The sequence below is a fragment of the Euleptes europaea genome, chromosome 18 (assembly GCF_029931775.1).
Source record: "Euleptes europaea isolate rEulEur1 chromosome 18, rEulEur1.hap1, whole genome shotgun sequence".
Classification (NCBI taxonomy): Eukaryota; Metazoa; Chordata; class Lepidosauria; order Squamata; family Sphaerodactylidae; genus Euleptes; species Euleptes europaea.
In genome coordinates this window covers 24804470-24926365 of record NC_079329.1, presented here as the reverse complement: position 1 = coordinate 24926365, position 121896 = coordinate 24804470, and the positions used below count along the sequence as shown (strand labels likewise).

The following is a 121896-nucleotide window of genomic DNA, read 5'->3' as shown; positions in this document are numbered from 1 at the left end:
GGCTTAATTTTACAAACTCCAGCTGAGGGCATAAAGCTGCTGCAAGGTTTTCCAGCATAAGTCCCACTGCAAGAGCAGAAGAGATTTTGCAGCCCGTGGTCTCATACAGACCCCCAACATCTAGATTAGTGTAGATTCGTGGTGGCTGCCATCTTGACCCACATCACCTTTAGAGACACAAGAGCAACTGAGCCGGATTGCGGTTTTCATGCCTTTGTGTAGCATTTCAACCTGTTCTTAAAGTAGTGTAAGGACAATTTAAATTGGATCTGTTCCTGGGTATTGATTCGGAATTTGCTATAATTCTTCTCAACAGCAGCCAGTCGGGAGTCAGCGGCTGGGTCCCGACTCTGATGATCTATAGTAACATCTCTGCAGGAGCCGATCCGTAGGTTTTCCAGTCCATCCATAAAAAATTCTGGAGGGGAGATTTTGAGGGAAGAGAAAAACAGGTCAGCCAGTCATGGAACCAATTAATGGAGACAAGAAATGTTGGAAGTTCGGCTCTTAAATATACTGACAGAGCTGGCATACACATTTTGTGGAATTGGTAGATAGCATGAAAGGTAAAGGTCCCCTGTGCAAGCACCGGGTCATTCCTGACCCACGGGGTGATGTCATATCCTGATGTTTCCTAGGCAGACTTTGTTTTCGGGGTGGTTTGCCAGTACCTTTTCCAGTCATCTTCTCTTTATCCCCAGCAACCTGGGTACTCATTTTACCGACCTTGAAAGGATGGAAGGCTGAGTCAACCTTGAGCCGGCTACCAACTTCCATCGGGTTTAAACTCAGGTCATGAACAGAGCTTGGACTGTAGTACTGCAGCTTACCACTCTGTGCCACGGGGCTCTTGCTAGACAGCATTAGCTAGGACAAAACATTGAATTTATGTTTCCTGGGCAATATCATTTTCTGGAACAGCTGAACTCAGAGAGTGTGAAAACTTGAATAGATTCTCAAAAGGTCTAAGGAAGAGGTTTAAGAAATTAAATTTCAACAACCCGTTTGGATTTGGTTCCACCCCCCTCAACCCAGCTTAATTTAAATGCATGTTGGGAAAATTCTCAAACTAAGATCCTCACACAAAATTGACCCTTTTTACAGAAAATGAGGGGGCTCATCTTTCACAATTGCAATGTGACCCAAATCATCACGAATGCAAGATGAACCTTCCATCTAGCATTTGAGGAGGCGTGCTTAGAAAGTTAGTTTTGTTATCTGGGAGATTTATACCTTGAGAAGTCCAAGAATTGCTCACCTAAGACATCTTCAAGCTTACGTCTGTAACCATAAGGGTCAGCAAGCAACATTCAGTGTTGAAAAGTTGCAGTGTTCAGGATTTTAGAGTCCTGTGGACCATAGAATCCTACTCCCAAGATGTGTTGATAGACTACCTTAGCACAAAAAAAATGGGGGGAGGGAAGCATAAGGATATTACCCTTCCATTTACCTGAGTGAGCCACTCTCTGGAGCTTCGGGTCGAAACCAACACGCCTGCTTTCCTCTGTATGAGCAAGGAAAAAGTTGACCACTCCACCAGTGACCACACAGTTGGGAAAGCCTTCTAAGGGATGATAGTGACCATTTCTGATGTGTAGGCAGCTGCCATCTTGCCCTTCCTCATAGAAAATCTTAAACCTGAAGTCATTCCCAGACACGATGCCTCCAACCTATAAGGAAGATTGGGCTGGGTTAGTACTGTCTGACCTTGTTATGCAGCCTGATTTTAGGAATATTGTCTCAGTTGGAATCAGCATGTTTAGTTCTTTGAGGATACTGGGAATAATCAGTGGGCTGGATCCAACCAGCTTTTCTGCTGGTGCAAAAAGAAGAGTTGGTTTTTATATGCCGACTTTCTTTACCACTTAAGAATCAAACCAGCTTACAATCACCTTCCCTTCCCCTCCCCACAACAGACCCCTTGTGAGGTAGGTGGGGCTGAGAGAGCTCTAAGAGAACTGTGACTAGCCCAAGGTCACCCAGCTGTCTTAATATGTAGGAGTGGGGAACCGAACCTGGTTCACCAGATTCGAGTCTGCCACTCACATGGAGGAGTGGGGAATGAAACTTGGATCTCCAGTTTAGAATCCACCGCTCCCAACCACTACACCATGCTGATCAGACAGATTCACAAAGTTTTTAGGTCCATCAGTGGCTGATAGCCATGATGCCTAAGGGGAACCTCCACATTCAGAGGCAGCAAATCAAATCATTTATTATTACAGCCAAAGGCCAGCATAAAATGTAAAATATACATAAAATATACATCCTATATTAAAATTATACAACTTCCACTTACAGCATCTCATCTGTACCAGTTAGTCTGAAGGTTTACCCATATGGTCTTTGTTCTTCATAAGTGTCTTCCGTTTCCAGCAAACATAGGAGCAAAATTTTGCTTCAGAATATGAGATATAGCTCACCCTATCTTCCAATAGATATTCTACCAAGGAGGTCTCAGAGGTGTGAGAGTGTACAAATCGAGATAGGAGGGGGGTGATTAAATGATTTCTGGCATCATTGTAATGTTCGCAATGAATCAAAATGTGTGCTAGCGTCTCTACAGTATCCATGGAGCCAAAACATTTGCGAGTCTCCCTTGGGCAGTGAAGAAACCTTCCTGAGAGTACAGCAGATGGAAGGGCATCAAATCGGGCCCTAGAAAAGGCCCATCTTAATGTTGGGGAAGTAACTGAGGTTAGATAAGGGTCAGAGGCAGCAAACATCAGGGGAAGGCCTCGGCCTCTATGCCCGGTTGTTGGACCTCCAGAGGAACTGGTTGGCCACTGTGTGAAACAGTATGCTGGATTAGATAGACCACTGGGAGAAAGAGAAATGAAATGGAAAGATCCCAAGAAGAAAAACCTGAGCACAGTCAGGCTTAACATGTGGAAACAGGCAGTTGAAGAGTTTCATGGCATGGAGGCATATAACATCCCCTTAAGCCTCTATTAAGAGCTCTTTAGTGAAAGGCAGTGTGGTGAAACAGAGTGTCTCACTAGAATCTGAAAGACCCAGGTTCAATTCCTACTCTGCCATGGAAGCCTGCTGTGTGACCTCAGACCACCCACACATTCTCAACCTAACCTACCTCACAGGGTTGCTGTGAGGAGAAAAGGAGAATGTTATAAGCTGCTTTGGGTCTCCATTGGGGAGACACGTGGGTATAAATGCAGCAAGCAAATAAATAAATAAAGCGTCAGGACCCTTTTTCTCCAGGCCTGTTGGAAAACCCTAGTTCTGAGTATTGCCCAAATTTCCATACCAAGTCCAAGTTGGAGTTCTCCAATACTCTGACCAGTTTCTCGAGCTTGGTGTTTTCAGTGAATTGGAAGTCATCATCCACCCAGAGGTAGTATTTGGTTGTCACCTGAGAAATAGCAAGGTTCCTCCCTGCAAACCAACCCTGATGAGATGAAACAAACCGGGAAGGGGCAGAGAAAGCAAAATAACACAATGAAACAGATGTTTCTTGCCTTTTAGCAACAGTACCCCTTTCCCCACCCCAGTAACTCACAACAGTATAAAAACCTTCAACTTCAATATACAATGCTACTCAGAATAACACATACACACAAGCAACTGCTTATTTACTGCAAAGGTAGCAACACTTAAAAAAGCAAAGAGAGCCATGAAACAAATAAATTTTAGCAGCTTTCCTGACAGCCGTAAGAGAGGAAGCCAATCAGGTGTCACAGGAAAGGACATGCCATCTTGATGCCACCAGCAAAAAAGTAGTGGCAAAAGAAAACAGGAGTCCAGTGATACTTTAAAGCCTAAAATATTTATACCAGCTTTAGCTTTCATGAGACAGAAGTCACTTTAAGAGAGAGAAACTGGGATCCAATGCTGTGAAGATTGTCTGAGGCACTTGGAAAGTGTGGAATCTATCTCCCTCTCTGGATCTGATTTGGGATAGCAGGTCTTTTGTCCTACAGGACTGTTTTTTGTGCCTACACCTCTGCTCTACCTATATGCTTGTAAATAAATACTACGGAGACATCATAAGTATTTATTTTAAGGGAAACTTATTTTAAGGGAAACTACCCACGTCAGTACCAGCCCCCTGGAACTTCTAGGGTGCTGAGTGGTGTCATGATCCAAAGATGCAAGGTGCGTTGAAGCTCACCAGGGGTTCCTCAGACCCTGACAGCCTCTGACTTTCCCAAGGGAGAGAGAGCCATAAAATACACCAAGAGGTCAGCAAGAACCTTTCTGCAAAGAGAATCCTTTTGACCTTCCTGCCAGGAAGGGCAAAATGGATAGACTGTTGTAAAACATGACCTGGATATTGAAATGTGTGGAACAGGCACCCTTGGATGATTGGGATACGAGGGTTCGCCATCCACGTGGGAGTGTGCTCCCCAAATCTGGACTGGGTAAGAGGCTCCCTGCCTGAGGCAGGAAGGGTTAAAGGTTGGAAACATCTGTTAGCAGTGGACTAAATGCTAGGAATTTGAGTCCCCTGCATGGAGCAGGTGGGGGCAGGATCCCATCCCTCCTCCATGGAGATCAGAGGGGGGATGTTGGAGATAAACCTTCTGTATTGTTAGTTTAGCTTAGTGATGATTTTCCTATTCTTTTCCTTAGAGCTGTGTAACCGATAGGCATGATAGTGATTTCCCCTAATCTTGTACTCTAGTTTAATAAACTGTAGCAATAAAGTTTTCCTGTTACGTGAACAGACTGTAATTCAACTTCTTCCTGTACGCCTGGCCCTCACTTATGCTAGAGGAAGAGGAGGAATAGGATAAGGAGAAGAGTTTGTTTTTATATACTGACTTTCTCTACCACTTAAGGTAGAATCAAACTAGCTTACAATCACCTTCCCTTCCCCTCCCCACAACAGACACCCTGTGAGGTAGGTGGGGCTGAGAGAGTGTGACTAGCCCAAGGTCACCCAGCTGGCTTCGTGTGTAGGAGTGGGGAAACAAATCCAGTTCACTAGATTAGCCTCCGCCGCTCATGTGGAGGAGTGGGGAATCAAACCCGGTTCTCCAGATCAGAGTCCACTGCTCCAAACCTAGGGTTGCCAGGTCCCTTCCCTCCTCTGGCAGGAGGCTCTTCTTGTAAAGTGCGTGTTCACATGCGCGCCTATGCATGTGCGTCACTTCCAGTTTAGAACCGGAAGTGCCGCATCGCAAAGGGCCTTTACCTTTTAGTCTGAGTTGTAAAGCAGCCCTTTTACCACTCAAACTAAGAGGTAAAAGGCCCCTCGCGAGGCGGAACTTCCGGTTCTAAACCGAAAGTGACGCACGCAATATGAACGCGCACGTGCACGTCTGGCTGCCACCCTCAGGCGGTTGGCGGGCAGAGGGGATAATGGCCGGTGGGTTGCCTGCCACCAGCGGGCACATGGCAACCCTATCCAAACCACCGCTCTTAACCACTACACCACTCTGGGGAAGGGCTGAAGTTACTAGTGTGCTCCAAGTCACTGGTAATGTGGGATGCTAGATTTAACTTGGGGTGGTGGCACTGAAGAACATGCTACACATATGTAAACCCACAGAGGCCCCAGGCATGTGTAATAGAAGTGGATCCAACCCAAGGATTCCAAGTTCAGCATGAACGGCAGCCCATCAAACATCCCTTTGCTGCAGAGATATCTAAAAGCCCAGGATTGCCAACCTCAGCAGGAGCCAGGAAATCCTACAGGTGACTGGTTACAAAAAGAGAAGCACCACGGGCTGGTACCTTTCCAAAGGGCATGATATAGTGCTCGACATTGGCATCTTCAATCTTCTCTGGATGCTCGCTGTCGTCTGCCACAATCAACCTGATGTCCGGGTAAAACTGTCTTAGGCTTTTAATGAGGATCCGAAGCTTGTGGTACCGCAAGAAGGTCTTGGTCGTAATGGTCACAAGATTCCGGATATTGTTATCTGCAGCATAAAAAGGTTAAAAAGGTAAAGGTAGTCCCCTGACCCATGGGGTAACATCACATCCCAACGTTTACTATGGAGACTTTGTTTGCAGGGTGGTTTGCCATGGCCTTCCCCAGTCATCTACACTTTACCCCCAGCAAGCTGGGTACTCATTTGACCGACCTTGGAAGGATGGGAGGTCAAGTCAACCTTGAGCCAGTTACCTGAAACCGACTTTCGTCGGGATCGAATTCAAGTGGTGAGCAGAGCTTTTGACTGCAGTACTGCAGCTTACCACTCTGTGCCTTGGGGCTCTTAGCATAAAAAGAAGCAGGGCTAAAAGCAAGCGCATGCAATCCGAAACCGGTGCAGATTTGTTTCCTTTACCACGTCTCTGTGCAGGCCTTGTATTAATGGTGAACACAGTAGCAGTCGGAAAAGGTTGATTTGCTCACAGTCTGGAGCAGGGATAGGCAACGCATGCCGAACAGGGAGGCATTCCAACACTTTTGCTTGGTATGTGGGCCTGGTTCTCCGCCCACATGACCAAGATGAGACAGCAGTATTGGCTTGCTCCCAGTGTGCCTAGCCAAACATATCCCGTGTTCACCCACACCACCACCACCCCCTTTGATTGCCTCCACAGCAGCATCTTCACAGGTAGACAGATGTATTTTTTTAGTAGTTGAACCAAAAAAGGATGGCTATCCCCCAGTCTACAGCACTGAACTACCAACAGCACTGGATTCCTTCAGTATGACAGATTAAACACACAGACATCAGGAGACTATTTGATGTTATAGATCAAGCTTGATCCCCTTTATTCAGAGCACTTCATTCAGAGAACAGAAAGGAAGCAAAGATCCACTTTTACATGCAAATCTGTGCTTACTTCCCAAGGTTGTGTCTCTAACTGCAGGATTGCAATCTAAAGGAGCGGTCCGGTGCAGCAGTAGAGTTATTTAACTACTCTCCTCAAGCCATTTTTCCTCACCCAAAATGACCACTCCCAAGTTGCTTGTACCCCTGTCAATGAAAATGTATGGGTAGCCAGAAGTGTCTTTCTAACTTTCCAGAAAGACGCATATTTCCCAATATCACTGAAGCTGTGTTTCGGGCTACAAGCATTTTTACCGCATGGCTGATCATGTTGGCAAGAACTTTCCTTTGATCCTCGGGTCACAAACTGTGCAAAAACCACCTGCTCGCCCACGGCAGTGTTGCAACAGCCCCTGGAGACTCAACGATTCCAACTCCAAATACCTAACTTCAGAATGCTGGGATTCCTATCAAACTGTGCTGGTCACTGAACCGAAGTTACTGGCAGCCTGCATTGAGCTAAGATTATGCAGGCAACAGATCAATTTTATATTCCCAAAGGCAATCAGACACAAACCAATATTAAACAGGTCTGTATACAGGACCCAGCTTGGAGTACGGACCACAGTTTGGAGGACACCACTTCCTGTGAAGGGCCTATCCCAGGTAGAGTTGCTAGCCACCTGGTGAAGAAAAAAAAAAGTCTTGCCCCTTTAACAGAGGCTTAAAAAGGTAAAGGTAGTTCCCTGTGCAAGCACGGGGTCATTCCTGACCCATGGGGTGACGACACATCCCGACGTTTACTAGGCAGACTTTGTTTAGGGGGTGGTTTGCCAGTGCCTTCCCCAGTCGTCTACACTTTACCCCCAGCAAGCTGGGTACTCATTTTACCGACCTCGGAAGGATGGAAGGCTGAGTCAACCTTGAATCGGCTACCTGAAACTGACTCCCGTAGGGATCGAACTCAGGTCGTGAGCAGAGCTTTGGACTGCAGTACTGCAGCTTACCACTCTGCGGCATGGGGCTCTTAACAGAGGCTTAATAGGATGTTATTCTGTGCTATGAAAAGCTTCAACTGCCCATTTCCACACATTTAAGCCTCCTTTTTGGAGGACATTGATTCATGGGGTTGCCATGGGTCGGACGCGATGGCACTTAACACACACCTAAAGGGGCAAGACATTTTGGGCAGAAACGCATGGTCGCTTTATCCTCCTTTAATCCCTGCTTTAGCCAGGATTGAACGCACATTAGGCGAAATGCATGCGTTCAATCCTGGCTGAATCCTGGCTGAAACAGGGATTAAAGGAGGATAAAGCGACCATGTGTTTTCACCCCTAGTCTCCAGGTTGTTAGCAACCCTCATCCCAGAACTGTGCTTCCCGCTATGGGTGATTGGTTGATTCATACTTTACAGAGTACGCAGGCTGCTGGGATGCCTGGCCTAGGTTAGACGTAACAATCAGATGTGAGTTACAGATCCTCCTCAGTTCCTGCATGTGTAGTGCCCAATTCACAGGGTTGCCAGGTCCCTCTTCGCCACTAGCGGGAGGTTTTTGGGGTGGAGCCTGAGGAGGGCAGGGACTGTATAGTGGCATTTAAAGAATTGCTGTTTGTTTTTTACTGCTGTTCCTTGTTTGCTAACTCACTATACAGCAGGCTAACTTATATTTATCTAACACTACCTGGAGGTTGGCAACCCTACCAATTCAGGACCATGGCATGTGTGGAGAATGGGCTCCTGCCTTCCCGTCCACATCATTTTCCCACCATGTAGCTGTCCCAGGGGGGTGCCTAATAGTAAAACCCATGGGTATTCCAGACAACAACTGAGTTTCCTCAAATGGCATCTCCCCCAGGACTATTTCATGTAGAGAAAATGGTGAAGGGGGAAGGCTAAATCTCCTTTTCTGTGTGCACTGTGGTCCTGATCCGAACAGGGCACCATACACACTTGAACTGAGAATCCACAACCCATCTTGTATACCCCATGATGTTTGAATTGGCCCAAATCTGTGACATTACCCGGTCACACTATGTTGAATTGCTCACCTGGTCCTGGGTCAAAGAGCTTGGGAAGGGCCAGTAGTTGGATGGTCACAGGAAACTTAACGAGGTGCAACCCTAATTCGAAGCTCACTGGAAAGCAATCGAGAGGCAGTTGATTAGGTGTTTGCCTGATTGCTACTTTCAGTTGCTTAAATGGTCCATGGACAAACTTTCTACCTATTGGAAGGGGCTTTGGGACAGTGGTAGAGGACATGGGTTGCAGGCAGAATAGCAGAGGAGGCAGCAGTAAGGCGTTTAGGTTCCATGGGAAATGTGAGGTCTAGTATTGGGATATGGTTCTTCTAGTATTGGGATATGGTTCTTCTAGAACATCAGTCTCCACTGGACTGGATGTAACATGTTGCCCAGCCCTCAAATGCTTCAGAGTATATGGTTGAATTCAAACTGGCCAACATCATTCAGAAGTTTGGCTACAGGGTTATCTGAGTGGTCATACAGAAACCATACATAGCTTACATTTTTTTAAAATCAATTCACACCATACAGAAATACTAGTCAAGGTGGTGGTACATGCAGAAATAACTCAGTTTTGTGATTGGCCTTGGCCCCAATGGCAGCCATTTTGTAATTAGGGTTGCCAGGTCCCTCTTCGCCACTGGCGGAAGGTTTTTGGGGTGGAGCCTGAGGAGGGCAGGGTTTGGGGAGGGGAGGGACTTTGAGGCCATAAAGTTCAATTGCCAAAGCGGCCATTTTCTCCAGGTGCTGATCTCTATCGGCTGGAGATCAGTTGTAATGGCAGGAGATCTCCAGCTAATACCTGGAGGTTGGCAACCCTATTTGTAATTGGCCCCACCCTTGTGACAAGTATTTTTGAAGTGGCATTCGCTACCCTTTCTCAAAATTCCAAAAGCACTTCCAAAGGTTGGGGAACTCTACATTTTAAGACCAACTCAGACCTGGTCCAACAGTTGGAAGGTTTGTCCAACAGCACTGATTCTAGTTTGTCCAACAGCACTGACCTCAGCAAGATATAACACTATAGAGTGCACCCTCCAAAAAACAGCCATTTTCTCCAGGGGAACTAATCTCTGTTGTCTGGATATCAGCTGTAATTCTGGGGGATTTCCAGGCCCCACCTGAAGGTTGGCAACACCGATTCCGGTAGTTCAACTCACCCATGTCTACAGCATTGACTAGGAATACTGTACTGGTGTACGTGACGTGTTTCAGTATGTGATTTAGTAACTTCACGTTGGGGGTGGAGATGGTCAGCTCTTTCCCCCCTCGCCCATACGCCACGTCTTTGGATACATCGGCAAGGGTGTTCAAAGTACCAAAGGAGGCTCGTAGAATCACCTATCAATTTGGAAAAGGGGGGGGGACTTAGGAGCAGAATCTTAAAAACCAAACTACGTGCAAACGGTATTGTACAGACATTCGTTGAGATTCATTTCATAAAAATCACCACTTGGCTACTTTCTCCAGTTCATTTGGGAAAAAGGCGGGCCTTGGATTGTTTTAATTAAACAAATAAATCAGTCATGTCCAGACTGAACAGTATATTGAATGAACTGCCACAGTTTGAACTGTGATCCAGAATGATTAGGGGCATGTCCGGAAAGCATCTTTTTCAGGCTATCTCTACACAGAAACCAGTGAGAGAACATTTGAATCTTCTGCGACATTCCATTACTGACTGGAGAGGGACAGTTCTCCTACAGAGAAGCTTCAAAGGGAGATTACATCACAACACTAAGTTAGAAATCATTAACAAGTTCAGGACAATGGAACCCCCCCACCCACCAGCTTAATAGGTACAGAGGGTTCTCTCTTCAATACAAATTCTAATTTTTTGTATGTCCCACCCATAGGCATGTGTAAAATGCTGTCAAGTCACAGACTAACAGACTCCTTGGGCGGGGAAAGAGCTCCCAATAAACCATTGATTCATGGGGGCCCCAAGAGAAAGAACAGGAAGTAAATAATTTTACTGCAACCAAAGGAACAAATTTATTTTTAAAAATGAACAGACCGGCAGGGAGAGAACAAGAAGTAATTCATTGGGCTGAACACAAACAAACAAGAAAGGACAAATGCAGAAAGCAGTGGAACCTGCAGAAGGAGATGTACTTCTGCACAGACATATACTAGGCACTTGCTTGTGGGAATGCATTTTTATGGGGAAAACAGCTCTATATCGAGTGCTTTGTGGACTCTGCCCCCCCACCAATTTCATTTACAGTAGCAGGAAGAACTACTTGGAATTTCTATTGCAAGCACCAAAACATTTTTGTTGGCTTTGATTGGCTGCTCAAATTAAATTAAACCTATTTTAATATTACAGGTCTGGTTGGCTGCTCCAGCTCCGGGTTGGGAAATTCCTGGAGATTTGGGGCTGGAGCCTGCAAAAGAAGCTCAGCAGGGTATAATGTCATTGAGTCCACCCCCCAAAACTGCCACATTCTCCAGAGGTACTGATCTCTGTCGTCTAGAGATCAGTTGTAATTCCCAGACATCTCCAGGCTCTGCCTGGCGATTGGCAACCCTAGTTTTACACACCCACACTCTGCACTTCCATTTGAGAACCACCCAGTTTTCTTAGCCTGAAAAACAGGCCATTTGGGCGTTCTTGCTTTTCTACACTTGTTAAATACAAAGGAAAACCCACAAATCCACCCCAATATTACCTATTGTCACGAATCAGCCTGCCGAGGCTTCCTCTGAGGAAGAGGACCTGGAAGCAGCAGACAGTGAAAGGGAAGACCCACAGCAAGCAGAGCAGGCACAAAGAGATGAATGCTTCCCATGTCTACAACCATCCAGGGCAGGGGACTCACCTGCGTCTGACAACAGCCCTCCACAGCCTCTGGAGCAGTGACGCAGGAAAAGTAGATCAGACCTACTTGAGTGTAGGACAAGTGCTAGGTTGCAAGCACAACTAAGAGCACTGCCAGCTGACAACAGTGAGGACAATGTGCCTCCTTTGGCAAGGAGTGCTGAGTCAGAAGAACCAGCAACAGCTGGTTCCTCCTAGACTTATTTAAGCAGAGGTTGCATCCAGATGGGTGTGGAAACAACAGGTGCCACTATCTAGTGACTTTACCGTGGAACTCTGTTTGCGTATGACTCTGGGCTGACTCCTGACTATTCTCTTGGACTGCGTTTGTACTACTCTACAGATACACCAGCTTTGACTTTGGGCCACTCTTGACCTGCTTCCCTGCCTCTGGCCCTGGGACATGACACCTGTTGCATTGTCTAGAAATCCAGGGTGGTAATGCACACTTCCAAATTTTTGTGAAATACATTACCTGGAGTTTTCTCGTACTTCGTCCGTGGAAACCAAGCCCTTTAGGAACAAAAGCAAACAAATCCCACATGAAGAATTAGGTAAATACAGGTCATAGGACAGATATCATTAATATTTGAGGCAAAAAAGTAATGTGCATTCAAACCAATTTCTCTCAAGGATAGGGGGATTTCCCTTTGGTTGTTGATTACTGTGTCTCTTAGGAGAAACATTCCTCAAAATTTGGAAGAGGTAACCCTGTTTTTGTATTCAGGAAACTGTATACCGTAGTTATCTGAAAAACAGCCGGTGGGGGGGGGGGATGAATCTGGACCACAGCCCCTTTCACGGAGAGCCATGTGCCTCACCCTCCTGTTTACAATACGTCCTCTTCTTCTCCATTCTGTGTTGTGCGTATATTTCCTATTTGGTAAGGTGAACATTGAAGGGGGAGAACTCATGCATATTTATTTTATTTGGGCAATTTTATATTGCTTGTCTTTTCTTTAAAATACTTCACAAGATAAAGTATCAAATTGTGCTTCCTTCTGCATATAGAAGAATCCCATATCCAGTGCCCATCCAATCAGCAGTAGGCTTTCCAACTGCCCAGGCCTTGTAGGGAACCCCGCCCTAATCTCCTTCCCTCAAGAAATTGAAGAGCAGGAAAAAAATGGCCTCCATAGTAGTGCTCTAGGAATTTTCCCTCATTTCTATGATCTTTTCCACAGAGATTCAGGGAAATTCCTAGATCTTCACCCAGAACTGCCCTCACATCCTCCCCAAACTGCACCTGCCCCAGTCACCACCTCCCAAATCTCCCAGCATTTGCCTAGACAGTGTTAGCAACCCTACTCATTAAAATAAACAATTTCTGATAATTCAAATTGATTCCTCTACCAAGGATCTGACAGGGTATGCGGCAGCCTCGCAGTCTCAGATGGCAGCTCCAATGGCTGGTGAATTCACCAAGATCAGCCAGGAATTCAGCTGACAATACTAACTTGAAGGGACAGCACATCAGATGTGGGCCTTGCCCAGCTGTGGTGATGCTAATGTTGGAAGTAGCAACGTCTAGCGGGCAAAGGAACTGAGATGAAGATTCAACAGGGGGTGAGTAAGTGGTCAGTTAGATAGGAATGTGAGGTTAAAGACCTTTCCATCCTTTTGTGTCACCTCTTGTCTGGATCTTAGAGCTGAAGAAGGGATAGTTGTAGGCTATGCACTGGGATGCAAAGGATACAGAATCCTCAACCCAGAAATGGAAGTAATAAAAATCTGCAACGTGGTCTACAGCAAAACAGACTATCTACAAATGGCGCAAGTAACACACCATATGAACAGTGGTTTGGGCACAAACCCAGTGTGACTCACATGAGAGTTCTTGTAGGTTATCCGGGCTGTGTAACCGTGGTCTTGGAATTTTCTTTCCTGACGTTTCGCCAGTTGCTGGCGAAACGTCAGGAAAGAAAATTCCAAGACCACGGTTACACAGCCCGGATAACCTACAAGAACCAATGAACTCTGACCGTGAAAGCCTTCGACAATATTTTCACATGAGAGTGTTTGGATCAAAAGCCTGTGCTTACATCCCAAAAGAAAAGCGCTGCAAGATGGATCTACATAGATGAAAGGGAGAAAGAAGATCCCAGTGAATCTACTTCAATAGAGCAAAACCAAGAGCAGCCGTCTATCTGAACACCATGAACTACGCACATGAAGAAACACAGCAGCCAGCACGTTAAGCACCTGAAACACCTGTGCAACCAAAAGGGGATTTGAACCCAAGCCCCAGTCCAACACTCTAATTATAAACCACACTGACTCTCATGTGACTGCTCAAACCATGGCCTACTTAAGCTAGAACAGAATAGTGACAACTAGTGAAGGGTTTAATTAGTCCAGGAAGAGCTTCCACCTGGCAGGCCAGACAAAGGAAGTTCCCTATTTTAAAGCACAATTTCCAGCCCCTGTTTGGTGCTCAGCATACCTGGAATTACAATGGTGTGCAAGGGCATCACCTCCACGCCATAAATGGGGTAGCTTAAAGGTGAGTTTGGTGCAGCAATAACAGCATCTTTTTTCATGGTGGGATATCTATAATAAAGGAGAGAGACAGGAGTAGCAAATGGACCAGGTTTTTCAGAAGCTAGCATGCATGTACCCACAAAAGCGTGACAGCATTTACAGGGCCAGAAAACCCACATTTATAGCCCCTTTTGGTTTAAAATAGACATTGCCCCAGGGGAGGCAGAAGTAATCACCAAATGGCTTTGAACAGGGAAGAGATGACAGGGATTGAAAAATCAGATTCTCTACCACTGAGTCACACCCCTTTGCCCCCACGTCTAGGTTTCCCCCTTCTCTTATCTCTGTTACTGAAACAAACTTCTTTGTATTGCAAATGATGTGCTGGCAAGTTAACAAAGCACAAAATCCTGGGGCCAAAATAACCTGATACATGAGAGGGACATCCAAGAAATCTGTGAATGAATCACCTGGCACTTTGAAGAACAACGGAGGGGCTGAGGGAAGGAAGAAGAGGAAATTATTTGCTTTGTAACACGATATTGAAGGAGGAAAAGTGGCATGGTACAGCCCAATCTTGTGAAATCTTGGAAGTTCAGCAGATTCGATACTTCGATGGGAGACCACCAGGAAGACTCCTTAGAACAGCAGTTCACAACCTTTTTGGTACAGTGATCCACAAGTCCAAATTTACTTGGTATGGTGACCCATCCAGGCCTGGCCCAAGGTTTTTTTGGTGCCTTAGGCAAACTATGACCTTGGCACCCATCTGGTTCAGCATTCCATTTTCTACAGTGGCTGTGTGTGTTAAGTGCTGTCAAGTCGCTTCCGACTCATGGTGACCCTATGAATCAATGTCCTCCAAAACGTCCTATCATTAACAGCCTTGCTCAGGGTTTGCAAACGGAAGGCCATGGCTTCCTCTATAGAGTCAATCCATCTCATCTTGGGTCTTCCTCTTTTCCTGCTGCCTTCAACTTTTCCTAGCATGCTTCTCACATTCCATATTTCTATTATATGTGTTGAACAGCTTTGGACTTTCCTTTTGTATCTATTCACAACAACTGAATGTCCTTTTGGCTTTAGTCCAGTTGCATCATTAAGAATAGCACTACTCATATCTGTCCTCCGCGATTCCCCAGTAGCTGGATGAGTGCCATCCAACCTGGGGGTCCCATCTTCCAGCACTATATCTTTTTTCATTTTGGTTTGTCTCATCATAAAGTTTTCGAGGTAAGGTTTACCATTGCTTTCTTCTGTGCAGTACTAACCAGGGTTAGCTGAAGTGGCACTGCCATTGTGTATGAAAGATCCTCCGCCAATGTCACCTTCCCCTACTGCTGCTGCCCAATAGCTACCCTTCCAGGATTCCTCTGCCTGCATCACCATTGGAACTGTCTTCTTCTGCTGATGTGGCTGTTGATCCCTGAAGAGGGTGGGCACATCCTGGTCTGGTGTCTCAGCTGTGCCCATTCCGCCTTGAGTGACTGCTAGGAGTGTAGCCTCTTGACAGAGTCTAGACCCCTTACGGTATTGCTTTCAGCTTTGCTGACACACACAAACCCCCTCTCCATGTTAAGGGATGCATCCAAAAGGCGGCTACAGTGGCTAATCAGATGCTTTTGTGAAACCAAAAAACACTGTACAAAGGGTGCAGCTGCCCCCACTATGAACCCCAAGCAAAGGGCATTCCGACACACACAACCTTTGCATAAGGAGGTTATACTAGACTTCGTTATCTGGTTTGTGTGATTTATTTTGACCCCCGTTTTGTTGTAAAAAATGTTTGTATTTTAATCAATGTTTATGGGGTGGAATCGGGTATAAGTGGCAGGTTTTATGAATTTGGGAATTTGATACTGTATATTTTTATTCATTTTATTTAGTTTTATATTGGAATTAGTGTGTATGTTTATATATTGATGGCTTTGCTTACATGTTGTAAGCCGCCCTGAGCTCTGTTTTGGTGGGGAAGGAGCGGGATAAAAATCTAATAATAAACTATAATAATAATCCACTCTTTGACCACCCTCTCCTTCTCCATCAATCCCTCTAATCCCCACTAAGAATCTAAGAATTCACTCTATTAACCATCAGGACACATTTTACTTGATCAACATGTACATGCAGTGAAGAAAAAATACCAACTAATGTATGACATGGAAGATACTGTTTCCAGGGTCAAATCTTGCTTTCCAAATCCCCCACCCTCCTCAAGCTCTGCCCACCTGGCAACTCTACCAATGTGTAAGCAGGGCCTGGATCTCTCCTGGAATTATAACAGATCTCCATAATACAGAGATCAATTCCCTTGGCAGCTTTGGAGGGAAGACTAGATGCTGAACTTCCTCCCCTTCCCAAGCTCCACCTTCCTCAGGCTCCGCCCCCAAATCTGCAGGAATTTTCCAACCTGGAGTTGGCAACCCTAGATGTATCCAGCCCTCTCCCTCCAATTACTAGGTACTTGGGGAGCCGCAAACCACACCTCTGCTTGAGTGATTTTACACATTAACACACATGAAGCCACCTTGTACTGAATCGGCCCGTTGGTCTATCAAGGTCAGTATTGTCTACTCTGATTGACAGCAGCACTCCAAGGTCTCAGGCAGAGGTCTTTCACACCACCTGCCTCGTGATCCTTTTAAGTGGAGATGCCAGGGATTGAACCTGGGACCTTCTGCATGCAAAGCAGAGGCTCTTCCACTGAGCCTTAGCCCCTCCCCATGGCCCTTTCCTGGAGCACCTCTTGGAGATAATATGCTTGGTTAAGTCCAGCAAGGAAGTTCTTAGGCATCCAGTTCCATTCTATTGCCCTAGGAAATGCAGCCTGTATTCTCCAAGGATAGTTACAGTTACCTTCTCTGATACTCTTCAAATTCCTTCTCTCGTCGTTCTGTGACAGAGGCAATTTGATCCTTAGCGATATAGTCATCCATCTGATAGACCATCAAATTCTTGGTTCTGTCACATTCACAGCTATTCTTTGGTCCAAGCCTAATGCAGGGGCAGGGGGGAAACACACCCCAGGAAAGGATTAATAGATATATTTGCATTATGGTGTGCAGTCATGCAATGTGTGAGATCTCGTCTTAGATGTTTTATTGTAAACCATTCTGACCTTTCCCATTTAAAAACAAATGGAAACGCAACTCACAGATTTTCCCAGCATCGTGTCTCTGTCAAAAGTGTTGCAAAAAACTTTCTGTACCATGGCTTCAGTCCAATGCAGTGACCAGCCAAATTAAGCCGAAATGTGTATAAAATGGCTTACTGCTAGGCTTACAAATATGCCTTCCACACAGAGAATCCCAGTCAGAAACGAACCTTAGACCCTTTTTTAGACATCACAGTGGCACGTACCAGGAGAACTACCAACCTTGCATATTAGGAATGTGTGCTATCTGCACTCCTCCCAGTACGCACAGTCACCAAGTCATGTGAACAGGGGCAATGTATATATTTACCATGCGCATAGTGTCTTGGTACCTAGGCACCCTGAAAAATCCACAGTTTGTGTGTACTGAAGCTGTAGGGAGAGGTGGTCTTAGCCAAAGGGCAAAGGGAGCAGCTGCTCTGGGCCCTGGGGTGGAAGGAAAAAAGAGCAGGGGGGGGGGATACACAATCGTATTGCTGATCAGGATCTCCGCCAAGTCACAACCATGCTTTAAAGTTAATTAACAAACACATCTAATTGCAAGAATGTTTGGTATTTGCTAATGGCCAGAATGATAATAAGGGCTAGCGTGGTGTAATGGTTAAGGTGTCAGACTACGATCTGGGAAACCCAGGTTCGAATCCCCACTCTGCCATGGAAACTTGCTGGGTGACCTCGGGCCAGTCACACACTCCCAGCCTCGACCCTGGCAAGAATTTCGATGGGAGACCTCCAAGGAATACCAGGGGCGTGACACAGAGTCAGGCAATGGCAAACCACTTCCCGACCGGCCAGAATCACTGAGACACCTGACTGAAACCAGACAGTGAGGTGACAGAATAATTTCCCCAAGCAGCCAGAGAAGTAATGGGCAGCATCTGAGACTCCAGAGATGTGTGTCTAAAAAGGACCTTGTCCCACGAAAAGAGTTAGCCAGCATTCCTGCCATCGTTCCAATCAGCATTTCTTTGCACACCGTTTCCACTGTTTACTAGGATTGCACAGCTATACAACTTACTTCCTTATATGACTAGATTTAGTTCCAACATTAAAGCATATGACTCAAGTTTTTAAACAACAAAAGAACATACTCTTAGTCCAATTGTTTTTGCATATCCCTGTCTGCTCAATCAACCTTTTATAATTAAAAAGCCAAACTACATCAACACTCAGAGCAAGAGATCAACAAAGAGCCAGTGTAAGAGAGTCCATTTGTCTAAATGAAAATATGCAATTTAACGTTAAGGAACACTGACATATTCAGAATCCATAAAGTTTCTGCAGCCCAAACACTGGTAGCTGAGTCCTTTACTAGAAAGTGGCACCCACAGAGTCTCACAATAAGATTGGCATAAGAGAAAGTTTATGCTTGAACAGAAATGTGTTAGTGTTTAAGGTGGCGCAAGGCTCCAGTTTGTTTTGGGGAGGATTATATAGGGAAAGTTTAAAATACTATGATTTCTGAGGAGCATCAGCCACTAATAAATGTGGGGGTGGGTAGCCATGTTAGGGTGTTGTGGTAGAAAAAAATTACAGTCCAGTAGCATCTAAAAGACCACCAATGTTTTCCAGGGTATAAGCTTCCATGAGTCAAAACTCAACTCATGAAAACTTGTTCCTTGGGAAATTTCAGGTGCTTCAGGTGCTACTGGACTTGATTTTTTTTTGTTAAGTAAGAAGTTCTTCTATTCTAAAAACATGTAATCTGTCAGCAGAAGCTACCCTGTCACAAGTTTGCCAGTCTTTAAAAAAAAAAAATCAAAGGGTGGCTGCACTCACAGGCTTCCCCTTTGACTACAGCTCCATAAACTCACATGAATACATGAAGCTGCCTTATACTAAATCAGACCCTGGGTCCATCAAAGTCAGTATTGTCTACTCAGACCGGCAGTGGCTCTCCAGGGTCTCAGGCAGGGGTCTTTCCCATCACCGACTTGCCTCGTCCCTTTAACTGGAGATGCCGGGGATTGAACCTGGGACCTTCTGCATGCCAAGCAGATACTCTTCCACTGAGCCATGGTACCTCCCCTCAATCATTCTATTTTAAAGCCAGGATTCAGGATGTGAAAAGCCAGATGTCACCAAGCCTCCAGTGGTGACACATAAGAAAACTAACATCTGAAAACAAATAGAGGTGGGGCTGAAATGCTGCTGGTTAAGGAAGAACATTTCATTTGTTAGAGAAATGCAAGCAGGAACCTTGTATAACAGTATGGGGCTGGGGGAAAGAAAAAGCAGCAACATTATGATTGATCCCCCCCCCTGTGCTTCACAGGGCTTGTTTACCAGGGAAGGAACAAATGGGGAGTGTTTATTGTCCCTATGTCCCTAACCAATGGAGGGGATAATCAATACTGTTCTAGGTTTTGAAAGCCCCTCCGAAAAACTCATAAAACCCTCTATGTTTGTTCTTTGTATGCGTGTTGAGTATTTCTTAGCCCTTGTGAGATGGTTGCAGAATAGGGTTGCCAGGTCCCTCTTCGCCACTGGCGGGAGATTTTTGGGGCGGAGCCTGAGGAGGGCGCGGTTTGGGAGGGGAGGGACTTAAATGCCATAGAGTTCAATGGCCGAAGTGGCCACTTTCTCCAGGTGAACTGATCTCTATCGGCTGGAGATCAGTTGAATTAGCAGGAGATCTTCTGCCATTACCTGGCAGTTGGCAACCCTACATCCCGGGAGCCCACCAATGGGAGCGCACACTATTTACAATGCTTCCATTGGGGAGCTCCCAGTACATGCAGCTGTAATGTTAGAAAAGGGAGGAGGAGGAGGAGGAGGAGGAGAAGGAGGAGGAGGAGAAGAAGAAGAAGAATTGGTTTTTATATGCCAACTTTTTCTACCACTTAGGGAAGAATCAAACCGGCTTACAATCACCTTCCTTTCCCCTCCCCACTACAGACACCCTGTGAGGTAGGTGGGGCCAAGAGAGTGTGACTAGCCCAAGGTCACCCAGCTTCGTGTGTAGGAGTGGGGAAACAAATCCTGTTCACCAGATAAGCCTCCGCCGCTCATGTGCAGGAGTGGGGAATCCAGCCCGGTTCTCCAGATCAGATTCCACTGCTCCAAATCACCACTCTTAACCACTACACCACGCTGGGGAAGGGCTGAAATTACTAGTGTTCTACATGTCACTGGTAATGTGGGATGCTGGATTTAACTTGGGGTCGTGATACCAAAGAACATGCTTACATGCACACAAACTTCCTTAAATTACATTCAACATTTGTACGGCTCAACTCATTATTTAAAACCCACCTTTATCCAAGTATTGGTCTCTTGTTTTATTCTGAAAGTGACCATGAGTTGCCTCTTTCTTACAAAGAGATGTCCTTGCACACTAGCAGGATGTACATATGTTAACTGGAATATGTGTACAGCACTAGAAAGCGAGACAAATGGCAGCCCCTGTTTCTTGCTCCATGCAGCATCCGCTTACTTGAAGAGGAGAGTCAAATGGGCATCCATCAACTGCCAAGAGGTATCAAATCGAATTTAATGTTGTAACCATAGGTCATAACATAACATGTAATGTTATGGTGGGGCCAGGTATTCCCAGCAGGTCCTCTGCTGGAGCATAGCCCTTAGTAAGGGCCTTGTGATGCCAACTTCTAACGCCAGCCAAGGGGTAGCCAAGGTAAGTGGGATTAGTTTACTTTGCAACGGGAAGGCTAGAGGACGAAGTATGTTTTGTAATGTTTGTTTTCAGATTTACAAGTATATACTGCAGACTGTACTATGCCAATAAAGGTATTTGAAATTTAAAAATTAGATTTTCAAGATGAACACGGTGGAACACACAGTCAGAACAGCCTCCAGCCATTTCCTAGAACAGCTTCTGCAATATCCTCCCTCCTCCCCTTGGCCTGGGCAGCATCTCCAGTTTTGGACCTTTTCCGCAGCAAGATCATAAGCAGCAGCTTTGAGGTAACTATTGTCCTTCCCCACTAACTGGCTTTGATCCGCTGCACGTCATCCGCCACCTTTCCAAACTGCGGGTGCTTTTCACGGGAGGCATTCCCTCCCCCCCTGTGTTGGGCGGTCTCTGGGCATTTAAATTTTAAATGACCCTTTCCTGAGTTGGTTGCCATTACCTGATGCTATTTACAAACGCCTTCCTTGCTTTACTTTATTTTATTAATTTTTATCCCGCCAAACCCCTCCTGTTTGCACCAATCCATTTGATGCGAGAAATGGGGAAAAGATCTGGGGAACGCTGCTCTGAGATTGACATGAGGGGGCACACAGGCAAGAATTGCCACTGCCGTACAAGCCACCCTTCGCCCAAAGGGGCCAGCACTCATCTTATGGCTTGTTTTATTTCTCCATATCCATGTTGAGGGGATCCCTCCTCTTCAAAAGCCGGCACAAAGCACCTCTGCTCACAGTTTGCACTGCGACCTCTGCAAGCACCTCTGACAGCTAATCATGTGCAGCAATTGGGCAATTTGGATCCTCTGCTGCAATCCATATGCCGCAATGGATTATTTAGGCATATGACAGCTTTGATACAGAGGGAAACAGTTGACAGCATCCTCCTTTCCCATCCAGAGCAAAAGTGCGTAAGTGTGTGTGTGAAGGAGGAGGAGAGAGGGATGGAAAAGATGCCTTTTACCCATCCAGGACAAAGGTGTGTATGTGTGTATGTGAAGAAGGAAGGGTGGGTGGGAAAGGTGCTGTCGTTTACTCATCCAGGGCAAAGGTGTGTGCATGCGTGTGCCTTTGCAAAAAAGGGAAAGCAAAGAAATGCTGCTTCAGTGGCTTTCTGTTGAACTAAGGGAGACGGCATTCAAAACTCTGACGCTTCCCCAGATAGAGCTGCTAGCCTCCTGCTAGGGACAGGAGATCCCTCCCCCCGCCCCAGCTGATTGTGTCTGGTAGGGGGGAAATGGCATAAAGGGCAGCATCCCAACACACTGATGGCACTCCCCATGAGCCCGGAAGGGATGTCACCATGTGTTGCCAGTGACATCGCTGTTTCGCAAGCCTGGCCCTCCATTAAGTCTCCATCGGTTGACAGTGCGGACCTGGCAGCCATACACCCCACCGTTCTGAAGTGATGCAATTAGGGTTGCCAACCTCCAGGTGGTGGCTGGTGATCTCCTGCTATTACAACTGATCTCCAGGCGACAAAGGTCAGTTCGCCTGAAGAAAATGGCCACTCTGGAAGTTCAATTCTATGGCATTATAGCTGCCTGAAGTCCTTTACCTCCCCAAACCCCTTCCTCCTCAGGTGCCTCCACCCCCAAAATCTCCAGGTATTTCCCAACCTAAAGCTGGCAACCCTAAGTGCAGTCCATTTCACCACCTTGTTCTTTGCCATCTCATTAGGCTTTACATGTAGGGTTGCCAACCTCCAGGTGGTGGCTGGAGATCTCCCGCTATTACAACTGATTTCCAGGCAACAGAGATCAGTTCCCCTGGAGAAAATGGCTGCTTTGGCAATTGCAATCTATGGCATTGAAGACATCCCCCTCTCCAAACCCTGCTCTCCTCAGGCTCCACTCCCAAAATCTCCCGGTATTTCCCAACCCAGAGCTGGCAACCCTATTCACATGTGAAGACCTCTGTCTTTCCCTCTGATTCACACCTCATTGAAATGTGCTCCTGGAAGGCAAAATTAACTTTGCAGAGGGCCACGCATCTCAATGAAATGGGGCTGGTGTCTGGACAAGGCAGGTGCCCATGCTCAACAGCAGAGGTGGGCAGAAGGTCACAGAAGCACCGAGATGAGCATAATCACAATGTGTTGCTTATATCTATTGCGGACAGTCATTGTGTTATCGACTCTTCCCCTTGCATCAAAGCTGCTATTTGCCTCTTCCACCACATGTTTTTCCCCTGCAGGGTAAGGTGCAGTTTTAGGGTTGCTGACCTCCAGGTGGTGGCTGGAGATCTCCCGCTGTTATTACAACTGATCTCCAGCCAATAGAAATCAGTTCACCTGGAGAAAATGGCTGCTTTGGCAATTGGACTCTGTGGCACTGAAGTTCCTCCCCTCTCCAAACCCCGCCCTCCTCTGGCTCCGCCCCCAAAATCTCTTGGTATTTCCCAACCTGGACCTGATATCCATTGCAGTTTGGGATGAGGGTGAGAGTTTGCTTTGGGAAAACAGCAGACCACCTGAGCACTGCAGATCAACTCTGAAACACTGTACATTTTGCACAGTACAAGCTGACTTTTGTGACTGGCTCCGCCTACTGAGATGCCATGTGATTGGCTCCACCTACCAAGCCACCATTTTGTGACCGGTAGCTGTTTTCTTGAACATCAAGAAAACAAAAGTAATGACTACAGGAGAATTACACAACTTTAAGGTTGACAATGAGGAAATTGAAATTGTTCAAGACTTTCTATTCCTTGGCTCCACCATCAACCAAAAGGGAGACTGCAGCCAAGAAATCAGAAGGAGGTTGAGACTGGGAAGGGCAGCCATGAAGGAGCTAGAAAAGATTTTGAAGTGTAAGGATGTGTCACTGGCCACCAAGACTAGATTAATTCATGCCATCGTATTCCCTATTACTATGTATGGGTGTGAAAGCTGGACAGTGAAGAAAGCTGATAGGAAGAAAATAGATTCCTTTGAAATATGGTGTTGGAGGAGAGGGTTACGGATTCCGTGGACTGCCAACAAAAAACAAACCAATGGGTTATAGATCAAATCAAGCCTGAACTGACCCTAGAAGCTAAAATGACTAAACTGCAGCTATCGTATTTTGGTCACGTCATGAGACGACAAGAGTCACTGGAAAAGACAGTCATGCTAGGAAAAGTTGAGGGCAGCAGGAAAAGAGGAAGACCCAACAAGAGATGGATTGACTCAATAAAGGAAGCCACAGCCTTCAATTTGCAAGATCTGAGCAAGGCTGTCAAAGACAGGACATTTTGGAGGACTTTCATTCATAGGGTCGCCATGAGTCGGAAGCGACTTGACGGCACTTAACACACACACACAGCTGCCAAGGCTCTTGAAAAAAAAAAATTAAGTAACTGCCAGAAATTTAAAGTCTGACCTCCCCAGCTCAACCACACTAGGGTTACCAGCTCTGGGTTGGGAAATACCTGGAGATTTTTGGGGTGGAGCCTGATGAGGGTGGGGTTTGGGGAGTGGAGGGACTTCAATGCCATAGAGACCAATTGCCAGAGCGGCCATTTTCTCCAGGTGAACTGATCTCTATCAGCTGGAGATCCGATGTAATAGCAGGAGGATGGCAACCCTAAACCACACCCATCTGGTATGTTAACTAAACACATGCAACTGCTTGTGCCTAAATAGCAGCCTGGATTCAACCAGGAAGTGGACATTTGCAAAGTTGCACGTTCAAGTGCCTTTGCCTTTCCAGCATCATGTTGAAATTAGTCAAAGCTACCAGACTGTTCTTCCTCTTACACAGTTTGCTGAACGCTGGCCTCTGAATCCAGCCCTGCAGGTGAATTGTCCATTCAGGGCCAACATGCACAACCATTAAGAAAACTTTTAACATTATATTGTCAAAGACTCTAACCTCCCACGCACTGTGACTTAGCCAAACACAATGCCTCTGGGAAACCTTTGTTTCAACCTTTGTTTCATCTTCCTTGAAGATGAAGTTAGGGAGAATGAGAAATTGCTTGCCTGCTCGCAGAACACTAGAGAAAATTGCCTGGTGAAGCAATCTGGGTCTGCGAATGGAAGGGTTCCACCTTGGTCAAGGCAGGTAATAACAGCCCCATTGTCTTAAGATGGATTGTATCGCCTTTCCTTCCTCTTTCAAAGTTTCAATAGTGACAAGAAGTCTGTTCTCTCCCATACAGTTCTGAGATAAAACACAACCATTGCCAAACTTTCAGCAGAAGACACATCTTGACATGAGTACTCCCCCCTGGGGGGAAAAAACACCACAGAAGCACCAAAGCCCTATTCAGATTATCTATCTACGCTTTGACTGGCATGAGTGCCTCCCGTCTCAGCACAATCACCAGCTTGTGAGCACAGTGCTTACACCAAGAATGCACACTCCCTCCCAGCGATCAGCAATGTTCAGAAGGCAACGTTGCTGATGATGGGAAGGGAGCGAATGTGTGGACTAAGGTTGCCAGCCTCCAGGTTGTGGCTGGAGATCTCCTGCTATTACCACTGATCTCCAGGCTACAGAGATCAGTTCACCTGGAGAAAATAGCCACTTTGGAAGGTGGACTCTATGGCTTTATACCCCACTGAAGTCCCTCCCCTCCCCAAACCACACCCTCCTCAGGCTCCACCCCCACAATCTCCAGGTAATTACCAACCTGGACCTGGCAACCCTAGCGTGGACTCTTCCTCCACACATGGGCACTGTGACTATGAACCAGTAAAAGCGTGGAGGTGGAGTGCTCCTCTAGGAGAAATCATTTGTAGCCAGGTGTGGATTGGGAGGGGAGAAACAGGACTGGAAAAGGGAGGGAGGGAGCATCTACCTGGCCAGCTCTGAGCAACCAACCTGGGTGGCTGCAGCAAGGGCCAGGCACATCCCTTGCCACAGGTGGGCCTGTCCCTGCCATGGCCAGACTCATCCTTTGCCATGGCAGTTTCAGGCAAGGGTGTGCTGGGATGGTGTGTCCCTTGCTACAGAGAGCCTCTTGCTCGTGTCTGCCCCTCTCTTTGGGCTAGGATGGTCCTGGCAGGGGTGGTGGTCCCTCGCTTTGGGTCACTTAAAGGGGGGTGCCCCTTCCAGGTCATCGGCCCACCCAGACTCTTCCTAGGGCTTTAATGGCCAATCCATCCCCGCTCATAGCTTTGCAATTGGATGTCATCAATATGCTGATGACACTCAGCTCTGATGCAGTAAAGATCTTGAGCCACTGCCCGACTGCTGTGGTCAAATAGCTGAAAGTGAACAAACTGAAACGGAACCTAGGCAAGACAGAAGCGATGGTGATTGGGAAGTCAGCTGACCCTTGTTGACTCAGTTAAGAGCCTTGGGGTGATACTGTTGGAGAAGCAAGTTAATGCAGCCACAAAGAACACTTTCTTCTAATAGAGGCTAGCATGCAAGATGACCCCCTATCTTGACACAGCCAATTTGGCCACATGGATCCACACCACAGTTAACACTGAGACTCGACTACAGCAATGCACTCTACATAGCTCTCCCCTCAAAGTCAGCTTGGAGACTCTAGCTGGTGCAGGAAACTGCAGCTCTGTTATTTTTAGGATCTAGCCAGAGCATGCATATTACTCCCATTCTGCAGTCACTCCTGTAGCGTGTCTGGGTTCCCGAACAAGAGACCAAAAGAATGAAGAGTAGTTGAAACAGCTTTACTCTAAGGAGCAACAGGTTCATGCAAGCGCTCTCATCTAACTGAACTGCCTATGTGAACATGTGATCTTAGGGAAAGTCTTCATAAGGGAATGTCTTGAAATTATAAATTCTATCACAACAACTCAATTGGCTGCCTATCAGTTACCTGGCTCAATTCAAGGTATTGGCTATCACATACAAAGTCGTTCATGGTCTTGGTCCCTCATATCTGCAGTACCATCTCTCCTCCTATAAACTGACAGCTTCATACATCTGAGCAGGGATTTCTGCTGGGAAAAATTAACAACTGCCCCGTATACATGCTTTGTCCACTGTTGCCCCCACTTTGTGGAATGGCCTGCCTGATGAGGTCAGGAAGGTTCCCACTCTCTTGGCTTTCCACAAACTATGCAAAACTGAGTTATTCAGGAAAGCTTTTTATATAGGTAATAAGGGTGTACGGTAATGAAACGGTTGAGCAAGATACTTTGGTAAAAGGACAGGGACTGTGGATAGGGATGCCAGCCTCCAGGTGGGACCTGAGTATCCCCTAGAATTATAGCTCATCTCTGCACTACAGAGATCAGTTCCTCTGGAGCAAATGGATGCTTTGCCGGGGGGATTATATGGCATCGTGCTCCACTGAGGTCCCTGTCCTCCCCAGGCTCAATCCCCAAATCTTCAGCAGTTTCCCAACCTGAATCTAGCAACCCTACCCCTCCATTCCCTGCCAGTGGTTGGGGGGATGGATGAACCTGGCAACCCTAATTGTGGACTATACTACAGTGTATAGAATTGTGTATACTGTCTGTTGCTGTAAGTATACTCCTACTTTTGTAATGTCTGCATCACTGAAGAAGAAGAAGAAGAAGAAGAAGAGGAGGAGGAGGAGGAGGAGGAGTTGGTTTTTATATGCCGACTTTCTCTCCCACTTAAGGAAGAATCAAACCGGCTTACAATCATCTTCCCTTCCCCTCCCCACAACAGACACCCTGTGAGGTAGGTGGGGCTGAGAGAGCTCTAAGAGAGCTGTGACTGGCCCAAGGTCACCCAGCTTGTAGGAGTGGGGAAACAAATCCAGTTCACCAGATTAGCCTCCGTCAGATTAGCCTCCGCCACTCATGGGGAGGAGTGGGGAATCAAACTTGGTTCTCCAGATCAGAGTCCACCGCTCCAAACCACTGCTCTTAACCACTACACCACGCTGGCTCTTAGTGTGTCATGTTAACAACAAATCAATTATTAAAGGAATATAAGGATGGAAATAATGACAGATGCAGAACAACAGAAAGCACCACAGGAATATGTTCAGGGTGGAAAAGGAAGTACATAATGCATATCACAAGTTACAAGAAGGGGCTTGAAAAAGGGTTAGATCCATACTTTATGAATCAACTTGCCAATTACTATGAGTTATGGAAGCTAAATGAAAATGCCGAATTCTGGGGATAAACCGCTTGAGATTACTGTTCCTCCAATGGAATAGCATTCCCATTGGTGGAGGAGAGGAGGGAGATTTAACTGCAGACCCCCCACTTGGCCCCCCACATTGTTCATGGGGTTCCTGACTCACATAATTTGGGGGGCACAGCAAGCTGCACTGGAATGGGGTAGGGGAGGACGACTCTGCTTGCGCTACGTAGGATCCAAGCCAACATGATCAATTTACTTTGTAAACAGCTCAAAGATTATATGAAAAATTTAAGTCCCCTGAAACATGGGATCGCCAGCTTCAACCATATTTCAAAACCTCTGATTACGCCATTACAAAGAGTCCTATCATTATCCACAAACAATTCTTCCGGGTTGGATGAAAAATCTCTTATTTCTCCTTTTTTCCAAGGCATTAGACAAATATTAAGGAGTTGGTCCTAAGAATGAGCCCTATGCCCATTTGTTGCAGACCGTGCTTCCTCTTCTTCTAACACTTCCATTTGCACAAGGGCCCACTGAAAATGATTGGTCTTGTGCAACCAAAGAGCTAGTGAGGAGAACTCCATGGTAGAGGCTATCTAGTATTCATGGAATTTGTGCCTACGGTCCAAGCCCACAAATCTCATTTTGAAGATCTGAGGAAATATGTATACAACAGATTTCTTTAATATAGAATCTGATATCTTATTGTAACTATCAATCAAATCATCACAGTAGGTCGCCACCAGATTAGCCACTGCAATCAGGGGCAGTAATTCTGGGGACCTGGGCAAAATTCCAGGATAGGTCCCCAGAATTGGCACCACTTCACCCCTGGGGCTTCCTGCCAGGGCCAAGCAAGGGGTAGCCCTCACCCCATACGAAGTAGGCAGGATCTGCTGCTGCCACTGGAAGCCAGGTGCCCAAGCCCCAAGTATGACAGGTGTAAGTGTTGGCATGAGCCCGTTCTTCCTCTTCTCTCCCCCTCCCTTCTTGGGGAAGTGGGGCCGTGGGCTGTTGGTGGACCCCAACTATGAGGCCTGAGGTCCTATTGTGTGTGTGTGTGTGTGTGTGTGTAAAGTGCCGTCAAGTCACAGCCGACTTATGGCGACCCCTTTTGGGGTTTCCATGGCAAGAGACTAACAGAGGTGGTTTGCCAGTGCCTTCCTCTGCACAGCAACCCTGGTCTTCCTTGGTGGTCTCCCATCCAAATACTAACCAGGGCTGACCCTGCTTAGCTTCTGAGATCTGATGAGATCAGGCTAGCCTGGGCCAACCAGGTCAGGGCGAAGTCCTATTACCCTGAGACAGCAAGGGAAAAGTCTGCTGCAGTACAAGACTGTGTGTTGAGTCAGTGGGGGAAAAGTAATGGTGAATGATAAAGGGGATTGGATGGAACCGCTCTGCTCCTATGTGAAACTACCAGATAAGCACCGAATGTTGACGTGTCATGTCTTAGCACGGAACTAGGATAAAAGTTCATTCCCCAGTAAAGCCAGGGCTCAGTCTTTTGTGCTTGTTAATGCGGGCTGAGCCGCAGCTGCAGTAAAACTGTTTTCTCGACAAACAATCTCGGGTCTCTCTCCTCCACGAACCTTTGCTTTGCCGCAACAACCCGCTGGCTAAAACCTCCCTGGCTGCAATAATATCATTGGCAGCATTCGGAGGCATTTAGTATTTTTCTTCTCACGCCAGTGATATGAGAGCCTTGATTTTACAACGATAGCCAATGTTTCGACGGAAAAATTTTAAAAAGTCAGGAAAGGGAGACCGAAGACACTTTTGCCTCCTTCCACTTCCCAGTCTTAAACCCTTGGAAAGGAAAGCTATGTTAGAAGAACCTACCAGATTCCATCAAATTGGAACAGGGACTTATATTTTTCCTCAGGCAGAACCTTCAAGGGCAGCTCGGCTTCTGCTGCTGTCATCTGTTCTGATGCTGAGGTGATCTCCCATTCCCTTTCAGTTGAGACTTGTTCGCGTTTGTATACGTACACATAGGTCGCAATAATCGAGCACAAGAAAATTATGCAGATGTACTTGTAGCTGCAGGAAAACAGTGGGGAGAATCGGTTAGCACTTAATTTTCAACTCCAGTTAAGGCTGCCAACCTCCAGGTGGGGCCTGGAGATCTCCCAGAATTATGGCTAATCTCCAGATGATAAAGATTCGTTCACCTGGAGAAAATGGCCGCTTTGGAAGGTGGACTCTATGGCATTATACCCCACTGAGAGCCCTCCCCTACCCAAACCCCAGCCTCTACCACCACATCTCCCACCTGGAGTTGGCAGCCATCGCCCCAGTTACCATCCCAGGTGGTAATTTCACATACAGAAAGAACAATTTTCCTCCAGGGATCCAGCGGGTACAAGAAGCCTTTTGCGCCATTTGTCACACAAGATCTTTGAGTTGCCACTACGAATAAGGAAAGTAAATTTGTAGATCATTCCAGAGGGGTTGCTGTATTAATATGTTGCAGCAAGAGTGAAACAGGAGTTTTGGGGCATCCAGAAGACTAACAAAATATTGGCTTTGATCACACCTAAAATTTCCACAGACTTTCTGTCTGCAGAAGCATGACTTCCTCCTACCCCCTGCAGCCCAGAACACCCACTGTAGCTCCATGGGACAGGGCACATCCTGGAATAGCTGGGGGGATTCGAGTTCTGAAAGGGGGGTTGTGAAAATTCCCCCCATTGAGCACATGGAAATGTTAGGCAGGATCCAACCCTTTATTCCAGCATAAGCGTTCAAGGACTAGCGGCAGCTTCATCAGATGCAAGGTAATGGATCATCGCAAGGCAGATATTTATTTATATATGAGGTGATGAGAAACAAAATGAACAGTAGGGCCAAGGGGCACTGAAATGAAGGATGTTCCTTGGAGAACTGTAATTATGTAAAATTCAAAAGTTAAGGGCTCCTCCTCAATTTATCTTCCCACCAATCCTATGAGGTAGGCTGTGTCAAGAAAGAGACCAGCTCGAGGGAGCTGCATATTGGATTGGGAATTTGAAACCAGGGCACTCCAGGTCTAGTCTTGAAGTGCCCAGTGCTGATGCTCTAACTGCTACACCACATTAAATCAAGGTTAACATCTGGAGTTCAATGTTGAAATCAATAAAATAACAACAACTTATCAGATTTATATCCCATTTTTTGACCATCTGCTTCCCAAAGTGGTTTAGAACACTTTAAATAATATATATCTTTAACGTCTTTCCCTTCCCTCCTACTGGTTTCCAGCATCTCTGCCTTGATTCTGGGGCCGCAGTTCATTCACTAACAATATCTTGGGCTGAATCCAGCCATCTCACCCAGTTCCCCTCCTTATTATACTCCCGTCCCACATGGCTTTTGTCCACGCAGGTCCCGTGACCCCCAACATAGCCTTTTGGAGCTCAAAGGTCCCCCCCCTCCCCTTTTCACCATCAGAAAAGTTGGTTGGATCCAACCCTTTCTCAGCTGTTCCTCGCCATTAGGTAACTAATGTAAGGAAAACGGCACTAGCAACAAAGCGTTATGCTCGGAGCCGTCTGTCCTCAAACTGGCATGCTGGAACACAATGGAGTCGGATCTACTTCAAATGGCATTCCATTGGCAGGTTTGGAGTGGCAGTTGCGTGGATAGAATCTGGAGACAATAAGAAGTATCGACATGTTGAACATAATATTTACACGGCAAATTATTTCCCTGAAATCCCTGGCAGTTCTTCCATTTTCATCATTTGGCGGTGGGGAGGTGAGAGAAGCCTGGATTTACACTTCATATGTGGAGGCATTCATACGCAATGGCTGGGAAGTAAAATAATGTTAAGTTATAAAACTCCCTCAGAAGGGAGGTATTTATTTTCTCTCAATAAAGAGAGAAAAATTTAAAGAGTTGATTAATATCCTCAGGTGTATACTGGTTCTGCAGTATGGATTGGATCCAACCAGGCTTTCTGCTGGTGCCAAAGAAAGGTTCCCTTTCAACCACCAAAAAAAACTGAGGCCGGGGATCATGGGACTTGCATGGACAAAAGCCACGTGGGATGGAGCCTGTAGTGAGGAGGAGAATTAGAGAAGATTGGGTGAAAGTGCTGGGCAGATCCTATCTTATAGGTGAGGGATTTGGTATGGACAAATATTAAAAATCAATGTTTTTACTATTTTATTTTACTTGAAGATTCTGGGTAAACTCTTAATTACATCACCAAGAAATTTAGCCACAGATTCAATAATCTCAGAACTTCGGGAGGATAACAACAGGTTAATCTTACTATCATCAGCTTGATCAGCATAATTTTAGAGAAAGGGATCTAAAAGGGCAGCACGAATTTCATAATAAAATGGACAATACAAAAGAATATGATCAATACTTTCTATCTCCCCCGTAACACAGTTACACACCCTAGCGAAGAATGGAATTTTCTTATATCTCCCATACAAAATAGTAGAAGGCTAGCGTATAAACTCTCTGAAGATGAGGAACAGTAAGACAGGAAAGGTACTCTAGCAGAGAATTTAGTATCCCCCATCGCAGTGGTGAACATCTACCAGAGGCTAAACTTCTAAGTTCTTGCCTCTCAACATCAATGATTCTTTGCTTAATCAAGGCATATGCATCTCTCTCAGAGAGAAGCACCATATCCTCAACACTGAGCCCCAATGCTGTAATTTCCCCCCCTCGATATAAGAAAACCATACAGATGTTTCTGATTCAAAGAGCATATTAGCGATAAGGAGATTACTGCTACTTCTAAAATGTAATCGCAGCTCAGCATTTATAAACATTAAACAGGGAATATAAAAGGTGGGCTTTTTGGAAGGAATGGACTGTGCATTGTTGCTTAATGCTAGCACATGCTTTGGAGTTACAGGGGCGGGCAGTAGAGTGTTAGTATAGGGGTAGATTAAGGTTGCCAACTTCGGGTTCGGAAATATCTGGAGATTTGAGGGTGGAGCCTGGGAAAATGGGGTTCAGGGAGGGGAGGGGCCTTGGTAGGGTATAATGCTATGCAATCCACTTTCCAAAGCAGGCATTTTCTCCAGGATAAGTGGAATAAACATTTTAAATAAACAAGCAAATAATAAATGATTTATGTAGTCTGGAAATCAATTGTAATTCCAGGATATCTCCAGCCCCCACCTGGAGGTTGGCAACCCTAGGGTAGATAGGATGCCCTCTGACCTTTTCTTTTTCCACTCGATTGCAATTCCAGGAGAACTCCAGACCCCCCCTGGAGACTGGCAACCCTATGTAGAATAGAAAATCCCAAGAAATACAGTCAGGGTTGGATCCAATCAGCTTTTCTTGTGAAAAAGTGAGCAGTCATCTTCTTTGACCATCCAAAAAGGTTATGCTAAGAATCATGGGATCATAGGGTTGCCAGCCTCCAGGTACTAGCTGGAGATCTCTTGCTATTACAACTGATCTCCAGCCAATAGAGATCAGTTCACCTGGAGAAAATGGCTGCTTTGCCAATTGGACTCTATGGCATTGAAGTCCTTCCCCTCCCCAAACCCCACCCTCCTCAGACTCTGCCCTAAAAACCTCCTGCCGGTGGCAAAGAAGGACCTGGCAACCCTATGGGATCTACATGTAAAAAGGCTAGGTGAGATGAGTGTTCTTGTATGGAATTGGGTGCGCCTGAGTGAAAATGCTGGCTGGATAAAACCCTAAGTTTAGAAGTAGATCCAATAGGCGTATAGATATGTTTAAGAATCATTGACTTAAATGGATTTGCAGAGCGCAAACACAGAGAGAATAAGATTTCCTCAAATGCCTGTTACAGTACTAAGTGGGATCCAAATTAATATGAAGTCCAACCAAACAAATACAATCTGATCATAATTCACAAAGCATGCTACCGGCTAACAGACAGGACGATAATCATTGGGTAGGATCCAGCTAACATTTCCATTCAGTCTCATGCAATTCTAGTTAAGGTTGCCAGCCTCCAAGTGGGTTACAGTTGTGTGGCACTTGCTATATAGACTATAAAACAACTTTTGCATGAGCAAGACTTATATCTTATAATGTATTTATTTACAATCACAATTTATAATTACTACCCCTGGTGTGCACTTCTGCTTGCCAGCCCGGGCATGCACTGAGCTCCCAAAGCTGCCAGACAGCCCACTGGGTGGACCTGAACCTGTTGGATAGTCAGCTGTCCCAGTAGGTGAGCCCTGAGCCACTGGATGGCCTGGAGACCTGGTGGGAGTTGGCATTGGGGCCAGGGTGTTGCATAGGGTTGCCAACTTCCAGGTAGTAGCTGGAGATCTCCTTGCTATTACAACTAGGGTTGCCAACCTCAAGGTAGTAGCTGGAGATCTCCTGCTATTACAATGGATCTCCAGCCTTTAGAAATCAGTTCACCTGGAGAAAATGGCCACTTTGGCTACTGGATTCTATGGCATTGAAGTGGCCATTTGGACTCTATGGCATTGAAGTCCCTCCCCTCCCCAAACCCGCCCTCCTCAGGCTCCACACCAAAAACCTCCCGCCGGTGGCGAAGAGGGACCTGGCAACCCTAGTGTTACAGAACTGCTCACTTTTAGGGGCTTTGGCGCCCCACCCTCTGGCGCCCTAGGCAATTACCTCTACCTTTTGAGGTGGTCAGAGAGGAAACATCCTTCCTTTTCCACCACCAGAAAAGTTGGTTGGATCCAACGCTTTATATGTATGTTCAAAGACATGTGGGGAAGGGACAGCAGGATCACAAAATGCAGGATCCTTGCTTATACACTTGGAGTCAATGCACATACAGTGTGCCAGGTGGCAAGACCACACCCAACCTTACCAGCTTCAATATAAGTCCTTCCTTTCCCCTCCATAATGGCAGCAGACAGCCAAGACAACCCTCCCTGCTCAGGCCATGCTCCATTGGGATGGCGCCTTGGTCAGGAGTCAGGTTGGCCTGGTGCCAAGCACCCAATCCACAGCGTGACTGGGGCAGGCTCACGGGGGATGGGTCTGCTGAAATGGCTTATCTTATGTTAATCCTACTTGGCTTATGTAACAACAAGGGGGGGTGGCCCTCACCTAGTGTTGCCAACCTCCAGGTACTTGAAGATAATAAGCAGCACCACGGCTCACTTAATGATATACAAAAATAGTACAATTTTTGAAAATTTATATTCAAATGCAGAAAAGCAATATCATACACTTATATAAGGAACAGAAAATAATAATTCAATCAAAGACCATTGAGCAGAGTCCAAACATAAACAGGTTTTTTTCACCAAAAAGATTCTTTTCAACATAGAATGAGTCCCAAAACTTAGAAGTCAGTCATGGAAAATCCAGGGAAATATTGAAGAACAACAAACATAAACAAGTTTTTTTCACCAAAAAGATATACGCAAAAGTCTTTTCAACATAGAATGAGTCCCAAAACTTAGAAGTCAGTCATGGAAGATCCAGGGAAATATTGAAGAACAAAACGCCACATCCGGAGTTTGTGTACGTTTCGCAGGTTTGCTTCATCAGTTGTATATTTTGAAAGCACTTTCCCTTAGGTGTAAAGATTTCAACGTTGTAACCGGGTACAAAGACCTCTGCAAAAAATATTATTATCAGGCAAACAGTATTTACATAAGGAGTTCAACATAATATTCTGTGACAAGGGACAAAGATAAGGTCTGACTCACCAATATTTTGAAGGTCAAAATATTGGTGAGTCAGACCTTATCTTTGTCCCTTGTCACAGAATATTATGTTGAACTCCTTATGTAAATACTGTTTGCCTGATAATAATATTTTTTGCAGAGGTCTTTGTACCCGGTTACAACGTTGAAATCTTTACACCTAAGGGAAAGTGCTTTCAAAATATACAACTGATGAAGCAAACCTGCGAAACGTACACAAACTCCGGATGTGGCGTTTTGTTCTTCAATATTTCCCTGGATCTTCCATGACTGACTTCTAAGTTTTGGGACTCATTCTATGTTGAAAAGACTTTTGCGTATATCTTTTTGGTGAAAAAAACTTGTTTATGTTTGTTGTTCTTCAATATTTCCCTGGATTTTCCATGACTGACTTCTAAGTTTTGGGACTCATTCTATGTTGAAAAGAATCTTTTTGGTGAAAAAAACCTGTTTATGTTTGGACTCTGCTCAATGGTCTTTGATTGAATTATTATTTTCTGTTCCTTATATAAGTGTATGATATTGCTTTTCTGCATTTGAATATAAATTTTCAAAAATTGTACTATTTTTGTATATCATTAAGTGAGCCGTGGTGCTGCTTATTATCTTCAACTAACGTTATTCAGCATACGTATCAATTATTCCGTTTAACCTCCAGGTACTAGCTGGAGATCTCCCTCTATTACAACTGATCTCCAGCCGATAGAGATCTGTTCACCTGGAGAAAATGGCTGCTTTGGCAATTGAATTCTATGGCATTGAAGTCCCTCCCCTCCCCAAGCCTCATCCTCCTCAGGCTCCACCCCAAAAATCTCCAGGTATTTTCCAGCCTGGAGCTGGCAACCCTAGCCTCACCCACTCTAAGTCATATTTCTCTCCCCCCTGCCTTTCTGTTGTAGGGTTGCCAGGTCCCTCTTAGCAACTGGTGGGAGGTTTTTGGGGTGCAGCCTGAGGAGAGCAGGTTTAGGAAGGGGAGGGACTTCAATGCCATAGAGTCCAATTGCCAAAGGGGCCATTTTCTCCAGGAGAACTGATCTATACTGGCTGGAGATCAGTTGTAATAGCAGGAAATCGCCAGCCAGTACCTGGAGGTAGGCAACCCTATTCTGTTGTGAATATAAAAATATCAACCAAAGGGATGTATATTAAACATAGCTGATGAAGTGTGTTCTGACTCACAAAAGCTTGTGTGTGTGTGTGTTAAGTGCCGTCAAGTCGCTTCCAACTCATGGAGACCCTATGAATGAAAGTCCTCCAAAATGTCCTATCTTTGACAGCCTTGCTCAGATCTTGCAAATTGAAGGCTTAGGCTTCCTTTATTGAGTCAATCCATCTCTTGTTGGGTCTTCCTCTTTTCCTGCCGCCCTCAACTTTTCCTAGCATGACTGTCTTTTCCAGTGACTCTTGTCGTCTCATGACGTGACCAAAGTACGATAGCCTCAGTTTAGTCATTTTAGCTTCTAGGGTCAGTTCAGGCTTGATTTGATCTATAACCCACTGATTTGTTTTTTTGGCAGTCCACGGAATCCGTAGCACTCTCCTCCAACACCACATTTCAAAGGAATCTATTTTCTTCCTATCAGCTTTCTTCACTGTCCAGCTTTCACACCCATACACACAAAAGCTTATACCAGAATAAATGTTTTTAGTCTTTAAGGAACCCACCAGAAACCTGTTTTACAATTTTCTTTGTTCTTGTGACAACAGAGGAACCCTGCCCACCCTCTTGAACTTGCCCAGAGGCGCTGTGGCCCATCTTGATAAGTAGAAGTGCTATTAGAATATTGCCCTGCAGGCAGCAACTGTCTTGGGCCGACTCTGGCCACAACAGGCTAAAAAGCCACTTCATCCATTATGTTATAGAAAGGCACTCGCCAGCCTAAAGCGGAGATAGTACATAACTGAATCTGATATATAACTCCAAACTCACTTAACCAGGAATACGTGTCAATTAGATGAAGGAGTGATGGGGACTCACTGCAAAAAAAGAAAAACCACCGCACATTTTTGTGTGCCAAGGAAACCTGGCAAAAAGGCAAAAGGGTATTATCTCGGCTTTCCATGGATCTGTTGGCACTGCAATCCTAAACAAATTTATACCCTTCTAAGTCTATCGAGAGCCAGGATGGTGTAGCAGTTACAAGCGGCAGACTTTAATTTGGAGAACTGGGTTCAATTCCCTACTCCTCCACATGAAGCCTGCTGGGCCAGTCACAGTTCTCTCAGAGTTCTCTAAGCCCATGCAGAGGCAGGCAACGGCAAACCACCTCCGAACGTCTCTTGCCTTGAAAACCCTATGGGGTCGCCATAAGTCAGTTGTGATTTGACGGCACGCACGCACACACACAAGTTCATTGAAGTCAATGGGTTGAGAAAGGTGTAACGCTGTTTAGGATTGAGCTCTTGCTCAGCAATTCTTAGTGACGTGTGTGTCATCTGCTATGAAAGAATCCCCCCTTAGCAACACACTCCCCTCCCCACTCCACTTCTTCTACTCAGCTACCACAGCAGCAAACACCAACATCTGGCAAAATGAGAAAAACTATCCACTGTGAAAATTATCTCTAAAGGAATCTCAAATAGGCCCCCTCAAAGATAATTTCCACTTTAAACAAAAGTCCACATCTTGGAGAGAAACTGGAGACTTTTTGAGGGAGGGTCATATCCATTGCAAAACAATCCCTTCAGTCTCAACCACTACCATCGGTATTGCAAAAGCCACTCACCTCCGTAAGCTCGAGAACAAATGGAAACAGCCCCCCTGCATTCTCAGAAAGTTCCCAACAGGGCAGAGCAGGCAAAGACTGACTGGACTGTAAAGCGAGTACCTATGAACACCACCCACTACACTCCATCCTTGTTTCTAGTGCTGAAATCTCCTTAGCTCCACCTCCATAGCTGCAGCCACTGTCCTCTAGGCACCTGCTAGCCAGCAGCCCCACCTATCCACAGGTACAACAAATATTTCCTTTTTCCAGGAAATTAACTTCATGCACAGGTCTCAAGAGGTATGAGAATATATTTGTTTAGGGCCACTTGCTTGAGCGCGTTTAGGCTACATTGACCAATTTTTTTGCTGTGGCTTGGAAATGTATTTTCTGGATTGTTTTGATTCCCACCTGATCCTGAGTCAAATGGGAATGTACTGGCCTGGCCAGTTGATAAAAACGAAGTATTGTTCACCCCCAAATCAGGGATGAGGCTCTTTGTGCCTCTTCCTTTGGGAAGGATATTGGATCTTTTCCTCATTTGTCCAGGTGTGTCCCAAAATTTTAGGCTTCAGTCATAAGGAACCCAGGATTGAATCAGTTTCTCTAACCCTGAGAAACTGTGGCTTCTTTGATGCGGACAAGGTGTTTTGTACAGCCTGCTTGTACGGGCATCCCTATGGAGTAAGGAGCTTAATGATGCCTTACCTCATTGTTTGTTGAGGTCAGATGTGGTCCTTCTCCAGCCATTAGAGCAGATTCAGTCTGCGGAAACCTGTTTATCAAAATTCCAGAGGGGTAGCCACGTTACTCTGTTGTAGCAACAATAAGCAGGAGTTTAGCGGCACCTTAAAGACGGACAAGGTTTTATTTTGGCCTCAATTTCCATGGACTATGCTGGAATAAAATCTTCATTTTTGAGTTGCTACTAGATCCTTGTCCAAGTATCATATTTGTTAAATGCTTTGCAGCTTGAAAAAAGGTTACAAAGCTATTTGCAAAATGGTGGGGGGGGGGTTACACAGAATTTCGTAATGAACTATTAAGCCCCCCGTTGGTAAATAGATTGAATGTCTCAGATTCTTTTAACGCTCTCTATTTATTGAACAAACGTTCACCCCAAATATCGGAGACAGTGGCTCAGTTTTTAAAGTTTGTTTTAAAAGCCTGCCAAACAGCTAATTAGGTGGAAATACAAACTGTATTTCTCAACGTAACCGCCTTTCAACCCTTTTATAAAGTACTTTTCAACCTTTCCATTCCTTTTGGTAACCTTTTGTAGTGTGTTCGTATGCCAATAAAGGAATGATGATGATGACATTGGTTTGCACATCAGTAGTTCTACATCAAGACTATTTCCCATAGCTACACACAATGTTCACATCTGGTAAACTCATGATTATTTAGATGCAGAATAGGAACCCTCCCTAATTACTTTAATTAACAGTCCCTTATTCTGACACCATCCCACCATTTAACACCCCAGATCGTCCCCACCAGCTACTATTGTGCGGTTCACAGTCCTCAAGAAGTAGCAAGTGGACTGTTAATGACAGGATGCTTTGGAGTACATTGATTCATAGGGTCGCCATGTAGACTTACCAGGTCCCTCTTCTTCGGCGGGAGGTTTTTTAGAGTGGAGGTGGGGGGGAGGGGTCGCGTGCACGCGGAAGTGCTTCATCACTTCCGGTTTACACCCGGAAGTGCTGCATTGCAAAGGGCTGCATTGCAAAGTGCTGCATTGCATTCCACCCAGTTGCGATGCGGCACTTCCGGGTGTAAAACCCCTGTTGCAATGCGGCACTTCCGGGTGCAAAACGCATCACAAGGGGGCATTTTCCACTCAAACTCCCAGTTTGAGTGTACAACGGCCCCTTTTGATGCATTTTACACCCAGAAGTGCCGCATCGCAACAGGCCTTTACCTAGGGTTGCCAACCTCCAGGTACTGGCTGGAGATCTCCTGCTATTACAACTGACCTCCAGCCGATAGAGATCAGTTCACCTGGAGAAAAATGGCTGCTTTGGCAATTGGACTCTATGGCATTGAAGTCCCTCCCCTCCCCAAACCCCGCCCTCCTAAGGCTCCGCCCCAAAAATCTCCCATCGAGAGTGAAGAGGGACCTGGGAACCCTACCTTTACCACTCGAACTGGGAGTTTGAGTGGAAACCGGCCCTTTGCAATGCAGAACTTCTGGGTGTAAACCAGAAGTGACGTGTCGCCGGTTGCACGGATTGCCCGCCGACCCTCACCTGGTCAGTGGGCAGCCAGGTGGATTGGCGGGGGTTTGCCCGCCACCACCTGGCACTTGGCAACCCTATCGCCATGAGTCGAAAGCGACTTGACAGTGCACAAAATCACAAGGATTGGTTCAGAGCCCTAGAAGAGATGTGGGACATCTAAGGATGATGGTTTTCTTTGCGGGCTTCTGAAGCGGGTCAGTGCCTTTCGAGTGACTATGCTCTTAGAATTGACCCCTCCTGAGAAGTGGTATGTTATCTTATTCAGTTAGTCACCTACTAAGCAGGACTCAACTACTTTACTCACTTAAAAAGTAAGTATTTTTATTGATGTGCTCCAATGTAATTTAATGTATATATGTGTATATGCAAGTATTACAAAGTCTTCAGTAGCAATGTATACAGTAAAGCAAGCAAGTTCTACATACTAATCAGTCATAAAATCCAACACTTAAAATATAACAGTTAAAGAAGTCTGATTTAGTTCAAAGTATCTAATTCACATTCTAGAATAATATATTTGTAAAGCCATACATACCAATACCATCTTCTGAGCCTCCCTTATAGGTCTGAAGTTCTAGCCCTTTCCCTGCCTGTATTTATACTGTTTAAGTCACCTTCAATGAGCTTGAACCTTAAGCTTGAGCAGGATACAGTTGTACTGCATATACTCTGTGGCTTCCCTTTATACTACCAAATAAGGATTTCCTCTTCCGCCAGCTATTTTGCTAAATTTTAAACAGTCAGTTTTGAGCCTTGTTATCTCTCTATATAATCAATTTTACCATCATTTTCATCTCCAGAAAAATACGTTGTGATTGAACCTATTCATTAATTTCTAGCCTCATGTCTTCATGTTTAAATCTTAAAATACAATATATTGTTTACAATACATCATTACATCTTAGTCAGCATAAAATACCCTTGGAGTGGAGAGCATTTCTGCACTTGAAGTCATTGTAAAGGCAGGAAATGCCTTTAAGATACACTCTGCTCTGTAGCTTAAAAAATGTAGGAAGTGCTGTGAAGCCTTGCTCTCTAGCCATTGAAAAGGCTGGGAAAGGTCATAGAAAAAGGCAGAAAATGCTACAAGCAAATCTGCACTGACACTGAAATCTTTGACAGAGTAATTCAGAAACATAAGTCTCTGGCAAAGAATATCCAGGCTTTCTTTCCTTTAAAAAGGAAATTTAAGCCTCTGCTATATAGTTTGTAGTTTGAATGTGTAGCTTGGTTTTACATTGAATATTTCTGCATATGTACAACACTAATTGAATATTTCTGCATATGTACAACACTAATTCATGTGCTCTAATATATCAAAGCCTGTAACATTTCTAGAGGCACCTGGTTGGCCACCGTGTGAACAGACTGCTTGACTTGATGGACCTTGGTCTGATCCAGCATGGCTTTTCTTATGTTCTTATGATTGCCATAGCTATCCAGCAAGCTTCATGACAATGTGAGGGTTTAAAGCTGGCTCTCCCAAATATAAATATATGTTTTACATGCTTCAAATGACTTAGTTTAAATGGGTTTTTAATGCCTGGTTCCCAACTATTCAGCAGTCACCTTCGAATCTAGAGCTTAAACAAGTAATTGAGCACACTTAAAATCCAAGCTTGTTTACATGTATAAATACAGGGCATTCCATTCAAAACAGATGATTTAGCTATGCAGTGAGGACAGTCAATCAATATTTATTATGGCCCACAGGCTATTCAAGAGCAGAAACCCTGATTTAAAGCACTATTATAAAGTTAATTATCTACCTAGAATCTCAGCATATGCCATTCCTCCTAGTATTAACAGTTTAAGGGTCAGAATCTGGGTACGGTGTTGCCTGAATGGTAAGGAGAACAGAATTAGCATCTGGATTTCTTGCCTGGTTTTCTGCCTCTGTTACAGTGGCGGACCTACATTTTGGGGGCCCTGAAGCTTGAACGGTTATGGGGGCCCCTTCACAACCAGCAACAAGGGCCTTGCTGCCCTTGCAAGGACCTTGAGGCCCAAATAGTGGAGAATAGGGTGGTGGGGTGGAGTCCTTGAAAATGGGCCATACAGTGATGAAATAAAACTATAGAACTATTAAGCCGTGCACCAATGAAGGATTTGAAGATCCAACTGCCAAAATATAGGCTATGAATCGATTCTGGTGAGCTCAGAGAGCCCTTACAGCTGGGGGTTCGAGCACTGCAAGCCACCGATAAAATTTTGAAATGTGACCAATTACAGGGACATTTTGAGGACATATGAAATGGGTATTAGAGCATATTCTAAAGTCAATATTAAGTACTTCAACCCATTGGCTTATTATTCTATCACTAAAAAACTCCATCGATTTTGTTGAGAAAGTTACTCATTTAAAAAAAGTTGCTTTAGGGGCCCCCCTCCGGGATTAGGAGCCCTGAAGTTTAAGCTTCATTAGTTTCACAGTAGATCCGCCTCTGCTCTGTTAGGAACCCTCTTGTCAATGGTCTGTAATTGTTTTAGTTGAGTGGGTTGCCTACTAAACAAGACGAAGTTTCCTATGCTTCATGCATGTGATGAAATGGGCTCTAGCCCATAAAAACAATGTCACCATAAATCTGTTACTCTTTGAGGTGCCACAAGACTCCTTGTTGAACTTGCTATGGTAGAGAGGACAGCATTAATTGTGTTCTCCCCCCACCCCCCAGGTTGACCTGGGTTTGAGTCCTAGAGAATGCAACAAGTGTGCTTGGGTGCAGTTGAGGAAATCCCTGGTTTAATGCCAGGTCTTCTTCCAAAGCTGTTACACTGTTCATTATTGGAAAATGTGATTTCCCCTTTGGAAAAGAGCATTACTCACATTAACAGAGGTGTCGGGTCTAGCGATGGCTATTGTGTTTGGCAGCTAAATAGAACCATCATGTTCAGAGGCAATTTACTGGTCACCAGCTGATGAGGGAGTATACACCCCTGGGGGTGAGCCAGCATCTTATTGCCCCATTTCTGAAGTTCCAGAGGCATCTGGTAGTCTGATGTTGAGAAGACAATGCTATATAGGGTTGCCAACCTCCAGGTACTAGCTAGAGATCTCCTGCTATTACAACTGACCTCCAGCTGATAGAGATCAGTTCATCTGGAGAAAATGGCTGCTTTGGCAATTGGACTCTATGGCATTGAAGTCCCTCCCCTCCCCAAATCCCGCCCTCCTCAGGCTCCACCCAAAAAACCTCCCACCGGTGGCGAAGAGGGACCTGGCAACCCTACTGCTAGATGAGAGAGATAATCCCTTACTCTAATAGAGTAGGCCAGTTCTTACATTTTTTGGAAGCTGCTCTTGATGATAGGAAGTCCCTGCCTCCTAGTATGTGTGGAGGTGTATGTAATTAGGAAAATGCACCCTGCATATGCTCAAAGACACTGGCTCCTTGAAGGTCTAGGGCACAAATTTGACATGGAAATTAGATGCTGACCGGAAATTCTGAGTTCCTCAAGGCCATGTTTTACAGAAAATAAAAAGAGTGGATATCTGTTAACTACATTCTTATCCCACCCTGCCTCCAAGGACCTCAAAGCAGTTTCTACAATTCTCCTTTCTTCCTTTAGCTTCTCCTCTCAACAACCACCCTCTGAGCTAGGTTAGATGGGACAAGAGAAATTGACCCAAAGTCACTCAACATTGTATTAGATTGAAAATGATGGTTTAAATTATTTGTTTTTACATGTGTGTATGTATTGATTATTGTTTGTTGTAAGCAACCCTGAGCCCGGCTTTGCTGAAAAAGGGCAGGGTATAAATAAAATAAAATAATAAACATGTTTCATGTCAAGAGTGGAGATTTGAACTGGGATCTTGCAAATCCTAATCTGACATGGCTGCAGCTATATTGCACAGGCTACCTTCCAGCCACACTGGTTATGTAGGTATGGTTCCTTCTGTGGCATAATATACATGTTCATCTCCAACTTCTTCTATGGTTATTTGGTAAAGAAAGGGATACCAAGGTTGAAATCCAATGAGATGTCACTGCTGGGCAGAAGCGCTGTTTCCAAAGCGTGTCATCTCCCCGTGATGCGCATTCAATGAAATAAACGGTGGTGAGCATAAGAATCATGTGCAATTTCCACGTGTTATTTCCCCCCCACTTTATTTATAACGTTGGTATGCCACCTTTCACACCCACATAGTGTCCTCAAGGCGACAAACATCAGAACATTGAAAATATTAAAACAGTATTTTAAATATTTAAACAATACACGAACACATGAAGCCACCTTATACTGGATCAGACCCTTGGTCCATCCAAGTCAGTATTGTCTACTCAGACTGGCAGCAGCTCTCCAGGGTTTCAGACAGAGGTCTTTCACATCACCTACTTGCCTGGACCCTTTATCTGGAGATGCTGGGGGTTGAACCTGGGCCCTTCTGCATTCCAAGCAGAGGCTCTTACCACTGAGCTACAGCCCCTCTCCATAATAAACACATGAAGCTACCTTATTCTGGATCAGATCCTTGATCCATCAAATTCAGTATTGTCTACTCAGACTGGCAGCGGCTCTCCAGGGTTTCAGACAGAGGTTTTTCACATCACCTACTTGCCTGGACCCTTTATCTGGAGATGCTGGGGGTTGAACCTGGGCCCTTCTGCATTCCAAGCAGAGGCTCTTACCACTGAGCTGCAGCCTTTCTCCATAATAAACACATGAAGCTACCTTATTGTGGATCAGATCCTTGATCCATCAAAGTCAGTATTGTCTACTCAGACCGGCAGGGACTCTCCAGGGTCTCAGGCAGAGGTCTTTCACATTGCCTACTTGCCTAGTCCCTTTAACTGGAGATGCTGAATTGATTGAACCTGGGATTGATTGAATTGATTGAACCTGGCTGAACCTGGGCTGGGACCCTCTGCATGCCAAGCAGAGGCTCTACCACTGAGCCACAGTCCCTCCCCAAAATAAAAAAAAAATGAACATACAAACACAACCAGGGAAAAGGTCCTTGCAGGTGTGAATGGCTTACGGTAGTAGAGTTGGGGCCTCAAGATGGCTGTGGCTCAGTGGTAGAGCATCTACCTGGCATGCAGAAGGTCCCAGGTTCAATCCCCGGCATCTCCAGTGAAAGGGACTAGGGCAAGTAGGTGATGGGAAAGACCTTGAGACCCTGGAGAGCCGCTGCCGGCCTGAGCAGACCATACTGACTTTGATGGACCGCAAGGGTCTGATTCAGTATAAGGCAGCTTCATGTGTTCAAAGGCTGGCCGCCAGGGGTCGCTGCCCGAGCTACATTTCATGCACAGAGCACCTGCCCACCATTCATTCCAACGAGGCAGGCGCAGGAGAGGGCTTCTTGGCCCGACGGAAACAACAGGTAGGATGGGCGTCCTGCGCATTTTCTGAACGGGTCACCCAAACGACCGACTCTGGGCGCGTCTCCCCCCCCCCCCCAGCTTCTCTCTGCCTGCAGTTTAAAACTGGGCGCTTAGAGCCGAAGGGCCCAGGCCGCAGGACGAACTGCTCTGCATCCTTGACCCGCCCAGGTAGATGCAAATTGAATGCAGGCTCTGATCCCTCCCCTGCCCTTTGCATTCGTATTTGCATGGTACCAAATGCGGCGGTTTGTTACAGCTCACGCCTGTTTGTTGCATGAAGTGGAGAGCATGCTGGGGGGAAAAAGATTCCTTGCCGGCTTCCTTCCTTTGAATGTCTGTTCGGGGAATTTTTATTTCACCACTCTTTTTTTTTTCCTGCGCAGCCCAGCCGCGCTTACATACAAGCACTGTTGCAGTAACTGAGGAAGCCTCCTGCGCGGAGAAGGAGTCAGCAGGTCCCATGGTGTAATGGTTAGCACTCTGGACTTTGAATCCAGCGATCCGAGTTCAAATCTCGGTGGGACCTCGTGGGACATTTTTGCCCGCTAGCCGGGCCAATAAATTCGGCTGCGTCTTTGCAACGCGTTTGGAGCAACTAACCAGCGCCGAGGAGCAACTTCCGAACTGGGCACCCGGCTAAGGCGGTTGTTTTTTGCGCCTGCGGGACCGTCGGGTTAGCCGTGCGCATGCGCGTCGGAGCAGCGTGGGCGGGAGCAGTTGAGTCCGGGAGCAGCCCGAGCGAGAGGGACGTTCTCTTGGCCTCTCATTGGGCAGCCGCGATGGAACGCTCCCATTCTGCGGCTCGGTGATTGGCTAATACCGGCAAAATAGTAACAAGAAGCAGGCAATGAATGCTCTGGAGCGCGGAAAGCAGGCATGTCTAGATCCATTCATAAATTGGATGCAGCCTCTTGTGCGGGTAAAGGGAATTGAGGATTCCTCGCCCCCTCCTCCGCACAATTGTATGTCCGTTCGTAAGTCCTTTTAACTTTCTGCCACTTTCTTTTTTTATTATTAATTTCTTACGAGAGCCAGAGTCGTTCTCCCTGCTCCTCTTTTCCCGGTGGATATTGGCTGGCCGATCTTCGCTCCACAGAAAGATCAAGTCCTCTTATCTGTACAGGAGGAAATGCTGCTATACATACAGGCAGCCCCTTCAGAAAGTATATCCGCAGCTCAGATTCCTCACCACGCGGTCCCCAACCAAAGCTGTGGACTTGAATCCTGATGCCAGCCAAGTACAAAAATGGTGGGATCTTGATGACAGAGCAGCGTCCAATCTTTCACCTTGGTTCCATTATTTCTCCTTTTTAATCAATGGAACTTTATCTCACAATAAATTTTTTTGGAGTTAGAAATGCAAAAATGTGCCTACCATTTTTCTGTGTATTTTCTAAGTATGGTACTCTTTGAAAACTTTGGCTTATTCTCAGTTTTGTTTGTTAAGGAATAACTAATTTCTTTGTGCTTTGGTTGTGGGCTTTCAATAAAAAAACTCGATGTTAAATATAGCAATTGTTGCTGTGTGTATTTAGTGCCCAAATAATCATGTTCAGTTCTGTTGGGGGTGGGGGCAGAGCTAGATAAACCAGTCCAAACATATGGATTACTCAGCAAACATAGATAGCACGTTCAGCCTAAAGAAGAGTGCTTGGAGCATTGGAAAACTTGTACACTGTTTTGTGTCCTTTTGGTTGGTCCTAATAAAAGGCATTATGCGGACTGTGGTTTGTATTTTGATTTGTAATGCCACATTCTGCATACTATGCTGTTCATATTATTTGATTTTGTATTCCTAGTCCTATTATGTTTATGATATATCATATACTTCATCTTCACATTATTGCTTGCATTGTTTGATTTGGTCCTCCTAGTCCTGTTGCATTGTTCATCCAATGTCCTATACCATATAATGATGCCTCCCCTTTCTGTGCTCTTGATTCCGCCTTGAGTCTCAGTGAGAAAGCGGGCTATAAATAGGCCAAGTAAGTAAATAAAGAAAACCCACAGGCTGGGCCCAGAAAAGACATCAGTAAGCAGAATTGGACTTTCTTACTTCCCCTGTCCTGCTGTATCCCAAAATGCTGTTCCTGGGAGAGAGGTGACCTTAAGTGACAGCTTTTGTGTTTGGCCCACAACTCAGGAATAACTGCAGACTTTCTTGAAACAAGTTCAGGGAGGTGTTGAGGTCAAGAAGACACAATGTGGACAATTCCCTTTCCTTGTTAAAGCCGGATTTGGGCCTCCTTTAGACATATTGAGCTGACTCTGGACTATAGGGTGTATGAGTGTAAATAGTGGATGGGGGTAACAGTGTTTCATCTCCCTACACCCCTTTATTCTTAACCTACATAATTCTAAATCTACATAAATGTTTGATAGACACAAAGGGTGATTATCTTTCAAGTATATTATATGTACAATTGGCCCGAACATTTCCCCCCTCTTCATTATATAACTGGGCGATTATTTGATTGTAAAATGTCGTTGAAAAGCAGGATAATGTAGTCTGCTCGATTTGCTTTTGAATTTTTGATTTTTTAATTGTATGTTGGATACCCATTACTCTTTCCCCATTCCCTTTTGCATCCCTTTTATTATAAAATAAACCAATTTTTACAAAAACAAAATTTTTGTTCCATCTGTGGTTTGCATGGTTCTCCTTTTGGGGGGGGGGGGGTTAGAACATCATCGTGTATAAAGTGCTATCAAGTTGCAGCCAACATGGCAACCCCTGCAAGGGGCCTTCAAGGAAAGTGATTAAGCAGAGGTGGCTCGCCATTGTCTTCCTTGGAGATCTCCCTTCCAAGTACCTGACCCTGCTTAGCTTACGAGATCGGGCTATACCATGCCACCTTCCCTCCCAGAACATCATCAGACCCCTCTTTCAGGCTTACAAAAGAAAAAAAAGGCTCCCTCTTATTTTCAAGTGACATAAAAACATCCCTACATGTGCGCTTAAAAAATAATCCCACTTGCACAAGTCAGAAACAAGGCGAGGGACCACGTTCCTCCAGTAATAATTTATTTACACTCCTCCTCCTCCCAACATGGGAAAAGAGAAAAAGCTCCCCTCACCTCCCCCCTCCTCCAGCACTGCCTCCGTTGCCCCCTCCCTGCCCCCCAGCATCAGGCGCTCCAGACATCATCAGGAAGAGGACGATGGGAATAATGTACATCCACTGTGGTGGGGGGGGGGGGGGAGAGGAAAGAGAAAAGTTAATTGCATAAAGAGGCTCCCTTCCATGCCAAACTGTGCCCCTTTAGCCTCCCTTCTACCTGAAAGGCAATACCCTTCTGTACACCCCATTCCCACAAGCTTATCCCTTGATCTCTAGGGAGGGTAGTGTGTTTGTGTGTGTAAAGTACTGTTTTCAAGGCAAGAGACGTTCGGAGGTGGTTTGCCCTTGCCTGCTTCTGCTTGGGCTGAGGGAACTGTGACTGGCCCAAGGTCACCCAGCAGGCTTCATGTGGAGGAGTCAGGAATTGAACCTGGTTCTCCATATTGGTGTCCCCTGCTCTAATCTGCTGCGTACCATCCCTGCCCCACTCCAGCCTTTCTCCTTCCCACACTGCACACAATCCCTGTCCCCTCAGACCCCGATCACAAGACGCCCCCATCACCAGGGATTGCAACAGTTTTGCCCGAGTGACAGCCACTGGGTGAGGATTTTATCCATGAAGAAAAGACCTGCCACCAAGAAAGGGAGTTCTGGTTCTGCCATGCAGGAGTGAAAAGGGCAGGGAAACAGCCTGGAAGGATAAATCTGAGGAGAGGGTGTGCCAGGCTCAATTGCCACAATATGTGTCTTGCTTTCTCTAGGAAGGTCGGGACCCATAAATCTTGAAGCATTGTGAGGGTCTGGGTGGCTCCCACAATGCATCGCACTTCAAAACAGCCCACTGAGCTAAATCAACATGGTGGGTTGCTGTAGAGGAAAAAATGCAGCTACCCTGAGTGCTTCCCACCACAACACAGCATCCTTCTTCAAGCATGAGAGAAAAGGCTCCGTTTCTGGAGCAGGGAAGCCTTTTTTGCTTCTGGGAGGGGAAATAAGAAAGGGGGATGTCAAGCATTTCCAGAAGTGTGCAGAAGAAGTTGGAAGCAAGGTGAGGTGTGGGTGGCATTACTTAGGCTCAGGGCTGACGTCCCGGCTCCCGAGGGGCTGTTGCAGAGCTGGTCACTAGGAGAAGCACTGCCCCGCCCAGAATTAAATGCCACTGCAGGGATTGGGGAGAACAGGTATCAGAGCGGGGAGCACATCCTCCCCTCCTTTCACAGACCTAGGTGGTGACTGAAAAGCAGGGGGGAGGAGGCACAATTATCTCCGTCCACCCCCCAACCCAGACCAAGAGTCAAGCCAGCAGGCCAGCTCTGCAATTGAGATTTCTTGGGAGGGAAGGGGGAGAGGCGGGGCGGGAGAGCTGTGTTTCCCCTACGCCTCCCACTTACATATTTGGCAAAGAAGGATTTCTGTTCCTGTGGATTCTTGGCTTTCTGCGCCTGCTCTTGCTCCATGCGTTCAATAAACGCCGCCGTCTCAGGTCTGGGGAAGAAAGGCATGGTATCAGCGACCAGAGAACACGGTTCCCTCCTAGAGAGGCTGAGGCTGCTAGGTTCTTCCCAACCCCCCTGAGAGCAAGTGTGGTACAATGGTTAGATCCAGCCAGGTCATCTCACTCAGTTCCCGTCTGGGTTGTTGCCTCTCTGCCACATGGCTGTTGTCTAGGCAGGTCCCATAATTCCCAGTATAGCTTTTTGAGGGGAGCAAAAGGGGACTCCCCTCCTTCTGTTTCCACCACCAGAAAAGCCAGTTGGGTCCAAACCTAGGATCTGGAAATCCTTGGTTCAACCCCCTGCTCAGACATGAAGCTCATGTGATCTTGGCCTTTTACACTCCCTCAGCTTAGTCCTCATAAAATGGAGAAAGGAAACCCATACACACTGCTCTGAGTTCCACAATAGTAGGACAAGCTAAAAATGCTCTAGATAGATAGAAACCTAACACATGTTTTACACTAATTCTAAACTCACTTCCTTGGAAGCAAGGCCAATCAGCTTTCAAAGGGGTCTACTCTTTTCAAGAGTCCTTAGGATCACTGCCTAAACCTCTGGATTCATCCCCAAAGAACACAGATGTTCTACTTGGTAACCTTACCACCTCCCTTAGATTCTTTGCTGAGAATTTGGAAGCTCTGTTTTCCAGTCATTCCTTTCCAAGGTAAGTAGGAGATAACCAAGGGTGCCTGTTTCTAATCTCTAACCCATAAGAAGCTCATCTCCCCTTAGGGAAAAAAACACCACAGGCCTCATTCCTGAGGCACAGAGAGCTCCAGTCTTAGCATCCTACTCCACTCTTTACGCAGAAGAGTTGTTTTTATGCCCTGCTTTTCTCTACCATTAAGGAGTCTCAAAGCGGCTCACAGTTGCCTTCCCCTCTCCATAGTAGGCATCTTGTGAGGTAAGTGAGGTTGAGAGCTCTGAAAGAACTGAGACTAGCCCAAGGTCACCCAGCAGGCTGCATGTGAAGGAATGGGGAATCTAAATCTAATCTGGTTCTCCAGATTAGAGTCCACCGCTCTTAACCACAACACCACACTGGCTCTCAGCAGCCATTTTTCTATCAAATTCTCAACAACAAAAAGAGTATATTCCCTTCCCCTCCACAGCTAATTTGGAATCCCCAGTTACAAACCTAACCAGCGTGGTGTAGTGGTTAAGAGCGGTGGTTTGGAGTGGTGGAGTCTGATCTGGAGAACCGGGTTTGATTTCCCACTCCTCCACATGAGTGGTGTAGGTTAATCTGGTGAACTGGATTTGTTTCCCCACTCCTACACATGAAGCCAGCTGGGTGACCTTGGGCCAGTCACACACTCTCAGCCCCACCTACCTCACAGGTTGTCTGTTGTGGGAAGGGAAGGTGATTGTAAGCAAGTTTGATTTTCCCTTAAGTGGTAGAGGAAGTGGCATATAAAAACCAACTCTTCTTCTAACAGAACCCACCATCAGCCCCACCTGATAGCATACAGAAAACTCACACGGCTGCAGGGATGGGCTGCTGGAGAAAGACAGTGGTGTTGAACAGTTCCAAGTCCACGTCCTCCACCTCGGCCCCATGGCAGGAGCCCGGGACGGTAACGATGGAGAGGCCGATGACATTCCCAGCCACATCTGTGTGAACCGTCAGTCTGTCCGACAGATGCGACTCTACCATGGAGCACTGTGGGGGGGGGGTTAAGAGAAATCCTGCTGATGATCTTACTTTTTCTTACAAAGGAGAATGTGTGACGAGCCACAGGTCTGCCTTCCTGCAGCTCTCACCTTAGCAACGACATTGAGGTGCTCACAGCTCTTCCTTCTCCAAGGGCTGACCCCAATCTGAAACTAACAAAGGCCACCCCTTTTCCAAAGACAACATAGCATAAAAAGAGGAAGAGGGTTAGGCATGAAAGCAAGTGAAGGGAAAGGTAGGATGGTAACTCTGTTACAGCAGAAATAATTTTTACATACTTTATTATGATGCACTTTTGCATCATCTATAGCTAGCATTTTCAAAAAAGAAATTTAACAGCTCCAAATCCCTTCCACTCAACTTTCCCCCCGACAATTTTATTTAGCCATTTATATGACTTGAATGGAATGACTTATGGAAGCTATTCATGGCTAAGGCTGCTGTGCTGGAAGCTTTGCCCTGCCTTAACTTTTGGCATTCAGCATTCCCTGAAGCTTCCGTCCGTGTGCCTCTTGGAGTTTTGGCAACAGGATTCTCTCTGATTCTAAACAACATTAAGCTAAATAATTCTGTTCATTTCACTATGGTAAAAAAAAGGGCACCATCAGGTTGAAGTTCCATGCTTTTCAAACTCAACCAAGTTCAATGGGGAAGATTTAAGCAGATGCTTAATCTACCCAAATGGTTAAAATGGGAGGTTAAAGCACTTAAACTGGGCAGGATTGTGCCCAAAATGTGTCCACAGATTTCTACCCCAAAGCTAAGGGGGAAAAGACAAACAACATGTTCCCCTTCTACCATAAAAAGTTCAAGGAGTGTTACATCTTTAATCTGGGCAACAGGATGCTCTAGAAAAAAGGCAAGGTTGGTCCAGGGCAGTTTGATGAAGGGCCACAGCATAGTGGTAGAGTACGGGTGTTTCATACAAAAGGTTCCAAGTTTAATCCCTGCTATGTTCAATTAAATGTTTTCAGACACCAAGGCTTGCAAAGACCTTTCTCTGTCCAAGACCCTGCAGAGATGCTGCCAGTCTGAGCTAGACATAATATAAGGCAGCTTCCTGTGTTTGCAGGTGGTCAGAAGCCAGTTTCTTTGCTTACAAGCGAGATAGGTTTCACAGCAAGGCTTTCCCAGGAACAGCATCAGAAGACACTCACCGCCCGGACAAAGGAGGCAACATATTCAACTCCACTCTCCTCGATGCTCCCTAGGGGCCGTCGTGGAATTCGCACCCGATACAGTCCACCTTCTGTAGCAACCTCCTGAAGTTTGAAGAGGGGGAAAAAGGCACAATAGAAATGGAAATTCTTTGCCTCTTGTCCCCCACATCCATCAGCCCTCTTCCCCTCTCCCAAGAAGATGGAAAAACCATACCCAGGTCCACACCAATTGAAAACAGGAGATCAGAATACATTACCTTTGATCAGGAATAACTCATTCTGCTTCCAGGATTTAGAGTTTCAAATCATGTGAATTTTTTTAAATAACCAAAAGAAGAGGAGAGACATTTCCAAGCTTTCATCAATCAGGAGAGCTAGATGAACATTTGACTTTTTCAAAGGAGACCAACATCAGAATGCCCAATTCCACACTTCAAAGGTAAGCCTGATGTAGATATGCTCTGCCCAAATTCTCCTTCTAAGGTTTCTCAGCAAGGACCTTGTGCTGCGATATCACTGCAGCTCTCTCCATAAGCAAAGCCAAATCTCTTCTCTTGCAGGCATGCCCACTCACCCTAAGTTTATTGCGCTCCTCCTCCGTTAACTGCTTCTGGCTTAGGGAGAGACTGGAGTCGGGGGTCATGTTCCACAGAAGAGTCCCTCGCTTTTTGAATTGGATGCTGTCATCTGCAGGAGACAGAAAACCAGGAGTCTTGGATCCTGGCCTCACTCCTGGAGGATAAACCCAGCCTCCTATACACATGCTGTAGGCCCAACGATCCTCTCAGAAGTCTCAGTACCCAGCCTCCCACTCAGTCTCCACTAAAGCTGCTCTTTCCTCCAGATAAGCTAGAGAACAAATCATTGCCCCTTCCTAAAGCTCCACCCCCACCAGCATGCTGTACTGTCTACACAATCCAGCAGTCAGTGTGGCACAAGCAAAGGCTAAGCAACAGGGTTTGGTGCAAACTCTGGAGAGGATTCCAGCAAGACAGTGGGTTGGATGCAGACAGCTTTTTCACTCAATGTTGCCCAGTTCTCCTTATTACACTGGAGAAGCCGGTCTTTGCACATGCAGGTCCCACGATCCTGAGCACTGTCTTTTTTTTCCAGTCAAAGGGGCTTTTTCCTTCCCTTTTCAGATGCAGAAAAGCTGGTTGCAGCCAAACCACTGGAAGGAACATTTTTTTTAAAAGAACTTTTTAAGGCAATTTAGGGTTCATCATAAGTATTATAATAATGAAGGCTGCTATGCACACACAAACCCACACCGCTTCCTGAACACAGTGGTGTATCTGAAAAGGAATCTTTCCCCAATGATGTGCCAGCCTTATAGATCACATTCCAACTGCATTCGGATGTAATTTAAAAAATCTCAGGTTGTTCATGACAGGCATGAGCTTGATTAATTGGCAGGCTTGCATGCTTCCTTCACTCACACATACACAAGCCATCTGCACTCCACACACTTACCCAGCTCAAAAGAGTGCTCCAGTTGCAGAGTCAAACCACATGTTTCAGAGTCTCGAGACTCGCCTGTCTGAGAAGAAAGAGATAGATCATAGAGCAAGTCCACACCTTCCCAGTGCCCCAATCCTACCAGATATTCCCTGCCTGTAACTATTTAACTCAATGCACGTTTCTCACAATGCACACAGGACACAACCGGTAGTAACTGCAGCAAAGCTTCTTTGTCCAAAGTCAGCCTGTCTTATTTAGGAAGTGACTCTCACAGACGTGCTAACATGCACCAAACATGTGCATTGCCTTTGTGCATCACTGAGTAGGTCCAGATTTAATATACAAGTTTAGTGGCACTTTAAAGCCAGATTTATTATGGCATCTGTTTGAGGGGGGGACTAAAGTTCCTTCATCAGATATTACATTTACTCAAAAGGAAGACAACCTTCTTTAAAAGGTTATATACACATAAAAATGTATTATTGGACATAACTGTTATGCAAATACAAGATGACCCCCTCTTTTGTGTGTGTGACAGCATACCTGTGTGTGTGTGTGTGTGTGTTGGACCTAGTATTGCATTTGAGTAAATACTGTAACTTCTTTTTTCTCAACTGGTACATTATATGTATTCCTGAATACAGGTACAGGAGAATAAAAACTTCAAGTGGGGTCAAAACCCTATGAAATACAAGAAATAATCATATTTTTGTGCAAAGTTCATATATACAGTTATGTGGGTTTTTGGAAAAATCTGAATCAGACAATTTTCCTATTCAAATTTTTTTAAAAATAATCTAAATATTTAAATAATGTTAGCAAACGAAGGGAAATATACTATGTACATGCATTGGGGTCTGTCCATGCTTCATATCCTACATTTTACCCAGCTATCATAACTTTACGGGCACCAGGAAAGGTGATGGCGGGCACCATGGTACCTACGGACACCATGTTGGGGACCCCTGGGTTAGAGGACCCACTGGTTTGATCCAGCAGAGCCCTTCTTGTGTTTCACAGAAACAGTCAGGATATAGATGTGATGCACAACAAACTGCCACTAGGATGATGTGCGGGTCAGACTGGCAGATTAGAATCTGGGAGACCCATGTCGAATCTCCATCCAGCCACAAAGCAACTCTCAGCCAGTCACTCTTTGCCTAACCCACCTCACAGGTCTGTTGTGTTGCCAGAATAACGCAGAGCTCTTTGAAGGAAGGAGAACACTGTAACAGATTAGAGCACAACCATTCTGTGCTGTGGAACACAGGCAAGATGCTGCTGCAGTGGTCTTGTCTATGGGCTTCCTAGAGGCACCTGGTTGGCCACTGTGTGAACAGATTGCTGGGCTTGATGGGCCTTGGCCTGATCCAGCATGGCTTCTCCTATGTTCTATTCTTTGCCGGTCCGTCTCCACTTCTGTCATCATCCGCTCAACTTCACACAGGTTGCTCAGAAACCTCAACGGCAAAAGCCAGCAAGCCTCGCCGCTTGCCTTGCCAACCTGTTCCTGTGAGGTTCTTCAGCCAACCTCGGAAATCCCAAAAAGTCACTCGCTCAGGCAGGCAGGTCTAAAGCATGTAAACGTTTATTTAGGAGCCGCAGATACAGCATGAGCAATCCACAGGTTCAAAGCTGCTAATGGCAAACCAAACTACAAAGCATAGTTTTAAGCATAGCCATCCAAGGTGCAAAACCAAGCGGCCTGGGAATTAGGAGATAAACGGTGCCTGGTAGGAAGGAGGGAGTAAGCAAGCCATAATACTGAAGTTGCCTGCTAGAGACTCAAGGTCAGAGCAGGGGGGGAGGGAAGGAGCGGGGACAGCATAAACCAAGGGTGGGGAACCTTTTTCCCGCCAAGGGCCATTTGGATATTTATAACATCATTCGAGGGCCATACAAAATTATCAACTTAAAAATTAGTCGACCAAGCCCCAAGCAAGCAGCTGCCCCAGATGACCCCCCCAGCATGGGCAAGCAGGCAGGCATCCAACAGGTGGCGCACTCGCCCACCTGGTGGCACAGGATGGTCTGTTGCACCAGCCGGGCGTCAGCCCTCTTGTAGTACAGAGGAAATACGTTTCTCCATGGCTTGGGTGGGAAAGGGTTAACACAGTTTCTTGGGCTGTCCTAACAGCTCCATAGCTAATGACTCTTCTGCAAGGGGGGGGAAGGGTTATTATTCTCGGCAAAACAAACTCACATCCACCTTGAATAGAGGCTATTCCTGTCCGCGGGAGGGGGCGGATCACCAGTCTTAGATCCTTCTGAGCTAGAGATCTGCCAGGACCCACAAAGGGCCAGACCAAATGATTTCGAGGGCCTTAAACGGCCCCCGGGCCTGACGTTCCCCACCCCTGCCATAAACAGTTCATTGAAACGAAACCAAAGGATCAAACTGGAACAGAGATGGGCCTCACTTATGTCAAGAGCCTGCCTGGGCAGCCAGACTCCTGACGGCTTGAGCAGCCCAGAGAACCACAGCTTAGGCACGCATGAACAACAAACAAAGGATACACTTGAACTGATTGACATGGCCCTTGACAGTTCCTAAGCAACCACTCGACTCATGAACATTCACGCACCCAACGCATATCAGCAAGAGCGCCGCACCTAAGTTCATATCGGCCGGCCGCTTCCCCGAGAGCCTCCCACGACTCAGCGCTCTTGTATATTGAGCAGCCGCCCCACGACCTACCCGGAGGCCCGGTTCTCCCCGGCAGCTCCCGACTCCGGCGGCTTGGGCGAGCGGCGACGCGAGCAGCGAGAGGAAAACAGGGAACCACCACCGAGGGACTCTCCTGGCGGCCGCCATGTTGCCTTCCGCGGGTCACGTGACAAATGAGCCGGCGGCCGCAAGGCAACATGGGAGACGCCTGCAGACTACGAGGGGCGAAAAGGGGGCGTTGAAAAACAACAACCAATCAGCGGCGGCCTGTGGCGCGAGCTGGGAGGTAGGCCCCGCCCCTTCTGGGCGTGTGTTTTTTGGACGTCCGATGGAACCTATTGAATTACGTTGCATCACTAACAGTACCCAATACTAGAAGTAATAGTAATAATAAAAAGAAAAAAACAAGTAGTATCACTACTATTTAACAATAAATTTAACATTTAACAATAAAATTTAACAATAAAATGACTTCCCCCTTCTCCCTCTTCCATCTAAAAATAATTGCATAAACCTTTGCTAACGGAACTAATCCCAACATTATTTTAATTAACCTATTCTTACCCAACATTGTTAAAACCTAATATAAAATTAATACAAAGTATAAATAAGGGATTAGATCAAAGAGTATCCTTTAAATGGTCCCATTAAAAATTAATAATGTTAAATGAATTAATTAAATTAATAATGTTAAATAATGTTAAATTTAACAATAAAACGACTTCCCCCTCTCCCTCTACCATCTAAAAATAAATTGTATAAACTTTTGCTAACGGATTAACCTATTCTTATTCAACATTGTTAAATCAAAACCTAATATAAAATTAATACAAAGTATAAATAAGGGATTAGATCAAAGAGTATCCTTTAAATGGTCCCATTAAAAATAATGTTAAATGAATTCATTAAATTAATAATATTAAGTAATGTTAAATTTAACAATAAAATGACTTCCCCCTCTCCCTCTTCCATCTAAAAATAAATTGCATAAACTTTTGCTAACGGAACTAATCCCAACATTATTTTAATTAACCTATTCTTACCCAACATTGTTAAAACCTAATATAAAATTAATACAGTATAAATAAGGGATTAGATCAAAGAGTATCCTTTAAATGGTCCCATTAAAAATTAATAATGTTAAATGAATTAATTAAATTAATAATGTTAAATAATGTTAAATTTAACAATAAAATGACTTCCCCCTCTCCCTCTTCCATCTAAAAATAAATTGTATAAACTTTTGCTGATTAACCTATTCTTATTCAACATTGTTAAATCAAAACCTAATGTAAAATTAATACAAAGTATAAATAAGGGATTAGATCAAAGAGTATCCTTTAAATGGTCCCATTAAAAATTAATAATGTTAAATGAAGAAAATAAAAAAATTATTTTAAAAAAAGAATTACATTGCATCACGTGCTCTGGTGCGGCGTGAAACTGGGAACCGAAGCAGCCGGCGTGCATGGGAGGTTTTGCTTTGGTTCTATCATAAGTATTATAATAAAGGTAAAGGTCCCCTGTGCAAGCACTGAGACATTCCTGACCCATGGGGTGACGTCACATCCCGACGTTTCCTAGGCAGACTGTTTACTGGGTGGTTTGCCAGTGCCTTCCCCAGTCATCTTCCCTTTACCCCCAGTAAGCTGGGTACTCATTTAACCGACCTTGGAAGGCTAGAAGGCTGATTCAACCTTGAGCTGGCTACTTGAAACCAACTTTGGTCGGGATGGAATTCAGGCCGTGAGCAGAGCTTGGACTGCAGTACTGCAGCTTAATACTCTGTGTCATGGGGCTCATTTATGCCCCATGCATAAATGGCCATTAATAAGTCCCCATGCAGAGTTCTGAGAATTCAGATGGGGGGAAATGTGCATCTAGAGAGCGGCAAATCCAAGGCAAAATTTCCCATGCATAATGTTGACCCTTCGCTGCAGATGGGGCGGCTTGAAGAAAAAGACTGCCCAGTCTGCAGATTTGTAGGGACAACATCCCTATGCAGCTGGAGGTAAATGTTGAAAACGTAGGAAATGTGCTGTAGTAGGGATGGGAGGGAAAAATAACTATCCTGCCATTCATCCCAAAAGCTCAAGGTGACACATATTCTCGGTATTCACAATGTATTCTGTGAGTGAGGCTTGGAGTGTGTGACTGGTTGTGTTCAAAGCTAGTCCAAGCTGCAAAAGGCAAGGTCTCCACAAGCAGAATAATGGGGCGTACTAAAACCAAGAACAGCAATTGCCCCATAGACCATACATGATTGCCAATAGAGAATGCATGATTTAGTACGTCCCCAGAATAATGTGATGCTCCTTTAGAGCAAAAGCCTGAGGGCCTGAGCTAAGGGTTAATGAAAATAATGAGAGAAGCTGTCTGAAGTAGATGAAAGGAGCTGTGGATTCATGGACTTCTGATGCTGTTGTGGGAGACAAGAGATAAGAAGTGTATCCAGTCTCCCTCGCGCCATGCTCTAAGCATCAGTGGATTAATTAGTTTGCTGAGGATGTAGTTGCTTTGGCCAAGACCAGAGTATAGAGGTGTTGCTTCATTAGCACAATAAATTGCCCACCCGAAAGGCTGAATCGCCGCCATTTTTTGATCATGGGTTGTATGAAAGCCTGAGATGTGGGCTTAACATTACTTTGTATGTCTAAGGTGGGAAGACAATGATGTGAAGAGAACATGGTGTTTGTAATGGCCATTTATCAGCAATGCTGCTTCTATGACCTCATCTTGGCCATCTGGGCATGGAGTAGGGGGTCACTGGGTGTGTGTGGGGGGGGAGGTAGTTGTGAATTTCCTGCATTGTAGACTAGATGACCCTGGTGGTCCCTTCCAATTCTATGATTCTTCTGGGCAATCCCCCACATAGAGCCAGCCTTTTCATTCAATCTTATCTAATTCTCCACCTTACTACAGCCCCCATCCCAGATGGCTTTTGTGCAGGCAGGCTCCATGATCACCATCCTATCCTCTTCTGGTGGTCAAAGGGACCTATTAAAGTCTGGAAATGGCTGTTACGCCATTAGCTGAACCAGACAAGTCATGTACGCCTCGTAACAACAGCCACCAGAAGTTAACCAATTCCAGAACAGTAGGGTTGCCAGGGGCCTCTTTGTCATCAGCGGGAGATTTTTGGGGCAGAGCTTGAGGAGGGCGGGGTTTGGGGAGGGGAGGGACTTCAATGCCATAGAGTCCAATTGTCAAAGTGGCCATTTTCTCCAGGTGAAATGATCTCTATCGGCTGGAGATCAGTTGTAATAGCAGATCTCCAGCTAGTACCTGGCAGTTGGCAACTCTAGAACAGACCCCACCTTTTTTTCACCAGCATACAAAAAGCTGGTCGGATCCAACACATAGATTGATAGAGTTGGAAGGGGCCATACAGGCCATCTAGTCGAACCCCCTACTCAATGCAGGATTAGCCTAGAGCATCCCTGACTCACTGGTATTTACCGCTGGTACTGCTGAATGAATGTTGTCTTGCAAATCTACATAATCTCATATGAGGACCAATGCAAGAATGAACTGGGCCAGAGGGTGAATTCACAGGGTCTTTCAATATTGAAGAAAATTAGGCTTTGTTACCTAAAATATGGCATTAAAACACTGAATTAACTATTCTGCTTCTGAGATTAAATAAGTGTTTTTTTGATACTGACAAAACCAGAATTTTTTTCTACAGAACTTATTTGACTCTGTGAATCCCCCCATTTTCCTCCCTTCATCATTTGTGATTGAAATACATTTCTCCAGTGATATTGAGCTTGATTTTCCCAAATAAATAAATGTCTCAATAAAGATACATGCAGTATATTTCCAGTGCTGCTCACACAAATCTGCATTTTTAATATTATTATAACACTTCCATGATTGTATTGGTATTACACAGTACAGTTAACAATTTAAAAAGCCATCTTCCCAACTAATGCTGCTTACAAGACAATTAAGTTTGGATGACGCTGCTTAAAAACCATATTACTTTTAGAAAAAGCAACATAAGATGTATTTTCCATGACAGCTACAGGCAGTTTCACTTGGATCTAAGAATACATTGTACGTTGCTGCATCCTTTTCTAAATATCTCAGTGCTCTAATCCAAAGAGTTATAACAAGGTGGGAAACCACCCTGAAGCAAGGGAGAGTGGCAAGGTGGATGAATAATGCAGCGTTCAACATAATAGACAGCTATTGGGTTGGATCCAGCCAGCTTTTTAGCTCCACCTCGACCAGTTTTCCTTATTATAACCCCCATCCCACATGGTTTTTGTCCATGCAGGTCCTTTGAGTCCCCAGTACTTGGGTTGCCAACCTTCAGGTGGGTCCTGGAGAACCTCCCTAAATTAAAACAGCTTTTTAAACAATAGAGATCAGTTCCCCTGGAGAAAATGACTGCTTTGGAGGGTAGAATGTATGCAGTCATACCCCACTGATGTCCCCTTCCCCAAACCCTGCCCTCCCCACACTCCACCCCCAGATCTCTAGTAATTTCCCAACCTGGAGTTGGCAACCCTATTCCCCACATAGCCTTTTGAGAGTGGTCCAGCCAAAAATGCTAGTTAGATCCAACTTATCATGAATACCATGAAGCTGAAAGGTTTTCTATGGAACCTCAGTCTGAGGGAGGCTTGAGGGAGTGATTTGGAGCAGGGCAGTGATGCATCAGGAAAGGGCTGTATTCCCTTTCCTTCAGCACCTTCTCTTCTCCAAATCGCTCCTCCTGAAGCGGCTTTTCTTTAGGAGAAATAGACATCAGGCTTTTGCTACGGGCGTTTGTGTGCAATATGGGATAGAAAGTAGGCCCCAGGAACAGTAGCTTTGTGAGACATCTGTAAGATCTCTGCCTTCCTCACTGGAGAGCAATTCCCGGAATATTTTGACAGTTAAATAGGGATGAGAGGCTTTTCACATGCTTGAGTTGTGTGCGAGAAATATACCTGTATTTCAAATTGGTTGTGTCCGCACATCGTGACCGCACTTCTGTGGCGAGGATAGTGCAATTTTTCCACCTGGACTCACACTTTGAATTTTACACCTGGAACTTAAATACCTTAGACAAAGTTGATGGTGTTTCAAGGAGGATGTGCGTTGTGATTTCTTCCCCTGTATTCATTTTGCAGTCCTTTAAATTTTTCTTTTTTTTTACCTTTCCAGTACTAAAATTTACTGAAAACCGTTGTTAAGCTCAAGACCTTTGGACAAAGGAGCTAGTAAATAAATGGAATGGAATTCCCCTGAAGGCCGTCCATATATTTTGTTTTAACAGAAGGAACTATTAGGTTAGTTCTTACAACAAGGGCTTGCCATATTGAAAAGCTTGGTTGAGTATAGTCTTTGTGTGCTGAATGTTCCACTTGTCCTGTGGTAGAAAGCACATTTAGTACAGACATTTTAAGGGGGGGAGAATGCAGCCAAAAGGGGGGGGGGAACAGTATGGCTGTCCTCCCACCTCCACAACAAGGCTGTTACTCTGTGTCCTGCATAGGGAGGGATATGATCTAATACTATTGCAGCTGAAGAGAACTTGGTGGGCGTAGCTCACAGACAACACCAGACCAAGAAACTGGGATGCCCACGGAGGAAAATTCAAATTCAATCTCTCTTCTACTGATTAACATGAGGCACAATCTGGAGCAGTACAATTCCTGTTCATTTAAATAGGGTGTGCACAGAAGAATTTCTCTGTGGATAGGGCTGACAACCTTCAGGTGGGGCCTGAAGATAGGGATGCCAACCTCCAGGTGGACCTGGGGATCCCCCAAAATTACAGCTAATCTCCAGACTACAAAGACAGTTCCCCTGGAGAAAATGGATGCTTTGGAGGGTGGACTCTATGGCATTGTACCCCACTGAGGTCCCTGTCCTCCTCAGGCTCCATCCCCAAATCTCCAGGAGTTTTCTAACCTGGAGCAGGCAACCCTACCCGCCCTCCACAACCCACCAGTGGCCGGGGAGACCCGGCAACCTTACCTGAATATCTCCTAGAATTACAACAGATCTCCAGATGACAAAGATAATTTCCCCTGGATAAAATGACATTATACCATGCTGATATCCCTTCCCTGCCTCTCAAGACTCCACCTCCTGATCTCCAGGAATTTCCCAACAGGGAGTTGGCAACCCTAATTGTGCCTCATGAATTGTCTGTCTCCTGCTCTGCCGTTCCTTCATAGGCAGTCACATCCTTTTTGCTTCCTGGTAAAAAATCTGGATATATACCTTTGACTAAGTCTTCAGAAACTGTAGGGTAACCGTGCACCTAGGAAAATATTGCCTCAAGTAGGACTATGGGTGGCAGCAGATACATTTTCTAAGTAAATAAATAAGTGCAACCAGAAGCATTATTCAACTAACTGATCAGGACAAGCCATAAAGCTACCTAAGATTTCAAATCAATCCCAGAATTATTCCTTATCCACAAAATATTGATAAGGTTACCAACCTCAAAGTGAGACCTAGAGTTTTCTCGGAATTACAACTGATCTCCAGACTAAAGAGACCAGTTGCTCTAGAGAAGATGGTAGTTTCAGAGGGCAGACTCTCTGGTATACCATAGACTCTAGGAGAAATGGGATTCCTAGAGATACATCATATTTCTGCTGAGCTCCCTTTCCCAGGCATTGTCCACAAATCTTCAGGAATTTCCCAAGCCAGAGTTGGCAATCATAGGTGTTGCCCTTTTAAAAGGGAATATCCTATGCTGTGTTCAGAATATTTCATGCTAGCCAGCTCAAAAGCCTACACTTAAAAACAACAAAACAAAACAGCAATTAATACTTAGGTTTCTTTGAGGAACTTGCAAAGATTGCAGCATATTTACAACATGGACATTGGACACGAAGTCTTTAAATAGGCGTCTTCTTGTTTCTTTATCCTCTGTGAAGTCCTCTTCCAAATTTCTTTGTTCTATGGGAGGCTTACATTCCAGCAAAGAAGTCCAATCGTTTTATTTCTCCTATGGAAGTTCACTTAAGCTAGACAGACAGAGTTCAGGTATTGTGTAAGGAGGACAGCAAAGATTTTGTCTCAGAGGGGCTGGGGTCAGCTTAATGTACAGCCTCCCTTCAAGTCCTTAAATGGGTTCTTGTCTTCTGGGATGGGCTTTAAGAGAGGGTCTTCTGCAGCATTGGCATCTATATACTCCTTGATTTCTTTTGCTGTCTTGGAGATCTATGTGAGTGAGGGAAATAAGCATTATTCTGGTGTTTGCTGAGGTTTGGTTCAAGACTCTTTGCTGTCTGAAACAGAAAATACCTGATATCTGTCCTAATGAATTTTTGGGGAGTATTGTACCAAGAAAAAAACAAATCAGTGGGTTATAGATCAAATCAAGCCTGAACTGACCCTAGAAGTTAAAATGACTAAACTGAGGCTATCGTATTTTGGTCACATTATGAGAAGACAAGAGTTACTGGAAAAGGCAATCATGCTAAGAAAAGCTGAGGGCAGCAGGAAAAGAGAAAGACCCAACAAGAGATGGATCGACTCAATAAAGGAAGCCATAGCCCTCAATTTGCAAGATCTGAGCAAGGCAGTCAAAGATAGGACATTCTGAAGGACATTGATTCATAGGGTCGCCATGAGTCGGAAGCGACTTGACAGCACTTAACACACACACACATTGTACCAAGAAGCTGTCCTGACAAGCTTCACTGAAACAGAGAGGAGGTGCTCTTGAAGAGTTCTTGTTCCTCTCTGTAGGGCTTCACCAGGGTAACTTCTTTTTGGATTGAACTCCATGGTCTGTCTCCCACTCGGCCATTCTTAATAGTGCCCCAAATCCATTCCCATGAGAACAGGAGGGGAGGGCTGAAATCCAGAACTAAAAACTTATGAAGTCCTCAAGTAGTCTAACAAAACAATGACTTGGATCCTTTGAACAAATTCCATTCTTCTAGACAGCCTGCGCTAAGGAGCTTGCGTCCTCCTCTTCTAGGACTTCTGTTGGCTCATTGAAGACCGTTGATCTTGTGGAAAATGAAAGCACTAGCAGCAGAGAAAGTGGGCTCTGCAGCAGAGCTATCTGGTACGTGCTGAACTTATTCATAGGATCCAAGCCTATATGTACAAAAATGTGCTCAGCGAACATACCAAAGACAATGGCTTGGATCTACCAGAGCATTTCTGCTGATGGAAAGATTTCCTCCTGCAGTTTGTAACTTTCGGATCTCCCATGGCAGCCCAAAATGCTGATCCTTGGTACAGGGAACCCCCAGGATAAACATTTGGGGGGGCATTTTTTTGCTCAAATGGGTGCAGGGGAGGAAAAAGTCAAACTACCTAGGCAGAAAATCTGCCATTAGCAGAAACGCATTGGCGGATCCAAATAATTGTCCATCCTACCTTGCATTCTTTCTTCAAAGTTATTCTCAATGTTTCCCTTAGAGTACTTGCGGACTATGAGCCTTGTATCAACATTTAGCCTTATTACATGTGTGGGAGCTGCTTTCTGAGAAGACCCGGTCCCTGCGCAAGAGAAAAACTCCCATCGAAGGGAAGGTACTGACAAATGACCACAAGCCATTGGTATCTGTTTATAGATTCTGATTAAATCAATTATTTGTTATGTCTCATTAGGATTTCCTCTGCTGGCCAGAATTCACTTCTTAAAGCAGCTGTCTCACTTGCACTCATGGTAGGGCCACACTGAGTTGAAACTGGGGTACATTAAGTAAGTGAATGAGAGGGAAGGCAACATGGTATAATCCGATCTTGTCAGATCTCAGAAGCTAAGCAGGGCTAGTACTTGGAAGGGAGACCCTGCAGAGGAAGGTAATGGTAAACCACCCCTCTTCTCACTTGCCTTGAGAGCCACTTGCTTGGGTTCCCATAAGTCGGCTGTGACTTGCACTTTACACACACACACACACACACACACACACACTTGTGAATAAGTTTAGGACTGGGATATTAAATAAAAAAATAAGTCTGTGGGTGGGGCCTCATACTGTTTCACCCTGGGAACTTCAACATTCTAGAGTTTGGTATAGGTATGAGAAGAGTTTTAGGCTGCATTCAAACTTTGTTGGATATGGGTGCTGTTGCTGCAGTTATTGCAATAATTTACAATTGGGTTTTCCTGTTTGGGCAAGACAATCTGACTGCAAATGATTGCTGTCTAGCACAATATCCAACAAGTTTTGGAGGCAGCCTTAAATTTACTTTGGGGGGAAATTCCCAAGTGAATTCTCCATTCAAATTTGCTTTGGAAAAAACCCTAAACTGACATGGTCTTCATGAGAATAGTCATACACTACTTTTACTTGTGGGACAGAGTGGTAAGCTGCAGTACTGCAGTCAAAAGCTCTGCTCATGACCGGAATTCAATCCCAACAGAAGTTGGTTTCAGGTAGCCGGCTGAAGGTTGACTCAGCCTTCCATCCTTCCGAGGTCGGTAAAATGAGTACCCAGCTTTCTGGGAGTAAAGGGAAGATGACTGGGGAAGGTAACGGCAAACCACCCCGTAAACACAGTCTGCCTAGTAAACGTCGGGATGTGATATCACCCCATGGGTCAGGAATGACCCGGTGCTTGCACAGGGGACCTTTACCTTTTTGAAGTCCTTAAGGCTTTTGCCATCAGGGAGCTGTCTGCTTGAAATAACCAAAAATCTTTGTTATAATGAGTAGAATGTGATATAGTCCACCAGGAGGCTCTCCCGTGCAAACTTTATTTGAATGCTCGGGAACTGCTGAACAGCGTCATAAGCTTGCATAGCTCCCGTTCATTTCAAAAGGCTTGGAGCTGGATCCTGTCAGCTTTTTGCTGGTGCAAAGGGAAAGCCAGGTCCCCTTTTGACCACCTAAAAAAGCTACGCTACATAACCTGGAACCTCATGAACAAAAGACATGTGGGATGAGGCCTGTAGTAAGGAGAGAGTGAGTGATAAACTTGGCTGGAACACTCAATCCAACCCTTTGTGCAAGAGAACTTCCTAGTAGACTGGTCCTTTTCTTCCGTGTCTAGAAAAAGCCAAAAGGTGCAACCAGATGCTCAATATAAAATTGTCTTTTGCAATTATCTTGTGAAATCACTGATGCCTTTTGAGGGCTGATAAATGATATAATCTTAAGAAACACTGTAAGTCAGTCATAGTTGAATTTTTTTTTTTGAAACTAAAAAATGGGGTTGGATCCAGCAGTCTGTTAGCACAAGGCACTTACGGTTGTGGGTCTTTTCCACGTTCCCCTTCTCCTGGCAGTCCTTTCCAACCCTAGGAAAATGTATTGGACTCATGTGGACCAATAGCCATGCAAATTGGGAGGTAGCATTGGGGAGAAGAAAAGGGACAAAATAGCCCTGGCTCTTCTGTCAGTGCAACTCTGCTGACGTAAGAGGGAAGAGTTTTCTCCCCCTCCCCACTGTAGTTCCCTGGGCAAATCCCACAACCCTGGGAAATTTTTTTCCTAGGTTCTAAAAGGACTGTCAGGGAGAAGGAAATACAGGAAAGACCCACAATCCTTGGGTCCATGGATTGCTGGATCCAACCCACTGCTAATTTTTGTTTTCACTTGAGGACAAATTAGGTGTTTTTTAACAAGTTTTTATGAGTGTACCACTCACGCATCCAGACATCTTTTTGGTAGTATTCTATAAATAATGTAATCTGATATTATAGATGTGCATTATGCGTATTTTTGTAGATTTCCCTGAAGGAAAATGTCAAAAGGATTGCAATTTAATTTCTAACAGCCAAAGAGAGTTTTAAAATATTGAATGGTTACATCTTTTGGCTATGACTCTTATGTCAACCTCCCCCTGCACCAGCTATTTATCTGTTTCATCTCAGCCTGCAAGAAACTGTGTTTCTTGTTTAGTCTATGAGATGATTTTTGGATGGACTTGGGTGAATTTTGTATTTCACGGAGAGAATGAATGCAACTTCCCAGAGACTAGGCTGTAACTCAATACTTCTGCAACAAAATTAAACTGATTGCCTGCTTGCCTCTCATGGAAGATCAGACTTTAAGATCCCATCCTGAAAAAAATCTGTCTTCTACCCTTCTTTGTACATTTTGTAACCTCCAACCTCATGAAGAGTTCTGGTGACCTCAAAATCTTGCACAATGTCATGTGTCAGTTTGATTGTTTTCTAATAAAAGATATTACACAGATTTTGTTCATGGTTTTGGACTTAGCGTGGACCAATATGGCTGTACAACTTTTCTATTTTGTTTATAGCTAAAAACAAGTTTCCCTTTCCGTTCTACCTGACAAGCATTCTGTGTAACTCATGAAGTTTGCACATACTAGCGCCGACTGGTTGGCCTGAAAAATGGCAGCATTTTTTATTAGTTTTTACTAGAGCATATGGAAATGGTTACCAAGTGTCTTTCAGTTTTTGTTTCCTTTTTCAGTTGGTCTATTTGCATTTTTAAGATCTCTTTTTCGGTCATGTCCATCGCCATCTTGACCTGCAATCCAGACATAAATCCACATTAGCCATCCACACACATCTTTTAAAAAAATAACTTTGTGATACAGGAACATACACACACACACACACACTTATCTTCAGGGATTCTGGAAATGTGATTGGGTATTATGTCAAAAGATTGGTTGTCTGGGTCACATGATGTCTTTTCGAGTAACACCAACAACAAAGGGGGGAAAACGTAACCCTAAAAACAACAGAATTAAGTACCCAAAGGTCAAGAAATACGAATATGTTGGTTTGTAGGATATAGCAGAGCCTTATATATGTTAATGATTTTAGCTTGTAATAAATATATACATATTTTGTACTGATACAACCTTTACATTGTATAATCTTTGGCCTTGAATGTGGATTTTTTTTCTTGACCTTTGGGTACTTAATTCTCTATTTTCACATAACCCTTACTATTGGCCGATAAGTCGCTTTAGTCGTTTTTTTTTGTTAACAATTTACATGTTACAAATTGGTTTTTTTTATTTGTATTTTTAAATTGGAATTGCTGTAAGATGCCAGTTCTCCAATTTAGATAATTCGAGGAGTAATTGAAAGCTCTGAACACACTACTTCTGATGACCAAATTTGTGTCATATGGGGGATTCCTCTGGTGTAAGGTATGCATGGTACATGTTACTATGCTGCTGAATATTAACGAGTCGTACGTCCATCACCATGTACTTGTGGGTCTGTGGATGGGTGTGTGTGTCAGTATTGGAGTACCGGTCAGAAAATGGTCAAAGTGGTCCCTATCCTATCATCTTTTGCTTTGAGCCCCCCAAGAGAGATATAGGGTTGGATCTAGTGATACTTCATCAAAAAGCAAAATATATCCGCATCATTCCACTTGCCCTAGCGGTTAGCAACAAATTGCTTTGAGCCCTCTAAGAGAGATATAGGGTTGGATCCAGTGATGCTTCATCAAAAAGCAAAATATATCCACATCATTCCACTTGCCCTAGCAGTAAGCAACAAATACATTGTCCACCAGATTAGCCTCCACCGCTCATTTGGAGGAGTGGGGAATCAAATCTGGCTCTCCAGATCAGAGTCTACCACTCCAAACCACCGCTCTTAACCACTACACCACACTGACTCTCATTTCAATGGGCTTAGACAGGAGTATCCTTAGGAATGCACTGTAAATCTTGGCACTTGTAGAAGCCAATCATCGCAGAGCTGCAGTATTCTAAGCTTTGGGGACTTGGCTGATGACATTATTAGATACAGTACTGGGAACATCTATTACTTTTTATAATATGAAATAATATTTTTTATCATATGAAAGCCGAGACTCTTGGGCATCTACTAGAACTGGGCCATGTTGTTCTGCTTGGTGAAGACTTTCAGCATCTCTTAAGTGACACAAATCTTGGTTTAATCAATTCTATATTTAAGCAGCTTATTCAAAAGCCTCTTATCGCCATATGTCATCACTTTGGTAGCTGTTCCGTAGTACGTGCAAAAGTCTTCAATGTTTCATGACTCCAGCCTTTCTCAGAGGTTCCATTGGGGGTATCCAAGCATGTGTATCAGGAGAGCCTGTTACCCACAATCTCCCAATAATGTGTAGTCACACTGTGGTCTGAAAAGGTTTTCATCAAGCTCATTCTGAAGCTGAAAATATGTGATGAAATGGTGTATTGAAAAGATCACAGGTAGCACATGTTCCTGGTGTGTGCCTGCTGGATATCCCCCAGTATATCATCTGAAAAAAAGGCTTAGAACAAGAGGATTTGTGCACATGGAAACAGGCACAAACCTGAAAAAAAAACACTTAAAACCAAACTGTATCTTCAGTCTTGTTTCTCCACCTTCTGCTCCATGCAAGCATCTACTGTTGTCCTCCTAGTTGACATTTTAACTGATTTAGCAGTATTTCCTTCTCCACAGTGGACTGTGGAAACTTCTGTTCCCTAAGGTACCATGAGGGTCTCTAACAAAGATTTTTTATCAAACTACAATTCCTACAATTCTTTATAGTTAAACTGGTATAAACTATTTGTATGTTTGTAGGATTGACGGGTCTTTTGGTCACTTCCTGTGACTTCTGTCTGTGTGTCATTTCCTTCTTCTCCATCCTTGCACTATACAACCATTGGGGGAAAATATTTTATCTAGCCTGCATTATTTAGGTGGTACATCTTCTCTAAATGTGAATGGAGTCCCATCTAAAGCAAATGATTTGGTAGAACCAATCTCATAATACGTGTTCATGTTTGTCCAGTGCATACACTGGAAAGGCAAAGGAAAGGAACTATTCAAGGCAAAGGAAGAGAATGTGGTTTCCTGGGTTTCTGGTTTCATAACCTGCAGCAAAATCAATGCCCCAGCTTAGAAGCATCTGTAACACCATATTAGGATAAAACACTTCCTAATTTCTTCTTTGGCTTGAGGTCTGTAGGCCTGATGGGTTTATCAGCATTAGAACTTTCCATGTAGCTAGCATTTTAGCCAGAAAGTGGATACATTCAAAGTGAGGAGGGCTAGTTAAATTTTTATGCTGTCAAATTGCAACCAATTTACAACGACCCAGCAAGGGGCTTTCAAAGCAAGTGAGAGGAAGAGGTGGTTTGCCATTGCCTTCCTCTGCAGAGTCTTCCTTGGCTGTCTCCCATCCAAGTGCTGACTCTGCTTCGTTTCCGAGATCTGAAAAGATTGAGCTATACCATACAATCCCACATCCCCGAACGTAAAACGTTGCACCATTTATAATCACTCCTGTGATTCCACTTCTGCTCAGACATATGCAGTTAGCAAATCCAAACTTCCTGTGACAGTCTCATGCTAACATTTCAGCAGCACCAATCGACAAGCAAATTCTTCTGACTCAAATCTGCTTGTAAAAAATCCACATGTCTAATTGGATTCTCCACTCCCTCCAGCCATAACATTTAGAGTGCTTTTAAACTGTTACATGATTTAGAAACCTGCGCCACGTTTTCATTGTTGAATTTAAAGACAAGAATGTTAAGATTTAATATTTTAAACGAGGGATGTGGAATGGTATGGCATAGCCAAATCTTGTCAGAGCTAAGTAACTACCGGTAAGCAGGGTGGTTCTTGAATGGGGGGCCACCAAGGAAGACTCTTCAGAGGAAAGCCATGGCAAACCACCTCTGCTTAATCACTTGCCTTGGAAGGCCCTTGCTGGGATCGCCGTAGGTTACTGTTTTAAAGAGAACCCCTCAAAGTCAAATTTCAAAAGTGCAATGTGAACATCTTTCAAAGTGAAAAAAAATTAAAAATGGAAAGGAGGTTACATTTGGAATTGGTCCAAAATTTAATTTCAGCCAAACCATACATGGCCGAGGGATAAGGGATATACATTTCTTTCCCAGCTTCTTGTGGCTGAAACCATGAAAGAAAGATTTCGGGGTGGGGGCAGCGATAGGACTGCTTAACCCTTTCTCCTCTGGCCATTTTTTAATCCTTTGCCATCTGGATGAGCCCTGAATTGACCTGCATAGAAAACAGCACAGTTGTAAATATGGGAAGTAAAAATAATTCTAAGCAATTCCATAGTCCCCAGTCTAGAAAAGTACTAAAGCACCACAAGACCGCATACAAGTTGCTGCGTTTGTAGATACGGCAGTGCTTATTGCACAAACTTGCAGTATATGGAGCTTCATCTTGGGTAAGGTGTGAAGTTCTGTGGGCGCGACTGGGTTGCATGATCTGCTTTTGTTGGTACACCAGGTCCACAGACTGATAATACCTTTTTTCAGAGTCTTAAGGTGTTGTCAGAGAGATGGGGGCTTGTAATAGGCGCCTTTACCCCACTGTTGTTCCAGGTAAAGAGATTTGGCAGGATTTTGTAGTTTTTTAAAAACCTGCAAAACCTCTTCGGACAATGGGGCAAAAGAAGTGCGTGTATAGTCATTATGCAACAATGCTTCTTTAACACCCTTTCCCAGGCCTTTTATGCAGGGATGTTTCCCTGCGGTTACCCCCGCCAACTGCTTCGGGGCTTCCTTTTGATTATTCATGCCTTTTCCGACAGTCAGAGGTTGCCTCGCTCTCCCCACGCGTTTTGCTCGCGTTTTCCAGATTCTGGCTAAAACAGCATCTGGAAAACATGAGCAAAAAGCACGGAGAGAGCCAGGCGACCTCTGACGGTTGGAAAAGGCATGCATAATCTAAAGGAAGTCCCAAAGCAGTTGGAAGGAGTAACACTGGGAAACATCCCAGAATAAATGTCCCCATTCTCTTTAAAACTACTGCTAGTGCAAATCTGCTTATAGAAACCTGTTTTCTCTTGCTGACTGCAGCTGATTTAGGATATAAGGCTGTAAGCATGCTTACTTGTATATAAGTTTCTATGAAACAATTATACTTTCTTCCATTTTAAAAATACATTCCAAGGAGATCTGTGTAGGGGACCCTACTGTATGCTAACTGATATTTTCCATTGCAGATAGTCCAACTTACCGCTTTTGATGAGTTTTCTTCTCCCAAGCACCAAAGTGTTCCAGAGAGAAATCTGCCGGGGCTGGTGGAACGAGGTTTGCTGCGTTCCCCTCTCTGCTCAGATTCTTCTTTGGCTTTAGGTAACAGCCCTGCTTTTGGAACTGGTTGTCTCCTGTCCTTAATCTGATAATTAACTCAGCAAGATAAAACTGGTCAGGTGTTGAGAATTAACCTCAAAGCTCAGGGTAAGTAGAGGAGAGAGAAGAGATAGCAGATGGTGCATCGGCAAAAAAAATGGATCAATTGATCCATCAGAGCTATAGACCGACTGCAAAGACTTCCAAGTTAGACCTCTGGAGTCATCCTTCTGGTTTCCAAGACCCCCAAAGCCACTGAGTTGAGAAGCTCCCACTCTGTTCTTAGACCACTGTGCGCACAACCCACTATGCATGCTCTGTGCCAACCCATTCACTCTTCAGTTAGCTTACGAAGGGTCAGTGGAGCTGTTGCAAAGCTCCCCAAACCTATTTCCATTCCAGTGCATGGAAGATATTGGGTAATAACAGGAAAGCATTGCTTTGCAATCCTATGTAGAGGTACTGCAGTCTAAGCCCACTGACCTCAGTAGGCTTAGGCTAGCGTAATTCTGCCTAGGACTGCAACCTTATGCTCTGAGCCATAGCAGAGTACGTTTTCCTTGCTGCTAAATAACTACAAGGGGGAGTGTCCAGTTCAAAGAGTGTTGCTTTCAGGTAGGCCTGAATCGCCACCTCTTCATTTCAAGAAACTAAATGCCCAGGTGCTGGCTTACCCACATCAAGGTCAAATTGAAACACACACATATGCCATCTCTCCAGCCGTTTTTGTAAGATGTAAGGTTTCTTCCACTATCTTCCTCAGCAGACTTACACCCTTCCAATCTAGGGTTGCCAGATCCCTCTTCACCCCCAGTGGGAGGTTTTTGGGGAAGAGCCTGAAGAGGGCAGGGTTTGGGGAGGGACTTCAATGCCATAGAGTCCAATTACCAAAGCGGCCATTTTCTCCAGGTAACTGATCTTGATTGGCGGGAGATCAGTTATAATAGCAGGAGATCTCCTGCTTGTACCTGGAGGCTTTCAAACCAGTAATTTCAACTGAAGGTATAGTTGTAATCAAAAACACAGTTATAGGCTATATAAATAAACCAAATGTGTTATATTTAAAGCATATAACATGCAGCATGAAAAAGAGCAAATAGTTTTTGTTATATGTACATTATTATTTCCATAATGTAACATAAGTACACATCAACAACAACAAAAATGCCGCAGAGCAGGCGTTAACAGAAATACATATAGATATAGCAAAGTCTTCTTCTTGAATTAAGTATTATAGGCTGTTGTCCGTTTGGTAGTGGTACGGGATGCCGGTAAATGCCTGTTTCAAATCTTCTTCAGCCACCCCAATAATTCACGGAAGCCTTATTCAGTTCAATTCAGCGTCTGGGTTTGTGTATATACCTCAGAAACGCTTTAGATGTCCTTACATATGATTCATTCTTTATCAGAGTAACTTGTGAGGTCAGACCCGACAAAGATTCTATCTTGTTCACAGTCATCACATCAATAAGGCTTCCACCTTCAGGTGGTTGGCTGGCGATCTCCTGCTATTACAACTTATCTCCAGGCGACAGAGATCAGTTCACCTGGAGAAAATGGCCACTTTGGTGATTGGACTCTATGGCATTGAAGTCCCTCCCCTCTCCAAACCATGCCCCCCTCAGCCTCTAGCCCCAACATCTCCAGGTATTTCCCAATCCAGAGCTGGCAACCCTGGAACGTGTCCAGTGGAGGGCAACAAAGATGGTGAGGGGGCTCTGGAGACCAAGTCCTATGAGGAAAGGTTGAAGGAGCTGGGTATGCTTAGCCTGAAGAGGAGAAGACTGAGAGGGGATATGATAACCATCTTCAAGTACTTGGAAGGGCTGTCACATAGAGGATGGTGCCGAGTTGTTTTCTGTTGCCCCAGAAGGTCGGACCAGAACCAACGGGTTGAAATTAATTCAAAAGAGTTTCCGTCTAGACATTAGGAAGAACTTTCTAACAGTTAGAGCGGTTCCTCAGTGGAACAGGCTTCCTCGGGAAGTGGTAAGCTCTCCTTCCCTGGAGGTTTTTAAGCAGAGGCTAGATGGCTTGGCTCTCTGCTGAAGTCTTTGTTGCCTCATGCTCAGCATCTTCCCCAATGTGGTCAGGATCACAAGAAGCATGCGCCCCAATGCGATATGGTGGTAAAACCTCAGCTGTACCCACACCAAAACCACGGTCCCTTACAAAGCTCCACTAAACATCTGTCTAGCTTGCTGAACAGTGAAAACCAGCTCTCTCAGCTCCTGCGACCAAGATCTGTGATCGGTAAAGCCTGCCTGACTCTAAAAATACTGGTTTCCTCTCTAGACGGTTCCTTCCCCGCCCCAACATTTCCTCTGTCAAATCTCATCCCGTTTGTTCTCATGAAGCCAGGCATTTTTCAGATCTCGCATACAGAAATGCAGGTGTTCAGGCTCTCTGAGTGGAAGGATCACCTAGGAGTTCTGGAGCGCGGTGGCAAGCTGAGGTCAGCAGACCATCTCCACCAGACGTTTTCTGAGCGAGCCTAAGGGGAGGGAGCAGCCCATGCACGGAAGGCAACTCGCGTATAAGAGAGTCCTCAGATAGCCCATGTGCACATTTGTGTTGCCAAGAGCCGTGGGGTTCAGAACCGCACTGCTGAGACAGCGTGCCCTAAGGAGGAAGTGAGACCACACAGGCAAAGCGGAGACATGTCTGAGTTCCAGAAACTGACGGAGAGCACCATCCCCAATGCGAGGGAGGTACTGCAGGACAACTACAAGAACCTGCTCCAGGTGGCGGATTACTGTGAGAGCAACTACGAGGGGGTGAGTTGCGGCACAAGGGGATCGGGGCCGGCTCTACCGGCACAGACACGCTAGGCAGCTTCCTAGGACAGAGCAGTTCAGTGGGTGACCCAGATGCTAGAAGCTGAGCAAAAAGCCAGCCTCATGATTTGTTAGATATTTATACCCTGCTTTTCTCCCTGGTGAGGATCCAAAGTGGTTTACAACATCATTCTCTCCTCCTCCATCTTATCCTCACAAAACAACCATGCTGTGAGGTAGGTTCGGCTGGGAGAGAAGGACTTGCCCGTGGTCACCCACCCAGTTTCCATGGCAGAGTGGTGGGGATTTGAACCCGGGCCTCCCAAATCATAGTCTGACACTCTACCCCTCCCTCCCTCCCTCCCTCCCTCCCTCCCTCCCTCTTTCTTTCTTTCTTTCTTTCTTTCTTTCTTTCTTTCTTTCTTTCTTTCTTTCTTTCTTTCTTTCTTTCTTTCTTTCTTTCTTTCTTTCTTCTCTCTCTCTCTCTCTCTCTCTCTCTCTCTCTCTCTCTCTCTCTCTCTCTCTCTCTCTCTCTCTCAAATTTGTATGCTGCCATTCTGCCCAAATGAGGGCAAATCATGCTTTTGCCACAATGGCAAGAGTGGTGCCAAATTTTTTGGCAGAGTTTCCAGGGGGCTCTAAGGTGCGTAGGAGGGAAGGCGGCATGATATAGCCCGATCATGTTGGATCTTGGAAGCTAAGCAGGGTCAGTGCTTGGAAGGGAGACCACTAAGGAAGACCCTGCAGAGGAAGGCATTGGCGAACCGCCTCTGATTAATTACTTGCCTTGAAAAACCCTTGCTGGGGTCGCCATAAGTCAGCTTTGACTTTACGGCACTTTACCTACATACTAAGGTTCATCCTCTCTTCAGACAGGGAGCTGGCCATTGGAAAATTCACTTGTTTGTGCCTTATACAAACTAAGGCTGTGCTCCAGAAGTGACAGCGCAAAGAATTCCAAAACACACACTCGATTTGCATGGATCCACTCGGAAAGGTTATGTACCCTTCAGCATGGGATCACAGAAGTCTCACGGAGCTTTGAAGACTAAGAAGTTTCCTTCAGGTTTAAGTTTTCTTAGAGTGCATCCCACTTCTTCAGAGACTTTGGAAGAAGCAGGCTGTAGTCCACAGGCATTTACGCTGGGATAAAATGTTGCTAGTTTTTACTTAAGGTGCCACAACACACCTGTTCATTTTTGCGGCAAAAAATACAACTACCTTTCTGGACTGATTATTGTGGAATCAGACGTTTCCTATAGAGCACCTAACCCAGCTCTGCCTGCCCCTTCCCTCTGTGTCACTTACTCGGGGGCGTCTGAATTTCACAAAGAAGCGTCACAAACAATACCTCTGGCATTTCCCAGCGTCTCACTTGACTTGTCACAATCTCACCCCCCCTCCCTGCTGTGTGTATATTTCTGCTGACTGGAGTTTCCCTTCATGCTTAAGCTTGCCTTTAAGAAATGTGTTGGTCTTTTGGGTGCCACAAGATTCCACTTCCCCCAGAAAACAGGTGCAACTGTAAAAAGTTACTGGCTGAGCAGATAGCACCAGATGATTCAGGCCAGTGCGCCGAGACACATGCTTTGGGGAAGAGGGCAGAAAAATCTTCACAGTATAATCAGATGATTTCTTCCAACAGAGTTCTGAAGAAGTGAGCTGTGATACACAAAAGCTCATACCCTGCCAGAAATTTTGTTAGTCTTTAAGGTGCTACTAGACTCTTGCTCTTCTCTGTCAGCAATGCTGATTCTGTTACCTTAGGCAGATGATGAGAGGGAAGGCATCTTGGCCATCTTCTGGTCACTAGGGGTGTGGAGGGGGGAGGTAGTTGTGAATTTCCTGCATTGTACAGGGGGTTGGACTTGATGGCCCTGGTGGTCTCTTCCAACTCTATGATTCTATGATTCTCCCGATAGAGTGACTGGTCAGTTCATGTGCATTGGCCAAACTGCTACAAGGAATAGACTTTATTCCTTGCCAGTGTTTAGTTGCTAGTTGGAACAATGCCCAGGGTCCAAAGTTGGCCAGAGGGACTAGCCTCTCCCCAGTAGGTTGGATCTTTCCACAAGATTAGCTTTACATACTAAAGAAAGAAACATCATCAAACTAAAGCATCAGTTCACATTTTGCAATGGGAATGTTGTCACAGTTAAGGACAGATGAGTGTGTGGGTGGGCTTGGATCACTGACATTTCAACGTGCATGCAAGCATTCATCTCCCTTTTATTTCAGACACTGAAATACTACACCAGCGTGGTGTAGTGGTTAAGAGCAGTGGTCTGGAGTGGTGGACTCTAATCTGGAGAACTGGGTTTGATTCCCCACTCCTCCACATGAAGCCAGCTGGGTGACCTCGGGCTACTCACAGCTCTCTTGGAGCTCTCTCAGCCTCACCTACCTCACAGGGTGTCTGTTGTGGGGAGGGGAAGGGAAGGTGATTGTAATCTGGTTTGATTCTTCCTTAAGTGGTAGAGAAAGTTGGCATATAAAATCCTCCTCCTCCTCCATGAGGATCCAGTGTGGCTTAAAATTATTCTCTCTCTTCCATTTTATCCTCACTGTGAGATAGGTTAGGCTTAGAGAGAAAGAGCCCAAGGCCACCCTGCAAGCTTCCACAGCAGAGTGGGAAACCAAACCCAAGTCTCCTAGATCCTAATCAATCACTGTAAGCCCTACACTTTGCATGTGGGATATCTTGCAGGGAGTGGCTCAAGAATTAACAGTGAGATGCACCCCAGTCAAGTATTCCCTATGAGGACTACACATTCCCTAATGATGTCTGCACAAAGTATCATCTGGCTTCTTGAGGCCACAGTGTAAATGAAGGACAGGTCTGTACCAGATAAAGGTCTGCTCCCCTAGGTAAGGATGGGAAAGAAGCTGCATGTCATACTTGAGGGGTAGCCACTGAAAACATCTCTGTATTAGGGGTGTTCATTTGGATAGTTCTGATCCAAAACAGCGTCTGAAACTTCCCGTTTAGTTTTTTACGGGGAATACCCAAAACTAAACGGAATTCCAGGCACCATTTCACATCAGGAATATCCAAATGCACACCTCTGCTCTGTGTCACCTGTTGCTGTTCCGATACGTCACGTGGTTCTCACACTTTTAATAATACCAAGGAAAAAAACCCTTTAGGCACAAGACAAGCGGAAAGCCTTCGAGGAAACCATGGCCTTCACAACTCAATCTTTAGCCAGCGTGGCCTACCAGATCAGCACCCTGGCCAACGACATCCTCAGAATACTGGACTTGCAGGCGACTGAAGTGCGGCAGGTGGAGGCCGACATCTGCTCTGTCACACAGGTGAGCAAGAAAACCATTTGAGTGGCCTGCAAGAAAGGTGTCAAATGCTTAGGGCTATTTAGTTTAGAAATAAGGCGGTTAAGGGGAGACATGATAGATGTCTATAAAATTATGCATGGTATGGAGAGAGGGGACAGGGAGAAGCTTTCCTCCCTCTCTCATAATACTAGAATGCAGGGTCATCTGCTGAAGCTGGAGGGTGAAAGATTCAAAACAGACAAAAGGAAGTGTTTCTTCTTGCAATGCATAGTTCAGTTGTGGAACTCCCTGCCCCAGGATGTGGTGATGGCTACCAACTTGGAAAGAGAGTGGACATGTTCATGAAGGAGAGGGCTATCCATGGCTATTAGTCAAAATGAATACTAGTCATGATGCATACCTGTTCTTTCCAGGATCAGAGGAGCATGCCTATTATCTAAGGTGCTGTGGAACACAGGCAGGATGGTGCTGCTGCTGTTGTCTTGTTTGTGGGATTCCTAGAGGCCCCTGGTTGGCCACTGTGTGAACAGACTGCGGGACTTGATGGGCCTTGGTCTGATCCAGCATGGCTTTTCTTATGTTCTTATGTGTAGAAGAGATGTTTGTGTATGAGGTATATGGGTTAGGGCTTTACCTTAGGCAGATCCATGCCCTATTATCATTTTACTATTAGATACCTTAGCAGCATTTGGAAAATTCCATGCTACTCTGCTATTGTGTGATGTGTAACAGGTTGAATCCTGCTGCCTGGGGGACGAGGAGAAGATATATATTTTTAAAATGTTACGTCAGTGGCGACATCTTGGAGAGCTACTGATAGAGCAGGCAGACCTGAGTGGAACAGACAGACTAACATTCCGCCTCCGTCTAAAGCATCGCCTTTGATTCTCCCTCTCAAGCCCTTCCTGATTCTTTCAAAGTGACTGCAGCAGGAATTAAATTCAAGTCAGGAGTTAACTGAATGCATGCCTGGGATGGAGGGACAAGACTTGCACCAAATAACCAGTTCTGACTTCCCTCCACCTCATTGGAATTGGAGGTGCTGCAGAAGCACACCTTTGTGTCCACAGGTTGCACCCATTCAGCACCCATTGCTTCCATGATAGGAGGATGCTTGGTTTGCAAGCTCTCTGTGTATTGTGATTGCCCCAAGAACCCCAGGGCAGCCATTCTGAGGTGCTGCCCACTCCCCATACTCAAAATTCCAAAAGTTTCTACAGGCTTACCATGGAGCCCCCTGATGCTGGCCTTTTATTTACTGGCTTTCTGTGCCGATCACCCCCCGACTACTTCGGGGCTTCATTTTCATCACGCATGTCTTTCCTGAGAGCGTGGTGTCGTGGTTAAGAGCGGTGGTTTGGAGCGGTGGAGTCTGATCTGGAGAACCGGGTTTGATTCCCCACTCCTCCACATGAGCAGCGGAGGCTAATCCGGTGAACTGGATTTCTTTCCCCACTCCTCCACATGAAGCCAACTGGGTGACCTTGGGCTAGTCACAGTCTCTCAGCCCCACCTACCTCACAGGGTATCTGTTGTGGGGAGGGGAGGGGAAGGTGACTGTAAGCCAGTTTGATTCTCCCTTAAGTGGTAGAGAAAGTCGACATATAAAAACCAACTCTTCTTCTTCTTCTTTAGAAGTCACTTCGCTTTCTCCCGTGTTTTCTGGATGCTGCCAGAAACAGAAACAGCATACAGAAAATGTGGGGGAAATGCAGTGAAGTGACTTCTAAAGGTCAGGAACGATGTGCATAATGAAAATTAAGCCCTGAAGTAGTCAGGGGGTGATTGCGATGGAAACAACCTGTGCATAAAAGGCCGTTGATGGACCATTAGAGGAACAAAACACCTGCAGGATTCTTCTGTGTTGTCTTGCTTTTCAGGGGCTTTCTCCTTCTTTGTGCTTCTGGTTTATTGCTAAAGGCCCCAAGCAGGAACGCCCTCGGACTCTGTGAGTCAGTCCAAAGGATTTCTCCTCCATCTCCCCTCCCTCCTAAGTGGAATTTTGGTAGGCTCACACCATGTTCTTGGACATCAGAGCCTCCTTCCTGTTACTGGAGAGATGTGCCTGATTGCTTTTCCTGTTTCCCTGAGAATAATACCCTATTTTTAAAAAAACACAATAGTGGATCAGGAAACTTCAGTGGAATGGATTAATCACCTCTGCTGTTCACCAGTTCAGGTCTCTCCAAATGCTTCTAACACCTAATTTTAGCTCTTTTTTTCCTATGGCTGAGGAATGGGGGCAGGGCAGTCACAAGGCATACAAAGGTTTACCTTTGTAACTAATTTGAACACCCTGACACTGAACCCCACAACATGCCTTGCTAAAATTGCACATTTGCTAGTTCTTTTTTCTCCTGTGTCTACAGTAAAGCTGGAACACTGAGTCCCTTGAGCATGTGCCAAGTAATGCCATTGGTCATTAGTACTTCTGGTGTTGTGCTGTTCCCCAGATGGTCTCTGTGTGTGTGGCGGGGAGGAGGGGAGAAGTTTTTGTTTTTGCCTCAATAGATGAGTTAGCATGTATATAGTAAAGCTGAGGCTGAGTCAACATCTACCTCTTCACTGCAAACGCAGAATCACACCATGGACTACTGGTACTTATGGATGGTCAATGGTGAGATTCTGCAATTGTGGTGAAGGGGTAGATGTTGAACACATGAACACATTAAGCTGCCTTATACTGAATCAGACCCTCGGCCCATCAAAGTAAGTGTCTACTCTGACCGGCAGCAGCTCTCCGGGGTCTCAGGCAGGGGTCTTTCACATCACCTACCTGCCTAGTTCCTTTAACTGGAGATGCCGGGGTTTGACCCTGGGACCTTCTGCATGCCAAGCAGCTTCTCTAACACTGAGCCACAGCCCCTCCCCTGTTGACTCAGCCTCAGCTCTACTATATACATGCTAACACCATCTGGTTCTTGTGGATAAGGAGCCAGCGTGGTTAAGAGTGGCGGACTCTAATCTGGAGAAGCAGGTTCGATTCCCCACTCCTCCACATGAAGCCTGCTGGGTGACCTTGGGCCAGTCACAGTTCTCTCAGAACTCTCTCAGCCCATGCCGAAGCAGGCAATGGCAAACCGCCTCTGAACGTCTCTTGCCTTGAAAACCCTACAGGGTCGCCATAAGTCAGCTGTGATTTGATGGCACTTTCCACCACTACCACCACTTATGGATATGAGTTCCGTGTATGAGTCTACATCCCTTTTGGACGATATTACCCAGAATTCAGTTTAGTTCCCAACATGGTCTTACCAAGGAACAACCTGATGCATATGAGTGCCCAAGGCTGCCAGCCTATATGGCATTTCCTGTTTTGGTAAAAAGATAAGGAAGTAAGGAATTGCTGGCCTCCGTTTGCCGAAAGGTAGAGCAAGCCCTGCCAGTTAGCATTCAAAGGAGCTATTGAGTTTCAGAAGGGGTTTTCCAGTGGAACCAGCCCCCTAGCAGTCCCTACCGCAGCCCCCAAATAAGGCCCTCCCTCTTTTGAAGGTCTCTTTTCCATAGGTGGTAGAAATGCACAAGGAGAAGGTGGCCCGCCAACAGATCGGGATGCTGGCTGTTTGCAAGAAATTTCCACACTGCCAGAAAATCATCTATCCGAATCAGCTTCAGCCCCTGGAGGCGTATTACAGGAAGCCACTGAATTTTAGCAGTTTGGATGATGTGGGACACGGGATAAAGGTAAGAGCAAGAATGGATGCATCCCACTCCCCTCCTCTGAGATGAAATAGGCCAGCAAAGTAGTTGCAGGAGAGCTCACCAGATCTAGTACGGCTGTACAAACGTTATCCTTACAGTTTTCAGCAGAGTTACACCTTCGTAAGCCTGTTGACTTCAAGGGACCTAGAAGCTGACAGGAAGAAAGTAGATTCCTTTGAAATGGAGTGTTGGAAGAGAGTGTTATGGATACCGTGGACTGCCAAAAAAAAAGACAAATCAGTGGGTTCTAGATCAAGATAAAATTACTAAAGATTTTATCCGAAGATAAAATTACTAAACTTGTCGCCTTACCACTCAAACCCCCTGGTAAAGTGACCCATCGCGATGCAGCTCTTCTGGGTGAAAACCAGAAGGGATGTAATCATGCCACGGGCAGCAGGTCATACACAATCCCTGCCCCAGCTCCGCCCAAAAAACCTCCCAGCAGAGGAGAGAGGGGACCTAGTAGCCCTAGTCGTTTACCAGACATGTCACATAGCCAGAAAAACTCCTGAGGAACTTCTGATGTTCCTAGGTAGGCGGAGGCTTGGGATCTCAGATCTCCACTAGAATGAGCACTGGAAGTCCTGAACAGCCTTGCTGTCGTTCTTAAATAAACCTGATTTTCCTGACGCTTGCAGCACTTTCCGTAGTCGAGAAATGTGGTTTGCTTCACATGAGAAGGTGGTATGGGCTGCCCAGGAGATTTGATGAGTTATTCAGAAACAGAAACTCGGCAATAGACAGCGAGTCTCCTATCACTTCCTCTGTGGAAAAGTTGAGCCTGTTGGTGAACACAGAGCTATTCTTTTCTTCTGCAAAAAAAACAACAACGAAAAACTAACAAGAACAGAGAACGATCAGTAGTTACACCGTCAGTGGTTCAGAGAAAACACAAAGGCCACCAGAGTGCATTGGACTTGTGCTTGGCTTCCTAAAGGGGAATTAATAACATTTTTAAAATGGCAAAGAAAACTTTCAAAGAAAAAAATGTGGGCAGTGGCTATTGAAGGAAGAGAAACTACAGACGTGGGAAGGATTTCTAGCATCAACATGTCTGTAGAAGCTTGGAAGTGAAGAGCTTCTCCTGTTTCTCTCACTGACTCCTGGTCTCTTATAATAGGGTTGCCACTCTCCGGGTGGTGGCTGGAGATCTCCTGGGATTACAATTGATCTCCAGGTGACAGCGATCAGTTCCCCTGGATAAAATGGCCATTTTAGAAGGTGGACTGTATGGCATTAAAGCCCACTGAAGTCTCTTTCCTCCCCAAACCCTGCCCTCCTCAGGCTCCACCCGCCAAAATCTCGAGGGAGGGACGGTGGCTCAGTGGCAGAGCATCTGCTTGGCATGCAGAAGGTCCCAGGTTCAATCCCCGGCATCTCCAGTTAAAGGGACCAGACAAGTAGGTGATGTGAAAGACCCCTGCCTGAGACCCTGGAGAGCCGCTGCCAGCCGGAGTAGACAATACTGACTTTGATGGACCGAGGGTCTGGTTCAGTAGAAGGCAGCTTCATGTGTTCATGTGAGGTATTTCCCAACACAGAACTACTCGATAACATGGCAGCAGAATCTACCATTCAGAACGCAAACCTTCTTCTTTGTCCTGATTTCATTTCTGGTCAAATCCTTCTGCAACTTCTTGTAAAATGTACAGATTTTGGACTTAATTTTGAGTCCAGAATAGATTTCTCATGTTCAGTGGAGGTATCCAGCCCAAAATGAATCAGTTTGTGGTGGTGAATGCCTTGGGGACATTCACTTCCCACCCAGCCACAATGTAGTTCATTGCAATCTGACATCTGCTTCTGCCCTGCCTTGGGGATGACAAAAGTAGAGCTTCCTTTCCCACGCTATTTAAGTTAGAAGACCCTCTAGCCTAAAGAGAACCAGCAACCTGCTGCACATTTCAAACTCTAGTAGTGCTTTGTAGAATTCTAACAGCCCATTCCTCAGAATTGGGCCGAAACCTCTTAGGAGGAGGCGTGACCTCACCGCCAGCAGTACTTTTAATAGAGCGATTACACGTACTTACGCTGGTAGTGAGGCCAGTCCCGCAGGCGGGCGAGCACCATGGGACCGCGCCTCTCCTCTCCGCTGGCGTGACCTCTCTGTGGCACCAGCAATGGCGTAGAGAGGCCGCGCTGGAGCAGGGTTTTTTTCCAAGGGCGGGCTGGGGGGGAAAGCTGCCTATTAGGCGGCCTCCTATCCCGGTCCGGACGGTTATACCGGCGGCGGTAACAGCGGTGCTATGCCTGCTATTTAGCAGGCGCAGCCTCACTGTTTTCAATGGGGCTTTTGGCCCCGTTGAAAACAAAAAAGCTGCGAAACAGCTTTTTTTGTTCCCGCTGCGTGCACGAATTGGCTTAGGACAGGGGTGGGGAACCTTTTTTCTGCCAAGGGCCATTTGGATATTTATAACATCATTCGCGGGCCACACAAAATTATCAACTTAAAAATTAGCCTGCTATATTTTGTCAAACATTTAGCCAAAAGGCACGACCAGAGATGACTCCGAGTGTCTGCCACATAGAGCGACTCGCTTTTGAGCTCTGTTGTCCCCAGCTGGGCCCAAGAGATTCAGGCAGGGCAGCATCCTTCTGAGCTAGAGATCTTCCAGGACCGATGAAGGGCCAGACCAAATGGTTTTGCGGGCCTGATACGGCCCCCGGGCCTGACGTTCCCCACCCCTGGCTTAGGAAGAGGCGCCGCTGCGCCTCTTCCCTGCCATGGCTCAGTGGTAGAGCCTCCGCTTTGCATATGGAAAGTCCCAGGTTCGATCCCTGGCCTCAAACCTTGAAGAGCCACTGCTGTGTTGAGTAGAACTCCCAAGCAATGCCCTGGGCTTTTCAAGGGGGGTGTAACCCCATCCGCCCTGACCAGGTTAGCCTGATCTCATCAGATCTCAAAGCTAAGCAGGGTCGGTCGTGGTTAGTACTTGGATGGGAGACCACCAAGGAATACCAGGGTCGCTATGCAGAGGAAGGCAATGGCAAGCCACCTCTCTTCGTCTCTTGCCTTGAAAACCCTACTAGGTTGCCCTAACTTGGCTGCGAGTTGATGGCACTTTACACACATGTAACCCCATCCAAGGCAGGAGCGATCTCGAATCCCCGGTCTGCCTTTCTACTAACCCAGAGAACCTCTGTCTTATCAGGATTAAGTTTCAGCTTGTTCACCCTCATCCAGCACATCACTGACTCCAAATCACTGGTTCAGAAAATCAAGAGCATCCTTGGAATTAGGAGACAGGTAGAGCAGGGTATAATCCGCATATTGGAGACACCACAGCTCAGACTTCCTCATGACTTCTCTCAGCAGTTTCACATAGATATTAAACCGCATGGGGGATAAGATGGAATCTTGCGGAACCCCACAGGTCTCTAGCAGGATGTTCCTTTGCAAAGGTCTACAGGAACGGGATGTGCTCACGCTGGATTGGGCCCTCCGGAAACAGGAGAGGTGTCAGGGTAGGAGTTGGCACCTTTGCACCCAGCTGGCCCAGCTAGGGTTGCCAGGGTCCCTCGTCGCCACAAGCGGGAGGTTTTTGGGGCAGAGTCTGAGGAGGGCGGGGTTTGGGGAGGGGAGGGACTTCAATGCCATAGAGTCCAATGGCCAAAGCTGCCATTTTCTCTAGGTGAACTGATCTCTAGCGGCTGGAGATCAGTTGTATCAATCAATAGTTTATTTGCAGTCATAGACCATCAAATAAAAGAAATTTACTTGGTTAAAATGTAGAGGATAAAAACAGATACAAATAGATTTGCTATTAAAACGATTAAGTAGTTAAAATAGTTAAAATGGTTAAAAATGGCAAGATTATCAAAGTGCATAGCTAATTAATATCTGAAAGAATACTAAATATGAGTAAAATTAGAGTGCATTATAATAACCTAAAATTACAGAGACTAAAACGAGGAAGATAAATAAATAAATAAATAAATAATGTGCAGTCAAACAGTATGTGTAGTCAAACAGTATTCGTTCTCTATTTCGCTGGCTATTGTATGTTCTTAACAAAACTCTGCCTAATTTTAATTGCTAGCCATGCCTGCAGATAAGTTAGCCATTGAATCCAATAAAAGGAGTTCTAAAGAGATCAGTTGTAATAGCAGGAGATCTCCGGATAGTACCTGGAAGTTGGCAACCCTAGGCCCAACATCACTTTTTGCTGCAGCAAGAGCCAACAGATCCCTAATGTTTCTTTTTCTCGTCACTGGAGCCATCAAATGCCACATGTGCCACGCAGCAGGCGCAAAGCCCTTGCAAGGGAATCGTCAACTAGAGATACAAGCCGTTCTGTCTTCCTCCTGGCTTAGCAAGCCACCTCGATGAGAAAAGGAGAACTGGGCTGTCGGCTGTGGCCAGCCATCTCGGCCGATCTAGACCACAAGTGTCTGCAGCTGACGAGGCAGAGGCGTTTCGAGCAGAGAGGAACCTCTGTGTCAGTTCTCTGTTCCCACGCCAGTGCTTGCTTTCACAGCCGGGTTCTCACCTCCGCAAAGACCATGACCACAGCGGGGGGCCTCGCAGGACTTCAGCTTGCCTTTGTTGGCAAGCAGCTTCAGCCAAGCAGAGCCAAATGTCCGGCTGAGCTAAAGACACAAGCCACTTTTACTAAAGGCGCACCTCTGTAGCATTCTAAAAAAACCCAGATTTTTTCCCCTTATCCAAACAACCTTTAAAAAGCAGAATGATAAATGCCTTCTTTGGGAAACCATTGGTGGTAGATTTTTCTTCCACCCAGGCACACCTTTAATCTTTCCCCTCTCATTCCTCCCTTAGGATGAAAGCACACAGCTGGCCCGAACGGGGACTCTAGCCAGGAGAGGAACTAAAACATCTGCAGGGCAGTCTCCTGGGAGCCTCAGGTGAGGTTGCATCATCTAGCTGGGACCAAAAAATTGTGCCACATTGTTCGTCGCACAAGAGGGAAGGGAAATAAAACCCTTTTCAAATTGGAGCTGCAGTAGGCATTTGATTAATCAGCTAGCATAATCAACGGCAAAGATTTTGATCAACTTAAAAAAAGTCAGTTTTTCTAAAACGTTGCCTGATTTAATTTTTTTGCCTTAGAAGGGGCACTCCTCTTACCCAGGAGGGGATGCCTCTTCTAAGGAGGTGGCCACTGAAACAGATATAGGATTGGATCCAACACTCTTTTCTGCTGGTGAGAAAGGAACGAGGAAATCCTTTTCGACCACCCAGAAAATCTAAGCTGGGAATCAAGGAACGTGCATGGCCAAAAGCCATGTGAGGCAGCGGATGTGATAAGGAGGCGGAGTGGCTGAGGTCGAGTGAAAAACTGGCTGGATCCAACCTTTATATATCATCTAAAAACAAAGTGTGTTTGTTGCAGTGGTAACCACTTCTAGTTGTCTCTTGCCTTGAAAGCCCTATGGACGTGCCATATGTTGGCTGCAACTTGATGCCCCCGACCCCACCTTTAACTTCATCATTCCACGTCCTTGTAAACACTGGCCATTTCTTGATAAGACTTATCTGAGGGTACTTTAATCTATACGAATGGTAAATTAATATAGACATAGATTTTCCAAATTTTCAAAATCTGGTTATTTATAGGAGGTGCATAGGGTTGCCAGCTCTGGGTTGGGAAATACTTGGAGATTTTGGGGAGGGGAGAGGCTTCAATGACATGGAGTCTAATTGCCAAAGCGGCCATTTTCTCCAGGTGAACTGATCTATATCGGCTGGAGATCAGTTGAATTAGCAGGAGATCTCCAGCCACCACCTGGAGGCTGGCAACCCTAGAGGTGCATCTCGTGATTTCCATAAGCAAGCAATACAGAGTGATGCTGCAATTGATAAATTAACAATTACTTTGCTATATGAAGCCAAGATACATTCTTCTCGATAAGAAAGCAATGTCCCTATAGGCTCTAGTGATAAATTGTATCTATTAAGATGACAGGTAATATTCAGAGTATGTTGCCAAAAGGTTGGATAATAAGATGGGACCGGAATATATGTACAAGAGCTGCTTGACTAGAGGAAGAAACAGAAATTAGGAGATTTTTCTCCCAACTCCTGTTTATTTTTGCTGGAACAGGGGACATTTGTGGCTTTAAAACCTTTTGTTAGAACTTTGGATTTGACTGGGATTAGAAACCGTTCAATCAAACTGTAAACAGAATTTGTAAACCTGGATTATTACTATGCTTTATGGAAGTGAAATAAAAATAGTTTGAATATATTAAAAAATTGGAGTAAAGGGATACTAGTCATGATGCATACCTATTATCTCCAGGATCAGAGGAGCATGCCTATTATTTTAGGTGCCTAGGAACACAGGCAGGATGGTGCTGCCGCAGTCTTGTTTGGGGGCTTCCTAGAGGCACCTGGTTGGCCGCTGTGTGAACAGACTGCTGGACTTGATGGACCTTGGTCTGATCCAGCAGGGCTTTTCTTATGTTCTTATGACATTTTAAAAAAAGAGAGATTTAAGGGACCCTAACTGTATTTATAAGACTACCGATATTCCCACTCCAGATGAAACTGAGAACAGTTACCAAAAGAAAAATTTAACTTTGTCCACAAATCAGGGCTATAATCCATGTTTTTTGATTTAGAACAAGCCACCGGACCCTGGAGCCAGTACAGACTCCTATCATCCCAGATGCCAAACTACCATCAGCTTCAGCAGAGTCATCGCTGAGGTACCGTATCTTGGACGTCAATGTCACAGAGCATGGGATTGTGGGAGGAACAGTGGATTTGAAGGGAAATTCCTCAGTGCTTATCTTTGCAGAACTGATTGCTCTTAATTGAAGTAGTCTGGCTTTGGGCCAAGGAAATTTTGGAGTATGCTTGAGACAGAATCAACATTGCCAACTGGTTTTTTGCTATAAATAAGAAGTGGAAAGCCCGCATATCTATAAACTTGTAATTGTGCTAGATGGGGGAGAGCCCATATCACAACAGAAATAATAAAATACTCCTTGCAACAGTGCAAAGAGCTATTCAGCCCCCCCCCCCTCACTTCTCCTGGACAATAGATAACCAGACATGGACGTCACAGTCTTTCCCATCGTGTAGGTGGGGACACGTATCCTATGTCAGGGTGGAGAAAATTTCTCCAGTCTACGGAATCTTCCTCTGATTTATGTGCCCGTTCCCTCAGTGGCACAGAGTGGTAAGCTCTGCAGTCCAAGCTCTGCTTATGACCTGAGTTCGATCCCGACAGGAGTCAGTTTCAGGTAGCCGGCTCAAGGTTGACTCAGCCTTCCATCCTTCTGAGGTCGGTAAAATGAGTACCCAGCTTGCTGGGGGTAAAGGGAAGATGACTGGGGAAGGCCCTGGCAAACCACCCCATAAACAAAGTCTGCCTAGTAAACGTTGGGATGTGACATCACCCCATGGGTCAGGAATGACCTGGTGCTTGCACAGGGGACCTTTTTCCCCTCAGTGGAACAGCCACAGTGCTGGAGGATAACTCCTTAGGTTGGAGGAACTTCCCCCAGCCTAATGAAAGGATTCACCTCCCCGGTACAATGGGGAATGATAAGAGACATACAAATCTGAGTATCATCAAGAAAGTCTTCTTGCTAAACGGAGTAGTAGGATATATGCCAGGCTCTAGATGTGGTATCTAAAGCTCCAGGATGGTTGCCTGGACACTTGCCAAGGCTGTTCCACCTCTCAGCTGGAGATGTTGGGTCGATCCCCTATTTCCCAATGGAGAACTGCCTGGAGGCAGGGGAAGAAAACGAGCACAAGAGGATTGTATTCCTCTGATTTCTCCCATTGCCCTTGCCAATGTTACTGTGAGAGCCACTGGCATCAATGAGGCTAAAAAGAACATGAGAAGTCCACACTTGGATTACTCCAACATCATCACAAGGGAGGGCAGCAGGGAAGTGCAGTGAACTCTGTCTTCCAGTATACTCCTGTGCACCAGCTATGTGCTTCAGACAGCTTTCTCATTGTGGCACTCTCTTAGGATTGCCTGACTACAACATCCAGGCCATGGGCTTTATCTGTGGCGGGCCCAGTCCTTTGGTTTACAGGGTTGCCAACCTCCAGGTACTAGCTGGAGATTTCCTGCTATTCCAACTGATCTCCAGCTGATAGAGTTCAGTTCTCCTGGAGAAAATGGCAGCTTTGGCTAATGGACTCTATGGCATTGAAGTCCCTCCCCTCCCCAAACCCCGCCCTCCTCAGGCTCCGCCCCCAAAACCTCCCGCCGGTGGCGAAGAAGGATCTGGCAACCCTACTGATTTACCAGAGCTTGTGCAGAAAGTCTTGCCTTTGGGAAGGCCTGTGAGACAGTTCTGTTTCACAAGGAATTGAGGGAGGGTGAACTGTTTTGGCAGATGGGGCTGTGTGTTTCTAATTGGCGTGTTTTTTTAACATGTGTTCTTTTTATTCCGTTAATGGGCTGTTAATATTGTCCGTCCTTCCGTATTGTCCTTGTGCTGTTATCTGCCTTGAGTCTGAGGAAATAAGACGGGATATAAATATTTTAAATAAGGAAGGAAGGAGCCCATGGACATTCTGTGCTCAAGAGTCTTGCCGTCAGCCCCCCGCTCTGGCTGATCGTGTGGCTGTCCTCTGCGTCAGAGACGGAAATGGCAAACTTGAATCCAACGTGTTACCTTCCTGAACTCCCCAATGTGAACGTAATGGGTTGGATCCAACCAGACATTTGGCTGGTGAAAAAGGGGAGGAGGCTTTGATGGCTGCCAACTTGGAAGGCTTTAAGAGGGGACATGTTCATGGAGGAGAGGGCCATTCATGGCTACTAGTCTAAATGGCTCAAAAAGGTTGGGGACCCCTGAACTACAACCAAACTCAAGAATACTCTATGCTGTATAGATATCTAAACAAAGCTGGCAGCATACAAAAGAAGCAGTGCAAAAATCTATTCAAAAAGCCTAATACAAATGCCACTACAACACTGACACACAATCAATATACTAAATACAAATGCTGCTATAACACTAACACACAACACCGGTATATTATTACAGCAGTTGTTTAGCAAGTTATATTTCTTCATATATCCAATGAGGCAAACGAAGTTCGTAGCGACGAACATCGCTATGAACTTTGTTTGCCTCATGGATATATGAAGAAATATAACTTGCTAAACAATTGCTGTAATCATATAGATTGATTATTTACGGCCCTTAGCCAGATAAAACAAGAAACATGGACTAATATATTCTTGTGTGTGTGTGTGTGTGTGTTTAAAGTGCCTTCAAGTCACAGCTGACTTATGGTGACCCCTTTTGGGGTTTTCATGGCAAGAGACTAATAGAGGTGGTTTGCCAGTGCCTTCCTCTGCACAGCAACCCTGGTCTTCCTTGGTGGTCTCCCATCCAAATACTAACCAGGGCTGACCCTGCTTAGCTTCTGAGATCTGACGAGATCAGGCTAGCCTGGGCCATCCAGGTCAGGGCTAATATATTCTTACAAACAAAGAATTACAGTCCTATTACACTTAAAAAGAGAAATAACAGCTGAGATACACCTGCCAATTGGGCTAAGAGACTGTTCTATGGCGACGAATTTTCATCGCTGCCGTGCAAAATTTTCGTAACCTGTAGAGTGACTGAAGGATTATCCCCTTGAAGGAGCATCTCAATCTTTTCTCCTGCCCTGTCAGGTCCCATTCTCAATAAGAGGGGCTCAATAAATTTAGAACGGGGTAATGTGTAAAAATTACAATTCAGGAGGGCATGCTCAATAGTTTCCAAGTCCCCTGATTTACAGGGGCAGAATCTCTCTTCCCAGGGTACCTTCTTAAATTTCCCCTCTAGCATAGCAGAGGCCTGTAATCGTATATTTATTGTGTGCTAGTGTTATAGTGTCATTTGTATTTAGTATATTGATTGTGTGTCAGTGGCATTTGTACTAGGCTTTTTGAATAGATTTTTGCACTGCTTATTTTGTATGCTGCCAGCTTTGTCTAGACCCCTGAACTACACAAACATTTCAGCGTTCCCCTTCCCGTTTCCTCTCAGTGCGTACAACTTGCTCAGCTTCCAGGGACTGGGGTGGGTAGAGGCTAGTAACAGCTCAGGTCTTCTTGAAAAGATATGCTAGCTTTGGTTCAAGCCCTTAGAAGGTGGCTCTTGTAGGCCATGCCACGACCAATCTACTATATCTGGGGTCTCCAACCTTTTTGCACCTGCGGGCACATTTGGGATTCTGAAACAACAGGGTGAGTGCAGCAACAAAATGCTTGCCACAACATTGCTGCTGCGTGAGTAGGGTTGCCGGGTCCCTCTTGGCCACTGGCGGGAGGTTTTTGGGGCAGAGCCTGAGGAGGGTGGGGTTTGGGGAGAGGAGGGACTTCAATGCCATAGAGTCCAAGGGCCAAAGCTGCCATTTTCTCCAGGTGAACTGCTCTCTATCGGCTGGAGATCAGTTGTAATAGCAGGAGCTCTCCAGCTAGTACCTGGAGGTTGGCAACCCTATGCAGGAGGCAGAGCCAGCCACAAAACGATTGCCATAGCTTAACTTCAGTAACACGGTGCAGATCTATGTGCTGTGGTGGCAGCTGCTGCCACAGCAACCTTAAAAAAAATTGCACAGCCAATAGGGTTGCCATCCTCCAGGTGGTAGCGGAAATCGCCCGCTATTACAATTGATCTCCAGACTACAGAGATCAGTTCCCTTGGAGAAAATGTCTACTTTGGAAGATTGTCTCTATGGCATTATACTTCACTGAAGTCCCTAGCTTCCCCAAACCCTGCCCTCCTCATGCTCCACCCCCAAAATATCCAGGTATTTCCCAACCCAGAGCTGGCAACCCTAGCAGCCAATCTCAAATCTCCAATAGTCAATCAGAAGCCTTGCTGGGCAAAAGCCCTACCTGGCCCCATCCACTTTATAAAAACACTTGGTGGGCACCAGAAAAGGTGTCAGCAGGCTCCATGGCACCCATGGGCACTAGGTTAGGGACCCCTATACTATATGTTGGGTGTTGAGCCACTAAAGTCAGAGGAAGGCTTAGTGGAGTGGTAAGATATAGACCATTCCCCTGAGCTAGGATTGCCAACCTACAGGTACTAGCTGGAGATCTCCTTCTATTACAACTGATCTCCAGCCGATAGAGATCAGTTTACCTGGATAAAATGGCCTCTTTGGCAATTGGACTCTATGGCATTGAAGTCCCCCCACCTCCCCAAATCCCATTCTTCTCAGTTTCCACCCCCAAAATCTCCAGGTATTTCCCAACCCAGAGCTGGCAACCCTATGAGCCACTGAAGTCAGAGGAAGGCATCAAACTTTGCTTAGTGGAGTGGCAGGATATCGGCCATTCCCCTGATCCTGATCCTTGTTTTGATAGTCGCAGCAGTTCTACCAGAGCGATGGGCAGCATCACTTTGAAGGCACCCACTGAACCGCCTCCTCCACCCCCTGCTTTGCTGTCCCCGTTTCCTCCTCCAATGCAAGATGACTTTCCTCTTCAAGCAGATATATTGCTGCCGCCGCCACCACCGCTTGCAATGGATGATTTGCCTCCACCGAATCTCTCTGCAGCCGGTAAGGCCCTTTTTAAATAAATAGAATTCAAAATCAACTCAGGCAAGTGGGAACTCAGAGCACACCCTATAACTATAGGAATTGGTATTGGCTTTAGAATTCAACATCCTGGGAACACGGTTAATTCTTCAAGTTAAAAAAAGGAGCATGTTTCTATCTCTCATCATTGCAGCAATGACCTGATAACCTGGTGAAATTTCAGAAGTCGGTAGGAAGCTGAGAAGGGCATACAGTGGCTGATGACTGGTTAGGAGCTCCGGTTCCCTGCGTAACTCTGTCTCTCTTCTACGGCTTGCAACAGAAAAGCATAGTCAGGCACATTTGATTTTCTTCCGTATGTGAAACAACCCAGTGCTTCCTGATTAGGGTTGCCAGGTCCTTCTTCACCACTGGTGGGAGGTTTTTTGGGGGGAGCCTGAGGAGGGCGGGGTTTGGGGAGGGGAGGGACGTCAATGTCATAGATTCCAATGGCCAAAGCAGCTATTTTCTCCAGGTGAGCTGATCTCTATCGGCTGGAGATCAGTTGTAATAGCAGGAGATCTCCCGCTACTACCTGGAGGTTGGCAACCCTATTGCTGATGTCTTTGCAGATCTGGATTTCCCAGCATCCCCTCCGCCACCACCTCTGGACATTACTGATCTCGAAACACTGCCTCCTCCGCCTCCCCTGGAAAGATTGCCATGGGCCCCTGATACCTATCTGGAAAAAGGTACCTTACTAAAGAACTGCCGGGGCGTCCAGCTCTTTCTGCCTACTAACAATGGCCACATGGATGACCCCCAGGGGTAATAATAATTGAGAGATGTTGGAACTCAGCGCCACTGCAAGCCTGTATGGTTCAGCAGCAGGAACAGCAGCAGGCCCTCACAGGGTGCTGGCCAGCCCTAATCACTGAGAGGTGTTTGCAGTCATGCAGGGAACAATCCATGCAAAAGTTCTCCTGCACAGGTTCTGTCAGGGAGCCAGCGTGGTGCAGTGGTTAAAAGCGGTGGTTTGGAGCGGTGGAGTCTGATCTGGAGAACCCGGTTTGATTCCCCGCTTCTCCGCATGAGTGGCCGACACTAATCTGGTGAACTGGATTGGTTTCCCCACTCCTCCACACGAAGCCAGCTGGGTGACCTTATGCAAGCCACGCTCTCTCTGCCTCACCTACCTCACAGGGTGTCTGTTGTGGGGAGGGGAAGGGAAAGGTGATTGTAAGCCGGTTTGAGTCTCCCTTAAGTGGTAGAGAAAGTCGGCATATAAAAACCGACTCTTTTTCTTCTCTTCTTCTATTGAAAAGATCAGGACCTCCGTGTGAGAGTGTGCCCTCTTCATCCCAACAAATCTGATTGACTGTCCTTCTGCCTCTGCCACATTTGATGGAGCCCCACTTATGCCACCTCTGTTCTTTTATGCCACCCCTCCCCCAAATTCTATGGCCAGTGAGTTCCACAGGTGAAATATGAACCTGCATGGACACTCACCAAAGGACAATCCCCCCACAACTGGGGGTGTGCACCCCCCCAAAAAAAAGGTATTTTTTCAGATTCATCCATTGTGGATCCAACAATTTTCAGAATTTCCAAAAAACTCAAATCCCCATACCAGTATGGGGTTTTTTTGGGTTTTTTTGTATAGCCAATTTTTTTGGGCTCCATTATACCCTATGGTGAATCTTTGCGGGGTTCTGGGGGTGGGGGCTTTTTTTAAAGGTGGAGGCACCATTTTTGCAGCACAGCTGCTGGTAACTCTCCTTACAAGAACCACTGAGTATGGTAAAGAGTAGGTCAGGGGTCCGATTTTATTGGCCCCCAAATGGAGGAAAAATGGGAACCAATAAAATTGGTCACCACACCTAAAAAAGGATATTACAGAGCTTGAGAAGGTTCAGAAAAGAGAAACCAAAATGATTAGGGGACTAGAGCAACTGTCCTATGGGGAGTGGTTAAGACACTTAGGGCTGTTTAGTTTGGAAAGAAGGCGGCTAAGGGGAGACATGATAGAGGTCTATAAAATTATGCATGGTTTGGAGAGAGTGGACAGGGAGAGGTTTTTCTCCCTCTCCCGTAATACTAGAACGCGGGGTCATCTGTTGAAGCTGGAGGGTGACAGATTCAAAACAGATAAAAGGAAGTATTTTTTCACACAACGCATAGTTAAATTGTGGAACTCTCTGCCCCAGGATGTGGTGATGGCTGCCAAGTTGGAAGGCTTTAAGAGGGGAGTGGACATATTATTCATGGAGGAAAGGGGTATTCATGGCTATTAGTTAAAATGGATACTAGTCATGCTGCATACCTATTCTCTCTAGTATCAGAGGAGCATGCCTGTTGTATTGGGTGCTATGGAACATGGGCAGGATGGTGCCGCTGCAGTCGTCTTGTTTGTGGCTTCCTGGAGGCACCTGGTTGGCCACTGTGTGAACAGACTGCTGGACTTGATGGGCCTCAGTCTGATCCAGTGGGGCCTTTCTTATGTTCTTAAGCTTTATCAAACACAGAGGTCCTTCTAAGGAGAATCACCAGCAGCTATGCTGCAAATTTGGTGTCCCCGTCTTAAAAAAGAACAGCTCCCCAAGAGCCCCCCAAAGATTTCCCATAAGCTTCAGTGGAAGCTACGGGAAATCCTGAAAAGCTAGAAAAAGTCAATTTTTTTTAAAAAAAATTCTGGATTCTGCTTTTTTGGGCTTCTGTTTAGGGAGCCATTTTTGGGGGTTCAGCAAAGCCGAATGCCCACTCCTACCCAAGACTGCACATTTGTTATCGTATCTTAAAAGGCTGCTTCTTATTGCTTCTCCCCTTCCACTGACTCTCCCTCTCCCTGCTCTGTCCTTCGGCCACAGTGGTGACCCTCTACCCTTACAGGCGGCAGAAGGAGAACGAACTGTCGTTTGAAGAAGGGGACATTCTTTACGTGAGCCGGAGGTACTCTGATGGCTGGTGCGAGGGAGTGAGCAGCGACGCCCAGGGCTTGTTCCCAGGGAACTACGTCGAGCCTCTGCACTGATGGAGGCAGGAGCTTCCGCTGTCGAGCTCTATGGATAACGGTTCCCTAAAAGGCACATTTAATTCAGATGACTTGCCGTGACATTGAAGTCAGCAGGCAGGAGACATCTTGGCTGGGCAGAGGCTGCTCTCCTAAGCCAGATTTGTCCACCATCCCGATAATAAAGCAGGGCAGGGGGTGAAGGGTAGGTCAGGCACCGCTCTGTTTATTGCAACAGAAAGACTTGTGCTGTAGTAGTTATTTGGGCACCCCACCTGCACTGTATTCAAGCAGTTATTGAGCGACAATCCCGTTCTCCCTAGCCATTCATAACAATTAAACGTCCCTAAAGTGCATTGAAGAGCATTGTGTGGTCTTTTCCCTTGAACTGCCACCAGGTAGCGCTACTGCATTGCTTAGGACTACTTAAACTGTGGGGACTTGTAGTGGTGTAGTGGTTAAGAGTGGCGGACTCTAATCTGGACAACCGGGTTGGTTTCCCCACTCCTCCACATGAAGCCTGCTGGGTGACCTTGGGCCAGTCACAGTCCTCTCAGCCCCCCGACCTCACAAGGTGTCTGTTGTGGGGAGGGGAAGGTGATTGTAAGCTGCTTTGAGACTCCTTAAGGTAGAGAAGAGCTTGGTATAAAAACCAACTCTTCTTACTGAAGGATTCCTGATGGGAGCTCCCTGTGAGAACTCTGTTCTGAAACATTGCAGGGGCCTGATTCAGATCAGGACTGTGGTGTGTTGGGGAGGGGGGATTTCAGCCTTCCTCCTATGCTGTATTCCTGCCCCAGAACAGCCCCCAGGATGCATTATTTGCCCCTTCAGAGGGGCTACACATGTGCTTAACTTGCATGTCCATCCCCAGAATGGAGAAAATGACACGTCCTGTGGCCATTTCTGGTTGGGAAAAGGCGCCGGGGGAAGCCCTATTCCCACTGTGATGTCAATGCAGATCAGGCCTTTCTGGCACTTCAGAATTGGAGGCCCATGGGAATTCCTTATCGCAGCTCCTCTGCCACTGGTATTTCGTCCTTTTGGGTCCCAAACATAGCCTTTGGAGTAGTCTTAACAGCAACAGACCCACATCCTCGCTCTTGCTGCAGCAGAAAAGCCGGTGGAATCTACCTCCTGCTATTTAAACGGTCATGCAAAAAAGAAAGAACACCTCTATGCTCAATGAATGCAATCTCCTTAAATCAGCATAGGAAGCCAAAAAAGAAATCAACAGTGTGTACCGTGCGATCATGCATCAAATAATTATGTTGTATTGCAGGCTGAAATTAACATATGCAAATTCTCTATTGCATGCAATCTAAGACGATATACTATGCATTGAAATTAACATGAACCAAGTGCTGTGCACTACAAAGAGAGATTGCCTACAAAGATTGCCTACAGGCACTACAAAGAGAGATTGCCTGTGTGAAGCTACGGATTTATTCAGACTTTTTTCATGTTATCTTAGGTGCTGTGGAACATAGGCAGGATGGTGCTGCTGCAGTCATCTTGTCTGGGGGCATCCTAGAGGCACCTGGTTGGCCACTGTGTGAACAGACTGCTGGACCTGATGGGCCTTGGTCTGATCCAGCAGGGCGTTGCTTATGTTCTTATGTTAATTTCAGTGCATAGTATATTGTCTTAGATTGCACGGAATAGAGAATTTGTATATGTTAATTTCAGCCTGCAATACAATGTAATTATTTGATGCATAATTGCACGATACACATTGTGGGTTTCTTTTTTGCTTCCTATGCTGATTTAAGGAGATTAAATGGTTATAAGCACATGAAACCATCTTGTACTGAGTCAGGCCCTTATTCTATAAAATACACTATTGTACTCTCTGACTGGCAGCAGCTCTCCTGGGTCTCAGGTGAAGGTATATCGCATCACCTATTACCTAATCCTTTTTATTAGAGATGTTGGGGATTGAACCTGGGACCTCATGTGTGTAAAGCAGATGCTCTACACCTGAGCCACATCCAACCTCAAAGTAATTAGTTCTGGGGTTACGTATACAGAGCTCCTCTTCAGACAACCGCCTTCTGCTTTTCCTAAACCTTAGCTACGTAGATTGGGAAGGAGGGGAAAAAAACTTCCCTACTTGCTTCAAGGAGCGTGAAGTGGAAGGGACTGCATTTCAAATTTTGCTAACAACACGACACCAACAAAACCGAAATTATTTGCTAGATATTTTTTTTGTTTGCTTACAAAAGAAATTTCCATGGCTTAAGTTCCAACGGGATTGGACAGGCAAAGGAAAGAGGAACGGGAACCAATAAAGGGGACATTGAAAAGGAAGCAGAGGACGGTGCAGGTGTGGATGGTCACGTCTCTTACCAAAGGACCAAGGCAGATGCAAGGCCTGGTTATGCCACTGTGGAAGGAGCAACAGTCTTTAGGCAAAGACACCCAGATGGAAAGGAGGAAGTAAAAGTAAAAAATTTGAACCTGGCAGCAAGAAACGAGCGTGGCAGGCACAATGGATTACCCACCCTCCTTTCTTTGAGCACCGTGAGTAGGGTTGTCAGCTCTGGACTGGGAAATACCTGGAGTTTTGGGGGTGGAGCCTGGGGAAAGGCGGGGTTTGGGGAGGGGAGGAGAGGGACTTCAGCAGGGCATAATTCCATATTGTCCACCCTCTGAAGCAGTCATTTTCTCCAGGGCAACTGAGCTCTGCAGTCTGGAGATCATTTGTAATAGCAGGAGATCTCCTGGGGCCACCTAAGAACATAAGAAAAGCCATGCTGGAGCAGACCAAGGTCCATCAAGTCCAGCAGTCAGGTGCCTCTAGGAAGCCCGCAAACAAGACTGCAGCAGCATTATCCTGCCTGTGTTCCACAGCACCTAACATATTAGGCACCTGGAAGTTGGCAACTCTATGTACATGCAAGGCCTGGTCTGCAAACAGGGTTGCCAACCTCCAGGTACTAGCTGGAGATCTCCTGCTATTACAACTGATATCCAGCCGATAGAGATCAGTTCACCTGAAGAAAATGGCTGTTTTGGCAATTGGACTCCATGGCATTGAAGCCCCTCCCCTCCTCAAACCCGCCCTCTCAGGCTCTGCCCCCAAAACCTCTCACCAGTGGTGAAGAGGGACCTGGCAACCCTATCTGCAAAAGCAAAGTGGGTAACTTGGCTGCAGAGTGCTTTGGCAGGGACTGTACCCACTGCAGGCTGGACAGGAAGGATTACATTGTATAAGTGGGCTCACGTTTGCATTCCCAGGAAATGGAAAAACTAGCATAGCATGCAAAAGGGGAAGGGCTAGAAACTCTCGCCCTGATATTCTTTTTAAAAAGGGGCCTGCCTCAGGTCTAGGGTTGCCAGCCTCCAGGTGATCTCTCACTATTACAACTGATCTCTCACTATTACAACTGATCTCCAGGCGACAGAGATCAGTTCACCTGGAGAAAATGGCCGCTTTGGCAACTGGACTCTATGGCATGGAAGTCCCTCCTTTCCCCAAACCCCGCCCTCCTCAGGCTCTGCCTCCAAAATCTCCAGGTATTTCCCAGCCTGGAGCTGGCAACCCTACTGGGCTCTGAAAACGTACAGCTCATTTTGCCTCTTCCCCTGCCCTGACTCTACCACTTTATTTTGCTGCAAGGGGTACACCAGGCTCAGTCGATAACCGGGCAAGGAGATGTTGGCGAAAGCTGTATCGTATCCTGAGAGCCATCCCCTTCCCGTGGTAAAGATTGGCACATGCGTTGGTATTGAGAGGTTGTGTTTCTTTAAGGGAGACAGAAGTTTCTCCACAACTGCTCTGGATTAAAGTCCGTTTCCCGACTTGTGTTCCCTCCCTCCCCTCCTTCCCCTATCGCCATCCTTGCAGTGGCCGTCCTAAGGTGAATCACACCCTTCCAAGTCCATTGGAGCCAACTGGCTTAGAAGGGGGTAAACTCTGAGAAAAAGTTCAGTAGTTCACTAAACTACATTTTCCAGGATTCATGGTGGAGAGGTGCTATTTAGCAGCTAAGCTGATACAAAACCAATATAAGATTGCACTGTTCTCCCGCCCCCCATCTGTTTTATTTTAAAGTGATGAATTTGCATCATGATCCCTGGTTAGTGCAGATACTTTGGTAATGATTTCCTCAAGCAATCCCAACTACATCATGCTCCTGGGCGTAGAAAGGGTGAGAGGATGATCACACACCTCCCTCTAACTATGCAATGTAAATGGCAACCTTAGCACAGCCTCAATGTGCCTCAAAGCCATGCAGGAAAGGAGAGGGTTTAACCCTTTAACCTCCGCTCGCCTTTGGTATTCAAAACCACCCTGTCCTGCTATTGGCATTTTAAAGGAGAAAACTCCTTTTCTCTCTTAAAATGCTAATAGCAGAGCATGGTGGGGTGGGGTGGGGGGAGAGTGGAAGTTGAATGGTTAAACCCTTTCACCCTTCCATGGAAGGCAAATCGAGGCGGCAAATTTGTATCTTGAAGATAGACTGAAATACATTATCTGATTGAGCCCAAAGTCCCTTGCCTCCAGGCTTCCCCCTCTAATCTACTGAGGAGGGCATGGGGGCACACATACTACACACCAAACAGAAAGTTTGCAATGGCTGGAAGTCCATCGAGTGGGAAGTGAGGGAAGATCAGGACCAGGAAAGCAATGATGTCAGCGTTGTAATTTCCATGAATCATAGAATCGTAGAGTTGGAAGGGACCACCAGGGTCATCTAGTCCAAGCCCTGCACAATGCAAGGAACTAACTCCCCCACACACACACCCAGTGACCCCTGCTCCATGCTCAGAAGATGGCCAAGATACCCTCCCTCTCATGATCTGCCTAAGGTTATAGAATCAGCATTGCCGACAGATGGCCATTTAGCCTCTGCTTAAAAACCTCCAGGGAAGGAGAGCTCACCACCTCCCTAGGAATTTGGATGCACCTTTAACAGAAGTGGGGTAGCACTTGGGTCTCCCCATGGCTACTGCTAGGTGGCTTCCTTTCTTAGCTGGCTGCTTCTCCTCAGCCACCCCCTCCATCTCAGATTGTACCCTTCTAGTCTATGGACCTTCCCCTACTAATGCCACCCCCCCACCCCAAGTATTTGGGTCAGTTTTTTTTTTCCTGAGCAGCAGCAACACACCCTGCAAGATTGTGCTGGGAAGGGAGCAGTTCCCACCCACAAACTGCGGCAGAAGCACTTTCTCTTCCAGCCGAGTTGGCTTGGGCGGTTCACCTAGAGTTCAGTTTTGGGCACCACAATTTAAGAAAGATGTAGACAAGCTGGAACGTGTCCAGTGGAGGGCAACAAAGATGGTGAGGGGTCTGGAGACCAAGTCCTATGAGGAAAGGTTGAAGGAGCTGGGTATGCTTAGCCTGAAGAGGAGAAGACTGAGAGGGGATATGATGACCATCTTCAAGTACTTGAAGGGCTGTCATATATACAGGAGGGTGCCAAGTTGTTTTCTGTGGCCCAAGAAGGTTGGGTTGAAACCAACGGGTTGAAATTAAATCAAAGGAGTTTCCGTCTAGACATTAGGAAAAATTTTCTAACAGAGCGGTTCCTCAGTGGAACAGGCTTCCTCGGGAGGTGGTGCGCTCTCCTTCCCTGGAGGCTTTTAAGCAGAGGCCAGATGGCCATCTGTCAGCAATGCTGATTCTGTGACCTTAGGCAGATGATGAGGGGGAGGGCACCTTGGCCATCTTCTGGTCACTGGGGGTGTGGGGGGGGGAGGTAGTTTTTAATTTCCTGCATTGTGCAGGGGGTTGGACTAGATGACCCTGGTGGTCCCTTCCAACTCCATGATTCTATCTACTCAACAAGCTGTGCCCTACAAGTGGCAAAGAATTAGCATTCAGACTGAACAGGTGACCGGGCCCAGCCCTGAGCATCTGTGCTAAAGCGGGCCATGTTTTTCTTCTCCAGAGGTTCGAGCCTTTCTCCTATTCAGAGCAATAATAAAAGATTCTGTTCTCCCACTGGATAGAGAAGGCCTGCAAATGCAAAAGGGGGGGAGGGAGGAAGTTACTAATTTTAACACCTGCCTGGCTTAAGTGTTTTGGGGGCAACAGAAATGTCCCCCCCCCCCGGTTCCCAAATGCTTCTGAGAATGTGCTCGAGAGAGAATGAGTTTAGGGAACTCGGAAGCAAAACGTTTTCAAAAGATGAATAAAAAGCTAAATGGCCAATCATCCACCCACCCTTCTTTGAATGGATTTCCTAACTGCATAGAGAACCCTCATCCCAAGACCAAAGGAAGGGAAGATCCAGAGACAAAGGCTTTGAGTGACAAGAGGGAGAAAACCCAGCGTCGACACCAAGCACAAGAGAGGTATGCTGCTTATAGGGTGGTTTAAGAGCTGCTTGGTTGCTTCTTCCACCACCAGGTCCTCTCTCCTCAATATTTCTTCTTGAGGGCTTCTTGGAGACAGCTACAGACTTCTAGAGCTGAGTCCCAGGGGACTACTGCAGCCTGGTATTTCCCAGGTTGACTCTTCTCCATCTCCAGGATCAGCCGGTGCATTGGGTAACCTCTTCTCGGGAACGCCACATCAGTGGACTTCATAGCCACAGATGGGCAGAAGTCATTGGCTCCATCGCCAACGTAGAAGACCCTCTCAAACCTGGTTCCCTCTTGAGCCCTCTCGGCCAGGTACTCTGTCAGGATCTTGCGCTTGCACATGTTAGATGGGCATCTCGGGCAGTTGTGCGAGTGATAAGGGCCTAAGGTGAAGTAGCCCCTTTTGTCAAAGCTGGACGGGTTGCTGAAGATTTTGCGGAAGAGGGAGTAGGCGCCGGCGGCCTTCAAGGCACATTCAATCCCGAACATGTTGGCGTCGGACATGAGGATGATCTCAAAGTGGTCCTGCTGTTTGGAAAGGAACTGGAAGAGGTCGCGCATGCCAGGAGAGAGGGGGATGTTTTCGTAGACGGCTTTGAAGTCCGCCATCTTCACACCTTGGTCGCCCATGTACTTCAAAACTCTCTGCATGTACTCGTTGTAGAAACCCTCACGGTAGGTTTGACGGATCGACTCTGGAAGCTGCTTTCCAGGAAGGGCCCGGAGGACAGAGTCGTCGCTGTTCTCATTGATGATCGTCTCATCGAAGTCAAAGATGAGCAGGTGTTTGGGGGGCTGCGTAGCCACAGTGTTCCCATCCTGCATCAACAACAGACACAAGACCCATTAAGACAAGCAACGCACCCACTGCTGATATTCATAATGCCTCCCCACTCCCAGGACAAGAGAGACAAGGAGGTTGGTCTCGACAGTGAAACAGGGGGGGAAAGACAGTAACGCACGCTAAGAAACATATTGAAACATATTGTTATCTCTCGATATACAAGAACATAAGGAGCTGCCGTTATCGAGTCAGACCCTTGTTCCGTCTAGATCACTGCCATATATAAGCGGTGGCTCTCCAGGTCTCCGACCGAGAAATTGCTTTTCCAGTGCCTGCTGAGATCTTTTAAACTGGTGACATCAGAGACTGAACCTGCACCCTTCTGTATGCAAAGCCTGTGCTCTGCCACCGAACAATCATTTTGTTTAAATTCTTAATTTGTTTGTTTTAATCCGGTCCTGTTACTAGTGCATGGGAATAGATGTTACAGCCCACGGAGAAGGGCATGGTGGCGAGCTGGGGCATCCCCCCCCCCTCACTGCATGTTCCCATTTCAGATCACAGCTGTCCCAGCCACCCCCACCGCCCCGGGCTGGTGAAGCAGGATAGATGCCATTTCTACCTTTGCATCCATAAAAACTAGCAAGTGAGGTTTTAACAATTCATATTGATACTGGAGAGATGTAACCCAGGGGTCCCCAATGTGGTATCCACTGGCACCGTGGCACCCGCCAACACCTTTTCTGGTGCCCGCCAAGTGTTTTTAGGAAGTGGGTGGGGTCAGGCAAGGCTTCTGATTGGCTGTGCAGGTTTTTTTAAAATGTTGCTTTCGCAGCAGCTGCCACCCCAGCAAAAGGATCTACACAGCAAAAGCACAAGGAAGGCTTCAAGAGGGGAATGGGCATGTTCATGGAGGCGAGGGGTATTTATAGCTACTAGTTAAAATAAATACTAGTCATGATGCATACCTATTCTCTCCAGGATGAGAGGACCATACCTATTATCTTAGGTGCTGTGGAACACAGGCAGGACAATGCTGCTGCAGTCGTCTTGTTTGGGGGCTTCCTAGAGACACCTGGTGGGCCACTGTGTGAACAGACTGCTAGACTTGATGGACCTTGGTCTGATCCAGCCTGGCCTTTTTTATGTTCCTACTGTGTTACTGAAGTTAAGTTGAAACCATCATTTTGTGGTTGGCTCCGCCTCCTGCAGCAGCCATTTTGTAGTTGTGCCCACCCTGCCACATCAGAAGTCCAAATGCGCCCGCAGGCTCAAAAAGATTGGGGACTCCGGAGGTAACAAATCTTGCTCTTCCCAGGGCGGCTGCAGTCACACAATGTTTTCAATCCTGCTGCCTTTGGCTGCCAGGTGCCCCGGAATATCGATGCCTTGCCTTCCAAATGTGCTTATGGGAAACCCCAGTGTGACAAAAGCCTAAAGATCTGAGGAGGGAGTAAATCTGGGTCTGCGGCAACGCGAGCGAACGATTTGGAAACGCTGACGCTGCCTGACAGCCCCTTTGCGCATCCTTCAGGCTTTGCTGGGATCTTAATCTTTTCCTCATATATCTTCAACCCTGACCATAAGAAGCTTAGCCACCAGTAAGAGAGATCAGGCTTTGCATTTTTCGTAAGCTGGGTCATGCTCCTTTGCGAACAAGACCATTACCGGCCTTGAAACTTCCATGTCAGTGACCCAAAAGGGCAACGACGGGAGACGGAAGAACTTCAGAACACATCGAATATGTTGTGTGTGTGTGTGAGAGAGAGACTATAACATCACATGGATCATTATTACTTTTAAAATCCCAAGCAATCATCTGCATAAGAAGCCTGGTTGGAATTCGGCTTCCTAAAATATTCACCTGTCAGCTTAAGGGGAAAAAAGGGTTGTAGTCCTCATGATTACAGAGTAGGGTTGCCAGGTCCCTCTTGGCAACCGGTGGGTGGTTTTTTTAGGGGCGGGGCCTGAGGATGGCGGGGTTTGGGGAGGGGAGGGACTTCAATGCCATAGAGTCCAATTGCCAAAGCAGCCATTTTCTCCAGGTGAACTGATCTCTATCGGGTGGAGATCAGTTGTAATAGCAGGAGATCTCCATCTAGTACCTGGAGGTTGGCAACCCTATTGCAGAGTTATTTACAGTGTCAGCAAAACCTACTCAGTGTTGGAGGGACAGAGCTTTTGAGCCCCAACCAGACTGCCTGGTTTCCCTCACCTCTTAACCGTTTGACATACCTTTGCCGTTTTGCGATGTGACCTTAATATACATTCAGCCCACCAATCAGAAATGAGGAAAGCCGACCGACAAAGACAGAGAGAGAGGTGTAGCCAAGATGTGGGCTGGCAGAAGCAAAGTAACTAAGGAAGCAAACAGCTGGACACGAGGCAGTTGGGGCTTTAACTTATGAAGCTGTATGTTGGAGCCCATCTGGACCCCAGAGAGGGTGGCCGGAGCCTCTGATTTGGACATCCCGCTTTGCAACAGCCCGGTGCGCCGAGAAGTGTGCTCACCTTGGAAAGGCACCGCAGCCCGACGCCTTCGAAGCACCTTTTCATCTTCAATCAATGCTTTACTGGCTACCACGGTACACTGGCCCGTGAGCGACACCCTCTCTCTGCATAAGGTCTCTTGGCTGCCAAACAAACCATAAGTCGTCATTTTTTTTTTTGAATGGACAAAACTTTGCTGAGCCTGGTCTGCCCTTTCAAGGCTCTTTCCGACACTAGAAAAAACAAACACACCTAACGTTCCTCCCAAACGCCTGGGAATGGCTGCTGGCTTTTGCCATCTGTGCCGCTGGCCCAAGAGCTGCCTTGGCCCTGCGGCGCTTCCACGTAACATTTCATTTTTGTTTCCTACTTCAACAAATCTCATGAGCAGTGGAGTAGATCAAAGGTAGGGTTCCCAAGAGAATCCCCGTATGTTCACAGTCTGGAGGATCTTCCAGGAGTTCCATCTCCATCGGTGTGAAATTCTGATGAAATAGTTTCGGAGACAATGTATGAAATTGCCTTATACCAGTGGTTCCCAAACTTTTCGGGCCACCGCCCCCTTGGTTCCACAAACTCAACCCCAGCGCCCGCTACCCTATCCTATAAAAGGCATTATCCAAAATAGGGGTTTGCATGACGCACTAAAGAAGACAATAAAATTTCAAAACAGTAACCATTAATTACACATCTATTCAAAAGCAAATTAAAACTTTTTAGTTGAAATTTATTCAGCAAAACTGATGAACTTGATCCAGCAGTACCAGCTCTTCAAAGTCTGGGGGAAAATTCTGATAGTTTCCACCAAATTTGCCAGCATGGTGCCATAGCTTGATCTACTGTAAATTAGTGAACAACACAGTTTAAGGGGCCCACCTCTGGCGCCCCCTGCTGCCCTCTTGCCTCTTAGTGCCCCCCTAAGTGATCCCACTCCCCACCAGGGGATGGTACTGTCCACTTTGGGAACCACTGCCTTATACCAAGTCAGACCACAGGTCCATCTAGCACAGTGGTTCCCAAAGTTGGCAGTACCACCCCCGGGGGGGCGGGGGATTACCTAGGGGGGCACTAAGAGGCAAGACGCCAACAGGGGAACGCCAGAGGTGGCCCCCTCCTTCAATTGTGTTGTTCACTAATTTACAGTCGATCAAGCTATGGCACCATGTGGCAAATTTGATGGAAACTATCAGAATTTCCCCCCAGACTTTGAAGAGCTGGTAGTGCTGGATCAAGTTCATCAGTTTTGTTGAATAAATTTTGGCTAAAAAAGTTTTAATTTGATTTTGAACAGATGTGCAATTAATTGCTACTGTTTTGAAGTTTTATTGTTATTACCTTCTTTAGTGAGTCATGCAAGCCCCTATTTTGAATAATGCTTTTTATAGGATAGGGGTTGAGCTTGTGGAACCAAGGACGCGGTGGGCCGAAAGGTTCGGGAACCACTGACGTAGCACAATGCAGTCTACTTTGACTGCCCGCAGATCTCCCGGATCTTGGCTAGAGGTCTTTCTTATCACCTGATCCTTTGGAACTGGAAGAGCCAGGGATTGAACCTGGGACCTTTGGCGTGCAAAACAGAAGCTCTACCACAGAGCCACAGCCACTTGGGACTTGGCAAGCCCTAGCTAAAGAGAAGGGAAGGGACTTATTTAAATTCAATATAAGGATTGGAGATGAGAACAAACCACTCTCTCCATGTTCAAACCCTTGCTGCTGAGAACGTTCTCCTCAGAGATATCCTTCCTTCAGGGTACTCCCTCTCTCATCCCCGCTCACAGTCATCGTTCCATCATTCCCACCCTTTCTCCCATGTTAGGATATGTCACAATCTTCCATTTATGAACGTAAAACATCCAGAAAGCTCAGAATTCAGATCCCTATACAGAGTGGGTGACTTGGGGTCAGTCCCTCTCTGCCTCAGCCTAACGTACCTCGCAGGGTTGTTTGTGAGAATAAAGTAAGGGAAGAAGAGCACCCTAGCCTCCTAAGAGGAAGGGCAAGACACAGGCATGACAGGCAGACACAGAACTACTGTCATTGGCCACTCTGGTGTTTTTTTTTTTAATTTACTCCATTTGTACCTCACTTTCCTCCCCAATAGGGACCCAAAGTGGCTTACAACGTTCTCCATTTCATCCTCACGACAACCTTGGGAGGTAGGTTAGGCTGAAAACGTGAGACTGGCTCAAGTTATGCCAGCAAGATCCCGTGGCAATGTGGGGATTTGCACCCGGGTCTCTCATATCTGAACACAGTACTCTAATTGTGATCCGAGATTGGCACTCAGTTGTCAAGGCACAGATTGAAAAAATCCCGAGGGCCGCATTCAACAGGAGCTGGAATGCCACAGAAGTCTAAAACACACAGCCTCAAACCAAACTCAGCAGCTAGAATTAGAGGAACCCACATGCACAATTGCTGATTTGGTAACAAAAATGTGATATCTGTGCAAATGACTCTAGAGTAAGATGGAAAATTTCTTCCTATGTTCTGCTGACCTCTTGTGGTCAGAAAGAGAAAGCAGAGTTCTGGGGCAAGAGAATGGTTGGCCAACACAAATTTTAAGCAAACACAGACACATTTATTTAGATATGTGTACTACGCTTTCTCCCCCATGAAGTCCCAACAGCACAATTCTCTCCTCTTCCATTTTTACCCTCACAAACAACCACAAGAGCCCTTAAGCATTCATTAATTGCCTTATGTTAAAAGCAAACAAACGTGAAAGCCAATTCTGAAAGAGTGGCAAAGCTTGAACACATGCAGCTGCCTTATACTGAACCAGACACCCTTGGTCCATCAAAGTCAGTATTGTCTACTCAGACAGGCAGCGGCTCTCCAGGGTCTCAGGCAGAGGTCTTTCACATCACCTACCTGCCTAGTCCCTTTAACTGGAGATGGCGGGGATTGAACCTAGGACCTTCTGCATGCCAAGCGGATGCTCTACCACTGAGCCACAGCCCCTCCCTTTTGTGAGATGGAGGTAGAATTTGGGTTAGCGGTGGTACGGAAGGCAGCCGGTCATTGCTACGCACGGCTGATTTTTGCTGCAAACTGGCAGAAAACCGACTTCCCAGAGATGTGTTTTAAAGAGGCACAGGAATATTTGGCAAATAAACCCGGCGTATGTGCTTTCAGAACAGCTTAGCATCTCAAATAAGATGGAGATGCACACAAAGTTCTTCACTCAGAGCACATAACCAGCACGCTTTCTAGCTAGCACCTGCAGGGAAAGGAACCTGCCCACTTGCTGGGTGGACTTGGGAGAATTCGAGACAGTGCGCACACAAAAAAAAATCATGTTTCCATGTCAAACACACCGACGTCACTCTATGGCTCTTCCTCTCCCCTACAGGATCAATCCTGTACAAAGCCACTGCTATTTGCAGGACTTCAAAGAGTTTTTGGGTACCACTCAGCAATTACTTTGGAGGTGTATAAAAGGGCTTTAAAGATCAGGGCTTGAAACACCTTTACCCCCCCCCCTTTGAACATCCAACCTCATGAAGAGTTCTGGAGAACTCGAAACCTTGTAGTTTAGGGTCATTTTGGTTGATCTGAACAAAGCTCATGGCTTACTTCATTTATACCCCCCTTTTCTCCCTAGTGGGGACCCAAGGGGGCGTACAACAGTCTCCCCTTCTCAATTTTTTCCTTCACAACAGCCCTGTGAGGTAGACTGGGCTGAGAGAGTGTGCGACTGCCTCAAAATCACCTGGCAAGTTTCCCTGGCATAGTAAGGATTTGAACCTGGGTCTTCCAGTCCCTAGTCCAACACCTTTATGTCGCTGCACCTCACTGGCTGTTGTTCTTGGATTTTAATTTGGATACAACTGACTACCACATTTTCCTTGCTTAAGGCACCTAATAGGTGGCCTGGACTGATTTTTAAGGGAATAGAAAGCTCTACCTAAGATGTGGTTTCGTACTGGAATTGTAGGTTCCTTTGGTATGGATCCTCCTACTGAGGGAAGAAGAAATTTGCTTTGAGCCCTGGAGGACAGGCCGACAAGTGATAAACTAAACTGGATTTTAAATACACACACATGCAGTGGGGTAGATCCACCCATCCTCCCAATAGCCTCCCTCCTGCCTGAGAATCCTTCTTCCACCTTAAGTGGCTCTTCTTCTAACAGAAGAGCCATTTAAGTTGGAGGAAGGCTTCAAACATGAGCCAAAAGGGAAAGTGGGATATAAATATTTAAACAGACTTTGCTCAGTGGAGCGGCAGGATAGGGGTAGGATAGGGTTGCCAGCTCTGGGTGGGGAAATACTGGGATATTGGGGTGGGGCCTGAGAAGGGCAGAGTTTGTGGAAGGACTTCAATGGGGTCTAATGCCATTGGGTCCACCTCCCAAAGTGGCCGTTTTCTCCAGGTGAGCTGATGTCTGTCGCCTGGAGATCATTTGTAACAGTGGGAGATCTCCAGCCACCACCCGGAGCCTGACAACCCTAGGGTAGGAATTCAAGCTTGGTGACATTCGTTGGAAGTGAAGGACTTTGCACTGTCTCTTAAGTCCAGACTTCAGAGGGGGACTATAAGAGAGTCAGAGAGATAGGTAGGTCAGGACACGGAACATACTTTCCCTTCTGCTGCTCTGTTGGCTTTCCCTTTGATGTGTAGACTGCTCCTCTCAGGGAATTTTGCTTCCTTCTGCATTAACACCTCTACACTTCTTCTCCCTCTTGGCACCATGAGGGCAGGACGTGCCTCCTGCATCTCCATCCATCCTCGCTAGTTAGACTAGGTTAAAAACCTACATCTTCTCTATCCTGTTTAGAATGGAGTTCCTTACACTAAAGGAATAATATTAGTTTTACAAAGGTAAAAAAAAGGCTCCCAGTGCAACTTGGTTCATAGCTAGGGTTGCCAACCTCCAGATACTAGAGTTTCCTCCTTGTTTCTTCGACTTTGCCATAGAGCACCTTTGGAGCTGCTACGCTTGCCATCATAGACGTTAGGTTATTAACCACCGTCTTCTATTTGGACTCTTTTGCCTTCATCTTCCTTTGGAGATCGCTATTATGCTATAAGCACCGTTGTTTGTTAATTGGACCAATTTTTGTATATAATTGTATTTTATATGTAATCACTTGTATTGTCTTTGTTGCACTTAGTTCGATAAGTTAGCTGCATTGAGTCTCTACTGTCTTTTCTACAACCTCCAGGTACTAGCTGGAGATCTCCCACTATTACAACTGACCCCCAGTTGTTAAGAGACCAGTTCCCCTGGAGAAAATGGCTGCTTTGGCAATTGGACTCTGTGGCATTGAAGTCCCTCCCCTCCCCCAAACCCCACCCTCCTCAGGCTCCCCCCCCCAAAAAAAACCTCCTGCCGGTGGCAAAGAGGGACCTGGCAACCCTATTTATAGCAGCACACAAACCAGAAGATGTGCTACTGCGTGTTATGTGCCCTTGAGCACCCTGCAGTTCTAAGGGGGTGAAAATCCCAACAAGGTTCACATGTCCCCCCTAGGGTTGCCAGGTCCCTCTTCTCCACTGGTGGGAGATTTTGGGGGCAGAGCCTGAGGAGGGTGGGGTTTGGGGACGGGAGGGACTTCAATGCCATAGAGTCCAATTGCCAAAGCAGCCATTTTTCTGCAGGTGATCTGATCTCTATCGGCTGGAGATCAGTTGAATTAGCAGATCTCCTGCTACTACCTGGCAGTTGAGAAAACCAGTACAGGAGCAATGCTGATAACAATGCCAATATATTATAGCTACATATACACTTTACAGTATGTGGTAATGAAGAACTGAGCTTTGTGCTCCGAAACCATCGTATTCTCGACTGTTCATCTTGCAGCATTTGTTTTGAGAAAAGACCAAGATAGTTATTTCAAAGGACTTATTTGATACTTACCTGATAGGATTTATATTTCAAATTAATTGTGGAATTTTGTACATCCTCTGTTGTACTGAACGTTTCATTACCACATACTGTAAAGTGTATATGTAGCTATAATATATTGGCATTGTTATCAGCATTGCTCCTGTGCTGGTTTTCTCATCCTCCTGATAATAGTACAGAGGTGTCTTTTTTTCTCCTTCGCCACCTGGCAGTTGGCAACCCTAGTCGCCCCCTCCCCCACTTTTGCAGAGACACTTGGTCACATCTGGATAATGCACAGAGCAACGGAAGCGAGAGTCAAATTGGAAAGCAAAGGTGTCCATCCCCAGCCCGGAGGAAGACTGAAGCGATCCAGGCGTCCCCCAAAGCTGCAAGCCTGCGTGTGCAGAGAGCAGAGGCTGAAACTTGTGAGCCTGGTGGCTTTTCATCTGCCTTCCCTCCACTCCAAGCCAGGGAAACAACTGCTGCCTGAAAACCCAGAGCTGCGGCAGAGCAGGCGCTTCTTCGCTCCAGCAGATGGCAAAGTTCTGAGGCCAGGACGGGTGTTTTCCGTTTCACAGGATGTTCTCTGTCCTAGGCTGCCCCTAGCTTGGCAAGCGGCGCGCACAACCCGTGGGATGTGTCGAGTCAGCAATGCCACCCGCTGCCCGTTAAACCCAGCAATACGTGGCACTGACTTTTTTTTTAGCATTTTATTTTCGGGGACGACCTGAGTCGGCCAGATTTTCAGGGTCAGCCTAACCCGCAGCCAGCCTGCCGACGTCCATCAATTACCTTCCTATGAAACAAGGGTGGGATTGAAAGAAGGGGTCAATTATCCCCACACCCTGTGTACTCTGGCAGATGGGGAAAGACAGACAGAGGGAGCTCCAGATTCCCGGTTCAGCCACCTCTGCCACAGATTGATGGAAACGTCTTGGCCAAGCCAGCCTTCCCCCTGCTTATTTTAGCATCCTTCTGTCTCGGGCAATTGCAAAAAGACAGCATAATAGGCACCTTTTCACTCGGAAGGAGGGCTCTGTGCTGTATGCTCACCCGGGCTGCATCCATAAGGCCAGAAACTACTCAGCCTAACCTACCTTGCAAGGTTGTTGTTGTGAGGGTAAGGTAGAAGAGGGAAGAATGATGTGAAAAACCCTTCTGGGTCTTGATCAGGGAGAAAAGTGCGATAGAAAATCGAAAATATCAATATCGCCAGTCTTTCTTTTACAACAAAATCCAACAAACTCAGCCCTGCTGCATTTATCGTCATATCCAGAGACTCCCTGTCATAGCCAAAAAATATCTCATCTCTTCCAGTTCAGACCCATTCTTCCCTCTGGCTGTCAATAATTGTTCATTGTTGGGTCCAATTGTAGTGTTGAAATCACCAGCAACTAACAACTTAGCTCTGGGATAGGATGTTACTAATCTTTCAGCGAAATCCCTTAGCTTCCTCCAATTACTCAATTACTCATCTTCAACAGGTGGTGAATAAACTGATATTACTGTAAGGGAATCATCTCTAAATTTTATCTATACAGCTAAGGCTAATGAAGTAAACGCCTTTGGCTCTGTTAAGGTACATTGTTGGGTGTTAGAAATTAAACAAGCCGTACCTGCTTTTGGGCGCCCTCCACTATGACAACAAAATAAAAATAAATGGAGAAGTCTCCTTTCCCTGATGTAAGTAAATAGCGTCCATTCACCTGTAAAGGAGAAATTAAATGGCGGCACAAGTTTGAGATGGGGCCAGGATACTTGAAGGGTCATCTCTTCCCATAGCATTGACCCCACCATTTAAGATCCTCCTCAAACCGTTCTCTTGGGTGGCATCCCAAGTAGGTTTGCCAACCTCCAGGTGGTGGCTGGAGAGCTCCTGCTATTACAACTGATCTCCAGGCGACAGAGATCGGTTCCCCTGGAGAAAATGGCCGCTTTGGAAAGGGGACTCTATGGCATCATACCCCATTGAAGCCCCTCCCCTCCTCAGGCTCCACCCCCCAAATCTCCAGGTATTTCCCAACCCAGAGCTGGCAACCCTAAACCTGAGCCAGGTCCTCACTGTTCCCACAGTGCAGTGTTACTTAACCTTTTCAAATCTGGGAAGGGTTGCCAGGTCCCTCTTCGCCACTGGCGGGAGGTTTTGGGGGCAGAGCCTGGAGAGGGTGGGGTTTGGGGAGGGGAGGGACTTTAATGCCATAGAGTCCAATTGCCAAAGCAGCCATTATCTCCAGGTGGACTGATCTCTATCGGCTGGAGATCCGTTGTAATAGCAGGAGATCTCCAGCTACTACCTGGAGGTTGAACACATGAAGCTGCCTTATATTGACTCAGACCCTTGGTCCATCAAAGTCAATGTTGTCTACTCAGACCGGCAGTGGCTCTCCAGGGTCTCAGGCATAGGTCTTTCACATCACTCACTTGCCTTGGCCCTTTAACTGGAGATGCCAGGGATTGAACCTGAGACCTTCTGCATGCCAAGCAGGTGCACTACCACTGAGCCACAGCCCCTCCCCTAGATCTGGAACCCGCTGAACTTCAAGCATGTGACCCAAGTCACGTGAGAGGAAGAAGGGGAGCCAGAGTTATGACCTCATTGAACCACACAAAGGAGCATAGCAATTAAGCCTGGAATACCATTGCATCTTCGGCATGCCGCCAATGCCCCAGTCTTAATGTGGTTGGTCAGGGTGTGGGGCCACTCACCCCGGCCATTAAGCCTAGATTGTCCAGATTGCACAGCAAGACGGCTGCTGCCTTCCTGCTCCCATAAGCTTCAGAACAATTAGCCGCTCAAGCCAACAGGGCACATGCAGGATGCACCTCGAGTCATTCTGTTTCTGGGAAAATGATTAGATACCTGGCCTCAGCCCAGGCCTCAATTTGGTTTAAATGCAACCAGGATGTACATTCAGCATTACTTCCTCATTTCAATTTCATTAGCACCTCAAAGGTGGAATCCCAAACCACGTGCACTGTGTGGGAGGGTTCAAGGACCCTGAATTTTGAAAATCAGAGTTGGGTATTGCAGAGCTGGGAAAGGCGTCAGCTCAGAGCGAGATGTATTCTTTTTTTTCTTTTTTCTTTTTTTTAAATTATACTATCAGCTTGGTTCTGGGTTTGGAAGTCTGCATCCTAAGATTTGGTTTAAAGCAAAAATGTTGCTAGCCCTCATGGCTGCACAAACAGGCATGAAAACGTTCAGGCAGTGGTGGGTTTAATTGATGTGTGTGTGGGAATTCTGAACAGGATTCCCAGTGCTCAGAAGGCAGATTTTCAGCGCCCTTCTGAGTAGAACAAGAACTTGTATGCAAAAATCATGTCGCTCACATACTTCGGTACAGAATTTTAAATTAAAAAAAAACAGCGTATGTATTGAAAATATTATACAACAGTCCTTAAAGACTTACAAACCTATCTCATTATAGTGAGCTCACTTCAATCAGATGCAAAAAGGTAAAGGTCCCCTGTGCAAACACCGGGTCATTACTGACCCATGGGGTGATGTCACATCCCAACGTTTCCTAGGCAGACTTTGTTTACGGAGTGGTTTGCCAGTGCCTTCCCCAGTCGTCTACACTTTACCCCCAGCAAGCTGGGTACTCATTTTACCGACCTCGGAAGGATGGAAGACTGAATCAGACTTCAGCTGAAACCAACTTTCATCGGGATCGAACTCAGGTCGCAAGCAGAGCTTTGACTGCAATTTACCACTCTGCACCACGGGGCTCGTACAATCAGATGTACTGGCTCTTACTATCAGATGTACTGAAGTACAAATCCATCATGTCTAGCTATATGCCCAGCAGAAGGGGAGTGGGGATTGTTATTTTATTTATTTACTTCATTTATAACCACACTTTTCTACCCTGTGGGGACCCAAAGTGTCTCCCACTTCTCCATTTTATCCTCACAACAACCCTGTGAGACAGGTTAGGGTGAGCCTGTGTGATTGGCCCAAGGTCACCCAGCAAATTTCTGTGGGATTCGAACCTGGGTCTCCCAGATCCTAGTCTGACACTTGAATTACGACAGCACACCATCTCTCTATAAAGAGAAGCTGGTGTAAAACCAGATCAAAAATAACAAATCAGTTCACCCAGATTAGGTGTGAGATCGTTCCAGCAAACAGTGGCTGTCAGTTGAGAAATGCGCTGTTAAGGCTCCTGTGTAATTTTGCTACTCTAGACAGACACCTCCAGAATTCCTTAAAATATGCATATCCCCTTCCAAGAAACTGGGCTCTAGGTGGCTTGCAATCAATTCAGCAAACCCACATATACAGAAACCACCAGACAGCAAAATCAAACATAGCAAGCCGAATGACAGCAGTCAAAACTTGAACTCCATTAAAAAACTGAGCAAACAGATTAGACTTGTCACTTTCCCTAAACTTCTGCAAAGGGGGAGTCCATCCTACCCTTCTCCAATATAGCCCCATTCCACACGGATGTCCTATGCCCTAACTCTGTGCCCAGGAGGATAAAAGGCACACTGTCTTCTGTCAAGGCACAATGCTTTCTTTTCTGGGAAATGCAGCCTGCAAATAAGGCACACATTTCACAACTCTCTGTGTGTGTGCCATTAAGTCGCAGCCGACTTAGGGCGACCCTGTAGGGTTTTCAAGGCAAGAGATGTTCAGAGGTGGTTTGCCATTGCCTGCCTCCGCGTCATGACCCTAGCAGTCCTTGGAGGTCACCCGTCCAAATTCTAACCAGGGCCGACCCTACTTAGCTTCTGAGATCTGACAAGATTAGGCTAGCCTGGGGCTATCCAGGTCAGGATTTCACAACTAGCTAGTCTGAAATCTTGTGGCCATGACTGCTTCAAACTTGCATTGCCGCTTTATCTGTCCCTATGGTGATCGTTGCTCCTGCTCAAACACTAACGCACGTGAACTGCTTTTCTTTTGGGGAATAGCAGCTGTGCAGTTGCGGAGCATCTGCTTTGCATGCAGAAAGTCCCAGGTTCAATCCTCAGGGAAGTAAATAAGTAAATTAACCCCACTTTACAGATGCAAGAACCAAGGTGGCGTGTGAGAGGCACCCAAGGTCACACATCAAGCAGGAGACAGATGGGGCATTTGAACCCGGGTCTCCCGTGTATGCACTTCTTCCTGTCTGGCAGCTGTAGGGGACAAATAACTTCTCAGCTGAGATTAAGGTCATCCAGGACAGAGAGGAATTGCAGCACAATAACAGCTTCATCCAGCAAGGGAGGGAGGTGAGGAGCATTGTTTTGCCAGCGGCATGAGATCTGGACTGGGTTTTTGTTCCATTTGCAGTTTTTTTAGCCTGGCTGGGGAGCACGAGCCAAAGAGCAGAAGCAAAAGGGCTCTTAGCTGGTAGAGAGTCGGAGAAACTGATCTCAGACTTGCCCAAGATGTGGAGAATTGTTTGCTTCTGTTTCTGTATCTAAATTGTATTTGTGGGTCTTCACTGGGGTGAAACCCCCCCCCCCCGCCAAATTTCTCCCCATCAAGCTGCTGATGATTTGAGGAAGGAAGGTTTTTTTAAAAAAACACTGCTTGCGTCAATTCCATTTGAGTTCCTTTGGTGTTGCACTCTAGAGATTTCGAAATTGTCTTCCCATCAGAGGTGAGGCAGTTCCCTTTCTCAACTCAGAAGGCAGGATCGAGTCAAAACACCACCAGGCTCTCCGTCCTATTTCCCCGTGTCCCCGTTTAACCTTCCGTGAGCCATTCCTTTTGCTCGCAGGCCCAGCGCATGCGAAACATTACTTGAACTGTTCTGTATTCCCCCCCCCCACTGAGTCATGTACATCTTTGTCAATCATCACACCCAAATAAAAAGAGAGTTGGGCAGCGGAGGGGGGGGAAGGGGGGGGGAGAAACCGCAGCAGCACACACTTTGAAAAACAAATTCAAAAAAGGAGAAGCCAAAAGATAATACAGCAGAAAGATAATACAGCAGAAAGATAATACAGGCTGCTGATCCATCTAACCGGGCAATTCTGAATTCCCTTCCCCCCCGCCCCCCCAGTCTTTCAGACATATCTAGCTTTCGACAGACAATAGTGGTTCATTGTCTATTGGCATAATACTTCATTATGGGCCAATGTGCGTATGCCCTGGAGAGGAGAATGGGTTTGTATTTATTTCATATTTATCCCACTCCTCCTGCAAGGAGGTACCATGCATGCCATTTTTTCTAGCAAGCCTGTGAGGCAGGCTGAGAGAATGAAGAAGAGTTGGTTTTTATATGCTGACTTTCTCTACCACTTAAGAATCAAACCAGCTTACAATCACCTTCCCTTCCCCTCCCCACAACAGACACCCTGTGAGGTAGGTGGAGCTGAGAGAGCGCTAAGAGAACTGTGTCTAGCCCAAGGTCACCCAGCGGGCTTCATGTGTAGGAGTGGCGAAACCAACCCAGTTCACCAGATTAGCGTCCGCCGCTCCAAACCACCACTCTTAACCGCTACACCACGCTGGCTCTCACCTTAAGGTCACAGCCAGTGAGCTGAATAACTGAGTGGGAATTTGAACTCAGAACGCTCCAATTCTAATTAAAACAATGTTTTCATTGTTCTAATGTCTTTGTACTTTAGCTCTGGTTTTAATGATTTGTGTTTTTTATAGGGTTTTTTAAAATGGTTTTCAAGTGTCATTTTACTATGTATATTTTAATTTGTTAGCTGCCTCAGTGGCCGTCGTGAGGGCAGATGGGCAGGATATAAATGTTGTAAAGTAACTAGTTTAACACTTGGGACCATAACAAACCAGCCCTTGTTATGTATTTCAAGGCTTTCCAAGGCAGGGCGGATCGACCCGCTAGCGCCGGGACACGGGGGATTCTAATCTCGTCCAGACAGGTTCCCCGATCACAGTGCTCGACTTTCCCACCTTAGGAATGAATGCAATCCTCCTGTTATGCAGATATAAAAAAAGCCCTACAATTTAAAACCACTTTTATGGAAGGAGGTAAATCTTCTCCCTCTGCCCCAGCAAATCCAGCCACGAAGAACCAAGCATTTGCCTCTCTCTTTTGTACCATTTTCTTTCCTTTGAAAAGATCTACTCTGTTTTACTTGGCCAACGTTCTTACAGAAATGATAAATGTGTCTGGTTGAACCACTTCAGACTGCAAGGGGAGAGAGGAATGGCGGGGGGTAGTCCAGTTTTTAAAATCCCTCCATATAGAAAACCAGCAGTTCAGGGAGGAGGCTCTGCTAGAATTCTCCCTGTTTATTTTCTGTATGAGAACCAGCGTGGTGTAGTAGTTAAGGTGTCGGATTAGGATCTGGGAAACCTGGGATCAAACCCCACTCTAACTATCAAACCCCACTCTGCCATGGAAACTTGCTGAGTGACCTTGGGCCAGTCACACACTCTCAGCCTCAACCCTGATAAGTATTTGGATGGGAGACCTCCAGGAATACCAAAGGTGTGACGCAGAGGCAGGCAATGGCAAACCACCTCTGAAATGTCTCTTGCCTTGAAAACCCTACGGGGTCGCCAAAAGTCAGCTGTGACTTGACTATAATAAAAAATTCTGTATGCAGGGAATGTTTGTATGGCGCATATGAGCGCCTACCAGAAGTCTGAAGGGGTATGGCTCAGACACAGATTTTTACCTGAGTAAGGAGGAGCCCCGTGGCGCAGAGTGGTTAGCTGCAGTACTGCAGTCTGAGCTCTGCTCTTGACCTGAGTTTGATCCCGACAGATGTTGGTTTCACGTAGCCGGCTCAAGGTAGACTCAGCTTTCCATCCTTCCGAGGTCGGTAAAATGAGGACCCAGCTTGCTGGGGGTAAAGGGAAGATGACTGGGGAAGGCACCAGCAAACCACCCCGTAAACATAGTCTGCCCAGTTAACATCGGGATGTGATGGGTCAGGAATGACCCGGTGCTTGCACAGGGGACCTTTACCTTAAGGCTAAGCCTAGTAAGAAGTAATGCAAATTTGCAAGCTGGCCCTATAAACAGAAGATCTCTTGTTCTAATACAGCACTTCACCGCAGGGTGGTTTACGACCCCTAGATCATTCATCCTTCCACTGACCCTGCAAGGTAGGTGGAGAGGCAGCCCTTTATTTATTTGTTCCTCGCTTTTCTCCCCAGTGGTGACCCAAAGTTGTTTATGATATTCTCTCTTTTGTTTTTACCCTCACACCAACCCTGTGAGGTACGTGAGGACGAGAAAAAGTGACTCAAGGTCACCCCAGTGAGCTTCCATAGCAGAGAGGGCACTCAAACCTGGGTGTACCAGATACTAGTCCAGCACTCTAACCATTACACCACGCTACCACGGGGCCATGCTGTAGTCGGCATGTGCCACTGCATTGAAATTGGAGCCCAGAGCTGGCCGAGGGCTATAGGATCAGATGCCATTAAGCTGGGAACAGGAGTCATTTTTAACTGCTGCCTGTGCTGGCTCGGGAAGGGGCAGTTGCTTCATTTTAATCCAGTGATTTCAACCCAGAGGGCTTTTTTTCTTTAAAATGCATTTAGCTGGTTTCCAAATGTAGCTTCTGCTGTAGATTGTTCTTTGAAAAAGCTGGCACAGAGTCTGAAATCCCTCCTTCCACTGATGAAAACACGTGACTTGATCAGAGGCTGCTGATCTGCGGAGTCCCCCAGAAGGGAAACACACACCCAAACACCTGACCCAGAAAAAAAAAAAAAAAGAGCTTAAGGAAAAACAAACAAGTTAGAAGGGAAATTGAAATAGGATGAAATAGAACTGTGTATGGAGAAGCCTGTGTTTACACTGGCAGGCCTTTCGTCCAGAAGAAAACAGCTTGCTTGTTTGGGGAGGATCTCGCCGATGCTATATTTGAAGGTGTCTAAGCCACTATTTCAAACACGGCATTCAATTATTCTCCCTCTTATGCAGCTGCCGTCCAAGAGAATCCAAGTGTCACAACTTGGTTTGGCAGTTTGCTACCTGGACGGAGAGGACAGGAACACGGGAATGCCAAGGATAACTTCATGGGGAAATAGAGG

At 46.0% G+C, this 121896-nt stretch overlaps 5 protein-coding genes and 1 non-coding gene across 6 annotated transcripts in view; 2 read left to right on the top strand and 4 right to left on the bottom strand.

Annotated features, from left to right (window-relative positions):
- Window positions 1-206: 206 nt before the first annotated feature.
- On the bottom strand, window positions 207-30132 carry B4GALNT2 (beta-1,4-N-acetyl-galactosaminyltransferase 2). The gene is made up of 11 exons (XM_056864623.1): window positions 30116-30132; window positions 29683-29883; window positions 16870-17007; window positions 13976-14082; window positions 12008-12045; window positions 9872-10052; window positions 8739-8825; window positions 5698-5885; window positions 3266-3406; window positions 1451-1670; window positions 207-418 (listed from the first exon to the last, which is right to left on the bottom strand). Exons 1-11 carry the CDS (start codon window positions 30130-30132, stop codon window positions 207-209), a joined length of 1530 nt encoding a protein of 509 aa, XP_056720601.1.
- Window positions 30133-46209: 16077 nt separating this feature from the next.
- TRNAQ-UUG (transfer RNA glutamine (anticodon UUG)) lies at window positions 46210-46281 on the top strand. Its single transcript has one exon. It is a non-coding gene; the product is annotated as a tRNA-Gln (tRNA).
- A 2500-nt stretch (window positions 46282-48781) lies between these two features.
- On the bottom strand, window positions 48782-58747 carry EMC10 (ER membrane protein complex subunit 10). The gene is made up of 8 exons (XM_056864622.1): window positions 58690-58747; window positions 57308-57429; window positions 54622-54688; window positions 53723-53835; window positions 53146-53250; window positions 51795-51976; window positions 50209-50302; window positions 48782-48937 (listed from the first exon to the last, which is right to left on the bottom strand). Exons 1-8 carry the CDS (start codon window positions 58745-58747, stop codon window positions 48830-48832), a joined length of 849 nt encoding a protein of 282 aa, XP_056720600.1. The 3' UTR covers window positions 48782-48829.
- A 5570-nt stretch (window positions 58748-64317) lies between these two features.
- On the bottom strand, window positions 64318-73238 carry GNGT2 (G protein subunit gamma transducin 2). The gene is made up of 3 exons (XM_056863805.1): window positions 73143-73238; window positions 68605-68694; window positions 64318-64450 (listed from the first exon to the last, which is right to left on the bottom strand). Exons 2-3 carry the CDS (start codon window positions 68686-68688, stop codon window positions 64322-64324), a joined length of 213 nt encoding a protein of 70 aa, XP_056719783.1. The 5' UTR covers window positions 68689-68694; window positions 73143-73238; the 3' UTR covers window positions 64318-64321.
- A 2674-nt stretch (window positions 73239-75912) lies between these two features.
- Window positions 75913-97532, top strand: ABI3 (ABI family member 3). The gene is made up of 8 exons (XM_056863837.1): window positions 75913-76035; window positions 79183-79350; window positions 82837-83013; window positions 87815-87900; window positions 89620-89706; window positions 94353-94543; window positions 95134-95253; window positions 97369-97532. Exons 1-8 carry the CDS (start codon window positions 75919-75921, stop codon window positions 97530-97532), a joined length of 1110 nt encoding a protein of 369 aa, XP_056719815.1. The 5' UTR covers window positions 75913-75918.
- A 6348-nt stretch (window positions 97533-103880) lies between these two features.
- Window positions 103881-121896, bottom strand: part of PHOSPHO1 (phosphoethanolamine/phosphocholine phosphatase 1) — a 22780-nt gene continuing 4764 nt past the window's right edge. Inside the window, exon 3 of the mRNA XM_056864621.1 lies at window positions 103881-104642. Coding sequence (XP_056720599.1) covers window positions 103881-104642 — 762 coding nt within the window. The remainder of the gene's footprint in view (window positions 104643-121896) is intronic.

What these genes read in the sequence shown, in the direction of transcription:
- B4GALNT2 (XM_056864623.1), bottom strand. An exon ending in GCTCTTTGACCCAGGACCAG is followed by an intron (nt 5,886 to 8,738) that starts GTGAGCAATTCA and finishes TTTATGCTGCAG; the next exon opens with ATAACAATATCCGGAATCTT. An exon ending in ATATCATGCCCTTTGGAAAG is followed by an intron (nt 3,407 to 5,697) that starts GTACCAGCCCGT and finishes TCATCTCATCAG; the next exon opens with GGTTGGTTTGCAGGGAGGAA.
- GNGT2 (XM_056863805.1), bottom strand. Translation starts at nt 68,688, where the DNA reads ATGGCGATGGACATGACCGAAAAAGAGATCTTAAAAATGCAAATAGAC. An exon ending in CAAAAACTGAAAGACACTTG is followed by an intron (nt 64,451 to 68,604) that starts GTAACCATTTCC and finishes TCACTCACATAG; the next exon opens with ATCTCCAAGACAGCAAAAGA.
- EMC10 (XM_056864622.1), bottom strand. Translation starts at nt 58,747, where the DNA reads ATGCACGCCGGCTGCTTCGGTTCCCAGTTTCACGCCGCACCAGAGCAC. An exon ending in TTGCCTCCTTTGTCCGGGCG is followed by an intron (nt 51,977 to 53,145) that starts GTGAGTGTCTTC and finishes CCCCCCCCACAG; the next exon opens with TGCTCCATGGTAGAGTCGCA. An exon ending in AATCCTTCTTTGCCAAATAT is followed by an intron (nt 48,938 to 50,208) that starts GTAAGTGGGAGG and finishes CCCCCACCACAG; the next exon opens with TGGATGTACATTATTCCCAT.
- ABI3 (XM_056863837.1), top strand. Translation starts at nt 75,919, where the DNA reads ATGTCTGAGTTCCAGAAACTGACGGAGAGCACCATCCCCAATGCGAGG. An exon ending in GTGAGAGCAACTACGAGGGG is followed by an intron (nt 76,036 to 79,182) that starts GTGAGTTGCGGC and finishes AAAACCCTTTAG; the next exon opens with GCACAAGACAAGCGGAAAGC. An exon ending in ACCGAATCTCTCTGCAGCCG is followed by an intron (nt 94,544 to 95,133) that starts GTAAGGCCCTTT and finishes ATGTCTTTGCAG; the next exon opens with ATCTGGATTTCCCAGCATCC.